The sequence below is a fragment of the Pteropus medius genome, unplaced genomic scaffold (assembly GCF_902729225.1).
Source record: "Pteropus medius unplaced genomic scaffold, Ma_sr-lr_union100, whole genome shotgun sequence".
In the NCBI taxonomy this organism is placed as follows: domain Eukaryota; kingdom Metazoa; phylum Chordata; class Mammalia; order Chiroptera; family Pteropodidae; genus Pteropus; species Pteropus medius.
In genome coordinates, this window is record NW_024354875.1 from 40,547,098 (window position 1) to 40,691,276 (window position 144,179).

At 33.6% G+C, this 144,179-nt stretch overlaps 3 protein-coding genes and 1 pseudogene across 3 annotated transcripts in view; 3 read left to right on the forward strand and 1 right to left on the reverse strand.

Annotated features, from left to right (window-relative positions):
* Positions 1-20,174: 20,174 nt before the first annotated feature.
* Positions 20,175-108,066, reverse strand: NCKAP1 (NCK associated protein 1). Its single transcript, XM_039855759.1, has 31 exons — positions 107,632-108,066; positions 93,718-93,828; positions 79,146-79,238; positions 78,892-78,948; positions 78,041-78,183; positions 77,865-77,955; positions 75,491-75,628; positions 74,793-74,841; positions 72,309-72,465; positions 69,820-69,876; positions 67,551-67,647; positions 67,074-67,180; positions 66,533-66,665; positions 64,102-64,183; positions 61,695-61,753; positions 55,395-55,540; positions 53,623-53,755; positions 48,966-49,085; positions 48,190-48,329; positions 47,220-47,351; positions 44,694-44,912; positions 44,372-44,502; positions 44,003-44,100; positions 35,394-35,487; positions 29,317-29,399; positions 28,799-28,879; positions 25,658-25,751; positions 23,902-24,018; positions 23,202-23,311; positions 22,072-22,161; positions 20,175-21,095 (listed from the first exon to the last, which is right to left on the reverse strand). The coding sequence occupies exons 1-31, from the start codon at positions 107,737-107,739 to the stop codon at positions 20,979-20,981; spliced, it is 3,387 nt and encodes a 1,128-aa protein (XP_039711693.1). The 5' UTR covers positions 107,740-108,066; the 3' UTR covers positions 20,175-20,978.
* Positions 82,122-82,240, forward strand: LOC120597368 (uncharacterized; annotated as a pseudogene).
* A 1,538-nt stretch (positions 108,067-109,604) lies between the features above and the next one.
* LOC120596992 (histone H3.3A-like) lies at positions 109,605-111,971 on the forward strand. Its single transcript, XM_039855589.1, has one exon. The coding sequence runs from the start codon at positions 111,206-111,208 to the stop codon at positions 111,611-111,613; it is 408 nt and encodes a 135-aa protein (XP_039711523.1). The 5' UTR covers positions 109,605-111,205; the 3' UTR covers positions 111,614-111,971.
* A 20,711-nt stretch (positions 111,972-132,682) lies between these two features.
* Positions 132,683-144,179, forward strand: part of DUSP19 (dual specificity phosphatase 19) — a 19,420-nt gene continuing 7,923 nt past the window's right edge. Inside the window, exons 1-2 of the mRNA XM_039855276.1 lie at positions 132,683-133,096; positions 138,206-138,252. Of these exons, the coding sequence (XP_039711210.1) occupies positions 132,871-133,096; positions 138,206-138,252 (273 nt within the window). The 5' untranslated portion in view covers positions 132,683-132,870. The remainder of the gene's footprint in view (positions 133,097-138,205; positions 138,253-144,179) is intronic.

Here is a 144,179-nt window from a genome sequence, read left to right on the forward strand (position 1 = left end):
CCTAATAAACAATAGGAGATTGGTAAAAGTATGCTATATGGAATACTATGCATTAAACCATTAAAAATGATTTAGTAAGCTACACAGTAGTAGAAAAAATGATATAAAAAATGCTCATGATATGTTTAGTTTTAAAAAGTTATCAAATAGTATGTAGTGCATAATCTCATGTAAGTAGATATAGATACTGAGATAGATCAATAGATCAATTGGTTAATAGATAAATAAATGTATAGAGTAGATGTAGATACATTAGTGGATATAAATGTAGATATAGAAATACATATAACTCTTGAATGTATATATGTATATCTATATCTATTTATCTATATCTAGATAGAATGCTAATAAAGATGGAATTTGAGATTTAACATTTGTGGTTTTTTTGCTTGTTTGTATTTTTCCTGAATAAACATGGATTTTCTTCAATTAATACATAAGTTTCTGTCAATAAAAAAGTATTATTTTATAATATAAAAAATTATTTATGTAGATTATACTAGGAGAAAACAACATATATAAGCCAATTAGTAGACTATACCATACTTACTCTAAAAGAAAAAAATTATTATGCAAATTTTTATGTGTTTATACTTTTCAAGCTCCAATTCTACCCATGTAGTCTCATGCCCTTTGGGCTTTGTCGCAAGGAGAGATATATCTCCTGTGCCATATGGCCTGATAACATGGAAACTGAGTCACAGCCACCATCTCAGGTCTCAGGTAGGAAACATTGCTCTGGCAGCTTTTGACCTCCTAAGAACTCTTGAAGTATATCTGACTTCACACAGATTCTAGGACATTAAGCTACCTAACATCTGAAGCATGACAAAAAGGTATTTAATGGTTGCTTTAATGGGGACTCTAAATTCACCTGGGGAGCATCATCAGATTTAGGAAGTGAAGGTAAACCTTATTCCACACTGTACATTTATATGGCTAGCAAAAGGGGAGCCAATCCGTCATCCCAAGAACTGATAGCTGGGTAGTACAGGGAATAGGAAAATTTGTTTTGGCATCCAATTCCTTATTCTTTAATCCATTTAGGATAATAACAGTTTAATAACAGAGGAGGAAATGTGGTCACCTCCACTAGGGAATATCACCTTCGAGTCAAATATTTCTGGTATAATATCTTCTCTGTAGAATGCTGGTTCTTAAGAAGAATGCTTTAAAGAAATAAATATGAAAATTTTTTCCAGCTATAGAAGATTGGTATTCAACCTGATACATGGCAGAAGACCTAGATGTTGTACATGAAAAATATTAGGAAGGAACAATTATTGAATGCATTTTTTCATTATTATTTAAGCCACAGTATACTCTACAAAACAGCACATACAATAGAAATGCATATATGCTGAATGGCTCAGCATAAAGATCTCATAGAAGAAGACTCCCTTCATTTTCTTCGGTTTGGACTGTGGGGTTTTCTCCCACCTTTTTGAAGCTCTCTCTAATTTATTCAAAATGCTCGTACCCATGAGGTAACATTTCCTTCAGCATTCAGGAGAAATGTGTCTCACTTACAGCTGAATCCTTTAGTTAACAGTCCTGCAGCTTCTGGTATTTGTAGTCTGTTCTCTGATTCACAAAATGCCTCTCTATCATTATAGCCACAATCACAATATCCACAGCAAGGACCATGAATAAAATAGAGGTAGACTATTGAAAGGCCTATTCTGAGCTGCTTCTGCATGTATTTGACAGCGAAATTCCGAATTTCCACTTGCTCTTGTATTCCTTTACAAGTGAATGGGTCCTATGACAGAATTTGTCTTCCATCTGTATGAAGAAAGATCTTTTCCTTCTAGAGACACATTTGGTTGCAGCGAGACTAATGGTTACTACTGTCACATATCAAAACCTTACACTGGAGATACGTGGAGTTCAGACTTCTCAAGAATTTAAAGGTATTAAATTGGAATCTTCTATAGTGTCCAGAAAACGAATACACTTTACAAATTTCATCTCAATACCATTCACTCTTGATTAGGTCATAAATTGGAGATGCAAAGTAAGACACAGGAGAGGCCCTATGGGTATGGAGAAACACCGCCAAATTTAGACCTGAGGTGTATAGACTGACTTGAACAAAAATAATTTGATACAAATACAAATAATATGGTGACTTCAATATACACTTTTCAAATTAATCATTCAGAAAAATAAGATCGTTTCTTCTTTTCTTTCTTTTAAAAAGTTTGCCAATGAAAGAATATCTATGTTGAATTTATCTTGAATGAGCTAAAAGAAAGACAAGGTGTGGGCATCATTTAGATCCTAATCCCCAGACTCGTAAATTAAAAACTCTTTGAGAAAAATATTCTTAAAATATTTCCTAGTTATTAAGTCATCTAATATTTTAATATTCAACCTAATGAAATACAATATCTCATGGTTGGTCTAATTTGCTCATAGGAATCCCATTGCATATAATCTTTTAGGAACTCATTATCAAGTGCCTCTTTTCTCTTCATTTCAATATCACAGTTAATTAGGTGCTACCTACAGTGAAGACACAAGCTATTATTACAAAGTGGTGGCAAATATAAAAGACAGGTTATTATTCAGCAGTGACTATTTAGTAATACATAATTTATTTGCTTCCCCCACAAAGTTATATGACTACTGCAAACACCACAAAGTATGTTCACTTCCAGGCATAAGAGGGAGATTTATTGTATATTTTCTGTTTCAGCTGAGATCTTCTTATATCTCCCACAGTAGACAAAACACAGGAGAATTTTAACTTCTCTTAATAATTGCTCATACTTAAATATAGCCAATATAGAAGGAACTAGGAACAGGCTGTAAATACATCATACCCTCTGAGTGTTTGGGTATCTCTGGTTTTTATTTCTAAGGTAATATTCAATCATTTTGTCTTTTTAAAAAATTATTAATTGTGGTTTCTTTTCCTAAAAAAAAAAAAATCAACTAACTTGCTAAATTTTACATCATGTATTGTACTATATCATCAAAGCTTGATTTCCTAAGGCATTTTTTAGGTCTTTTCTTTAGCAATATACACTTGCTTCTTAAAAAATAATAATAGAAATCGTTTCCCAAGCACCTCAATCTAAAGTGACAGCTGTATTTGGTTACTCTTTGGATGGGAAATAGGCCGGTTGCTTTTCTTCTTGGCTTCCAAGGCTTGCTCCAGAATCCTTTCCACACACACAACTCTTATTTCAAAGAGAAACCCCACTGGGAGGCTGGAAGACCTGACTGTGAGAGAAGGAAGTTATGTTAATTTCCTACCCCCAAAGACACCAGAGAGCATACAAATACTTGCAGTTTAGGAGGGAGAAAAAAGGCCTCACTATAGATCAATTCAAAGTTCGGTTATCAACCTTGCAAGTGTTCAAGCTCTGCCATCTCCATCCTTCTTTCCCTCTCCCCAATGCCTTGCTTTGTCAAAGAAATAGTGTTGCTGCTTGCGGCGCAGAGTCAGGCTCAATGTGTTCCCATGGGAGCCTGGGCCCCGTGCTGACAACATGGACAGCTGCAGCAGCACAACCACGACTTTACATTTGGGGGAGCAAATGCCCCCCGAAGTGTTGGGGCTACAATTCATCTGTGTAGCCTCTCTGACGTTCAGGAGAACTTTGCTTCTCAAACTTGAAAGATTTCAGAAAAAAGGGAGCTGGGACCTCTGAGAAGAAAATAATTTTTAAAATGTTTATGCATTTGTTGATGGTAAAATGACAGACCCTTACCTCTGTTAGTTGAGGAATTTCTAAAGGGGAAATCTTTTAAGAAGAAATGGTACATGTTAAATTTTTCAACAAGAAATACAGTTCATTCAACAGACGTTTACATATGTTGTACAGTGTAATAATTCTTAACCTTTTCCCCACCCTCTTTGAAAATGTAATGAACAATATGAACTATTTCCCCCAGGAAAAGGCAAACACATATATAGATTCAGAGTTTATGTCACAAACCTCCTGAAATGGAGCCCCCGGGGCCCCGGTATCCCACCTGGTCGAGAGCTCTGGTGTCAGTCCCTGGGTGCATGTTGTGTCTGTGCTCCTCACCACAGAGGCCCACTAAGGCCCACAGCCTATAGGTACAATTAATATCCAAGCAGCATTATGGAAAAACGTCTTCTTCTACATCCTTTGTGCCAACCCAGGAAAGCGTAAGAATGAAATTTTGGGAGGAGGAAAAACCATATGCTGCACTGGGAGTCAGGAGTCCTGATGGGTTTTTAAAGCTGCATCTCCTGCTTATGTAATATCTCTAGAGCTCAGTTCTTGTGTGAAATAAAGGAAGAGACAGAGCATAAAAGGAAAGCTCTCCTCTAGTCACGGATTCTGTAAACGAATTAGCTATTTGGACCATTGCCGCCCAGTAATTGAGGGCACAAGACTTGTCTCTTTACCAATTGCTAGTTGTGATACTGGGCAAGCAACTGGAACTCTCTGAACCTGCCTCCTCACCTGTTTGCTCTACAGATTGAATTATGGCAAATGGAAGGTAATCAGTATAGTACTTCACAAAGTATTTAATGAATAACTATCATTTTTACAAAAGAGCCAAGTTTCTTCTCCTTAATCCTTACTCCAAAATAATAGCTCAAAGGTTTAAAACTAAGAATGAAACCATAAAAACAGTATAGTACTGGCATAAAAATTGACCATAGGTCAATGGAACAGAATAGAGAGCACAGAAGGAAAACCATGCTTATGTAGTCAACAAATCTATGACAAAAAAGACAAGAATATACTATGGGGAAAAGACAGTCTAGTCAATAAATGGTGTTGGGAAAACTAGACAGGTATATGCAAAAAAAATAAAACTAGACCACATTCTTATATCACATATAAGAATAAACTCAAAATGGATTTAAAATTTAAATGTAAGACCCAGAACCAAAAAACTAGAAGAAAACATAGGCAATAAACTCTCTGACACTGCTCTCAGTAATATATTTTCTGATATATCTCTTCAGGCAAGGGAAACAAAAGAAAAAATAAACAAATGGGACTACATTGAATTAAAATTTTTTACATAGCAAAGGAAACCATCTACAAAACGAAAAAGATGACCTACTGAATAGGAGAAGATATTGCCCAATGATACATCTGATAAGGGGTTAATATCTAAAATTTATAAAGAACCTCCAGGAACTTTCCAAATACCACACACACACACACACACACACACAAGTCTAATTTAAAAAATGGGCAGAGGATTTGAACAGACATTTCTCCAAAAAGGACATACAGATAGCCAATAGACATGTGAAAGAAAAGATGCTCAACATCACTAATCAGAAAAATGCAAATTAAAATCACAACGAGCTATCACCTCACACCTGTCAGAATGGCTATCATCAATAAAGCAACAAACATCAGTGTTGGCAAGGATATGAAGAAAAGGGAACCCTCCTGCACTGTTGGTGGGATGCAAACTGGTACAGCTACTATGGAAAACAGTATGGAGGTTCCTCAAAAAGTTAAAAATAGAACTAACTTTGGACTCAGCAATTCTACTTTTGTGTTCTTTGGAAGAAATCCAGAACACTACTTGAAAAGATATATGTACTCCTATGTTCTTTGCAGCATCATTTACGATAGCCAAGATATGGAAGCAACCTAAGTGTCCATCAACAGATGACTGGCTAAAGAAGTTGTGGTACATATATAATGGAATATTAGTTGGCCATAAAAAATGAAATCTTACCACTTGCAACAACATGGATAAACCTAGAGGGTATTATGCTAAGTGAAATAAGTCAGACAGAGAAAGACAAAAAGAAAAAAAAACAAACATATGACTTCACTTATACGTGGAATCTAAAGAACAAAATAAATGAACAAATAAAATGAAAACAGTCATACATACTGAGAACAAACTGATGTTTGCCAAATGGGGGGCGGGGACTGGGTGCAAAGGTGAAGGGATTAAGTACAAATTGGTAGTTACAAAATAGTCATGGGGATGTGAAGTATAGCATATGGAACATAGTCGATAACATTGTAATAACTATGTATAGTGCCAGGTGGGTATTTAATTGGGGGGGGATCACTTTGTAAATTATATAAATGTCTAACTACTATGCTGTACAACTGAAACTAATATAAAATAATATTGAATATCAATTCTAGTTGAAAAATAAAAATTAAAAAATTAAAAGAAACTACAAAAAAAACCCACACACATGCACACACATTTATACACATACGTACTTTCACTTATACATACATACATACATACATACACACATATGCATAGTGAAATTCCTGGAGCATACACAAGAAAAATAACAGTGGTTACTTCTGGAGAGTATTTTTTTAATGACTTTTCTATTGTGGTAAAATATATGTAATAAAAATTTACCAATGTAACCATTTTTAAATGTACATTTCTGTGGCTTTAAGTACATTCATATTGCTGTGCAATAATCACTACTATCCATTTCCAGAACTTTTTCAACTTCCTCAACTGAAACTCTGTCCCCAGTGAATACTTACTCCCGATTCCCCCTCGCCCCGACTCCTAGCCCCTGGCAACCACCATTTTGCTTTCTGTTTCTGAGTTTGACTACTCTAGGAATCTCATTTATAAGAAATCATACAACATTTGTCATTTTGTTTGGGATTTATTTCACTTAGCATAATGTCTTCAAGGTTCATCCATGTTGTAGCATATATCAAAATGTCCTTCATTTTTAAGGCTGAATAATATTTAATCGTATGCATATACAACATTCATCTATTGATGGACACAGATTTACTGCCTTTTCCTTGTGTTTTTGTTTTATTTCAGAAATAGCTTTTAAAGTCAAGTTTCCCTTGAGAATATACTTAGGGCACAGGGCATCACAATACAAATAATTTGATTAGAAAGTGTTTTCTATGCTCCATTTTGAGTTTGGTGGTGCTCAGAATGGAGCTGGGAAATAATCTGAGCTGAGGCGCATATGAGCTTTTTGGGTACTCCTAAGAAAAACACTTCCCTGGAGCCCATCTCCAGCCACTGACTTATATAAGGGCCAAAGATCCTCCTAGTCAAAAACCATAAATTCTGCCACATTTGGTGTTCAGACACATGCCACATCTGTTGGAACAGAGGTGGAGCTGAAGAAGGGATTTGGTGAAGACCAAAATACAAATCAAAATTGTAGTCTCAAAGAGAAAGTTTATTCTAAGAAGTTCAACTGCTGGGCCCTAGAGTTAGGGAGGAGTAATGGTTTCTGCAAAGGTGTGGTAGCTAGTATTTTAACCGGTTCAGATTCAACTACCCTGGTGGCCTATAAGTGCCCTGGAAGCTGAAAGGGCTCTAAATGCAAACTCAAAGGGCTGCCTTACTAAACTCTACATTTTGGGTTCCAGGTAACCCTGCTATAGGGCAACCCTTGCCACTCCATCACCATCCTCTGCTGAGCACCGCCCATAGGAAGGGCGAAGTTCTTGTCATTACCCAGGGGGCTGGCCAGCTGTCCCAGCACTAGCCAGGATGTCTGGCACAGGTCTGCAGATTTGGAGAGGGAGCAGGGAGCTCTGAGCAGTGCATTCCAGGTGCAGTTTTTGTGTGAGAGAGACAGAATAGTTTGTGTCTCTATCAAGGTGAATGCACCAACATACTTTGGAAAGGAAGAAATATTTTTCAGAGGGTTAGAGGTCTGTGTGAGTAGTATATGGGGGAAATGGTGATTGTAATTTGGGCATTCATGCCAATGTGTCCTCATGTATACCACAACATTTGGAGCCTTGGGAACATTTGGGTTATGCTTCCTTGGCAAAGAAGGTACTTTTCTCTGCTGACCTGCAAAGGATAATCTTGGATCTAGGAGAATCAGATCATTGAGGAATCAGGCACTAAGTAGGAGGTGTTGTGAAGGATGTGCTTGCAGTAACCTAGAAATGCCAACATCTTTGGTTTTGCCATCGTATCAAAACAACATAGAATTTCATAAATTTTAGTGGGCAAAAAATGTTTTTTGAGTAGTTTTGGGTAAAAGTATAGATAAATCAATATCTCAGAAAAAGAACTCAGTTTTTGAAAGTGAAGAAACTAGTGAGAAGAATAGTTTATTGGGCTCCTTCATGGTGGCCAGAAGACTGGGCCGAGAGTCAGAAGGATGAGTTTGAGTCCATATCGCACCACATGTTAGCCGTATGTCTAATTTGTACTGAACCTCAGGATTCTCACCAAGAAAATCAGAATAATTCCTGTGTCACCTTCTTTACTGGGCCGCTGTGTACATCAAATCAGACAATGGGTATAAAACAGCAACCCTGAAGTTAGCCCACCTTTTGTGAGAAGGGATCCTTAGCACGTTCAAGGTAATCGTCAAATAACTTTTCTCCAAGGACATCCCCGGCAATCTCATCATCTCATTTCTTATCAAACTGAGTTAATTAAGCAACGTATAAAAGCTATTTTCACATGATAGTATACTGGCATCATTTGTTATATTTGCGTAGTATTTAACCATGTTTAAAACAATTTCATGTATAGTTTATGTTGTGTACGAGACAGTGTGGATTTAGATTTCCAATGATCCTCTTTGTGCTTCCCAGCCGTGTAACCTCTTCCCCTTGATTCCACTGCGGCAATATACTTGTTGCTTACGACACTGTGGCGGCTTAACTTGTACAAATGGGTTCAGTGTAGTGAAACATAGACTCCCATGCATTTTAAAAGTGCAAAGCGAGCTCATTTTACCAATATATATGTTTGTCAGTCATGATCCACGAAGTTGCAAGAACAAAAAGGGACAACTTTGATTTAAGTAACAAGGGAATTTAATGAAAGAATATTGACTAGCATGTCACTAAACAGCCAGGAAGGCTAAAAACTCAGACCTGGACCCTGGGCAGCCAGAAGCAGTCAAAATCAAGCCATAGAAATGGTCCAAAGAGAACTCCACTGTCATCCTTTGAACAAAAGACAACACAGCCTGCCATAGTTGGACTCTGGACACCACCATTGTTGCCTCTACTGCCAGGGAAATGGGATGAGGCTACCATCTCCTCTGCTTCCAGTAAAGATTCTTTGTGTCCTTATCTTGCATCACTAACTCCAAAGAAGACAAATGGCCAATGAGTACGTGAAATGGTACTCGACATCATTAATCATCAGGGAATTGAAAATCAAAACCACAATGACATATCACCTCATACCTATTAGAAAGGCTATTGTCAAAAAGATGAGTGATAACAAGTGTTGGTGAGTATGTGGAGAAAAAAGGAACCCTTGTGCATTTTTGGAGGCAATGTAAATGAGTACAGCAACTATAGAAAACAGTATGGCGGTTCCTCAAAAAGTTAAAAATAGAACTACTGTATGACTTAACAATTCTACTTCTGGCTATATATCCAAAAGAAATGAAAACGGGATCTGGAAGACATACGTGTACTCCCCTGTTCTTTGCAGCATTATTCACAATACAAAGATAGAGAAACAATCTAAGTGTCTATCAACAGATGAATGCTATATATATATATATTGGAATATTATTCAGCCACGAGAGGAGAAAATTTTGCAATTTGTGTCAACATGGATGAACCTTGAGGGCATTATGTAAAATGAAATATGTCAAAGAAAGACAAAGATTGTACGATATCATTTATATGTGGAATCTAAAAAAGCCAAAGTCATAGAAACAGAATGTAGAGGTAATTACCAGGGGAGGGCAGAGGAAGGGTGGCAGAAATGGGAGATGTTGGCTCAAACTTCCAGTTATAAGATGACTAAGTTCTGTGGATCTAATGCACAACATAGCAATTATAGTAAATAATGCTGCTGTATTATATACTTGAAAGTTGGTCTTAAATGTTCTCACCACAAAAAAAGAAATAGTAATTATGTGACATGATGGAGGTGCTAACTAATGATAGGGTGGTAATCATTTTGTAATATGTAAGTGTATCAAACCAAAACACTGTATACCTTAAACTTACATAATGTTAAATGTCAACTATATCTCAATAAGGCCAGTGGAGGGGAAAACTTTCTTGGAAGGGGAGGGGAACCATATTTCAGGGGAAACCTTCCCTCATGTGCTCTTTTATAACTGCCTCAACAAATTTGAGATGGTTATATATTTTTTTCAATTTAAGTTTTTCATGATTTTATTAGAAAGCAATAACTGCATTGGCACACCCTGATAGCCCCCTTCAGGATGACTTTTGCATTATTCATGCATTTTTCACAATAGACTCTTCATGTCTTTGAATTATTTTAGTTGGAGTAGGAAATGCAAACGAATCAGCAAATGCACTTGGCCTTTGAAAGCCTGTGTCCAGCTGAGTGGTTACCATATCAATTACACCATGAAAAATTCCTCTTACCTAAAAAACTGCCAAAGCTCAGAGGATTGCAGTAACTATCTCTCAGCATAGGGCAGACTGGAAAAGAAAATGTACCCTTTTAAATACCTTTGAATGCCAGCAAAAATTGGGGGAGTTTTTTGATATACGAAAAATAACTGTTTGCCTTTATGGCAACGTGTTGCTTATTATGTATTAATAAACTGACTTCAACAAAGACTTTCTTATCCATTGCTAAAAATTGACCAACTATAAACAGCCACCAGAGTGCTGTCTTTGCCAGTGCCAAAAAGATTTCCAAATCCTTTCAGCTAAAAAGCCAGCAAAGATCAAAGAGGTTTCACATGAGCTCTCTACATGCCAATGAGATACAAGTGCCATCTTTTAGCACTTTATAATAATCCTGTTGTGCTGTACTCTTTTCCAATGACCTGTAAAAATAAAATATGAGAATTTTTTTTTTTTTAGCAAAAGAAAGTATGAATTAGGAAAGGTACATTTAAAAAGGTCAATGATCTATTGTTATAAGTTAGTTCACTTTCCCCCCATTTCAGAATTGGAAATGTTTGGCAGATTAGCCATAAGAGATAAAACTTGAAGGTTACAGTCAATGTGACAAAATGATTTATTAATTCTCAGTCATCGGAATAAATAATATATGTGTTCTAACATTAACAATTTTTGTTATGCATGTCCTGCACCAAATTAAAATGTGCATTAGCATAATATTGTAGCCAAATTTCAAAGAGAGAGAGGAAAGGAATGAAAGAAGGAAGTGAGGAAAGAAGAGAGAGGAAATCCAGCTAAAGGGGAATTCTCATTAAGTGCAATTTATTTTATTTGCTAATGATACTAGTTTTCTATTGCATTCACATATCCATTGGACATGATCAATAAGACAAACTTTCACTTGACCCTGTTTAGTTCTGACGCTACAACACTGAATAGTCCTTTGTTTTACCATCTGCCTCTTGCATCAGATAAAGAGTGTTGACACTCTTGTTATGGTCAAGATAAAATATGTAAAACCAGTCTCCTCCACTATACTGTAAGCATGACATCTAGAACATCTGCTCCACACACACACACCAAGCATTTAGGACACAATGCCCCATGCATTCTTTCATTCAACAATATTTGAACGTCGATTCTCTGCACAAGAAATACAAATTAAGTTATAAGAAATATAAACCTAGTCAAATTAATTCAAGTTAAAAAAAACAGTCCGGATGTTTTCTTATCCTCATCTTTTCATGCTTCTTTGCTTTATTGAGCTTCACAAGCATTACAGCTTTTACATTGAAGGCAAAACCCTCCACCAGCAAAAAGATTACTGCTCACTTCATTGCGGTGGTCTGGACTCAAACCCATAATATATCTGAGGGATGGCTGTATAAAATGCCCCCAGGATGAGAAGAATTAAATCTAGACAACTGTTTAACTTTCCTACTCAGGCTTTACTTTTAAAATAAAAAACTCTTATCAAATCAGTCTTTGAAAAATCCATTGAAACAGCTGAAACAGAAAACAGAGTACATAGTATATAATTTCTTGGAAACCCTTGCCCACTATAACTAAACTTGAGGACACTGCACATTTTAAAAGGGCCACAATACTATATTCTTTTTTACTCTCTTCAGAACTTAAACAATTTAGAATGACAAAAAGGGTTCTACTGTTAACTTCAAGATTGAAAAAGAAAACAATCCTCCTGTAATAAATTTCTACTCAGAAAATATGCTGTGAGGATGAAAAAGCTGATGGCTAGACAGATGTTATAGAAATCTGTTGGCAGAGATGCTCTCTGCTTCACGTTGAGAGCAAGAAATTACTTTTCTCTTTGATCTTGTGGAGGGGGCGCTTCTAGTGCCCAGAGGAGCACTTACTAGCCTTTCCCCACCTTTCTCTTCAAATAAATCAAATTTTGTAAAAAAATTATAAAACTAAGAGCAGATATGATCATTTAAGTTGGGAATCCATCCATGCCAGTTGTCAGAGCATGCTGTGAACACATCTATCCGGGTGATCCTCCCAGGAATACAGGTGGCACGTAGCACATACTGTCAAGGTGACCTCCCTCTCACACAGACACAGTTAAACTCATTCCGAAGGCACACTTCCTGTGCACACTTTCAGGGACCTTTACTTCGAAAGGTACGATGAGGTTAATATATGAAACAAAGCAGAATTCCTACAATAGGTTTTACACAGGGCAACTTGGGGGATTCAGAAGCTACTCTTGAAACACATACCTATCTTCCAACTGTAACACTTTGTATAGATTGAAAATGTTCAGACTGCTTTTCTAGAAGGTTGTATGACTTACAGCTGAAGAGAGCATAGTTGAGCTGTGTGATTTATCCTTCAGACTGCAGTCATGGTTTTAGTTCACTTGTCAGCAAACCCTGGACTTGGACTTGGATGCAAATAGCAGAACTCACTAGAGAGGTCATCAGCTGCTTCCTCTAATCACTTTCTGGGTGCTGTGACCTCCAGCAGCAGAGGCGTTTATTCTTTAAGGGTGTTCTGCTGTCTTGAAAGTCTAAGAGCTTGTCGGTACTCACTGTGATCAGCTGTCAAGGGAAATTGCCAGCGCAATCTTGAGAAAAGATGAGAAGTTATACTGATAGGATAACATTTTAAAGCCTACTAATCCTTGTGTCCTGTGACATGAAAAGATCATCATACCAGCTTGAGTATGGAAGGTACTTCTGCGAAAGGATAAGATTACTGTTAAGTATCTCAAAGCTCTTGCCTTTTTTTTTCATGAAGTACTGACTCTAGTTAGAGGTGAGTTGCCAGACTGAAAGGATCACTTTTCTACTTCAGGACAATGACCTGAGCAGTCGCTTTATAATTTCGCCTTTGCTCTTGGCATTTCACTTATATTCTCAGAAAAAAAAAATCATTTTTCTATAACATGGAACACCTTTTTGATCTCTCGCAAATGCTCTTATCTTTATGCCTATTTAAGTAAGAAGCTCAGATTCTGCATCTTCTCCCCCAAATAGTCCGGACATATTACTACCTGCATTCCAGGTACTAGAAATCCCTATCTACCCGTACCTCATAACGTCCTGTCTCTCCACAAGAACAAAAAGGAAAATAACCACCTGCTTCCAACATGAAGCAAGGGACATCTTTATTAATGGAGTTTGCAGCATCTGTCCAGCCACCAGCCTTTTCCACCTCATGGCATATTTTTTGAGAGCGGAGCAGGGTTGGGGGTTCGATTAAACAGAAAGATGAAATAAACATGTCCTCAAGAATTCCCAGAATCAAAGAAGACACAACAGATATGTAACAATTACAGTATAATTCAATAAGTATTATAATAAAGGCATCTATAAAGTTCAGAAGAAAGAGCATAGTGTGCTAAGAAAAAGGGAAGTAATGTTTGAGTTCACTGTTTACAGTATGTTCAGGAGTTTTTCAGCCAGAATATAAGAAAGCATTCCATTCCAATGGTAGGAAGTGACATTTGAAAATATAAGCTTTAGAAGGGGAACACACAGTGTGTGTGTGTGTATGTGTGTGTGTGTGTGTGTGTGTGTGTGTGTGTGTGTGTACACCTTACTGTTAAAATGTACAGCTAAAACTTATCGGATTTCATTTCAATGTCACCATAAAAAATATTTCATGTGACTGCAATCATAAAAAAATGTTTTACATTGTTCACATCTGTAGTATATAGTATACAAAATATAGGATGTGTATATAGTATAGAGCAGTCTTAAAATTAACTTTAGCATTGCTTTATGTTAAAGTCACATAAGAATAAAAGAACTCTTTCCAATTTAAAATAATGTAGACTTTAAGACCAGAGCTGGAACACAGACTGACATAAAAATATCCCATCCTGATGAATGTAAGCTGTGATGGTATACTATTTATAAAAGCACGATGAAGTCCTTGAAAGCAATTTTATAAGAAGCAAAACCAAACAGCCTAATAATATCAGAAAAACAACCATTATTTGCTGACTGCCTATTTATTATGTGGCAGGCCCCAATCTCATCAATTTAGATACAGTCACATTTACTTTAATTCTCATAATATCCCTTTGAGGTAGATATCATCCCCATTCTACACTTAAAGAAACAAACTCAGAAATGCCTATCTCGTTTTATTGTGCTTCACAGAGTTGAGTTTTTTACCAGCAAGATTATGACTTGCTTTATTGTGGTGGTCCAGAACCAAATCTGCAATATCTCCAAGGTATACCTGTATTTTCATAATTGGTAAGTATGCGACATACTATCTATTAGTATGAAGACAGACTAGGAAAGAAATTTGATACAGCAGAGATTAAGCTGTGGAGGATGAGAGAGGAAAAGGGATGAAATAAATTAGGATCAGAGAGGAGAGACAGTAGACATGGTACCCCACCCCACCCCCCGCCCAAGCCCATTGAGTTATTTCTTGAGTTATCTACCCAGGAAATATTTTTGAGTGTCTTGAGAAAAAGCATGATACAGTATAAGAAATATGGGTTCAAAATCCAACAAAGATTTGAATGTCAGCACTCTCTATTTGAATGTGACACTGGAGCAACGGATTTAAAGCTCTGAGTATGCTCATTCATTTAGGAAAACCGAGAAAATAATTCCTATTGAGCAGTTTGGTTGTGGAGATTAAATGAGGTAATGGGCATGAAATGCCTACTATGGAGTGAATTAGTATGAGCACTCAGTATTATCTTTTCTGCTCCTTGAACTGCAGTTAAATTAGTACAAAGCAGCTTTAAATGCTACTGAATAGAAAAACCACAGTCATATCTGAGAAACAATGTAATAAGACACATCTGGGCCAAATTTAAATCTTCGCTTTGCTACTTCCTTCAGCGTGACTTTGTACCCAAGTATTACTTTCCCTGAGCTTCAGTGTCCACCTCAGTAAATGATAATCATCATGTAGGGTTGTCCTGAGGACTGAGCAATACTTCGAGGATTAACTTAGCAGTGTCTGGTACATAGTGATCTCTCAATAAACATGAGCTCTTGTTAGTACTCTAGTCAGCATTTTTGACTTGAACAAAACCCATATTAACAGGCAAGGTCAAATTTTCCCTTCCCTCTCAAGTTCTGCCAGCTGGGCCTTGCTGCACGCAATGACCCTTGTACATTTTGGCTGAAGGGAAGAATTCGGAATGAACTGAAAGATGACCTTCAGCCTGGGAGGTTGTACATTATTCGCTCCTCAGCTTCAGCTTCCGCTTTTGCAAGATCTAACAGCTGAATGCCTACTTCAAAGTGCCTCCTGGAATCCACAACTTGTGTATAATCAATGATCATGTGATCACATAGGTTATGGTCCTATCTAATTAGTATTGCGTCCTGATATGATTATTGAATATTCACTTTCGAATTAAGACAAACATTTTAGATGTAACTTGAAGTGAAAATCTATGTACTTTTTATATTGAATTCTATTCACCAGTTTAAGCGTGAATGTGCCTTTAGAATGTATTTCTTACATGATACTTGCTATATTCTCTTTTCTACTGCAGGAAGATGCTAAAATTGGCGTGCACGCAATTAAAGATAACATGCAAATGAATTCAGAAGCGATATTTTCATCTCGAGAGCCATTGCCTCAGTCACATTTCTAGAACCAAGGTTTACAGACAAGTTCCCCCCCGCCCCCATAATTGTGCAGTAAATGCAAGTGAAAAAAAATTAGGAAAATAATAAACAAAGCAATGTATTTTAGGTTTCTGAAAACATCATCCAATAAATAATGCACGAAGTTTCGTTTGTGAGAATATTTTAATGAAATTTTATCATCACCACTGATCCCCCAAACCCCAAGTCCAGGAAATAAAGAGGAAATGCCTTTAACTTAGTTGCTAATGGAGACAAAGCAAATCTTAGTAATATGATAGCAACTTTATCATGAGTTGCTCACTGATATATATGTAAAAGTAACTACTTAGTATATTAAATGAATAGTTTAACATGAATGCAGGAGCAATTTATCAGTTGACAAAGCTAAGAAATTAATGAAATTAAAGTTTATTGCTTGGTAGAAAGGAATGACTCTGCACTACATTAAAAACTTAAAATACAACTAATGTAATAAATTCTAATTTTTGAACAAAATTTGTTCACATATTTCAGAAGCTTGTATTTTACAATGGCAATTCAACATAGGCCTTGGCAAAATATTCATTACAAGATTGAACCATTGAGCATTTGGTCAATATGTGCACTATGAACATGACTGATATATACCACAGTTAAGACACTGCAATCACCAAGGTTGCATATTAAATACAGCCCCATCTCCAGGTACCCATTTCCCAGGTTTATGGACCTCGTGTAAGAGGGTGACCTGAATGCTCACGCACCAAGAACTTTTCCATTCATCTCACTCTTGAAATTGAGAAGGAAGTAGTAAGGTAAGGGTCAAAGTGGGTGTACTTAATCAGAAATGAGAAATGGCCCTCTCTTGCTAGGATCCTGACTTTAGATTGCTAGTTTTTCCTATTTTGTTTTTTTTTTGGTTAGAATGACAAACTGAAAACTTTTCTTGGAAATGAAATATTCCAGAGCTAGGCATGCTTGATCTGAAATGTTAATGACAGCAATATGTATGGAAAGTTTGGTTCATACAAGGAAGAATGAAATTTTAATGTTCTTAAAGCCATTTTCTACTCTGAAAACACCAAAGTCAATAAATATTAATTTTCCTGTCAATTAACCAGGACCAAATAACTCAAAAATCTTTTTACTAAAGATTAAAACATTTAAAATTTCAAACAAATTCTTTTCCCTAAAGACAGTTGTCATGGTAATCTTTAGAATTTTGAGGGCATAGTGTCTAGTCGGAAATTTGAGCCAAGGCCCAGCTCAAATGAAAGATGGCATATGATCAAGTGGTTGCAAAGAGATGAAGGAGAGATGTAAGAAATTACACTATGTTAAGGAGTATTCATTCAGAGGTCTCTAAGAATGACACAGCTCAATCTCCTAAAGGCAAATCATCATACTAGAAGGGTGGGCATGATCATATATAAATTAACTAGACTGCTGTCTGCTGCCTGATAGAGCTTGTGTTTGATTTAGAAAGCCTGATGATATGCAATAAACTTTACTATTCTCAGATTAATGGCAGAGCATGTCAGTAATCTGTTTATTTCCTTCTTTATAATTGACCTGCCTTAGGATTAGATTTGTGAACTTTGAATTTATAAGCAAAGAACAAAGGAAGAAGACAGGCAGACCAGAAAAAGAAAAGAGCTAGCTAGCTGAACAGACTCCTCATGCTCCTTGGGAATGAAACACTAATTGATACGCTTCCTTCTACTCATCCATGCCACATCTGTTCTTGCCTTCTGAGCCTTTACCTTCACAGTTCTGCCCATTTCTGGTTCCTTCTCATCCTTCACCTATCAGCCCAAATGTCTTTTTGAGGCCTTCCCCGACGACACTGAAGTAGTGCCCCAAGAGACTCTCCCTGACTCCCAGCCCTCATCTCAGCCCATTATCCTCTATAGTTCCCAATCATTGCAGAAGTTTGCTTCTTTACTGTCTACCATTATTCGAATTCAAATACAACTGTAAAAGGGGAACTCCTCTATTTTGCTCACTATTATATCTAGCATCTCGAAGTATTTGCTGAATGACTGAATAGAAAAGTAGTAGAAAATGATTAGGAGCGTGCCAATAACCAACAGGAGGATCCAGATTGGGAAGTCATGGGAAGCACATATGGCAAGTTCCATGATTACCTCTGGAAAAGGCAGGGGAAATTAATAAGTTGGAGAAAAGAAAGGGGGATGGGTGGTGAGAAATAAGAGTCTAATGGAAAAGAAAGTAAATTCTAACTCCCAGGCACTGTTTTCTTAGCTGGGGATATTGCTGGCTTAAACTAAATTGATCTCATCCAGCTGATAGTTGCTTAAGTGTATCAGATTCTCACAACTATAAGCACAGGCCTTTATGGGTTATGCCAAGTGTAACCCATAAAGCTAGGCTCTGACTTTTTTCTGGACTCAGTCTTCTCTTACCTGTTTAAGTTCCCAGTGGTCTTTTTTCTTGAATAAATACCAGAGCCCTAGTCTTATGGCACTGAACTTCGGAAGTTTCTCCATCCTTTCTGGGTTAAGAAATTGGCAACATTAACATAATACAATAATCAGCAGACTAAAATATAACTTAAACAGCACAAAGTTCACCCTAAGCTCCAGAAAGGCAGAAGCAAGATCCTATACATTCCACCTCACTAATAAGCAAAGATATGCAAATTGAAACAAGATTTAAGTTTCACCTTTTTAAGAGGCAAAGATGCACTGGCAATAGTGGAGAAAATAAAACACACACAATGGCAAGAGTAAAATTGATATAATCTTATTGGACGGAAATCTAATAACATGTATTGAAGTTTAAAGTGTATACATCTTTCCACTAAGCAAGCAATCTTAACTTGTGAGAAATTATCCTAAGGAGGTAACAGACCAAGTTCATCAAGATATAGATACAAGATATTTATAGTAATGAAAAACATAAGCCATCCAAATGAAATTGTTAAATTGGTTATGGTATATGTGGAGGCATTAAAAAGAATATCAAAGATCTTCTTCTACTATTGAGTGAAACAAGCAGATTATGGACAAGCATACATGGTATGATCACATATTGTAGAGAAAACAATAAAAACAGTATGTTCTAGGGTAAGTTTAGAAGAAAATAAGAAAAGTTAGGACAAGATGTTAAAAATAACTGTCAATTTATATTTAACTTTAATTTTCCAAGTTACCCTTTGCCCTTGGGGGAGGGGGGGGGCGGGGCAGACAGGCCAGGCAAGCCGAAAGACTGTGAAGAATAACAGTACACCAGTTAGTCAGTTTAGGTATTTGAGAAAAAACAACTGGGACAAGACAAACTTCACATGACTATGAAAGAGTGACCTTTACTTCGTCTGAACAGGGGTAAATAATGTCTTATGAACATCCTTATGCCCTTCCACATATTACCCCAATCGAAGTGCACATACTGAAACACCTACTTTACTCTCAGGATATCATTACCAACAAATTATTACTACTCTTGGATCCTAATATTTCAGAACAAACAGTATTTAATCTTAGTTTCAATTGTTCACTGTGATCAGGCTATTTAGAGTCTAAAACTATTCCATTTAAAAATCCCTTCCCTTTTAAAAAATCCTCTCGGAACCACTGAAAAATTTTAACAGATAGTGACAACTATTCCCTGCTTTAAATATGGCTTGGAGAAATCATACACAAGATAGTATTATAATCTTGTGGCACTTCAATTTCATTTCATTCTCTGTATCTGAACAAAGAAAAACATTATAATTGAGTTCACAGTAGCTTTCTTTTATCTTAACACAAGTTACCAGAGTATATACAAGCTTTTGAACCATAGAGGTGCTACAGGATACCAGATACAAACCTGTTGAGAAAGTCTTTACAATGCCAATCAAACTAACGTCTGGTTAGTTTTTAAACTAAATGAGCTGCTCTGCCCTCCATGCTAGCCACCAAGCAACAGGTACTTTGTTGTTCCCATTCATTACTGATGTAGTTTTCAACAACATTTTCACTAGTTTCATGATCATTCCATTTTTTCCCCATTCTTTCAAGTAACGGCCCATCTGGTCACAGATACAATTAGCAAGCTGATGGCGTGCAAGTTTCCTTTTAGTTCTTAATTTTTAAAAAATGTTATGTCATTTTATTTTCTAATTTTAGTTTTTTCCAGAGAAATGTTTTTCAAAACATTTAAACAAACCTTGTAATAGCTGACCTGGTAGCCAATGCTTTAGTTAGACATTCCTAAACGAAACTAAAGTTTATTTTAAACTAAAACTTTCATATTATTGAAAAAAACTCTGAGATCTCAAAGAAATCATTCAAAATGTGATAGAGTCTAGTCTTTATTTTATGTTATGGCAGGTACACTTGAATTTCAAAATTTTAAAACATATAAAAAGTGGTTAGGGGACTAACATTTGTATCAACAGTTGATAAATGTCTAAGATTGTTTATTATACAGCAGGGTACAATGGTAGGTGCTAATGCCAATAGGGCACCATGGAAGTTAGTCTAAAAATTATCACTAGGCTTTATACAAGCAACAACATATGCTGCTGTTTTAGAATTGTGGGACATAGTCTGCTTCTAATACTAAGCAGTCCTTTAATATTTTTAATGTTATACAGTGTTACAGTATTTAGTTTGGCAAATGTTTCAAAATAAAGTAGAAATGTATTCATAACATCACAGAAATGCACATCCAGTTTTGTTTTCAATAAGAACCATAGGTACAGATCAGAACTCTTCCCTATATGAAATAATTTACACACAGATGAATGCTATAATATCACTATCTAAAATAATCACTAAATACAATTCTTTTTCAGAAATAAACAAGCAAAGGTTTTTTTCATTATCAAATATCAAAAACATAGAGATAATATGTTTTCCAAATGATACTCTAAAATTATAGAATTTCTGTGAATTCAGTGAATGTGCAACCTAAATCAACCAAGTATACTGTAGCACAACCATATTAAGAAACCAATGATCAGAAAATACAACCGTATCAAAGAAATTTATTATCCACAAAACTGTTTTTCAGGCTTTAAGGTAAAATAGCTCCACAGTTTACAGGTAAAACCGAGGCAACAAAAATGCGTGCTTGTCTTCAATAAGTAGATATTTTACGCAGAAGATGTAACACTTTGCTTGTAGACAGCATGATATGCATTTCTCAGCAAAACATAAGGAAAACAAGATTCCAAGAGATCCATTGTCAGGAATGGGGATTCCTGCACAATCTGAAAAATTCCCAAAATGGTCAGAATTCAAATTATTTGTAATGAGGACAATCACTGACAATAAACTGTAATTTTATATCATCCTTATTAGAGACAGACAAAAATCATTTTCTTTTTACTTTAAAATTTGAAATATAAATGTGCCACAGTATATGCTATCAAAATGCTTAAAAATCACTATTTCAATTAAATCAATTAATCAACAGAAATATATTGCACACTTTCATTTCCTTCAACAATTTATCAGAGAGAAGAGAATGTAAACATATTTAAAATGTGGGGCATATCTTCAAGTATAACTGGGGACCCAAGTCTAAGCTAGAAAGTCATATCGAACATAAAACCAATTATAATTAAGTGGAAAACTATAAGTTCTAGAGGAGTTCAAAAGGGAGGAAAGATTAATGAAGGCCAGAGTAATAAAGAAAGTCTATATGGAAAAAGATCTGAGCTATAATAAACACTGTGCTGCATCATTAGGCTAGATGCAGATCTCTGCAGGTAAAGGAAATCATTCTAAGTGAGGAGCCACATGGTAGAAACAAGCATGACTGGTTCATGGACAGTGAAAAGAAGCAACTAAGTATACAGAATTACAGAAAATTTTATTAAATGGGAGAAATGAAGTCAGAATAGGGAAAACTCAAAAAAACTGGTAGAGATGAACCTGATACTTTAGGAAAATATAAGGCCAAAGTGTTTCCCAACAGGTTGAAAAACTATTCATAAAAATATAACCTTATAGGTAACGCTAACTTTTTATTTTGTTTTCTGATATGCTTGCCATATAGTAAAATATAAGAAATGTCAGTCTTTTTAGCAATTTTTAGAAAGTGCGTAGCTTGGGTGGAGTCAACACAAGAAATCAAAGAGTACCTCAGCCCTTACTGTTATTTAATCACTAAAATGTCAAGTAAAGAATATCACGAATGACTGGAACTTCTTTGTTGTTAATAAAAACTGAAATGAGACTTACCATATCTAGCAGTAAATAAACAGATTCTCTATTTCTTGTTGTTGTTTTATCTGTCTCCTGGCCAATTTTCAGTAAACTGGAGGATGCAAGCTTAAAAGTACACATACATTTTAAATAAGTTTTTAAAATAAAATGTTCACTAGTTATTTTCAGTATGCTCCAACTTGCAACACATTTCAATCATTCAGTGGCTAATGAGCAATTAAATAACAAATAAGATAAGCTTAGGATCTTTATATTCAAGCAATAATTTTGAGAGCTATTAATGTATAAATACAATGACAATAAATATGATCAAATATTCTTATTGGTCTTTAAAACCACTTTTTTAGGACGTCTTTTTTGAAAATGATTTAAATCCGCATCCGTATTAACCATATTTCTTAGTTCCCAAATAATTTCACCCTGCATTTGAATTAATGGGAACATTGTCAGATGAGGATATTAAGTCTTAAGTGCAGGAAAATAAAGAAAATTGAAAGAAAAATTTTAAATCTTAATAGTTTTCTTTAAAATAGAAGTTATTTTCTCATGTTAATATTACATTTGCTTTTAAAATGAAAAAAAATTTAGAAGCTAACAGGGTTTACAACTTGAAGCATATATTCTAGTGTTCATTACACCATGATGAATCTTTCCTTTAAAGTAGAATACAGAAAAGGCAAATTGATAAAGAAAAGAGCTACACTAACAAAGAAACTGACAGCCATATTTCATGTGACTAGGGTTAGCACAACTTTTGGTAGTGAGTATTCTTATTTTTGAATTTGTCATCATTAACAGTCTTTCTCCAAATAAATGGAAATAAGTAACATCCTTTTAGAGGGAACACTCACTGATAGCCTCGATTTTCTTTTGTTTTGTTTTTTCCTCTTTCAAATCCTAGGCAAACTTCTAGGGCAGTACAAACATCAGCTTAGGGAAAAAAGTCATACTGCAGAGCTCTAGAATTGAGAGACTTATAAGTCGAAGGGGAAAAATGCTAAACTAACTTCTTGATTTTAAGGCCCTGCCTTCATCTATAATTCTTTCCAAAAAAACTTTTTAAATTTGAATTTACTGTTGCATCTCATAGCTACTGAAAATTCTCTTCATAAAATGTCATGATTTTGCTTATTGATTATACATACCGCCAAAAATTCTTTAAGACGGTCTTCAATGCTTCCTTTGTGAATTGTAAACAAAGCTGCAGCAATCTGGTTGATGGCTTTGGCCAAGCAATGTATGTTGTTGCAGTGCCCTGAAAAAGTACAAATGGGGTTTGTGGTTTCTGTGTGACCCCCAAAATATCAAATAAGACACAGAAGGCCAATCTTTAATGACTTCACAATCTACATAAATCATGGCATGATTAAAAGCAGGACTGGGGCATAACTTGCCTTGCTCTGCTTTCACTTTCATGAGGACTAGTGCTTTTGAAAATAATGTAGTAAGAGAGCAACAAATGACTATGTCAGTATTAAACAAGCTAGTTTCCAAAAACCCCTAAAAGAAATCTTACATCAGTTTTATATTCTTAGACACTTAAAAAAGAAGTGCTTAGCTGCTTTACCAACATCTTGTCATCCAATCCTTAAAACAATCCTAAGAGTTAAATACTCCCTCACCATCACCTGCCCCACACACATTCAGACACCCATAAGCTCACATATACACATTTCACATATCAGGAATTAGGGCTTAGAAAAAGAAAAATCAAGGTTACAAAGCTAGTAAGTGGCAGAACTTAACCCATATTTTATTATAAAAGAACATCAATTACTTGAAAAGTATCTACCATATCAAAACTCATAACTTTTCCAATGCCAAAACAATTTTAAACCACTTTACCTTCTATGGCAGGGCTATACTGAGACATCACATTACTGGCCAGTGTTGGCAGAGAAACTGCCACAAAGACCATGAGGAGGCAGGCAATTTTATACTCTTCTTCTGGACTTATGTTTTCTAAGGCAGAAAAATTAAAAACAAAACCAAGGTATTTCTTCAAGATTAGTTAAGAGTTGATCTTCTAAACCAGAAAAGGCAAGTTTTAATTTTGTTATAAGGTATTTCACTGAGCCTCTACAGAACTAATCAGGATTGTTAAAAGAAATATATATACAAATAATAGATGTTACTGTTGGCTTATTTATCTATTACTCAGGTATATTTCAGGTAGCTCTAACATTTTTTCCCCCTTTTAAAAGTTTTAAGATTATAGGGCAAAAAGTATAATTAGGATAACTGGAATCCTAAAATTTCCTAACTGAACACTGACAATAAAATTTTATAAGAAAATTCTATTTACTACAGTTTAGAAAACATTATCTCATCATTACTCTGCAAAACCATCCAAAAATCCTTAAATTTTTCTAAAATAGATCTGAATATAATTTGAAATTCATTTTAAAAGATATAAATGTGTAAACTGGACTAGATTTCCAACCTCTCAATTTTAGAAGACAAGAAATCAGTCATAAACGAAAATAACTAGCATTGTCCTAAAGCTTTTAAGATATAACACTTTCTAAAATATTTATTGTAATGTGTACTAAAATTGTTGGTTTTCTAGTGCTTGGGAACCTCCACTTATCCTATTATTCACTACCACATATAACTAAGAATTGAACAGAATATGTTTTTAAAATTTGGCTGATTATGAAAAATACAGTTATAGCAAATTAAGCAATAGTAGTAATCATCCATGTGACTATATTCAACATACTGCATGAATGGCAAAACAATTTACTTTGTAGACAAATCTAGAAATATCTAGAGCATTCTGGTACTACATTTCAAAGGGCTGGCCTAAAATCTTTTAAATGTTTAATAATATATAATAAAGCACACTCCTGATGGTAAGTACCTCTAGTTCAATTAAAAAATAACACCCTTTTCTAAATATCATTTAGACAATATCTGTCAGCATACAAATAAATATAGGCAAAAATTTTTATTTTCTCACCTGAAAAAAACCTTTCCCTTGATTTTACTCATGCCTCAGGCTAATATAATTTCATTTCTTGGTTCCCCTTTAACTTAAAATCCTTTGAGAGAGTTGTTTTATACTTGTTATCTCCAGTTCCTTTTCTCCTATTCTCTCTTAAGCCCTCTCTAGTCAGCCTTTGGCCCTGAAAACTCCACTGTCCTTGCTCTTGTCAGCACCACCTATTAATTCTTTGTAGCTGACCATTCCCTTTCCCCTTCCCTGGAAGCGACTCTTTCCTGGTTTTTCTCCTTCATTGGTTCTTCCCTCTCAGTTTCTTTTTTGGTAGTTCTTCCTCTTTTTCCTGAGCTCTTAAAGTTGAGCGTGTCTGAGAGCTCAGATCGTGATCCTCTTCACTTCTGCATTAACACTAAAAGGATTTAGTAATCTCATCCAGTCTTATGGCTTAAATGATCTAATCTGTATGATAACTATGCTAAAACATACGTTCTAGAAGACAGGAATTATTGTCTTTTCTGCACTAATATACTCTATCAAAAAAGGAAAAATGCTTGACATAAAGAAGGCATTTGAATAAAGAGGTAAGTATCACATCTGTATCTGTGTTGCCTTGGTAATTTTAACTAAGACTACTACATATTTACTAATGCATTTTACCTGATTTTTGTGAGGAGAGAGCTACAACCAAGGCAGGATCAATCTCACAAGGTAATCCAGCAGCTGATGATAATTCATACACATTCATTGCAACCTGATAAAAAAAATATAAGAATTACAGAGTAAGAAATAGTATAACAAATTTCTGAGAAATCTCACTATTAAGAAAAGATATATTGTTTAGAGTTTGCTTACAGAACACTAGAGAATTTTGGAAACTTGCCTACGCAGGAACTACTGCCCAACTAACCTATACTAAATAGATGATTTAGTACTTTGTGAGGTGCTGCTGGTTATAACTTCCTATTATTAGGCCAAATAAAACTTGTATACTTTCTATGGCAAATCCCAACAGAATCTTTCTAAAGATATTATTTTTCTTGGAAGCAGGGAGATAAAATATCAAGCCAAAAGAGATAAATGAGCAAAAGTGATTTATGGATTTATGCTTATGTTCATACTTCATACTTGTTTAATGAAAAATTATACTGGCCTAATCATATCATACCTATAAACATGGTAAATTACTTATAATAGATTTATGCGGAGTACTGACTGAAAATCTGACAAAGGAATTTCTAATAACTAAAGTAATAACTGCCATGGATTAAGTTCTAGGTAATCATTTGTTTGTGATCCAATACCCATTCTTTCCCTCCAAATTAAACTCAAAATGGATCACAGATCTAAACATAGGTACTAAAACTATAAAATACTTAAAAGAAAATATTGGTATAAATCTTTATGGCTCTGGGTTAGGCAATGGTTTCTTAGCAGCAACAATAGAAAAAAATTGAAATTAAAAACTTTTGTGCTTCAGAGGACACAGTAAAGAAAAGGAAAAAATAATCCAGAATGGGAAAAAAAAATTTACAAATCATGTATCTATTAATCCAAAATATATAAAGAATTCTTACATCTCAAAATGAAAAAGGCAAACGAACCATTTTAAAAGTAAGCAAAAGCATCTAAACAGACATTTTTCCAAAGAAGATATACAAATAGCCAGTGATCACATGAAAAGATGTTCATCATCATTTACCTCAGGAAAATGCAAATCAAAACAATGACGTTTTACACAGCACACACGCTAGAATGATTATAATTAAGGATACAGATGACAAGTATTGATAAGGATATAGAGAAACTGAAACCATCATACACTGCTGGTGGGAATGCAAAATGGTATAGCCACTTTGAAAAAAATTTGATTGTTTCTCAAAAGGTTAAACATAGAGTTTCCAAATGACCCAGCACATTCACTCCTGGGATATACCCAAGAGAAATGAAAGTATATGTCCACACAAAAACTTGTACATGGATATTCACAGTAGCATTATTTACTAATAGCCATAAAGTGAAAACAACCTAATGCCCATCAATTAATGAATGGAAAGATAAAATGTGATATATAGCCACACAATGGAATATTTGGCAATATAAAAATAATGATATAATGCTACGACACGCATAAGCCTTGAAAACATTACGCTAAGTGAAAAAAGCCAGTGCCAAACAACTATGTATTATATAAATTATATGAAATGACGAGAATAGGCAGACCTATAAAACAGAAAGTTAATTAGTGGCTGCCCACAGGCTGAAAATAGGAAGAAATAGGAAATGACTGCTAATGGGTACAAGGTTTCTTTTTAGGGTGATGAAATGTTCTGAAATTGGTTAGTGATAGTTGCACAACTCTGTGACTATACTAAGATCCACTAAATTGCATACTTTAAATGAAATTTTATTACAGGTGAAATATATCTCAATAAAACTATTAATAAACATATGTTTGGTTTTTAAAAAGTAGGAAGTTTTATTTAAAGTTTGCTAGAAATGTAATATAATTATGTCAGGTGCTAAGAGAACTGAGTGGTTGCTCAGAAAATTAATTATTATTCTCATAATCTGCACACCAGTACCTTCTCAAGGACTGATTCATCTTTAATGTTTAATTTTTTCCTATAGTGTTTCCACTTAAAAAATAATTTTGTGCTATTCATACAGTTTTCAATCACAAAATCATAGGACAATCATTCATCTCAAATGTTATCCTGTACAAAGCACTGTGAGAGAAACAAAAATAAAGAAAACTAGGTCTTGGTCTTCACTATGTTTATGATCTAACATAAATTTAAGTGGAAAAACACAAACTACAACACAAGGCAGAATGTATGTAATTCTACAACGAACAAACAAAGTTTTCTAGTAACACTAAGAAAAAATCTTTATCATCACTTGGAGGGAATCAAGGGATGTTTTTTAGATGGCAACTGAATCAGGCTTTATAAAATAAGCAGGATTTCAAAAGGCAGAAATAGAAAATGGCAGAATTTTCAGGCATGATAAATTAGAGAACAAAACAGATGTGAGAATGCACACAAAGATTTTGTTATCTCACAGGATGCACATAAAGACAAGGGTAGAGTAAGAAAGGGAAGAGTAGAAGGAGGATGGAACAAGAGATGAAAGATAAGGCTTAAAATGTTTGAGTGGCATCAATTTTGAGAAGAGACTTGAGTGTCACACAAAAGAATTTACTTTTTTCAGTCAGTGATTTCTGAAATTTGAGAAACAGAAAACAATTGTTTCAAGAAACATAAAAGCTTAGAAAACATAAATATTAGCCCCGATAAGCCACTTATCAAATGTGTACCACTGGTAAATCATTGTTGGCGTTAGATCAGTGGCTGGATTTTATGATCAACAAATTTTCAAAACAAAACTGTGGATTCACATAAGGCTACCAACCTTCTATCTTATATTTATTATTTAAAAACAGAATAGCAAAAAAGTTTTAAAAACTGATTGAATTTAGCTTTATTTAAAACAGAACAACTCTTATTTCACTGAGTCATCTTTCTCATTCGGCTATGACCATGTATAAACAGCTTATCTATCAGTTTAAGAAAAAAAGATCGGTATCAACCCATTTTACACTTGAAGACTGACTTTCAAAATACCTACATAGTATTTTGGTGCTGAGCTCTCAAAGATGCATTTTCAAAGGCAAGTATGCTAACTGACACTCTAAAATAGAAACTTAATAGTAGTTTAGGATTTATCAAATTTTATTTTATATTTAACTTAAATATTTCATTTTAGAAACTGTAAAAATCCAAATGGAAATTTTATTACCTTCATATCAGTCTCCCTTGGAATGTGATCCTTGAAATCTTCAATTGAGCTTACAAGAAAAGGAATGTGGTAGGACAAGACCTAGGCAAGACAACAAACAAGAAAGTAGAGTTATTTTTAAATGGTGATCTCTAAATTTATGAAATATTACCACTCGATTACTTCTAGTTATCATAAAAATTATTTTACTTTATCTATTTTCATGTGATTTTCTCAAGTACTAAGATGCACAGAAATGGAATGTATTCGATGCCAAACCGAGTATAGTCAAAATGGAAAACGCTTTAATGAAGAGTAAAGTTTAAAAAGTAATGCAATATCCAGGTAAGTTATACCCTCTGAATTTCAATACCAAAACAAAGTTGAAATACCTTTAATTTCTGTGTACTTTACTTTAGATAACTATGAAAACTGGAATTTTAATTATATCACTGCCAACTATAAAGAATAGCTTTTAATTTCTGGGAAATTAAAAGGGATTATTTGGATATAGATATGTACTTATAATGGTTTCTTACATCTCTAAGTGCTTCTTGTGCCAATGAGCGGAAGGATAAAATTACACCAATTATTGTCATCCTCTTCAAGACACTGTCAACAGCTAAATTTGAAAGAAGGGGAGAAGAGAAGAGTGTAAATTGGATTCTTTCTTAACCTTGGAGAAAATTCTTTGTCATAAAATTTCCATGATAAAAGGCACAACTAATAGCAATCTGATTATAGCAAATGATTAAAGAGGCAAATGTATTGAAAGCTGATATTAAAATTAAGAAAATTATAGTTTATTTCAAATGCAGTACACTCTATTCTTTAAAATGGTTTAGATGGTTCACCAGAATCTTGAAACAATCATATGAGATATGAGATAGTATATATGAGATAGTACAATCCTATCTCAGAAATGGCAGAGGTAGGAGGAAAGAGACTAAGAGGAGAAAGAAGCTGACCAGAGTAGACATGAATTAACAGCTCAAATGGCCCTGGAACTTGGAGATGCTAAATTCATAAGTTGCTGAGGTCTAGAAAGTCCAGAAACAAAAAGTGACTATTGACAGCCCAAGCAGTTTCAGCAAGACCAGGATGATAAAGAGTATGAATGGGTTTGATCATTTACATTTTAGTTACAAGGCATTATTCTGAAAATTATTACTACATATTCAACATTAAAACTTGGTTTAAAAAAATCAAGGGCGGTTAGGATCGAAAGGATCAATACCTTCATATTAAAAAATAACAACGAACATTTATTGAATTACTTCCCATATAAGACACTATGTAAGAAGAATACAATAAACAGAATAATCTAGACCTTAAGTAACAGTCTAAATGAATTGCCAAGATGACTAAGAAAATATTATCCCATTTATGTGAAACAAAAAGATATACATATATATTTGTATATACCGAACAAATTTCTAGAAAGATGTATAGAAAACTGTTAAAACTGTTAAGTATATAGTTACCTTTGAAGAATAGGACTGGAGAGAATTGTTTTATTTTTACTTTTACCTCATGTGTCGTTTGTTTAAACCTTTACAATAAGCACCCTTTATTATGTAAGCCAAAATGTGATGAGAATTAAAACAGCAGTGTTAAACAAAATGATGTTAACGCACAAGTATGTCATAAATTCCACAAGAGCAGGAACCAGTCTTATTAATCTTTTTATTTATCTCTAGCACTGAGCAGAATGCCTGAAACCCAGAATATGAGATGTTCAATAAAATGGTTATCCACGAAATGAGGCTAGAAACTGTTACTATCAAGAAAAGGAAAGAAGAAATGAGGATGAAAGGAAAGATTTCTCTGAGAAAATGTCATCTAAGCTGGGCATAAAGGAGTAAGAAGAGAAGGATATTCCAGGCCATAAAACGAAAGAATAGCAACTCAGAAAAAGGAATGGCAGAAAACAGGTGAATAATTAGAAAAATAAGTAGTGTGATAGCATGTATTTTCCAAAAATTTGTTGTTGCCCAAAACTTAAATAATAAATTTGCAAAAACTATATCTTATAACCTCCTCTTGAATATATACATCAATAATGGCATTCTGTGTTAGCAGCCCAAATGGACCAAGACACATTCCAAGGAACTAATATTAGAGCAGTGGCTATGTGGGGGTCTTGGGCCAAGCAAGCAGATTAGATAGTGGGGGAAAGGTTGGAAAAAAATTGCTGGATATGAAGTTAATCCAAATAATGTCATTTGAATACTATGCTAACAAGTTTAAACTATCCTTCAAGCAATAAGGGGGTTGTTCAAGATTTTCAAAATACAAAGAGTGATAGGAAAAGTATGTTTAAAAATATGATTCTGAATGTGGGAGACAGGTTAGAATGGAAAGACTGACTGTTAGGAAGCCATGACTATAGACAAAACAATGATAAAGCCTTGAAATGATAGCCACAGGAACAGATTTGGGATTTAAGAGGTGGGATCTGAAGTAGGAGTTACAAGTTCAAAAACTTACAGCAGGTAACATAAAACAGTAAAGCAGACAAAAAAGACAGGGTAGTGAGTAGGAAAGACTGAAGAAAAAACTTCTAAAGGGGACAGCTGCAACTTAGCTCCAGCTAATCACCGCCATGTGGGAAATGCCCAGGTTTTTTGGGGGGGAAGCCAGATGTTTTTTTATGCAAAATATCTCATTTTAGAAATACTGATCAAAAAAAAATTTTTTTAATTTAATGCAGCATAGGGCCAAACAAAGTACATCTTTGGGCCAACTGTGACCTACCAATTAGTGAACTGATCTGCCAGATACAGCTACTAGATGCAGAATGCAATGATAAGAAGAATCAGGGAAGATACCCAAGTTTTCTTGTGTGAGTCACTTGAAAAATGGCAAGGGAGGTAATAAAATGGTCAATAAAGAATATCAGGCTTTTTCTCCCCATTCACTTACACCTCCCATGAAGGCAGGATTATTCCCATTACTGAACGCTGTGAAGTGTCTGTGGGGTCATATGTCTGAAGATGTCTAACAATGTTTCTCAAACTTTAGTACAAATAAGAATCACTTGCTGGGCCCCAGCAACGTGACTCAGTAGGTCTGGGGTGTGACCCAGTAATTTATATTCTTAACAAGATCCTAGGTAATGCTATTTTGTTGTTTCTGGTCCACAAACCACACTTTGAGAACTACTGGTCAACTTGTAGTTGGTGTTAAATATTTGGAGCTCAAAAGAAAGTCAAGGCTGGGGATAAATATTTAAGACACATTGATAAATAAGACTGGATGCATTCTCCCAATAGGACTGTAGAACAACAACTAAGAAAAGGTAGAGGTAAAAGTACTGGCATATGAAGAGGAAAAAATAAAAAGGAGAATAAAAGAGATAAACACTACAGAGAAACTAAGTAGAATAAGAGTGAGGAAAGAAGACCTGAGTTTGCAAATGGGAAAGCAGCCATATTACAGTATATTTAGAGTAGAGAATTGGAAAGATGAAATATATTTCAAATTTTAGGCATTCTTTGTTTCTTTTTTGTCTGTGTGATCTAAGTTTCTAGCTGATTTTCTTTTCCTTCAGCCTAAAAAACTTCTTTTAACTTTTCTTGTAATTCATAAGTTATCAGATAAAAATCTTAATTCCACTTTTGTTTTTGAAAGGTATCACTGCCTGCTATAGAATTCTAAACTGTTTTTTAAAAAGCTCTTTAAAGATATTTTTCCATTTTCTTCAGACTTGTAAAGTTTCTGATGAGAAGAATACAAGCCAGTCAAAAAGTTTAGCAATATGAAGAGTGGTAGGATGAATTAAAAGGCAGCTTTAACAACAGATTTAAAAATTGTCATTTCACAAGCAGTCGCTGGCTTCCGGGATCAGTGAAATTGCTTGGGATGATGAATGTAGCAGAAAGTCAAGAGTATGACAGTACAGAGGAAAAAGCGATTAAAATCACTAACCAAATTTCATACTCCAGCATGGATAAGTAAGTAAAGCCAGGAATAGGCTGATTAGAAAACTAGAGAGACATCAAAGTTTCAATGAGCTAGAAAAAGTTTAATAGCAGTGAAGGAGTGGGAGAGCTGGAAGACATGACTCTGGTCTGAAAGCGAAGTTTCAAATTCAAGATTTTACCAGTGCAACAGTTTCAGGGGATAATAACATCCAAAGTATTACTAAAGTTAAGGTCCTTGGAGGCAACCTTCAGGTTTGTAGATAAATGGTGGCAAGGCCAGGACAAAAGTGAGCAAAATGAGTTTTAAAAAGGAAGAAAACAAGAAAACAAAGGTCTGGATTAAGGAAGCCAGTAAAGTGATGAACCTAGCCCCAAGAAACACAGTATCATAGAATAGAAAGTAAGGAATAGGGACATTATTCAATTTGTTTAAGTCACATAGTTAGAAAGCCTAAAACTGAAAATTAATTTCAGATTACTTTCCAATTCAAAGCTATTTTTAATAAATTACACCGCTTTTTCTTTTTAGGGGAATTTAAACGAATGTTTGTTGACTGTGAAAATCAACTTCTGGATATAGGGTAAAGGTAGAGATCAAAGGGAATACTATGGAAAATAGTTCAACTGAAAGGGTAGCTTTCTCTACTTCTCTAAATAACCCACTATCGAGAAGATTTTATTTCTACAGTAACATAAAAGATTTAATATATTCTATTTAAAGAAAAATTTGTTATATAGATAGGTCATTAAAATTCAACAATTTAGATTTTGATTTTGGCCAATTTCACAAGTCATTAATCACTACCATTATACACAAAATTCAAGTAAACAGAATCTAGATAAAAGATTATGGATTTTATTTTGAAAACCCGCAAATTCTGCTTGGAATTTTAACAAACTCTATTTTGTTTCAATTTCACAAACAGAGTTAAACTAACAGTAAACAGGAATTGAACACTGCAGTGGATTAGTTGCTTCTGACCAGACGATGTAGTCAAGTGTTGTTTACTAGTAAAAAGTTAATTAGAGTTAAGGCTAGTTGGGTGGTTAAATGAGTATTTAAAAAAAAGAGAAACATGAAAAAAACAAAAATGATAATAAAGAAAAAAGACTAGAAAATATAAGTATACAGTAAAACAATAACAAATCAGGTAGCTATTTAATAATTTTCTACTAACTATTTATTCACACACCTTCCTATAATGCTACCAAGACAATCTTTTTCATTTTTAATTTCATTTTTTAAAATACTATACAGTAAACTTGACTTTTTTCCTCTCTTTTGGTGTATAGTTCTAGGAAAATATTTTAGCATGTCTACATAGACTTGTGTTACCACCATCACCACTGTGGTGAACAGTTTCATCACCCCCGAAAATTCTCTCGTTGCTTTCTCTTTATATATCTGGCAACCACCGATCTACTCTACAAGGTAACCTTAGTGTAATTTTATACTAATTTGTACTAAATAAGTTTATATTTTTTTAAGGCAGGATAGATAGCCTAATAAAGTGATCCTCTAATTCATTTTATAGCTTTATAAAATTTGATATCGTTACAAAACATTTAAAAGAAAAATATCAAAGGGGAAGTATGTAAAATATATGAATGGACTTTAATTTTAAAGATTATTTTTTTATTTAGGATAAGTAACTCTATCTCTGGTTTTCTCAAATATAAACAATGTTTTATTTGGAATTTCATTAATTTCTTAATGTTGAGAAGGCTTTTACATAAATCAATAATTTTATAATTTAAAATAATTTTTAATTATAACTGAGTTCAGGTACAAAAAGCAAATGAAAATACAATTAACTCAAGTGCATCTAAAATAGCTTCTTGGCTAAATAAACTTTAATAAATATTTAAGATTCAATGTTACTTCACAGTATACCTCCCACAAAGAATCAGTATCAAAAAGATATTAAAAAAAAATTTTTTAAAGCTGCAAGTTCAAGTTTTCATGCAATGAATACTAGTTAGCAATAAAAGGGAAAAAATTACCGATTCACTTAACACAGATTGGTGAATCTCAAAAAAAAAAAAGAGCTATGTAAAAGAAATCAAACACAAAAGAGTATCACTTTGTGATTCCATTTATATGACACTTTGTGATTCCATTTATATGAAATTCTAAAACAGCAAATTTAACTTACAGTGACAGAATTCAGGTAAGTCATGGGGTTTTGAGGCTATGCGGGGGGAGCTGAGTACAAAGGGACATGAAGAAACTTTCTGAAGTGATAAAACTGCTCTATATTTTGATTGTGATAATGGTTACATGGATGTATACATTTGTCAAAATCTATCACAGTTCACTTAAATGTGTACATTTTATTATATGTAAATTATACCTCAATCAAGTTGATTTTTAGAAAGTTACAGACTCAAAAGTCAATTCTCCATTAATCTAAATTAATATAGATTTACTATATTAAATTTAATGGGTTCATGAACTGATGACAATATTCATTAAATATTTGACACATGGTACTAAGAATATGGTAAAAAATTGTGAAACAAGTACTTAAAAGATTCTTCGACTGTAAAACTTTTATAATTTTCTTCATAAGCTAAAGAGTATTATTCATAATTTACTACTTATATTTGTTTACAAATTTTGAGCAAAAACTAAATATTGAGTGTCAAGGTCTTCTTAATGCTTATAGAAAGTATCATGAGTTACCCACATGATAATCTTTTAAAGAGTGCAGCCATCTGGTCTGGTTTGTCAAAGCTGGTCCTCATTTGTGTTAGCACATCAACATTCTCCACCACAAGTTTCTGAAAAAAAAAAGAAAGATCCTAGGTCAGGCATAGACCTCCTTGTGTTAGAGATAAGAGCAAGCTTTTGGAAATTACAATCTGGCAAGTAGGAAATACAATCCATGAAATCCAGATGCTCTATGCTATACATTTTTATTGTTGTCTTAATAAAAGCATCTTAAAATTATTTACATAGGCTTAATTTTTTTTCAGTTTGCAAATTCAAGAGAGAGGTTCAGGAAAAAGCAATAAAGATAAGTAGTAGGATAAAGGATTATCTTATGTTTAGACACAGAACAGCATTAATAATAAAAAGCAGACACTGAGGTGGATAGAGAGCAGTAAATTCCAACCAAAACAAAAAGAACTGTTGAAGCTAAAGCTGGCCAAAGATAGCCTAGAGTTCATCGCTGGATATATACAATCAGAGGGAGACTAACTTATTGGGTATGGTACCACTTCATGGGGATTATAAAAGAGCAAATGTTTCCCAATACGAATTATCAAATGGAAGTGTCAACTATCTACCCTCTCTTTCAGGCACCACTGAAAAAAGGGAAGAGACTAGAAAAAAGGAAGGGATATAAATAGGGGAAGGGGGTTAAGGATAACTGTTCAAGAAAAGCATAATTCATCCAAGACTGTTTTTCTTAAAAAGACCAATGGAAAAGTAATTTAAAAGTTATAACTAAAACAAATATAATTAATTTGATTCTGGAAGAGATATTAGGTATATGTATTAGAAAGCCTACATACATGTATTTGAAATATTCAGGAATGAAGCCTAGATTTGGATATATATAATTCTAAATACATATGTTCAGGCTTCACCCCTGCATATATCAATTCAGCAGGTCAGAGTGCAAAGACATAGCAAGAATGCTGTTAAAGTGCCATAGTGGTTTTGTTACGAGCCAAGGCTAATGACAACTGAATTAGGGGGAGCATGAAAAACTATATAGCAAATCTACAAAAATCATTTTTTCTGTACTAGTATATATTTGATTTATATTACTTGATATTACTTCAGATTACTTCTCATTATGCTCTCAATCAAATGTTCAGCTCCAGTCTCATTTATTTGCTAAATTCAACTTCTACGGTCTCTGATTAGACTGCCTGCTCTCCCTAGGGTCAATTCAATACTTGTCTCATCTTAAAATGGATTCAATCAATATACACTCAAACTATATGCCCAACCCTGAGAGTGCTCATGTTTACTGAACACGGTATCATATATCCATGAATCAAAGCCACCACTGAATTTTAAATGTGCCATTAAGAAAAAAAAAAACTTTACCAATTAAACTGACATGTTTTCTATAATCATCTGACTATAAAACACAATTCATATATGTTAATATGAGATAATTGTTTTAGAATCAATAAGTTATAGTTTATGGCATATAATTAATTAAATTACAGTATATATTTAATAGTAAGGATACTGTGATCATTTTTAAGCTCCCAGACTAGACAATTTACAAACAATTCCATTTACTCTGATCCGAATGAGGGAGGTGATATTCCAAGTTTAAAACTGAGGAAACTAAGGCTCAGAGAAATTAACTTGTCCAAAGTTACAAAGATATTAAATAGTAAAATCTGGAATTTGAATGCAAGTATGTCTGATTTAAAAACCTACGCCCTTAATCTCTAAAGAAATAGGTCCCAATGCTTAGTGTGCATCAGAATGATTTGGAGAACTTATTAGAAAACATTGCTGAGTCCCAGACCTATATACTGTGATTTAGCAGGTCTAAGGTAGAACCAAAAATTGCACATTTTTAACAAGTTCCAAGTTAATGTTGATGCTGTTACTGATCTGGGGACCATACTTTAAGAACTATTACCCTAAAGCAGCAGTCCCCAACCTTTTTGGCACCAGGGACCAGTGCTCCTATGAGAATCTAATGCCTGATGATCTGAGGTGGAGCTGAGGCACTGATGCTATTAGCACTGGGGAGTGGCTGCAAATACAATGAAGTTTCTCTCGCTGCCCACTTCTTACCTCCTGCTGTGCTGCCCAGTTCCTAACAGGCCACAGACCAGTACAAGTCCTTGGCCTGGGCCCGGGGGTTGGGGACCACTGCCCTAATGCATTTGTTTACACTTACACATCACTCTTAGAAAAAAAAAGTTAATGTCATCTCTTTTTGAAGGTGTAGTTTATATCTTTAATTTTTTTCTTTTCTTCCTCAATTGCATCCTGAAATAAAGCTCTCTATATATTTAAAGCCACTGAGTAATATCACTGATGAATGGACTGAAAGCCAGAAGTAATACTAGGAATTACCAAAGAAATGGTTTGGAACAAACTGAGAAAAACAAAGTGAAACAAATCAACAGTACTAAAAAAAATTCCTGTTAAGAAAGTGTTACATTCTTAACGCAATCCATATTGCAATTTCCTACTTCATTTGAAAAGAAAATCTTCTAGGGCTCTGTGAAGAACTAAGAGAACTGATCTGTAAAATGCCAAAAACAATTCTTTTGGCAGGTCTGGAAGAATAAACTGACTCAATGGGCACAACTCCAAATGAAATACTCCAAGAATTTTAGTAGGAAAGAAGACTGGTTGTTTTCTTCTCCAGAAAGTAATAAACATATTTTACCATAAGTACACATGCATAGTGTTGGCTATGTCTGACACATGATTTATTCACAACCATTAAATATAAAGAAGCTCTCCTTTATTTTTATTAGCACACAAATTTACTCTTTGAAATAAAAAGATCCTCAGCTAGCAGAAACTAAAGCAATTAAGGTCATGTTTAAGATGAAAAAAAATGCAGGCACATAATATTTAGCCTATGTCAATTTAGAAAATGAGCACTAAGAAGTTACAGGATACTCTTAAAAACATTGTAACTCCCCCAAAAACATCTCATGCACTAATTTCTAAAAGACTAAAATGATATCAGAGGCATCATCATGCTCTAATGCAGAGAGTATGGAGTATAATTATCTTCAGAGGGATACTTGATAATATAAAAAAAATTTTAAATGTTCATATCCTTTGATCCACTTTCAGAAATTTTACCTATAGAAATGCTCAAAAAGTATGTAAACTATGTGGAAGTGTTGGTTAAATGTAGAGAATTATATACATATATCTAAAACTCTGATTTCTCCAGAAACCCAGTGAAATGAGAAGAGAATTAAAAGGCAAAATGAAAGATTTCAACAAATTTCTAGAAGATAGAAACTGGAGCAAAAATTAAGTAGTGATGAGAAATGTGATCAGCAACTTCCTGTAAGGGAGACACAATGTAGAAGGCAAGCTAATGCATGTCTCAGGACCTAAGCAGGGCTCAGAAACTATAGATGGTGGCACAGAAAGGAAGGCTTGAGGTTAAAAACAGAGAGGTTATTACATGTCTATATGAGAGACTGTTATACATCTAACTTCTCATCATCATATTAAATGATGGCAACAAGAAGACTCTAAATTCAGGAATACCAGGAATAGAAGGTGGCAGGAGAGAGAGAGGGAGAATGACTTAAGAATCATGGCAGCCAGCCATATGTACTAAGTAAACCTCCAACCTCTACCTTCTACTGATCTCCAATAGACTTCCACCTTCCAGATGGAAATCACTGTGTTTGAAAAATTACTTGCAGGAACCATTTAAAGCCTAGGATGAAAATACCTATCTCCAGAGAGAATTTCTGTTAGTTTCTGCCAAGCACCTTGGAGTGCTACTCATCTAGGACCACCTTAATCCAAGTTCAAGACTCAAGATTCACTGGACAAAAGAGAGCAACCGGAACAGAGCTCCTGTTGAATAGGGGTGAATCATTTTCATTTCTAGTTCACTGTCTCCTTGCGTGTTTATGTAAAGAGGGTGGAGAGGAATTTAAGCAGACATCCCACTCCCCACTTTGGCAGGTTTGTTTTTTGTTTACAAACCATCTTACCCTACAAGGCCACCAAAATTATAGCTTAATTTAACATATGTTATCTCTGGATTAGCAAATGTCTTCAAAAGTGGCTTCCAGTGCTAGGCTTGTGTCTGACTTCCCGCATTCTCCTTGATTTTAGCCTAGAAATAACCTTTTAGTTCTTCTTTAAAAGAAGATTCTTTTTCTTTATATATCTCTCAGACTTTTTCAGTTGGTCTTAGGAGAAAAGATATAAATCACTGGTCCCTAACCTTTCTGGCACCAGGGACCAGTGCTCCTATGAGAATCTAATGCCTGATCATCTGAGGGTAGAGCTGAGGCGGTGATGTTGGTGCTGGGGAGCAGCTGCAAATACAGATGAAGCTTTTGTTCCCTTGCCAGGCGTTCACCTCCCACCGTGTGGCCCGGTTCCTAACAGACCACAGCAGTTAGGGACTCCTAGTCTCAATAACCTAGCCAATCAATAGTGGAAACAAACCTCTATATGTCTGTTTCTGTAATTTCACATATTGTTATTCTATAGAAAGTAATTTTATAGGACACTGAAAAATGTGAAATTAGAATCATCATTCACAGACTGAGTACTTCTGGAGATTTACCTCGGTGAGATAGGACAGTATACAACCCACTGAACTTGTGTATATGAAACATCATATTATCATCAGATTTCTTATGTAATAAAATAAAGAATACCCATGGAAGTGTATGCCTCACACAGAGGCTGAGACTACAAAGTCAAAAATAACACCTTCTCCAGTTCTTAATAATACATCAGTAGCTGAATCCAGAGAAATCTGGATTATTTCTTGGTGTCGTTAAAAATAATTTTCTCTAAGAAAATTATTGTAAAGCACTGTGCAATTCCAGAAAACTGAATTTTAGGACTATGTTTTGAAGAAACCTAAATGATAAAGTCACAATGCTAGAAATGAAAAGCTTTCATATTTATGGTTAACCATATGAAGAAGCCTTTTGAAAAATATTTCATCATAAGTACCTGAGAAGCAGAAAAGTAAAAATAAAAACTCCTAACCACCAAAACATAATTGTAAAATCTTTTTAAAAAAGTCTTCCTATAACTAACATTAAATCATTAATAAAATATAAAAATTTTTATGAAGGTAAAATAAAAAGTCAGCTAAAGTAAGGATAATCACATAGAAAACTGTTACTAAAATCAAGTTTTGGAGAAAGAAAGTTTTAGTATTCTAAGCAATCTTGTTTTGGGGAGCATATTACCTTTAATGAGAAACCCCAGCTAACTCACACCGATATATCTCAAAGATGATGATTCCAAGCTCTTATATAAAATGTTTATTTGGTCTGGCTTTTTGACTCAGGTTTATTATCAGATATTTGAAAAAGAATCCAGCCAACAAATACTCTTAAATCATAAAATTCAATAGCATTAAAAAAGTCAACATTATTTATACTATCATCACATCACCTTTAAATTTAATTTTAAAAGTATCCGAGAAAGAAAATACAGTCTCTCTAAGATATGAGAGAAATGTTAAAACACAAGCTTCTTCCATTTTTTTTCAAGAATATATTTGATCACATTAATAGTTAGGACACAAATAAGACAGTTAAACATATAAAAGTGGTTACAAGACTAACAAAATTTGAACTCAAAAAAGATCCAGAAATAATGGACAGTATCCAACAAATAAATTTTTAAAAGAACAACAAATAAATTGTACAAAATGTAAGATGTGGAGAGCCATGGTTTAAGGTCAGTATATGTAAAAAACAAGAAAACTTATCTGATTCCAAGTTAATATGAAAATAGTTTGATAGAGCTACCAGAAGTATTAATGCTCTCTTAAATTGTATTAGTAAGTACAGTATCCAGAATAGGTAAGTACATCCTCACTACTCAGATCTCTAGCTGAAGTTTAGTCTCACTCTGAATTGGCCCTATTCTCTAACAGCGACGCCAACAAGAGAAAATGTGTACAGAAAAGAGTAAGACTGAATATGAATATATTTCACATGGGAAAGAGGAAGGTAATATACAAGTTTTTAAACATGTAAAGAGTGATCCTGTCAAAGGCAGTCTCTGCCTCTTCTAAGAATGAGGACCAATCAAAAATTACTGTTTAGATACTGACTCAAACATAACTAGAGATAATTGATGAGACTATACTTCATTTTCAAAAAGACTAGATTATCTACCAGGAAAAATGTATATGTTCCTGCATTAGATAAGGGTGGGTTAGATGACTGCTCAGATCCCTTTCATTCCTAAAGACATGGTACTAGTATAAGAACTGGAGCTAGATAAGACTAAATAGGTTCAAACTTCAGTTTTTACACTTATTAAGCAGGTGAGCCTAGACAAATTACTTAATCTTTCTTGGTCTTACTTTCCTAATCTGTAAAATGGGGACAACTCTAGTTTTAAGAATTTGGTGGACTTAATAATATACATGTGAAAAGTTTAGAAAGTCCTAGACAAAAGTAAAGAGTCAAGAAAGCTAGTAGCTATTTTTATTTTTGCATCCAACAAATATTTACCAAGCATTTACTCTATGTTGGAAACTAATTTAGCATCAAGGTTTTAAGAGAATTTATAATTAAATTTTTACTCTAGTGAGAGTGGCATAAACATATACGCGATATGGGAGGTTACAGGTAAGATATACGTAAAGCTGGATGATGAGAATAAGAAGTGATGCTTGCTATTTTTTTAAAAAGTATGAATGCCAAATTGTACACCTGAAACTTACTGGGTTTTGTTAACCAATGTCATCATAATAAAAAAATAATAATATAAATAAAATAAATAAATTTTTACAAGTGTGGTTAAGGAAAGATATTCTGATAGAATGACATTTGAAAAATACATGAATGTTATGAGAAGGAGAGCTAAGACAGTATCTCAGTAAAGAGTATTTTGAAGTGATACAACAAGTAAGTACATCATGCTGGAAGAGTAAAGGAGGTGAGGAAAAGTGAAAGGCCAGACCTACAAGGGGCCTTCCAGTACTGTAAAGACATCGGATACCTTTGAATTCTCATAGATATGAATACAGAGAGAGCCAAACAAGCTAATTTTTATAACTACATCACATATTCAATTCACTACATGAAAGAACAAAGAGGCACTAAAAATGCTAACAATTCTAGAAGTACATACTTATTCAGTTTTAATAAAAACAAATTGGCAAAACTAAAATTACTGGGCCATAATTCTTCTATTATCTCATACCGAAAGAAACACAAAATAAACTGGAGATGAGAAATTTGCTACCTGAGAACAGTAGGACAGAAAAGATAATGTATTCACAGTGAAATGAGTCTAATAGTATTGCTTGGAAAAAATAAAAATTAGCATTGCAATGTTTGTGTATTTAAAACCATAGTAAGTATAAAGTTTGTGTATTGAAAATCTGCACTATAAAGTATCTAAAAGTTGACTTCTATATAAGAATTGCAAAACATTCTTTTAAAAAAGAACAATGAGAGGACAATAACATGATGAATATCAAAATAATATTTACTCAGTACTTATTGTATGTCAGGCGCTATGCTGAGTACCTAAGTGTCTGACATGTATTAACTAACTCACATATTCTCTCAAAGTTAAAGCCTAGTGAGTTCAAACTTTGCCCAAGTCAAAGCTTGTAAGTAACAGGACTGCATTTCAGGAGAGCCTGACTTGAAAGCTTGAGTTCTTAACCACTGGGTAATACTGCCTCTCCTTTTAGTGACACTGACTCTTGCCATGTATTTCATTCATTCAGCAAAATATTATTAACTTTGCAGGAACTGACTTATCCTATACATTTGCTTGATTTTCAGTAAATCAGATTACCACATTTAGGTCTCTAAGTGCTATATTTGAAATGCAAGCTACTTATCAATGCGACATACTCTTCTTAAATAATTAAAAAATGCAAGGCATAAATAAACAGCAAAAAACTTTCACAAAGAAAAAACATATTTTAAAACATGTTTTTTCTATTCTGGTCATAAGCTCAAAAGTTTAAGTGAAGTCTTATGAAAACTAGACAGCTATTATACACACAGACTCATTTAATACAAATCACCTTAACACTGGAATATTAATTTTTAAAAGGCTTTAAAAAAGAGTTATTTAAAATGCTGCTATTTTAGCCCTTTTACATCTTTATTAAAATGCTAAGTATTCTAAACACATTTTTCATCCAGCTTAAAAGGACGTTAAGGTAATTTAAAAGACTGCTTAATAATAAGAAAAAAACATTAAGTCTAATAATGTTTATATTATTTAACTGTAGAAATGAATATATTCAAACTACAAATTTAAACAAATGACTTTGGCTAGATTGTGAACATGGTCATTCAAAGAAAAGCATTATAGTAAAAGAGAATAAAGGTAGACCAAAAAGTCAAGAAATCCGAGTTTTAGTACCCATTTTAGCAAGACAACTCACCTCCCTAGGCTTTTAGTTTTTTCATCTGTGAAACAGAACAAAATGAAGGTGCTACTGAAAGACATGCTAGCTCTACAATTTCATTCACATATGAGAACTTCCATGTCAGGTAAAAGTAATTAACATTCTAGGCTAGCTGTTGATTTTCTTGAAATGTTTTTCAGAAATTAATGTGTATAAGCTAAAAGTGATAAAGACTGTATTACCTTAAGTTCAGCAACCTGCGATGAAATATGCCACATAAGGCTTTCACTTAGGAACTTCATACCATATGGGCCTAGCAGTTCTGATAATGATCTCATTTCTGAAAGGAAATGTAATTCATTTTACACTTTGACAGAGCAAATACTTCAAGAAAATGAACATTAACATCAAAACATTCCATTATAGACAAATTATTAATGCAAAAATTCTGAGAAAGTCTCTGGAGTAAAAAAAGTAACACATACGCAAAAGTAAGTCTATGATATAATGTATGAGTATGCATATAATTGAATGAAAGTAGTCATAACAAAATCGAAGCCAAAAGAATCAACATTTCTTCATTCTCCAAAACGTGTCATAGTATTATTCACCTGATATGTCAGAATACTCCTCTGCATTGAATGTTAATTCATTTTCTGTAGGTAAGTTCACGAATGCTTTCATTGCAGGGAAATAAGCTATATGACCATTGCTGACTTGTCTTAACAAAGTTTCCAAATACCTAAGGAGAAAAGTAAATTTATAACCAGGAGAAACTGTTTAATTCAAAATTTATTTTGGTATACATTCCTGTATATAATTTTAAGGTGACTGATAACATGAATGAACACTTATCCATAAAAAAATAACTTTCCCAAGTAGTTCACTGCAAAACAACTTTATATCACTCCAAATTCTAAATGTGTTCCTTACCAATTTGTGTATAGACTTGTAATGGTTGGCTCTCCATGACTATCTAAATGTTGTGTTTGTTGAAGAAGAACATTATTAAATACTCTTGTAATATCAATCTGCACATAGTTTTCTATCGACTGGAGTACAGTCATGTACGCTCTGACACTTGTTAGAAGCTCTGATGGTTTTGCAATTTCCTGTGTGGCTTGATTATACATTGTCATTCCAACAATTGACCTGGGGGAAAAAAAGATTAAAAAAAGAGCTCTAACTTATACATTTATGTAAATGGGCCATTCAACCTACTGATCTCTAGTATTAAATAAGCAATGAAATTAATTTCAAATACAATTTGTTACAAAGCCATGAAATTACTATCATTATCTTCTTAAGAAACAGCCTAAAAAAGATGAATATCTAAAAAGTACAATGAAATAGAAATGCAAGTGATTAGAAAAATTCTAGATCTGATTTAAGGATAAATTCTTTTAACATGATACACTGTAACAAATGCAATGACTACTAGACCATAGCTTGAATTCATCTGGCACTGTTATGTGCTAGTAGTTTTTTAGGCTTTATATATATTACCTATAATGCTCATATTTAATAACCCTGTATGTAGTTGTTATTATCACATTTCACAGATGAAAAAAACTAAGGCTGAGACTCAAGTAAACTGATCAAGGTCACTTTGAAATTGATGGGTCTACAGTTTGATCCCACATCTGCTTGACTCAATGCTACTTCTCAGCAAAATATATTACAGTCAAAACATGGCAACAAACCAAACTTTGTTGTTCTTTAATCACTCACAGCACATAAAACACAGTTATATTTGGTTTCTATCCCAAGAAACTATATAAGCCTAAAAAGAAACACAAATTTTTAAAGTACTTTCCTTCACTGGCCACCCACCCCTATTTTACCTTCTTTGAAACTCCCTGAGCATTAGATTTCTAAAGCTCTTAGTATTTGTAAGGAGGAATCTTTAAAGACAACAGACAAACCTCATCACACTAGAAACAATCCCACAAGACAAATTCAATTAATGAGTTGGTTGTATTTATTTCTCATATCTACATAATGTCAATTTTTATGAGGAAAGCATTAGTAGAACTGGGAAGTATAAAGAATAGTGAACAGGGAATTACTTAAATTACCCATATTTGTGTTCCATGATTATTGTTAACTATTCGTGACACTGGACAAGACAGTTAATCTGTGTGAACTTCAGCTTCCTCATATGCAAAATGAGAAGATTGGAGCAAATCAGTATATTTCAGTTGGCAGGTGGCAATCCAAGAGGGTCATGAAATCAGTTTAAAAGGTTGTAGTAAACATTTAAGAAAAGAAAGAGGGAGGAGGGAAAGAAAGAAGTAGGAAAAAATTTGTACATCGAACATAGTAAGTATAAATATTCCTTCATGAAACTGTTCAATTATGTGTATGTATGTGCACACTGAGTTGTGATGCTGGATACATATCTTATCGGGTATCACATTCAAATATTTGAAAACCTCAGGACTAGATGAACTCTTAAGTCTTTTCTGGATTCAAATGTATGTTGTTATGCCAATAGAATTCTAGACTTTTGAGGCAGTCAATTCTAATTAGAGTTTTATAAGTTTTATATATATATATTATTGATATATATATAATATATATATAATTTCAAGAAACATATGTATGTTTCTTAAAATAATATATGCAATAAGTCAGAAACCTTTCCACTTTGTTTCTTAATTCTTTTTCTAAACTTAAACTTTATGAAAGAAAATATTGATTGATTCGACAAGTTTTTCTTGAAGGCCTTAAAGCAATTTATAAAACAAAATTTTGCCAAAGATTTTCCAGAGTTTTGTAGTTTTTAACAAGTAGCATTTGTGTCATATGCATAAAATTGTGATAGGTACTATGAGTAGTAAATGAAACAATATAAAACTTAGAGCTATAGTTAATGAGATGACTACAACAATTAGGAAATAGAATAAGTGGGCACTAAATTGGATATTAAGTTATCAGTTGATTAGAGAAGAGCCTGGTAGTGAACAAAGACTGTCTTTTGCTCTCCTTTAGTAAGGCAGGCATTTGACAGTGAAACCCAGAATGCTATAGTTTTCAGACCAAAGGGGAATTATGCACTCTAGTATTTATTATTCTCAACTAGGTGGGAGTAGTAGAACGGTAGGTGGAAAGTAGGATTTCGTTTACAGCTTCCTTGTTTTTCTTCTGTAAACATGCAGTCTGGTTCATTAATCTGTGAAGAAGCAGGCATTCTTTTTACCAAACATCTACTTAGTGATAAAGATCAAGGCAAAACTGTAAACTACTTTACCTGATAAAGATTTTTATGCCAGGACAAATAACTTGTGAGTATTAGATGGTTGATTTTAGTTGATCACTTGAGCACAATCTTAGGACTTAGGGACTATATATAAGGATAACATTTTTGTCTTGAATTGGGGGACTATATATAAGGATAACATTTTTGTCTTGAATTAATTGAACCAACAAACAAAAACAGTGTATATTTTTTCTTACTTAGTAAAGCGGATTTCCAGATGAGAAGTCAAATATTCTCGTGGAGTAAAGGTATGTTCCCAAACCACCATGTTTGGTACGTAATTTATAGAGAAACACAACTCAGAAAGTGCAGTGTGCAATTTATCAAGGCTGAGAAAACATTAATAAATAGTAAATAAAATGTTCAACATTTCTTTAGAGTAATACAAAATTAATTTTATAAACATATCAGACCTTATTTGGGGATAATAATTACAGAATTCAATTCCTCTCCTAAACTCATCTGATGAAGTTCAAAAGCTTTAAGGATATCACTAACACATGAGAGCAATTTTCTAAAGATAGCATCGTTCATATGTTTCTATATTTAGATGACTATATTGACTTAATATACAAGAGCGAGCTTATTTCACACCATAAAGACAATCATTTCTAACTCCTGCTTAACTTTCTGTTGTAGAGGAAGAAAGTTATCTGCTAAATGGCAAATACCTTCCTTAATGTAGGAAGTGAGAAAGTAGGAAATTTTTATTTTAAACAAAAAATTGTTTACCCATTATTGCCCACTTATGCCTCCCTCCAAAAGAGCCCTGAATGCTACTTATTCTTATATATCCATTTAAAAATATCAGGTATGTTATAATACATGAAAACATTCCAAAAATAAGGTCTCAGATATCTAATTTTAAGTAAATTGAAAATAAAAGACTGCTTATAGTGTACCCCCTAAATTTTTAGACAAATTCTTGGCCTTCAGTATTCTGTATATAAAGATAATATATTGTCTATTACATCTACTTTCTTCAAAAATCCAAAATCTGTATTTTGGGATAAAATAAGTACTAACTTGCTATTCAAGTTCACAAAAGCTAAAAAAAAAACAAAAACAAAAAACTAATGACTGGGTAATGAATTTATCACAATTACTAGCATGCTCTCAGTAGTAATGCCATATAAAAAAAAGATGTAGTAAAAGTAAATGGCTTACTTGGTCACTATCAGCCTGTTTTTCCTCATGCTCTCAACTCCTGGTTTTTCCCTTTCAGGTTCTCCTTTCTTACCAGTTTGTTTTTTTGACTTCTTATTCACTGCTTGACTAATGGTTTTGGCACAATGCTTGGGCAGCAACTAAATTTTAAAAGAAAGAAATCTTAGAAGACACCAATTACTTTGAAAACATATTAACTATTGAAATAAACCTTAGCTGAATCTAGACTATGTAGGAAATATCATGCTAGCACTAAGAATGGAGATGTGAGTAAAAAGTAGAGTTTACCTCGCTAGTTAGCTTAGGGAGCCCACATAGCTTGGTGAAAAACAGAAACAGATCAATCATATGTGAAGAAACACTTCATAGAGGAAGTTCTATGAAGACTGTAGTTTAAAGGATAAGTACAAACAGAGTAGGCAAGCAAAAAATGAGAAAGAACATGTTACTGGAAGGAAAATGGCCTATGAAGAACAAAACTATATTAGGACACTTCTAGGTGATGAAGCATAGAGTGCAGGTAGGATAGAGAAGTTTGAACTATCAGGAAGGAACTTCAATGCCAAGCTAGGGGTTGGCTATTAAACAGTAAGCAATCCTAAAGATAGTGACAATTTTCAAAAACCTGATAATGGAGCCTTACAAGCAGAGGTAATGAACTTTATTGAGATTGTGAGAATAAAAAAACAAAAAATTAAAAAATAACTGGCTAACGGATCATTTTCTTTCCTTTTTACACAAATTTACTACCTGTAACGAAACATATAAATTATCACCTGGTCACTAAGAGTACACTGTTCTGTGCAAATATCAGTGATGAGATTTCGAGCTTGTTTGGCCATTTCATCCAGGAACATATTACATAAGGAAAGACTGCGATCTCCAATATGATGTCGCTGTTAAAGCAGGATAATAAATAATAAAAAAAAATAGTAAAAGTTATAAGAAAGCAGTTTGAATTAAAACACTTTAGAAAACATGGAAAATAAAATCTATTCTACAATAAGGAGTGGGGGTGGGGAGTGTTATAGACTTCTTTTATCTCATAACAATTAACCTACTATACTGTATAGGCACAGAGTTGACATAAAATAAGTACTTGCTGATTATACAAGTAAAGTAGTATTGGAAGGAATATTAAAAAAAAGTATTTTCCTTTACATGAGAAACTATTAATTTAATTTTTAAATTCCACAAAGTCCTTATCAAACATAAGATGTGAAATACATTTATTTACAGTAATGTTTTCTAATCTTACTTGATTTATATACATATTTATACACATACACATATATAAAAATCTTGACACAACAAACAACTTTTTAGTGTATAAACAAAAAAGAAAAGCTTGAATATTTAAATAAAATTGTTAGAAATCAGTTGGTAAAACAAAGAAATTCACAAGGCACTCAACTCCCTAAAATCAAACTGCCCCCGCCCCCATCTGGGAGAGAAAAGAAGCTGAGCATGAATTTTCTGAATGCAGTAGAGAAAAAGAACATTACAATGAATTTTTAGATTATATCTGTTATCAGCAGACCCATAAGCACACTCAAATCCAACTACCTCTATCTATAGTATTCTGTACCTTTTTTGTTTTGGTGGGTTTTACGATAGTTTAATAGGTTTTCCTTGTCAATGGTAACCGGAACGTTGAGTACATAATATTGTAAAACTGTGTACTACACAGTTGTAAAACTTAATAGATATTTTAAAGAGCTTTCCTTCCCTCACCACCCCTAATTATATAAAAAACATAGAGAGATGGCATATTTTTACACTGCTGAAATTAAGGTAACATAATAAAATATGAAAATACTTAAACATGCAAAATAAATGTTCCTAGATCTATCATGATACCTTACAATGTGTTTTACTTAAAATGCCCTTTAAAACTTTAAAAGGGATCTACAGACCAAATACAAGTAAATATTGGTTCATTTAAGAAAAGATTTCAAGTTATAAACGTTTAGGGTCCTGTTTAACCAAATTCTGACTCCTACAAGATAAAACATCTCTTACTGTCACTTCTTCCTAAAAAAGAACACTGAATTAGCACTGCTTCACATTTACTAGACTAACTTATTTAAAATACAGATCTGATTTTACTACTCCGCTTCAACGGCTCAGAAATACTGAGACTAAAAAAAAACAAGGTTTCTTAACATGTCACAAGTCTCTCTTTAATCTGCCCTCTGCCTCTATCCGCAGTACTGAGAACGGACTTTAGGAGGACAATGGCAGAAGCACAGGGATCTCTTAGTAATCCAGGCAAAAGATGACATGGCTTGGTCAGGGGGAGAAGAGGCAGGAGTTTGGGTACATATAAAGGTAGAGCCCAAACCAGAAAATACTCCAAGGTTGGGGTAACAAGAAGATCAAATAGTTCTATTCTGGACATGTTACATTTCAGATGGCTAAAAATACCTAAGTTGCATCTGGATATAAAGAAAAATCTATAACTGAAGGGAAAGGTCTGGGCTGGAGTTAAAAATCTGGGAGACAGCATACAGAAAATTTTTAAACAATGAGACTGGAAAAAATGAGTAAACTACTATATTCGATGGTACAGATAGATCAACACATTAGTACTGCCATTATTCAGGGGTCCTGCTGACCTAGCAGGGTATAAATTCAAATCTAGTTTAAAAGGTACTTTCTCAAATTTATTTTAAGCATTCCAGCTCAAAAATGTGGCCTCGGCATTAAGAAGTTGTTCTGGAGGCTTTTTACATAATATCTCTGATCTAAATAAGCTGAATGGCTAAAACTAAAATTATAAAGCCAGACTGCGCTGAGAACTATGCATATCAACTTACTCTATCCTCACTTAGGTTAATTCCCTCAACGGTCCTGAAGTACCCCATGTGTACTGCTACCACAACACAGATCGTCAGATCATGGATTTGTCAAGGGCAGAGACTGTGTCTTTTTATCACAGAATTTAATTTAACAAGGCAGCTAGAAAATAACAGTCTTTAGCAAATTAGCTAAATGAAAAACAGAACACTGCCACTCACTAGCTACATGCTTATACGGAGAAAGAAAAATCAGTCCACCAAAGACTTTCTTCATCATTAAACTAAGAATACTTATCAGCGGTACTATGTTGTCACTTTGTCACAACAATCAAATGCAAAACAAGGGAATGCTATGTAAATTTTATGGTTCTATTAAATATAAACACACTATTAAAAATATAAACACACTATATAAATATAAACATACTATTAATTACCTGTTGTAACTATTTAATAAGAATTGAGTCTTATCCTATTCAAGAACCAACTAAATGAGGCAGAAACATTAAAATAAGTGATCTAAGGTAGATGACAAACATTATAATAATGATATAAAGTACTATGAAAATATGGTAAAAAAGAGACAAATTCTAACCAGAGGAATGCTAAAAATCTTTTTGGAGGTGAGATTTAACCTGACTACTGAAGAAAAGGAAAGAGTACAACAGGTAGAGGTACAGTGAAATGAACTTTACGTTTGAGGAAAAGCCTTTAGGGGGCCAAAAAGTAGACAAGTAAACTAGTATGGTTTGTATGTACTAGGCTAGTTATAAAGAGTAGGGAGTGGTAAGTTGAAGACAAGAATGAGGGTAGAGTCCATTAACAGATGAGTAGATAAACAAAATGTGGTATATACATACAACAGATCATTGTTTACCCATAAAAAGGAAGTTCTGATACATGCTATCACATAGATGAGCCTTGAAATATTATGCTAAGTGAAATAAGCCAGACACAAAAGGACAAATATTGAATGGCTCCACTTATATGAACTATCTAGAACAAGCAAATTCATAGAGACAGAAAGCAGAGGATACCAAGGGCATGAAGGATGAGGAGTGACTGCCTAATGCTTATGGAGTTTCTGCTTGGGGTGATGAAAGTTTTGGAAATGAATAGTGGAGATGGCTGCACAATACTGTGAAGGTAATTAACGCCACTTAACTGTACATCTAAAAATAATTAAAACGGCATATTTTAATGTTATATATACATGTATTTTTGAATCGCAATGTAAAAAAAAAAGACAATAAAAAAGAATGGAGTAGAGATCGGATTGTTGAGGATTTTAAATGCCTGGCTGAGAAATTTTACTTTCTCCATATGCAACAGAGAACCAATGATGATTCTTTAAGAAGGAAAAGAGGTACTCTGGTGGCATTGTATTAGACAGTCTTAAAGGCAGAAAGACTGAAGGCAGGAAAATTATTCAGGAGTACATATAAAGAATACTGAATATCTGGGCACCAGGCCCCAGGTGCACACAGTGAACATGTGGGAGGAGATGCCCCGCCTTCAGAGATCCACTTCTTAAGGGGAAACAGTAACATCCATAGGTCAGGGGTGGAAGTGGGGGGCGGGAGAATTAAAGATGGGGGGTGGAATACTGAATATCTGAGCTACAATAGTGACAAAAGCGATGGAAAGTAGAGGATGGATTCAAGGAATGATACCATGCAAATAAAATTAAGAGGATTTTATGGGTGATTTAATGGGAAGGATAATGGTGAGGAAAAAAATTAATAGTATATCTTAGGTATAAAGCTTGCCAGGGGGAATCTATTAATCTAAAAATTCTATAAATCTATTAATTGCGTATTAATCCTAAAAGTATTCCCTTAATAAACTTCCTCCAGGCTAATCTCTTTCTCAGAGTCTGCTTCCAATGGAATACTGGAATACAAACCTGCAAGATGTTATCCAATGCTTAAAGATATTATTAATGCTACTGCTACCTGTTAAGTTTCTTTTCTACAAGTTCTATAGTTCTAAATAAAGGAATTCAACACTAAGTTAAATTAAACAATTTAATTTTAATATATATCTTATCCATTTACAAAGTGGTATTTTTTCCCTAAAGATTAGAAGAAATACTAAGTACATTTTTGATAGATACTTGGTATCAACAAAATTACTAAGTATCTCAATTACACAATAACTCTGAGTGCCTGAATGCCTATGTATGTTTTACAAATACTAGCAAATCTAGATTTTACTTACTATAGCTATTGTATAACGAGTCAGTGAAATTCCTCTTTGACATGTTTATGTTTAGTCACTAATCTGTACATTCAATTTTCAAGTCTTTTCCATGATAGTTTAAGAGGAAAAGCAAGCATACGAAATCAATTATTGTATATAACTTTACCATTAATATTTTACCTGACCCACTATTTACTTTAATAAAGTTAATTCCAAGTGACTTTATATGTTCTTATAAACATGTATGTGAATTTATCCATCCATCCAAACATCTATTCTATCTATTCAAGCATTCTTCCAATTCTGTATAGAGATATATTAGGTAGGAAGCTAAATTAGGTAATCAGACTTTGTTAATATTTGGTTGGTTATATGTTTGTTTTAGTTTATCCTGCCTACCATATAAATCACAGTATTACTCTGAACTTACCTCTTCTGGACATAGTTCATGTGTGCAACTCATAAAATGAGTGCAAAGTAGTGGAAATGCAATTGAGTATCTTGACTGAGAGGGTAACTCCAAACATTGCTGAAACATCTTCTCAAAAGCACGACTATAAAAACTATATAAGAAAACAAATTAAAAAATTAGAATCACAATATTTATAGTTAAAATTTTCATGATATAGTGCTTTACAGTTAATTTGATTAAAGTGAATGAAAGTTACCATTTGGTAGCATTTATTACCTTGAGAACAGTTATATTTCCAGGGTACTTCTTACACACCAATAATCATTCCAGAGTAATAAAAATATTATTTGTATAACAGTAACAAATTTTAAAATACAAACTTAAGCAGAAAATAAACCGTATTTATGGCAAAAGAATATGACATTCAAATCTTACATCATCATATTTCAACAAAGCTAAGTCATTATCGATTTTAAGAACCACTAAAAAAAAGAAAAAAGAAACACCACTATTTTATGTACAAGAAAAAGAAACATTGTCAGTTAAACAATGACACACCACCAGTTTTAATTACTTTCAGATGTAAGAGATGTTAAAGAATATTATAAAAAATGTAATACATATCAGAATAATAAGATAAACATGTTTTTATTTTGGATATGATAATGTGACTATGAGAAAATAGATAAAAATTAGTTAAAGTTAACCAGAAAATTACAAATTTTAAACATTACTGAAATTGCTTTCATTTCTAAGGGAAGAGGACTTTCTAATTGCTGTCTCCTTCTTTAACAAGAGGAACTTTTTTATAGCTCAAAAATATGTTAACATAAAATGTTTCATTTTCTTTCCAAGGAAGACTTTGTGTCAGACAAAAGTATAGGGTTCCAAATAATCTTTAAAATTCTTGTAAATCTGACATGTAAATTGTGTTTTACAAGTTCCTTTAAAAGATCCTAATGCCTTCATTGCCTGGTAATTTGGAGTTCTTCTGCAGTACTGCTGATTAAAGCCAACCTAACAAACTGCCAAAATCAGTGTCCACTGAGATTCTCTCGGCATTTTACAAATAAAGAGACATACTAGGTTTTTCCAATCTGCTTCCCTAAAGGAAAAAAGGCCAAGAAGCAGACATACAGTTGATATTGTATAACTTTGGAGCCAGAATACTTGACTATGAATTCTGGCTCCATTGTTTACTAGTTTGATCATAATCAGGTTCATGTATTCATTCAAACATTTATTAAGTATCTACTACGTTAAACACTAAGGAAATGAAAACATGACCTTCTTCAAGGACATTATGTGGGAATAAAGGGGCAAACACTTGTAAACTATTAAGTGTAACTAAAGAATCTATGATAGAAAGGAGAGTGAAGCACAATGGAGGGAGCGGTCATCACATCATCACAATATTAATGTCTAATACTGTAGAGTGAAATTACTTGGATTTTATTTCCAACATTTACTCTATTTAACCCTGATCCACACTTTATTCCCCTTCATCTAATGATGCAAGAGGGCTTAAGACAATTTGAAGTGACTTTTTTTCACTTTCTCAAAAAAAGTGTAAAATAAATTCACACCAGAAAGAGTTGCTCTTAATAATTGAAAATAGACATAAAATCCCAACTTGGTCATTTTTTTGTTAGCAAGTTGTCTACTCTTCTCTTTATTCTTGAGTTTATTATTACTGAACTGTCTTAAGGACCATACTAATATTAAAAAGAAAAAAAAATCAAGAAAGGTATCTTTGGATACTAAAATATTTAAAGAAGATTACAGCGTACCAAAATATGGAGAGATCTGATGTTTCCACCAACATTTCCACCAAGGAATCCACCATTTTTGTATGAAAAATTATTGTATTCATCATCTTTCCAAGTTCTCTGTGATCGGCAAGGCTAAGTGAAGCCTTGGAGACACTAGTATATGCCTATAAAAGTACAGCAAAAAAACAAAAGTAGTTTAATTATAGACCGATGAATTTAGTCTTGTCATTCTACAACACCCGCTATTATAAAACAATTTATTGTGACACTGTATCAGTAACATCAGTTCTCTTATTAAAAGTTCTCTTATATAACCCAAATTTAAAATTCCTATCAAGAATTTCTTTAAATAAACAAACTGAAATACTACTGCCCATAAAACAGAATCTAATATTTGGTAATTGATCTTGAACCCCAAAGGAACTTAAGTTACAATATTGAAAGTATAAAACAATTAACTGTCATGTAAATCGTAGCGAAAAATTTTGAATCTAGTTTGAGAGAAAACATACATAGGAAACAATCAGATGAAAGTAAGTACTGTGCATTGACTCAGTGAGGTTTTAGATTATACTAAATCATTAAAAACTGGATAGTAAAATACACTGTACTAATTGATGGAGTCCAGAAAAGCACTGAAGATGGTAAAAATTAGTGTACGCTGGTCAAAAAGATAGGATTTAACCAAAATCATCAGCACAGGTTGTAGGAAAAGAAATTCCACTACAGAGATACCAACTCACAGAGAGCAGAATGCTGTCCATGGATAGGGGGCATTCCAGAAGGACAAAGAACAAGAATGAAAGAGGTGCCTACAGAATTACTACTGTTCGCTATGGCTAGTTTGAGTACAAAGAAAAGAAGGGAAACAGTAAAAGAAGAGATTCCACCAGATCATGTAGACTCCTGTTTACTATGGTAAAGAATTTAAACTTTCAGTGGTGAACCACTGAAGGTTCTGTGTGATGGCCAACTGTTGTTTTAGAAAGGGAGAAACGGGGAAGGGAGGGTGGAAAGGGAACAAGAAAAAGATGTTAGGAGGCAGTGAAGGCAATAATCCAGACAGGATTATGATGGTCTGGTCTAGTGGGCTGGTTGTTTACAAGAGTTAAATCTTGGAAATAAGTAGATATGGTGGGCCACAGAAAAATTATGGATGATGGTCAGGGTTCTGGCTTTTGGGAGACATTCCTTCGGGCTCTAATGTGCACCCACACTTCATGTAGGATCTTGTATACCAAGAATGCAAGACCTAGACTACTCAGTATGGTTACTTAGGTCACTTCTCAGAGTTGCATTTGCAGCTACCAAACTTGAGGAATGAGGTAACATCTCCCTGTGCAACAAAGAGCAAGTAAGCTTCTTGTTGATGATAAAATGGAAGGTTCTTCAAACTCAGTGTTCCTTATCTGCAACACAAATCCACTGTATACATAGCATTCATCTGGGCCCCTCTGTACTACCCCTGTGGGACATGGAAGCAAGGAAAAAATAATGCATATATGCTGATGCTCATGCTGCTTCCTGTGCAGAAAGGAAGATAAATGAAAGAGTGACTGAAGATGCTTAAGGAACTAATGGAATACACATGGAAATGAGATGCCTTAGAAAGCAGAAAAAAAAGGACAGAGAATACATGTAGAGAGGAAGAACTCAAGACTAGAAAAGAGACAGAGAAAGATCAAAGTGATCCACAAATGACCAATGACCTTAGGATAAAAACTGGATAGCACTTCAGTGAAGGCACAAAGCATACTGTAAGTCTTCCAAAGGCATATTCGGTCCTGCTCCACTCAAAAACCACTGATAACAATGTAACTCTATACCTCTTCTCTGGCCATGGGGCTTATACCTAAGTCCTCTTGTCTTTCTAACCACTGATTAAAGCCAGATCATTCATCTCTTGTGAATATGTGCTCCTTCTTGCAGTAATACTTTACACTAAAGTCTCTTTATTTGCCCTTTCCTCATTGTTTGCCCCTTCCTCATTGTAAGCTAGTTTCCTATTCAAATTCTACCCATCTTTCAATGTCCAAGTAAAATGCTGCTTTCTCTATAAAGCCATTATTAGCAATTCCAATTTGAAAAAAGCTTTCTCCCTTCTGAGAAAACTGTAATTAATTGATAATGAAAACTGTAATTAATTGATAATGGACATCTTTTAACTTATTAATCTTTTAGATTTTCAACTGCTTTTTTTCATTATATTCTATGTCTTTATATCTCCATAGCAAAATTTATAAAGTCCTCAAAAGAGGAGCTGTACTCTTCTACAGATCACATAATACTGCTCAATATTTTATCTCCTGTATCCTATGATCTAGTTGGTAGGCTTGGAACCTTCGCTGTTGACCTTTTCATCATCTGTATGAACCTCCGGGATTCTGGACACTGCCTCTGACCTTTTACTTTTGCCCTTTTTCCCTAGAAAAGACTTCTCTGGTTTAGCTGTATGTCCCATTCTCTCCTTGGTATGCTGTGTCCTATAGTCACTAAAAAATAAGAGTCTATTATGCAGTAGGAAAGGGACTAAGTGGCTGTATGATCCAATCATGGTTAAGAGCAATGTTATGATTTAATCTGTGTCTTCAAAAAAGATATCTTGAGACCACAGACCCCTGTACCTCAGAATGTGACCTTATTTGGAAATAGGGTCCTTACAAAGGTAATTAACCTAAAATGAACTTTATCCAATATGACTGGTGTCTTTATAAAAGAAGAAATCTGGACACAGAGAGACGTATATTAGGAACACTATGTGAAGCGAAACAGGGAGAATGTCATTACAGAGATGCATTTCAAGTCAAGGAACAACAAGGATTGCCAGCAAACCACCAAGAGCTACGAGAAAGGCAAGGAACAGATCTCCCTCCAGCCCTCAGAAGGCATCAACTCTGCTAACACCTTAATCTCAGACTTCTGGCCTCCAGAACTGTAAGACAATCACTTCTGTTGTTTAAGCCACTTAGTTTGTAGTACTTTGTTATGGCAACTCTAGGAAACTAATATACACATAGAATATATGAAATAATCAGACAGTGAGTGACGTTCTGATAAATATCTCATAAAAATTTTAAAATCTTACACAGGAATATATCAGTTCTGCTCACTCAAATGCTTTATATTCTGCCATATGACCAAATAAAGCTAAAATTCTCAAGTGAATCTTTTAAATAAGTTTAACAATCCTGGAAGTACTTCATAAGGGTTAATTTGAAATGTATCTAAATCTCTAAAATTTTCTAAAACCAAATATTGCTATGAGCACTCTCACAATCTGAAAACAGGAGACTGAAACAGCTTAAGCTTATGACAATAATTTTCAAAATTTTAAATGTGTATATCCTTTGGTGAAGCAATTCTACTTCTATTTTCCCTTTATAAGCTCTACTTCTGTGGTGTTTCATAGCTTATTTAAAAACCAAGAAATGCTAATTTCTAAACTTTGTTTTCAATAGAAAGAAAATAATCTATAATATGTTCACATTTAATATATGGTGTTTCAAGTTTTTTTCCCTAATCTCCCACTAACCAGGCTCTGTAACCTCAGGCAAGCTACGTAATTCTTGTAGCCTCATTTATAAAATTATCTCTAAAAATAGATGCTACAGAACACAAAACAAGAGAGAGAAAAGTATCAATGTATTTTGAGGTTAGAAGGAAAGAACCTAAGAAAAGCAAAAGCACTTTAGAGAAATAAGCAGATTGCCAGAAAAGTATGCTCTTCCTAGGAGTCCTTCCAGACACTATACTCGAAATCTCTTCCACAAACATGTTCAGCTTATATTTTCATGTTTTAACAAATAAAAATTTTATTTTTTTTAAAATGCAGAGCAGTATATAGTATAATCTCATTTACACGTTTAAACACCTAAAAGAATATAAACCAGTTATTAGAAGTAAGTATTTCTAGAGAATGAGACTAAGAAAAGTATAAACTTTCATTTTCTACTTTACCTGCAGATACTCCTACTTTTTGTAATAAGTATATAGTATTATTATTTTAAAATATATGTCGTTTTTAAATATGAAGTTATCAGAAACAGTGGGCTACAGTTTCTCCAAAATACTAGAAATATTTAAGGGGCAATTAAATTCTACCATTAATTTACATATATACAAAGATTTTAGGCTTGAATTTTAAAAGTCCTTGAAAATTATTTATGTGAGTCATATATTAAAAGAAAAAATTTAATTCCAGTATCTTATTAGTATTTATTTCTGCATTGCAGAAAAATGAAGGTTTTGGCACTAGATTAGGACATGATAAACTATAGCCTGTGAGCCAGCTGCTTGTTTTTATAAAGTGTTATTGGAATATAGCTATATCCATTTGTTATTGTCTACAGCTGCTCACACACTACAGTGGAAGAAGGGGGTACTAATGACAAAGACTATATGGCCACAAGCCTAAAGTTTTTATCAATTGGTTCTAGATTACAAATACCTTATCAAAAATGATTTTGTGCTTTCACTTTAGAATTAAATACTTGAAATCAAAATAATCAAGAGAGATACTGGGATTTAAACATCTGGACATTTTAAAATTATAATCTATTTTACTCAAAAAACCTTTTATATTAGCATAAGTTAGAATATATTTATCCGAGTTTAACAACTAGTATGTTTCTTCTATATACAACTCAAGAGTAAAGAAACAATCTGATTTAAAAATTGGACAGATGATCTAAACAGATATTTTTCCAAAGAAGACATACATTAATAGCAACAGGTACATAAAAAGGTGCTCAACATTACTAATCATCGAAGAAATGCATATCAAAATCAACTCACACCCATTAGAATGAGTAATATCAAAAACAAAAGCAATATCAAGTGTTGACCATGTGGAGAAAAGGGAACCCTTGTGCATTACTGGTGGGGATGTAAATTGGTACAGTAGCTATGGAAAACAGTATGGAGGTTCCTTGAAAAATTAAGAACAGAATTCACCATACGATCCAGCAATTCTACTTCTAGGTATTTATCCGAAGGAAACAAAAACACTAGCTCATAAAGATATCTGCACTCTTACTATCAATGCAGCATTACTTATAATAGTCATCACGTGGAAACAACCTAAGTGTCCCCTGGTGGATAAATGGATAAAGAAGTTGACAGACACACACAATGCCTTCAAGGTCCATCCATGTTGCTGTAAATGGCAGAATTTCCCTTTTTTAAAGCTGAATCATCCATTTGCAACAATATGGATAGGCCCTGAAGACATTATACTAACTAATTGTGAAACAAGTCAGAGAAAGACAAACTGCATGACCTCATTTATCACGTGGAATCTTAAAAAATAACAAAACAAAAAACAAAGACACTCAAAGATAAAGACAACGAATTGGTGGTTGCCAGAGGTAGGGAGCTGGGACTGGATGAAATGAGTAAAGGTGGTCAAAAGGTATAAATTTCCAGTAAGGTAAATCCTCAGGGTGCCATGCACAGCATGGTGACCACAGTTAATCACACTGTATAGTAGTCCTCTATTATGCACGGTTTCACTGTCTGGGTTTTCAGTTACCCATGGTCAACCATGGTCTGAAAATATTAAATAGAAAATTCCAGAATTAAACAATTCATAAGCTTTAAATTGTACACCATTCTATGTAGCATGACAAAATCTCAAACCATCCTACTTGGGATGTGAATCATCATTTTGTCCAGTGTATCCATGCTGCATAAAATACTACCCTCCCCTTAGTAACTCAGTAGCTGTCTTGACTATCAAACTGACTGTTGTGGTACCACAGTGCTTATGTTCAAGTAATCCTTATAAAAGCCTAACACTACCTCACAATGCCTGCTACATCATTCATCTCACTATGTCTCATCACATAGGCATTTTATCATCCCTCATCATCACATAAAGGGTCTGTCCAGTACAATACGATATTTTGAGAGACCACATTCACAACTTTTATTAAAGTATACTGTTATAACTGTTCTATTATTATTATTGTCAATCTGTGTGCCTAATTTATAAATTAAACTTTATCATAAGTATGTACATTTAGGAAAAAACATAGTATATACAGAGTATTATCCGTGTTATCAAGCATCCAGAGAGTCTTGGAACATATCTTCCAAGGAAAGGGGGGACCACTGTATTGTATATTCAAAAGTTGGTAAGATAGTAGATCTTAAAAGTTCTCATTACAAGAAAAATAAATTTGTAACTATGTATGGTGATAGATGTTAACTAGACCTATAGTGGTGATCATTTTGCAATATGTACATATATTGAATCATGTTATAAACATGAAACTAATACCAAAAGAATGGTAATGAAAATTATTAAATTATTCTTACCTGTAATCTGAACCAATCTAATCTCATTCCTCTGAAATCAAACACTTCTCCATCTTCAACTGTAACAGAAAAAAAAAAAATTACAAAACCAATCAATGTTTTCACAAATCTATAATCACATTTCAAATTTTAAGAGCTAAGACAATTCCACTTCTGCGCATATACACAAAAGAATTGAAAGCAGGGTATGAAGAGATATTTTTGTACACTCACATTCACAGCAGTATTATTCTCAATAGCCAAAAGATATAAACAATCCAATGTTCCTCAACAGATAAACAAAATGTAGTTTATTATTGAGCCTTAAAAAAGGAAATTCTGACTAACACATCCTACAACATGGCTAAACCTTGAAGACATTACGCTAGTGAAATAAGTTAGGAACAAAAAGACAAATACTATACAATTCGATTCCACTTACATGAGGTGTTTAGTCGAACTCATAGAAGCAGAAAGTATAATGCCGGGGCTGGGGGAAGGGAAATGGGGAGTTGCTATTTAACAGCTATAGTGTTTCAGTTTTGCCAGATGAAAAAGTTCTGGGGATTGGTTGTACAACCATGTGAAAATACTTAACACTACTAAACTGTCCCCTTAAAAATACAGTGAAATAATTCTCAAATCCTATAAAGATGATGTTAAAGGAGGCAGTTACGCCAAAAGAAATGTATAGACTTTTCTTCTTAACTATGATTCTCAGTGGAGCTAGAACAGAGCTTGAAGAATCCACTAGAAACTTTAGATAGCACAGTGAAGTCCCACAAAATAACTCTATATATAAACTAAATATCACCAGGCAAGTTTACAATAGTTTCATTACGTAAGTGTGATAAAATAAATCTATTTATTACTCAGAAATTACAAAGGTTTCTGATACCTTTCACTTGAAGATTACAAAACTAAAACACCATATCAATATACTGGAATAAAGTATTCAAAAAATGGAGAGGCAGTCTAGTATATAGCATCTTAACTTTTAAGACTGGCAGACCTAACTTAAAATTCCCATTCTAGTATTTACTACCTGTTAGAGTTTGGTCAAATCATGTTAAATAACTGAGAGCTTAACTCTCAAACCTTGAGTTTTCAAATCTGCCACAAAAAAAGTATTGACAGCTTTTAAAACTGATGCAGATTAATGGGATAACGTATATATAAAATGTCTACCACATATTAAACATTTTACCATGGTATTTATTATTGTCATAGGTAATGCTAGGATGAAATATACACCAGGGACTCTTTGGGAGGTTTTTCTGGACCAAATAGACACTTTTTATGATATGGGGAACTCTTGTTTTCTTACTTTTTTCCCCCCCATTATAAAATGCTTTTTTCTCCTGCTAAGAAATTTCAAGCTGTAATTCTTATGATTTTTATAAACATCATCGCACACCCATTTTGGAAACTGGCTTCAGAGAGAACAAAGACAAAAGAGAACAGATTAAATATCTATGGTTTCACTTTCTGTAGTTGCAGTTACCCACAGTCAACCACAGTTCAAAGAAATTAAATGAAAAATGCCAGAAACATTCATTAAGTTTTAAATGCATGATGTTCTGAGTAGCATGATGCAACTAATACTGCCCCACTGGGTCCCATCCCAGATGTGAACTGTCTAGCATAGCCACACTGTATACAATAGTTAGTAACTTATCACCTGTCTCAGCTATCAGATCAACTGTTTTGGTATTACAGTGCTTGTGTTCAAATAACTCTTATTTTACTTAATAATGGCCCTAAAGCACAAGAGTAGTGACACTGGCAATTTAGATGTGTTGAAGAGAAGCCATAGAGTACGTTCTTTAATGAAAACGTGAGTACAGGAAAATAAGATATTTTGAGAGAGACCATATTCACATAACTTTTATTACACTATGTTGTTATAATTGTTCTATAATTATTATTGCTGTTAACCTCTTACTGTGCCTAAATTATAAATTAAACTTTATCACAGGTGTGTATGTATAGGAAAAACAGTAGTTGATCACTGAACATGGGTATGAATTGTGCTGATCCACTCATACAAATTTTTTTCAGTAAATATATATAGTACTGTAAGTGTATTTTTCCTTATTTTTTAAATAACATTTTCTTTTCTCTAGCTTACTTTAAGAATGCAGTATATAATATACATAACATACAAAATATGTGCTAATTTAGTGTTTATGTTATTGGTAAGGCTTCCTGTCAATAGTAGACTATTAGTAGTAAAGTTCTGTAAAGGCAAAAGTTATACCTACATGAATGGACCTAGAGAGTACAACGCTAAGTGAAATAAGGGGGGACTACTGTATGTCTAAAAAATAAGTGAGTCTTTAAAAATTAACTGTCAAATCCTTTCCTTAATAATAAAATTTAAAAACTCAATTAGAGGAAAATATTTCATTTAGATAAGATTCATTACCTTGCTTTACACTTAGGGAAGTCATAGTGTTAACAAAAGAGGACATGATGATTGATTCGTCTTCAGGGCAAACAGAAAGATTCTGAAAAGAAACAAAAAATAAGGTTAAAATCATCTAATTGGGAAACAATTCATAGGTCCATCAACTGGTGGATATATAAATAAACTGGTCTAGCCATACTGTGGAATATTTTTCAGCAATAAACAAGAACAACGTGTTGATACATATAATAACTTGGATGAAATCTCAAATAACATTATGTTAGTTGAAATAAATCAAAACCAAATGATTATATGGTATATGATTTCATTGGTATGATTTTTTTTAAAGGCAAAAAGTGACAAAAAGCGGATGACTGGCTGTCAGGGTTGTCTAAGAGAGAATCAACTACAAAGATGCACAAGAAAACTAAGCATTAGACAGGTTCTACATCTTAACTGTTGTGGCGGTCACATGAATATATATACAGTTGCCAAAATTCAAACAATACACTAAAAAGTGGTGAATTTTAATAAATGTAAATTATACCTTGACAAAATTAAGACCAAAACAATTTCTCTCAAACTGGCTAAAAAATATTAAAATTTGATAAACTGATCTGAAATGGAGGTTAATGTTTTTAAAAAGTGAATATTTAGCTCACGAACAGCATACTTTTCAAAACATTAAAACCTACACAACAATGTGAGTGTACATAATGTCACTATACTATACACTTAAAAAATAATTTAACCTATTACAATGAACAATATTAACAGGTCAATTTTAATTCTAAATTTAAATGCTAGCAAATGGTTAAAAACACCATGCATATACTTTACAAAAGAAAAGGTGGTAAAAAGCTCAGGCATACTGACTTCAAATACTGGCTCTGTTTGTTACTTACGAACTGCACAATACCGAGCAAGTTACATAAGGTCTTTTACCTTCAACAAATAACAACCAATCCTAAACTTAGAGTTATTGTACAGATGTAATAAAGTATATTGTCAATAATTTGACAATTATTAGTATTATTACTGCTACTATTACAATTCTAGAAAAGTTAATTTTTTTTAGTATTGTTAACATACAGTTTACATAAAAGATACCAAAAGATATGGAATGACTTAAAATCGTTAACACTCTAACATAAATATGTAAAATTTATTAATAAGTATCCACATGCCACAGCAAGTTTCAAAATGACATGAAACCAGGAATCTGATTTACTTTTTAGATGGTGATAGCATGAGAGGCTCTGGTTTATCTGATAAGTAACTAGTATTTAAATACTATTACAGCAAAGTAATAACATTCTATGAATAAAAATCAGCTTTTGTATTCCTTTTTAAATGGACATTCTAAAAAGGAAGCATCTGAGCTCCATCTAGTGGACAAAATGAGAAATTTAGGATTTAGTTTAGGATAGTAACTTAGAACCTGTATGTAATTCAGGGTAAATAATTGCATGACATTTTTCATTTCTTATTTACATTTTTAGGTAGATTTTTAAAAAATAGGATTTTTTTGGTTACTTCAAAGTTTGGTTACTTCTCTGAAAAACCAGTTGTCGTAATATAGCCTTAATAATATTAGTCTTAATATAAAGAGAATTCATGATGTTCTTCCTTTATATTATGTTAGCTTATAGTAGTTTTTAGATGTCTGTGATTTTATAAAATGAAGCAAAATAAAATACTATTTTCCTTACAGTCCGGTTACTAGGGAAAAAATAGATGAAAAAGACCAAATAAATTGTGGAAAGCAAAAACAAAACAAAACCCTAAGACTAAAAATCAGTAGAGGAAAATCCAAATTGAAAATAAAATTAGGACATTTAATTAAATTAGGACATGTAGATGATTTTTTTTTAACTGGCCATTCTCTAATGCACTATGTAAAAAGATTTATCTCCTACTTTTCCTCTAATACTCAGTCATCAATTATATTTTTCCATCGTCTTTTCCTTATCTCCATAGCCACTATCCAAGTTCTGGTTCTCATCAGCTCTCACCTGTCTAATTTTTCTCCTAATCTCTCTACCTCCTCCCTTGGAATCCGACAACTCATCAACCACACTGAGCCAGGGTGATCTTTGCAAGTAGTAAATCTGATTTATGACCAACCTCTTTTGCAAGACCTTCTATAATTTAGTTATTGTACACCTCCATCTGCAAAGTAAAGAATCATTCCCTGCATTGCGTTCACTTTGAGCTTTGTACACACGTAAGCATAATGCCTATCACACTGGACTACAACTAAATGTTTTCTCCCCGCTGGACCTCTTTGACAAGATATGACCCCCTTGACAAAATATGACCATGACTTATTTAAATCTGTATCTCCACCACATGGTATAAGATTGTATTTTATAAATGCCTGTTGAGCAAACAAATCAATTACTAGAAAAAAGGGAAGGAACAAAAGGGAGAATGAGATAGTTTTTACCTGCACAAGCTCATTGAGAACAACAGCATCAAAGCCAGAAAGGTACTGCACATAATACCTCTGCATTACAGGTCCATATTTCCTGACATGTGCTCTAAGCTCTTCCATGTAAAATATTAATTCAGCAATGTGCCTTTTTAAAAAATAAAAAAAAAAAAATTCAAAAAATAGTTATCTAGGAAAATGTGAAATACCTTTGTTATTACTACAATATTTTTCTTAGAAAAAGCACTGTTAAACATCTGATGTCAATTACTTCTTAAAATTACTACATATGAATAAAGAAATCATAGAAAGCAAAAAAAAAAAAAAGAGCTAAGGCAAAAAAGTACTAGAAAGGAAAGCTCTAATTTTAAACTCAAGTTGACTTTGCATTCTAATTAATATCATCTAATGCTATATTACAAATATTCCTGTATTATGATAAATATGAAAAGCCCTAAAAAAAGTCTTTCAAAATAATTTTACTTCAAGTCCCCAAATTCCATAGCCCATAAATCAAAATACACAAGAAATAATTTTTTAAATGTTGCTAACTTACTTATCTATAAAGTCATCTGCACTCTTCTTTGGCATGTTATCTGCATGACGAAGTAGCCAGATAATTTCATCACGAGCAAAGGATAATGCCATAAAAACAAAAAGTGCCTAATAAAAAAAAAAATTGCTTACTCTCATGCAAAGATTAAAAACAAAACCTATTCATAATCTTTCTGTAAGTGAAAAGTCACTGGCAAGAACTGACGAAATCAAGTTCAAAAGACAGAAATGAGAAGACCAAAGAGAACTTAGAAGTATATATCAGGGAGAGCATACATATAAGAGGTGAGGAAAATGGGGAGGAAGGTGTGATGTATGAGTGTAAAGTCAGCAAATATTTATTTGTTCTCAGCTAAATAGAAAATCCTTTTATGCGGTCCTTGACTTAAATTTTAGTAAAATTTCAGAGAGAGAAAACTTATTTTTAAAAGTTCAATATGGCACACTTGTAGATGAAATAAGAATTAAAATCAATTACCTTGGGACCTAGCAAGCCAGGCTGATCAGAGAGGACAGTAGCCAATTCTTTCAGTGCAGACCTTAAAAACTTGCGTCTTTCTCTGTGCATTGAACCACTAAAGGAAAAGACACTATTAGAGTCTATATGTTTCTGCTAAAATTATTGGAAATTAAATAACATCATTTTAAGATCAACATCCAAAGCTTTTTTACAAAGCAGAAGCCTCTATGAATATCATCTTCTATGTGTTTATCATTAAATGACTTCCCAATCTTATATTTATCTTTGCCTTTCTTGTGCTGCTTTTGTAACCACGTTTATTGTTACTCTTCACCTATCAAAATCCTACCCAAACTTCAAGACTAATCCTACAAAAAGCATGTCCCAATATCCAGATGTCCATTTCTGAATAATTTCTGCAATTTTAGTACCATATAGCCTTTTATAAAGTGGACTGTGAAATCCTTGAAAGCAATCACTATCATATTGTATACATTTTTGTCACTTCCACATAGAAATCAATAAATACAACAATAAGTTTCTGAATATTCATAGCCTCGTTTAAGTATATTCCTATTAAATATATAAAACTGACTAAAGAGCTATGTTCAATAAAGAGATCAGGATGACAGCTATTTGGTACTCTTGTTCAAAAACTAAGATGAGAAAAGAAAAAGATAATCATAAATATTCATATACTAGATATTTTAAAAATAAAATGCAAAATAGAAAAAATTAATTGACATGCTAACATGGGGGAAAAATCACATAGCGTTCTAAATATTCTAACTCATACTATGCAAAATACACATTGCTCCAATTGTTTTAAAATTTATATAGGTGCAAAAATAAATGGCCACACACACATACATACATGATGTATATGCCAAAAAAAACAAAAAACAAAAAAACCAAGTATAAGAAATATACAATACCAGATATTTAGCTTTGATACAGATTAGTTTTAGAAGACAAAGTAAAATCCAATTCTGCCTATGTGACCTTAGGTTCCACCTCTCTTAAGTTTCAGCCTCTCATCTACAAAACAGGGATGATGACACCTGCCTCAGATAATACGTTTCATAAGCCTCATGTATAGTACACTTCTACAGTGTTATTTTAATTCCAATGACAAGTTCTTGTTATCTGACAATAATAAAGTCTTCTGAGTAATTTTGAAGAAGAAAGTAGGCAAATGTTATTTTGACTATTTTACTACACAGGGTTAACTACAAGGTTTCTGTGGTGTTTTAACATTGAGAGGAAGTATCTATACTATGCCTGGAACATGGTAATGAGTAACAGAAATTACTACCGATTTTTTTATGATTACTTTATGTAATAAGTAAAAGAAATAAAAACACCTTACTTTTAAAAGATCTTTATAAAAAATAACTATAACCCCATATACTTGTCTACAATAAGGTCCATCCCATGAAGAAGTGATAATCATATGTATTCCTATAGTCAGGAAAGGAATTCTAACACTCCTAAGTATGTTATTTATACCAGAGAATGATTTTTTAATAATATAATCACTTCGTTTAAGTGAAAAAAAAAAATTCATGAGGAAATCATATAGCACAGATAGCAACGAATAAAGATGGTTTAAATCCCCAATATCCATTCTACAGCTTAAAACTAAATTCTAAAACTTCCTGTGGTTTTATATTTTCCATCTATGGCAATGGTGCTTATCTTCTTTGTGCCTTATAGAAATACTGATGGATCAGATATCTCTACATTATCTAGACTCAGTGGAGAAAATATTCACAAGTATGTCATATACTTAACAATTAAGATGAAGTATCAAATTATTTATAATTATTCCATGAGAAAATTGAAAAATTATTCAATTTTTAAAAATACATTAATTTCTAATTTTAAGTTATCTATATATCTACTAATATAAATATGTTAAAAACTGAAAAACAAACTTTGAAAAATAAACTCTATTTGGAAAAGTATGAAAATATGTCAATTTTCATGAAGAAGTACAAAAATCATCACAATTTGTAAAGTATTGGCAAGGGAGAAGAGTGGCAGTAAGAGACCTGAATGATAACCTAAAATAAAAGTTCTTTGTTTTGTACTTCCTTAGAGCATTTTTATCAACACTTTTAGAATATTTAAAATTTTCTGCACTAACTCCAAGGTTACCAGATACTTATATAACCTCACTTTGCCTACCACCACACTTTGCACACTATTAACCTGCACTAGTTTCAACAAAATAATGCTTTAAAAAATTCCTGATTTAACTACCACAGATAAGAGAACTACTTACGCATGCGACACAGCTGCCTCTTTGCATTCTCTTATGTCATTAATACGCTTATTATAGCTATGTGCAAAAAAAAAGAACCATATTAATCTTAATTTTATCAATAAGTCAAAATAAGTTAGTCAAATACTAAGTCAATTAAAAATGACATATTATTAACAGGAAAACCTGGCCCTCAAACTGAAAAGGCATGAGGAAGAGGTCTACCCACATCCTTTCCTAGAACCTTAAGTACCCAGTCAAGTCCTCCTAGAAAAATCTTATATTACTCCAACAATAAAATTAAACTTCACAATGTAAATTCTTAATTTGTTAAATATACTTCCTTAAGCCCCAAAAGAGACTTTAAAATTATACTTCTGATATAATTAATAGTGATTTCCAAAAATTTAAAGTGTCAACAAAGCCATTCTGACTTTTTAACTTCCGACCTATATTGCTATCCCATAAGCATTAGAAAAATTCTGAGAAGGCATATAGTAGTGATCAATACTCGCAACTGTTTAGGGACCAGGGGCTTTATGGTGGAGAAAATGGGAGCAGGAAAGCATTTGTCTCCTTTAAAACAATCAGAACACCAACAACCAGTTTAAAGGTGCCATGTGAAAAATAAATGCTAATAAAAGTTAATTTCATAAATACTAGATACAAAAATTAAAAATTCGTAAAATGTTAAGGAAAACCCACTTAATACCAGGAACTCCACCTTCTAAATTAAATACTCTAGGATTTATGTGTTCTTTGAGCAGATGTCCAAAATATACTAACTCTGTAATCACTCCCCTCTATAATTAATAAGCTTTCATATCTATGGCCTGACTTGTAATTACTATAATTCACATTTAAATTAGATTGATCACTCACTAATAAAGAAAAAATTAAAAACTTCTTGACTTCAAATATAGAAATACTTACAACGGTAAATTTATCATATAAAAAAGCCTAACAAAAAGACAATTGGTTTCACGGTACCATTAAACTTACTTGTACCATACATAAGCTTGCTCAACATATATAGACAACCTGGTTCTAAACGTTTATATATATTTAAATATGATTCCATAGAGAGGTTGTCAATATGCTAAGATATCATACAAGTTTCATGATTTTCAATCTCAACTGGAAAATGACAAAGCCCCTATAATATAGGATATTTCCAGGTACTCCACCATCTAAAATAAGAGCCAAATTAAGAGCTGAAAAGTACATAGGGTACTGTTTCTCATATTATGACTATGAAACTACCTGCCTGAGAATATCAGAATCACCTATGGAAACAGAAATCAGAATAGCTGTTCACTTGAAAGAAGCTGAGGAGAGGGGGACCAGGGGTGGCAGTACTGACCAGAAAGAAGAGGCACAAAATATCCATTTTCTGGGTATAATGGAATTGCTCTGTCTTGATCTAAGAAGTCACCTAGCATATTCACATGTAAAGTCATTGAGCTTTACATCTAAAATTTGTGCACTTTTCTGTGCATAAATTTTACCTCAATAAATAACTGGGAGTGGGACAGACTCTTTTAACCTTTCCCAGACACCGAGAGAGCAGATACAGGAGGTTTGGGATGATGCCCAGGAAGCTAAATTTTAGTTCACGCCCCAGGGTAATTCTTATGTGCACTAAAATCTGAGACATACTGGCTTACATTGTTAGTGTTAAACAGTTTATTTTTCTTTTTTAATAACTAATAGACACTTTATTTTATCTCAGTTTCATTAGGACATTACTAAATTGGAAATGAAATAAATGCAGGTAGATTTAATTCCTATCTGAAGCTAATAAGCCCAACATAATTATTTAACACTTTAAAGTACAGAGGATCCCAGGATATTTTAGATTCTCTTAACTTCAAAAGATTTCTTACGTGCTACCAAGTCTGAGCTCAATTTGGCTTTTATGTATTGTCTTCAGAACTTCATGTAGAAAGAAATGAAGGCATTCAAAATTTCAAATAACAAATTTTTGATAATTGTTTGCTTTACTGGAAGTGAATACAGTTGAGTCACTTGGAATACCTTTCTATTAAAAGGAAACATGATATTCTATATGCAGTGGTCTGAATTCTGTAATTATTACAACTAATTTAATAAAATATTTTTGATTGATTCATATACTTTTACAAATACACTGTATTCTAAAATAGCACTTCGAAAAAGTTCAAAATTCTAAAATGTATACGGTGCTTTTAGTAATATTTATATCTGAAACCATATTATGATTTGCAAGAAGACATATCTTCTTTCTCCTAGAATACAAGTTTTGAAAAGGCAGGAACACTAGGTATTTTAATCTGTGAAGTTACTTGTAAAATATATGAACACTACCATATTAGGATGATTGTTAAAAACGACTTGCTGCTACTGGGAAAATGGTATAGGCTGTATCCTATTGCATGATATGACCCTTCTCTAGTCCAAAAACTTCAATAAAAATAATCCACTCATTACCCTTCTCTAAAGACAAAAGAAACTGAAAATAGAAAACATACCCTCGTATGTTTACAAATAAGTCTTCTGCAGCTTTGTGAATGTGGAAAACTTCGTCCCGAAAGAGAGAGAGGCAAGAGCTACTCTGAAGAGCTAGCTTCCAAAGGTTCAGTGCTGTTGCATCAGTATTTAGGATCCCATGGCACAAAATAAAGCCGACTTTAAATAAAAAGAAAAGTAAGTACAAATATAAAAGTATTAAAAAGTTAAGTTCTTTCAGTTACAGGGTAGCTTTTCAAAATTATAGAAACAAACAGAATCACTAATTTGAGGCTTTTAAGTGACAGGTAATTTCATATATATACAAGATGACAAATATTGTATGTTTCTCTATTCTGCAAAATCCACTATGAATTAAAGCACATTCATTTGTAATAAAATCACAAAAGATAATTTAAAATAGACTGCCGAAGATGAGGAGGATGGTTTATGAAACCACACATTAACCTCTTTTCCCTACCAAGGTCCCAGTGAAAAGACAGAAAAATTTTTTTTAATTTTAGGCCATAAAAATGTTAGAGAACAAGACTGAAGACTAGTACTAGACAAGAAAGTTAGAGAAAACTTTGTAATCTCAAACTCCAGAGATAAAAAGAGATCTTTCTCAGTGAGTCCTCTGAGTTCAACCAACAGAGCAAGAATAAAGCCTTAAAAGAACATAAGGAAAAATTGTTTTATAATTGCATTCCAAAATACCTGGGTCCTCAATATTCTTGGAAAAATTGTTTTATAATTGCATTCCAAATACCTGGGTCCTCAATAACTCTTGGCCCCAAGCTATAATCTAGACCAGTAATCCCCAAACTTTAGCTTATGTCAAAATCAGCAGGAAGGCTTATTATTATTAAATCACAGATTGCTGGAATTTATCCACAGAGTTTCTGGGTTAGTAGGTTTAGGACAGAGATCAAGATTCTGCATATCTAAGAAGTTTCTATTTGATACTGCTAGTCCAGGGACCACACTTTGAACTAATCTAGAGAAAATGCCTAAGAAAATTGACCATCTTTTGTAAAAACGGCCTAGTGGAGAAATCAGGGTCAAAAAGAGAAGTGCCGAGTTTGAGGTAACTCTTTACCTTTATATTAACTCTACTCAAGATTCAAATACATGAAAGCAGCACAACTCAGAGGAAGGCTTCCCTTGCTTTGGCAACTTGGTTATCCAAATCTGTCTGCCTTCTCCATGATCACATATCCTCCATTAGGGTAGCCTGCCTTCCTACCCACCTCCCTGGTCATTATAAGAAGCCCTAGAATGAACATTCCCATTTAAAGTAAAGAAGTGGGGGAGAAATAGTGCTATGTAACTCTAGACGTCACCCATGCCACCTAACTTTACTAATCACTCAGTTCTTCAGACATACATCCATAAACATAAAACAACCAAGAATCATTATACATTTGAGCAAACTCAATACTTCAAATGCTGTGTTTCCGAACTGACTAACAGACAAAACATGAAAATTTTAACTATCATTATAGAAAATATAAATGAACCTGATCAATGTAAAAATTATAAAAAATGGCTAAGGGAAGAGAGTATGTGCTAAATTTTACCTTTCATAAGAATAACAGTGCTATTCAAAGTTCCAATGATTAATGAGATTAAATAGAGAAACTGAAGAGTATTTAGAAACTTTCATAAAAATTTGAGGGATTTATGAATAGAAACTGAATAGTAACCTAATTGCTGAATTAAATCTAATAATTTAATATGTGGCCTTTTACTTTGTCTTTGCTTATTACTTTATTTCTGGTAATTCTAGTATTCATTTCCATTGTATTTTATCAAAGTATCAATCCAAAAAACAATAAAAAAGAAAAACTAGTCTTTTACTTTAATTTGAAAAACACTAATAAAAAGTCAGCATAAAATATCTAAAAGTTAATAAATAAGAAATAAGAATTCTAAGAATTAAAAAACATAAACCACTCAAAATTACTCCCTTTTGCCAATGGACCTGGGGGTGGTACAAGGAATTACACTATAGCACTTCTCATTTTGTATTATATCTGTGTGTCTCTGTGTCTATTTCCCCCCATGGTTTATAAACTTCTTAGGGGCAGAAACTAGTAGTAATTTTATCCTCCCTGCATCTAACAAATTGCCAAACATATGAGTCATTTAGTATATGTACTGAAGTTAATTAATACCTAAAACCGTAACTGAATAAATGCAATATTTAAAAAAATCATTAAAAACAAAACAAAATTTAGTTTGACAGCTTTGTTGAGAGATAACCTAGACTATGAGCCTTGGAGCTCTAGCCTGGGTTCTTACTTTGTCACTTACCAGCTATGTGGACTAAGCTTTAGATTTCTCAGCTATAAAACAGACCATTTACCCTGACAGAGTCAGTAAGAAGCCAAGAGTGAGGTAATGCACATAGAAGGCTCAGCATAGAAGTAATACATGTTACCTGTTATTTTTCTCTAAAACTTAAAACCTGAGGGGTAATGACAAAACTAACCAATTTTACTTACAGATAATCCATTTTTCCATTGCATCCAGAGAGAGATATTCGCAAGGCATCTTAAAAACAGAAAATATACATTTGTGGTTAAAAGAAATTCTTTAAAAAAAAATCTGTATTGAGTCAGTCTCCTTCTGACTCCTGAGAATTCTTACTACTTAATTCTTGGTTCAAATACCACCACAACAAATTTGAGAAGTTGGATAAAAGTTTTATAACCTATATTTAAACTTGCTGTCCATAAAAGACAATGAGAGCTGTGCTTCTTTCATATTTACACACTTTAAACTCTTTCTTTAAAAAATACTGTTGCTAAATCATAGTCAATTTGATAACTGACAACTTCCAAATTTCCCAAGTCTATTTCAGAGTTTTCAGTATTCCAAAGGATAAAATTTTAGTCAAGTTAAAAAAGTTTTATGTACAGGGATGCTCGTTGTCTCACCCAAATCAGTAATTATGCGTGTGTACTCTCCATATGCATAAAATTGATGTTCATATGCAAAGAGAAAAGACTGAAAATATAACATCATTTTATAATGATTTTCTCTAGTTAGTAAGATTTGAGGTGATTTTTGTTTTCCTACTGAGCATTTTACAATAAACTTCACTAGAAGAAATATTGCATCAGAACTGCTTAATTGATACTTTTTTTAAAAAAAATCAATTTTGCTACTTTCATTCAAAAGGAGAAAAACAGAACCATACGGTGTCAGACTGTGCAGGATTAAGCATTGTACTGGGTGCACTGATGAGACTCAATAATTGGGCATTCCTCCACTGGTCAGCTGAAAGATTCCTTCGAGGATATACCATCTGAAGAGAAATGAGTGCATCTGAAAGAGACTAATTAAAATAGGAAAAAAGAAAGTTGAGGAATAAAAATGGTTTGTTTCCTCTTCCATTCAAATTCCAGTTACAACTGCTTTATGTTTTTAACTGTACCATCTTAAAACAACAGAGCCTAATTACAGCTATGTTCCACATACTATCTGAGGTGGGTCCCGAAAACTATCATCTATTTTATTTTTTTAATTTCATATAAGCTATATAGCTTTTGCATTCCTGGGCAAGAGCTTAGCTCAGGAAGTCATATTATTTTCTTAAAGGTTAAAATGTTTGGTAATCTTAGGATCTTTATTTCAAAAGGGATAAAGAGCCTAGTGTCATACTTCTGTGAATCATTTACTCTGATAGTACTCACTGGAAAGAAGACACAAGGGTTTTATGACTTATTGAGCTCAACATGTTTCATATTTCTCCAAGAATGCCTTATAAAAATAATCCACAGTATCATTAATAAATAACTTCTATTTGCCATTTGGCCTATTAACACAGCTTTATCATTGAGGTATTTAATGTTTCATCTCACCTTCTTGCTTGCTTTTAACGTTCTTTGCTATTATTCATCTCCGCTTCCTAAAAATTTTGTACAGAGTGAATCTTTAATCTGGCTGCTCATAAATTGCCAGGGGAGCTTGTTCTGATTACAGAATACGGGGCTCCACCTGAAACCAGAACCCCTGGGAATAGAACCCAGGACTCTATTTTTATTATACTCTACCGAGTGATTCAATATGTTTTTTAAATTAATAAAATTGAAATTAATTTATTTTTAACAAATCCTAGCAAACACATGATACATTCAGATACCATGAGCATCAGAAAAATCATGATTAGGAAATAACTGGTCTAATCCAAATGGTCAATTCTACTCAAGTAATTATTAATAGTCTAGTATATGCTAATGACTATGGAGAACTTAAAAAAAGAGATCCAACAGCCTTTAAGGAAATTTCCATCACCTAAGTGGAAAAAAAGAACCAAAGCTAAAGTGGCTAAATAAAAACAAGGCCATACATGACTGGTGAAAAGTCAGAAATGCAGTCAGAGAAAATAGGAGAGAAGTAACAGAAGACAGTTTTAGGTAAGGAAAAAGCACTATCAAAATCAGATAGACAGATGGCTATGATATACTCTGTACTTTGAGAAATCCTTACATTTTCATATACAATACAGGTATTTATTTCAAAACTGATGTCATCCACTAGCCTATTTCAAACTAATGATTCAACTAATTCCAAGATATCAAACCTATACAAATTTGTGGGTCCAACACAGCTATGCAAAGAAAATAAACTAGAAACACATCTTCAGATTTTTCATGAGTGAGATAACTGAAGGAAAATTCTTGATGTTAACTATGTATCAAAAAGAGCATAGATTCGTACAAAATACTGTATTATTAAAAATTTTATCAACTTTCGAAGAGAACAACAGACCAAAATACTATTATCCTGGGATTCAGTTCTGATTCTGCAACTTTTGCTGTCAAATGGCTTGTCGTTTCACTTCTCTAGCCCTCAATTTCCTTATCTATAAATAATAAAGATGTATGAAATACCTATTAATTTTCTTGACATGCTTAGGAATTATGGTTCTTCAAATGAGTCCTTGCAGAGAAGCCATAATGGCAAGGCTCCTTAGAACCAAAATTATCTCATTAAGAACTATTTTTTTAATATATCATAAAAAAGATACTCCAAATTCTTTTCATAAAACTGTAATTTTTTTCTCATTAAGAGGGTATATTATAATAATATAGCTAAAACCTATCGAATACTATGTATCTAAATACTTTTAACGAGGTAACATATTTAATCCTTGTAATAATCATATAAGGTAGGTACTATTATTATTCCATTTTTACAGATAAAACTAATGTAGAGTGAAGTTCGTTAACTAACTTGCCCAATATTACAGAGTAATTACACAGTTAGTAAAGTTGGGATTAGCACCCAGGCAGTCTGGTATCATAGGAGACATTCTCAGATACCAAACTTTATTACCTCTACATACTATATTGAACCTAAAAATTATAATGGATCAATCTATTCCTCTGTCTCAATATAGTATTTGGAAATAACTAATTAGTTCTTTTGTTCATAATTAGATAAAATCATGAATGCCTACTATTCATGTCCCATTATAATTTTTTCCTAAAAGAAGTTTATCAATCTAACTATCCACATGTAAGCTATCCCACATGTCTATTAAAGCACATCTAAAAACCAGCTCTTACCTTGCTATGGGGTACGAATTCTTCCATCATCTTCTTTAAAGGGTTTTCATAATCCACAATCATCTGACCAAGGCGTGGGTATTCTCGGTCACTTAAAATTAAGACATGCCAAATTTCAATGAGTCATAAGCCATCAAACTGAAAATTTCACAGAGATTTTTATAACACAGGTCTACCTTGCTCCATGGGTCATTTCATGAGCGTAGTTGTACAACCCAATGATTGCCTTCCTTTCTTCAATTCGAGACAGCAGTATCATTAGTGTTGTATAAGTTATGATCAAATCTAAGTAGTTCTTTGTTAAATCGAAGTTTACAGTCTAGAAAAACACACATCAATTTTAACTCATTATTTCACAAACTTTTAAACGTGTGTACACACACATATCTTCATGGCAGTTACTGAAAGCTAATAATTTTCTAGTTATTTATTTTATCACCATTTCTGAAATTCTAATTATTTTCACTAAAAGCATGTCTAAAATTTGGGAGTTACAAATAAAGTTTTATGTTTATGAAACAATTTCATGGATGAAAAGGAGTTTGTAATCATCCTATTCAAACTGATAACAGTCTATAAGGATAACCAAACACAGATAATAAGAATCACTGGTGCCAATCTCACTAAGAAAAAGGAATGTTAAAAAAGAAAATAAAAAGGTTCATCATTAAGTCAATAAGACATTTTTCACTTTGACCTTCTATATTTAAAAATCATCTTACTGAGAAATATTCTATCTAATACGCCTTTTACAGGAAAAAATATTATCCATTTAACTTTTCTTAATGGGGCCTATTATAAAATACTGAAATTAACGACTATTTCCAATATGTACTAGACTTATATTCAGAGACAGATAAACTAAGTAAAAAGAGAGAATACATTTTAACTCCTTACTTAAAAAAAAACTACAAAACAAGCCAAATTAACAATGCTTAATAAACTTTCTCTATAGAAAATCACTCGGTCCCCTTAGTTTACTAGAAACAGAGAAGAAATTGGAAAATCTTCTGAAAATAATACTTACAATATCAAAGAAGACTTGGCAAACATCAATAGTATTCAGCAATTCACAAACATGGTCCTGAAAATAAAAGTTTATTTTAATCTTTTACCAATATAAATAATATTAAATTCAGAAAATACATGCAAATCAAATGTATCTTAAAATATAGTTCTAGAAGGATTCTAATTTTATTATCTATTAGAAAGCAACTTGTACAATGAACAAATAGCAAATCTACCTCTGAAATGTTAAATTTTATATATTAAAAAACATACCTTAAATTCCATAACATCTACAAATGTGAAGTAATACAATGCCAGATTTTTCAGAATCTCTGATTTTTCTTTCTGGAGTTGTGCAAGCTGTTGCTGTTAAAACAAAATTAGAATGTACTGTTCACTGAGAATAAAAATATTTAATTTTACTACAAACTACCTTCTTCTACGACTGCTATATGAAAGCACAAGCTTTTAGAACAATATTTCTAGATGATTAAGGCTTTTTTAAAAAAACCAAACTACTTGAGACAGCAACTGCTAATAGTGATCAGCAACTGACAGTGAGGCTATAAAACGAATCAAAGCAGATTAGTACCAAACTGTACTACTATTAAGGAAAATTGGAACATGTTAGGAAAAACTAATTTTCAAATGAACTCTTAAAAAAATTAAAAACAACTCATGAGCATGACATTACTTGAAGTGAGAGAAAAGATGAAAAACATTATAACTTACACTACAAAAAACAATATGCTTTATAAATTTGTAACTTACCAAAAAGAACATCCAGGCAAAGCCACGTTACGCATGCAAAATAAAATGTAGATACAAACATAAAATACAGTAACGGTTCCCTGACCAGATCCACAAACATAATAATACATTAAACAAAAGCAAAACCACGACAAAAAAGAAATGAGAAAGAAGCAAAACCAGAGTTAAGACACTGGTAAACATGAAAGAAGGAAATGTGAATACAAAAGACAAATATTATTTCAATCAATTATATTATTAGATTTACAAGTTCTAAATTTTCTTTTTAAAACTATTAATATAAATTCTGAAAGAATCCAGCCACATCTAATGCCCTATATCATAAGACTGCCAGAATTCCAATAAAACATTTGGAACCTTGACACCGAATGTCTACAGAAAAGCAACTTCCACATCATTTGGGAGCTTGTTAGAAAAGAATCTCAGGCCCACCTCAGACCTACTGAATCAAAATCTGCCTTTTTAACAAGATACTCAGGTGATCTGGATGCACATTAAATGTCTGAGAATCACTTATCTAGAACATAAGATGAGCAAATATGGGAAAGTGGTTCAAAATATTAAACTTGCTCTCAAAGCTCACTGATTTTGAGGGCCTCTCACAGTTCTTACTTACACTTACACGGGGGGTTGGGAAGAGAGGTGCCTCTATATATAACTGCATTAAACCATGATAAAAGCCAGAAAATTTACAGCAGTGAGCATAACATCAAGAGAGGAGTCTGGTAGACCAAACTATTTATTACCAGGTAAAGTACCCTAAATATTGCAGTCCTTGAAGATATTTAAAGAAGTAATTGTGTCTGAAAACTATGTGTAAATGAAGTATATCATTTCTGCCAAACAAATTAAGACATATACTTACAGTGATGTGTAAATGTTTTTAGCTTTATTTATAAAAGTAGCTGAATTTATTTTGAGCAGTATCTATTTCAAAACAAATGTTCATATGTACACTTTGAATCATTACCACTCATACCATCAAAAGATACTTATTTAAAAATGATTCTATTTCATCAAATTATACTATCTTTACCTTGTTCAACATTAAACATTTACGATTAATGTCTTAGTCCTTTTTTTCCTTTTCAGTACTTTAAGTTTGCATTTTAAAAAATAAATGGTGAAAGTAGACTGATAATAATAGGATAAGAAGCAAGAGTATAATTTGGTTGCTACAGGGCTTAATTATTAATAGTGCCTCCTTTCAACTGCAGTGTCCTAGTTTGAACAAAACAATGACATCATTTTATTATGATCTTTAATGATTTTTTTATACAAACTCTCATTTTACATATTAAGAACTTAATGCCCACAGAACTTAAAAGAAGCTTCCCAAAGTTATATAACTACTTAATGACAAGGTCAGGATTGGAAATCTCCTAATAAAATGTTCTACCATTCTACATGCCCACCATCTCCCTTTTTAGTAACAAAATCTCATTATGGTCTAAATACATTCAACTTTATTCCCCCCCAAAATCATATAGCTAAAAAATTTATTGAACAGATATCTGAATTCAAAATAATTAGTCATGTTTTCAAGGCCCTACACAACTTGGCTCTAATTTACCTTTCCTATCAAAATTTCCCCTATACCCATTCACACACACTACACAGTAGCCCAAACTATTCACTATTTTTCTACACACATCTCATGTTTTATTTACTGTTACCTTTACTGAGATGTCCTAATTCTACCACTTATACATATTCAAATTCCCTGTCTCCTAAACCACTTAATTTAAATGCTAACCTCAATTTCAAGGAAACAATTTGATTGAACTTCTTCCCTGAATATAAATAACATCTCCCTCCTCAAAATGCACATAATTTCACTCTGTAGCATGACAATCTCCAAAACTATAAGATAGTGTGCCAAACTCAATTTTTTTTAATTTCCACAGCCCGTATCATAGTTCTGTACATAAAGAAATATGCAATAAAAACATCAATCGGATGAGTGAGAATGACAAATTTAAAAGACCTTTTTTGTCAGTATCAGATGACATGTTTTGGTAGGTGAGGCTAGAAAGCCTATCCTTTATTCTGCTACCATAGCTAAATTACTTAACCTCTCAGAGCCTAATACTAATACCCTCATCATCAAAATAGGAACTCATGATGTGTAGAGTTAGTCAAGATAATGTACATGAGAACATCTAACAGTGCCTGGTACCCAGAAGCTGCTCATTAAAATATTAGGCAAATAAGAAAATGGGGCTCAAAGACCACTTTTTAAAAATAAGCAAAAAATAAAAGTTATTTTAAATAATCCCAGTACTACTCATAAAACTTCTAAGAGGAGCTTATAGTAACTGAGCATGCACTCTTTGCCAAATATTCTACAAGTATCTCACACAATACTATCAATATATTTATGAGATAGTTACAATTATGTTCCCTATTTAGTGAAAATAAATTCCATTAAGACTTTGCATTAAAAAGTTCAACTATAATATCAAAGAAAAATGTGTCATCTATGGCCATGCCACTCTGAACGTGTCCAATCTCATCTGATCTCGGAAGCTAAGCAGGGTTAGGCCTGGTTAATACTTGGATGGGAGACCACCTAGGAATACCAGATGCTGTAGGCGCTTAAAAAAAAAGGATAGAAAAATGTGTCTACAACTCTCTCCAGCTTCAACTGCAAAAAAAAAAAATCTGCATGTTAGTTCTTAAAGTGAAGGAGAGTAAAACTACCAAAAAAATATTTAACTTTAGGTTCAACATCCAGAACAAAGTTTTCTTAATTCATCATCTCATTGTTCTATAAATAAAAAGCAGGAAATGGTTTAAGAACACTGATCGGTAATATATTGATTTTACAGAACATTAGAAAAGAACAATTTTGAGAGAAATTGATTCTATTCACTCTTAAAAAATATATCATGAATATATAGGTTACCTATATTAGCAAAATATATGTACAATGCTTTCATTAAAATTTCTAACTAGGGATCATTATTAACATTCAAGTAAAATGTGTAAAAACCGAAAATAGGATAAACAGCCATGAAGATCACAAAATAAGATCATACCTTCATTCTGAAAAATGTTGGTAATTGATCTTGGTACAATTAAAAAATATTTTCCACACAAAAATAAGTATCTAAAAAATTGAAATTTAGTATTTACTAGTTTTCATTCTCTCAAAGAAAAAGTACTGACAAATTACAATGAGGAACCAATGCCTAAGAGAGCCAACTCACTGATTTTCAACACAAAAGAATGTGGCTTTAGTTCTTTATTCACCTATTTAATTAGTACTTTCTTTCATTATCAAACTTACTTATGCCTAATAAATTATTTTTCTTGATGTAAATTATGCTAGTATTTTGTTCTTCTTAGAAAACAACGAAGTATAAAAGTTTGGTTTCGGGGAAAATTTTATACAATTTCTTAGTATGATATTCTAAACCAGGCTTTTTAAAATAAAAGTTCTGAGAGGCTATTTGGATAAACCTCTTTTAAGGGACTCTCTAGCTACCACCCTAGTCATCAACTCTCATCTGGACTACTAAAGCCTATCTGGTCTCTGTACATCTGCTCTTGCCTCTTCAGTCTTCTCCACATAGCAGCAGGAGAGTCGACATTTTAAGGCAACATACTACCCGGAAAAAATGAATCCTGTGATGGTTATGTAAGAAGTTAACACTGAGTGAAGAGAATATGGCAACTCTCTATTGTTTTTGCAAACTTTCTTGAAGTCTAATATTATTTCAAAATAAAAGTTTTTTTGTTTTTAATTCTTATGGTTTCCCACCACATTTAGAATAAAACACAAAGTCCTTACCATTGCCTCAGAATAAAAGTTAAATAGGACCTCAGTCTATTTCTAAGACTTCATCTCTTTCCATGCTCCCTCGGCCTCACACAGTACTGGTCATACTGGTCTTCCTAATTTGTTCATCAAATTCATCAAGCTTGTTCTCATCTCAGAGCTTTTGCACTTGCTCTTTTCTCATGTCTGGGGTGCTCTTTACTTCTTCACATAGCTCTCTCTCTCTCACTTCGCTTCTCTTCAGAGAAATCACTGTTGAACACTCTTATCTAAAATAGTCTCCTTACCCTTGTTACTCTCTAACATCTCACCCTGCTTTCTATTTCTTCCTACCACTTATCTCCAAATGAAAGTATGTATTTATTCATTTTGGCTGTTTGTTGTCTAACATCCCAACCTGACTTTAAATTCCATGGGGATAAAGAGGTTTGTATTATATCCTGATGTATTTCCAGCATCTAGAATACTGGCACATAGTGACGCATTATAAATAAATGATCCTCAAGCTTCTCAACATAAAATTCATGGAGTCAATTTTTGAAGTGCACTGTTGATTACAAATGAATGCAATATCAGGTATCAATTCATGTCACAAATGAATTTATGTATCCTAACAAAGTAGTGATTTAATCCCTTGAATGAATCCCCAAAGTTGGGCAAAACATGTCATTATGTCCTTCCAAGATAGAAAAGCATGAAAGAAAGGAGAAACATCTAAAGAGAATGACACATTCATATCAAATATAAGCAAATCTCCAAGGATTACCTGAAAATCCAAATTAACACACAAAGATTAGTCATTTTAAAAAAGGTTCAGGATTCTATAGGACTTTTCCCTTTATCATATACAAATGACTCAACTGGCAGTCACTATTTCAGAAATGCATTTTTCTGAGCAAAGAATACATTTTAGGAAAAGTTATCCTAACACTTGCCTAGTAAATAAGCATTACTGAATGTCTGAGATTTGTTACTAGATTGAATCCTTATAACTACTTTCCAAAGTACATTTTTTTATTGTGGTAAAATATGCGTAACAAAATATCTACCATTTTAACCATTTTTAAGTGTGTAGTTCACACTTAAAAATACATTCAAACTGTTATGCGGCCATCACCCCCATCTATCTCTAGAACTTTTTTCGTCATCCCAATCAAGGTATATTTTTACCCTCATCTTCCAGATACAGAAACACATTAGAAGAGTAAGGTAAGATGCCAATCATGGTCAATGAGATTTCAAAGCTCAAAACACTTCTTCAAAACACTTCAACATTCAAGTTGCCATACAATGACACAAAAGAAGTATAGGGACAAGCAAAGATAAAGCTCGTTTGTTTACAGAAAATACTTGTATTTAACTGTAGCTTTACCGATCTCTCATACTGAATCGTTTAAGAACTCCTCTAATATATTAGAGGGCTCTTTTCCAAGTTTACATTGCTAGTTACCTGTTTAAGTCTGAAAAGGAAAGAACAGAAGTTTTATATTTTAAACAGAAAGGCAAAAAAGTTCAAGGATATATCCATGACTCTTCGTAATAGGACTTTATTACTTCTCTCATTAAGAGTATGTTCCCACCCTTACAATCTCAGCTCGCTTTGTAGCTTGCTTAGGCCAGTAGAAAGCAGCAGAAGTTCCACTCAACTTAAAGAGGTCTTACAGCTTCAGGTTTGCTCTTTTTTGGACACAGCGAGTACCAAAAGCCTTATTTCTGAATATACTTTATTTTTTTCTAAAATATCTGGTTGGTTGCTCAAAATCATTTGTTTTTATAGTTCTATGAAGGTATACTTTATGTACCATAAAATTGATCATAAATGAACAATAATTTTTGTAAATTTATACAGAGCTGTGCAACCATCAAGTCTAACCAGTTTTAGAACATTTCCATTATACCCAAAAGTTCCTGTGTGCTTATTTACAGTTAATCTCACTCTTATCACAGCCTTAAGCAACTGCTGATCTGCTTTCTGTTTCAGTAAGTGTGCTTTTTCTAGACATTTCCTACAAAATGGAATCCTACAATATGTAGCTTTTTGTACTTGGTTTCTTTCACTGAGCCTAATGTTTCTGAAGTTCATTAATACTGTAACATGTATCAGTACTTTGTACCTTTTAATTGCTGAACAGTATTTTGTTAAATGAATATACCACACTTTGTTTGTTTATTCATCAGTTGGTGGATATTTAAACTGTTTCCAGTTTTAGGCTATTATACATAATAAATGTTGCTATAAACATTCCTTTATGTAGATATGCACTTTCATTTTCTTGGGAAGATTCCTAGTTCTCAGGTGTGATTCAGAGATGCAAGTGATATGAAAAGTAACCTCTAGGTAAGCGAGTAATATTTTCCATTTAGTCAACAAATGTCCCAACCTATTATATTGTTAAATCATGTGGGAATAGCTGGGGATAAAACCATTAATAAAACTCTGTCCCTGCTCCTAAATATGAATATAGTCTAGTGACAAATGTGTGTATAGATATACAGGTGACTCACTTTTTTAAGGTAAATATTAGTTTTAGAAACTGGTTATACCACAACTAACTTCTAGGTGCAACATTCAAAGATGGTGAAAAACTACAATGATTAATTCCTACATGCCTGTCAAGACAAAGACCCTCATCAACTGGTAATAACATGAAAGAGGTTAAAAACAAAACAAAACAAAAACACAATAGTAAGAGAAAGGCTACAATAACAAAGGATAGAGCTTCTAAGCACTGGTGAGGATGGTGAGCAAGACGGGAAGTTAAAAGAAGCCTTGGAACTGAGAGGGCATTTAAAATTATTTTTGTTAAGTGATTACGTGTTGACACGATAGGTGGTTCACGTTAAGTTTCGCCACTGGCAGGCCTGTAAACAGGAATAAAGTTTATGCTTAAGCTGCTTTGGCTTCTTTCTGAACATCTGTTTTCCTTGGGAGATTTGGAGACAAGGTGAAATGACATCAATAAGAATAATTTCCGCTTAATTCCTTTAACTCATCTCTACCTGGTATTATGTTCCTATACTATTTCTTTATATCTCTGACCAGCTCTACAAGAGTAGTGACTTGATTTGTTTATTCACTGCTGGATCCCCTCTCCCAGAATAGGACTTGGCTCATAGAAGGCACTCAATAAATGTTTTAAATAAATAAACATAAAGGGAGTCAAACATGTGGTGACAGAAAGAAATCTAACTATGGGAGATGAACACACAGTGTAAATATGTATATATACACAAACACATGCCTTACTGTTAAAGCATACAGCTGAAACTTATTAGATTTAGTTAACCAATGTCACTATAAAAAATAAATTCTTAAAAATAAAATATAAATAAATAAATAAATAAGCAAGCAAGCAAGCGATTAGTGGAGGGGACTCTGGAAACACATACATGCAGTACTTAACTTAATTTGAAAGGGTTAAAGAAAGTTTCTCTGAAATGGTAACATCTAAAGATAGACTTGAAAGACAAGCAGAAGTTAACCTAGTGAAAGGAAAAGGGAGGAAAAGATTGTTCCAGATAGTAAAAACAGCACAAATAAAGGCCCACAGGCAAGAGAAAGCATGGCCATTTGTGCCATGCAAAGTGTACACGTATTCTCCTAAAATACTCTTTAAAAAAATAAAGCAATTATATGTTTTTATTTCTCCATGTTCTATCCTACACCAGACAATGAGGACTAACATACTATACTATCCTATATGTCCCTGTCCAAAGACCATTGGGGCATTGGTGCACATATGTACAACATTTTTACTCAAAATGAGTGCTAAAAAGAAGAATAAAGAAATATAAGTGTTTTGTAACATTTGTTATTTACTCTATTGTAGTTTATCTTTTATTTTGGATCTTGGCAAATAACTTTTGATTTGACAAAAGGTTAAGACTGGACATCCCATGAAAAATGATAAGATACCATGCTAAAAGTACTCAAAGGGTACCAAGTTAAAAGTGGCTAAATGCTCCTTCAAAGAAATGACCAAAAAAACAAAAATTAAATATCAACAAGTGATTTGGTATCAATTACATCCTTTGCGATTGTAAAAGACATCACAATCACGACTGCAGGCAAAGAGATTGGTTAATAAACTGAAAGATAGCTGAAAAACCAACACTTGAGCTAAGATATAACTTCAGCAAATTTGAAGAAAATAGAAAGATGACTGCAAATGACAGAAATCCATCTCCTTGGGGGGCTATGCTATGGAATCACAGTATAACGCTCACTGGCAGTCTCATTTGCAGGAAAACAGAAAGCATTCTTAAGCTGAAGAGGTTATGATTGTAGTTTAGTGTAATTAAAATATATAGTGCACAAGATTCACAAAATAATGTAATTTTAAAACGTATGTTTTTGGATCTTAAGCATCCTTGAGAATATGAAGAAAGCTGAAAAATACATTCATACATAAATTCCCAAACTCCATGAAAACAATGAGAAAGCGTAAGTAAAAACTATTACACTCTGGACTATAAAGAGAAATATGTCCCAAGATGAAAGCTAAGCAAAGCAGCAGACTTATGCAAACTGTCCAGAGGAGAATTAAAAGACAGAGGGTTATAGAAGAGTGAGTTCTAAAGCTGGGATCCCCAACCACCGGGCCACGGACCAGTATCGATCCATGGCCTGATAGGAACTGGACCACACAGCAGGATGTGAGTGGTGGGTGAGCTAATGAAGCTTCATCTGTATTTGCAGCCACTTCTCAGCTCTAGAATCACTGCCTCGGCTCCATCTCAGATCATCAGGTATTAGATTCTCATGGGAGCACCAGTCCCTGGTGACGAAAAGGCTGGGGATTGCTGCTCTAAGGGAAAAGAAAAACTTATATACAATGGTGATTTGATTATTAGACTGGATAAATTTAAGAATTCTATAAAGGCACATAACTGTACAGGAAGTCCTCACTGAATATCATCAATAGGTTCTATGACTTTAAGCGAAGCAACACATAATGAAACCAATTTTACCACAGGCTAATTGATATAAATAAAAGTTAAGTTCCTACAGTATCTCACCAACATTATAACAAAATGGTGTTGAAGGAAATTATGTAATAAGAGGATCTGCTGTAATTCCAGAAAGCTATGCTATACCTATGAAACAAATTTTACTGTGAAATAATTCTAGAAGAATCCATTTGACTTTAATGTGGAATATATTATATATAAACATATAACTAAACGTTTATAAATATATTTAAGTATATCATATTATTTGAACTTATAAGAAAATCTAATGATTCAAAAAAATTTACAAAAAAACTATCAAACATTCGGAAGGGGGAAGAGGGTAAGTCATGGCAGGAAATTTAATGAGCTAAATCCTCATCTTCTGTAGCAAGGAATTAACAGACATTGTCTATTAAATAAATAAAAGAATAAGCGTATTCCTTATAGTTCTGGAGGTAAACTCTAGAAGTATTAAAAACAGAAGTACTTTCTGAGAATATGACTGGGGTAAGAAACAGTGAGTAGGAGATACCTGCTTTTCATCTTAAATTCTTCTAGACTATTTGATTCACTACCATGTATTCATGTTATTCTGGTAAAAATTAAAATTTCGACCAGTTTAGTTAGGTCATTAATGCTGATGCAATCTCTGCAAGCACTTGACCCATTTCAAATACTTTTAAAATATATCAAAGCAAGGCTCACTTGTTATCTTCTAATGAGGGGATGGTCCTTTTATTTATTGTTTATTCAAGCTTGAATTAAAGACTATTAAATGTGGAAGAAATATTAACTGAATGTTGATTATATCTTTTTAAAAGGATATTGACACATAAAATAGTTCTCACTGTATTCAAATACTTCAAGTTTTCATTAAGGGGTCAGTCTCTACTTCCCCTCCCCATATATATGTATACATACATACATACATACATATATACATACATACACACATATATACATACATACACACACACATACATATTTACTCGCAGCAAAGTACATCATCAAAACTTGTACCATTTTACTATAAGATAATAATACTTTTAAAATCAAAGTATTATTTGCTGGCCTACTACATCTTAACCAATAGAGAATCAGAGATGAGTGCATGGTCCAGGGAAACAGAGATGTGAGGTACCACAGAGAAAGATATTAAATTTTGTTTTGTTCTGCTTCCCCTAGTGAAGGCTGGGGTAAGTGAGAAGGGGAAGGCAACAGGAGGAGAGATTGGGAGCTTTGAAAAGCAGTTTAGATTACCATAGCATTTGTCCCATCAGGAGATGCAGATCTGACGGGGAGAAATAAATTCAAGAGACATTATGATATTAAAACTGACAAGCTCTAAATAACCACCCTGATATTTTATAAGTCAAAGGGGTTTCGTTTCTGAAGGTTCTAATTTAGGTATCCAAGTGGATGGTAATCACTCAATGCAGAGAAACAAAATGGAGGATAATCATATGTTTGATAATGGATACAAAGTTTGCTATCTAGCTTATGGAACTGTCCAAAGAGTAGCTGAAATTCAGATCTAGAACACAGAAGATAGTATATTACCTAGTTGAAGCCATGGGAGTAAATGTTTTCATACATATATATTGTTGGGAAGGGTGGGTGGGAAGAAGGTCATTTAGAAATACCCATATTTAAAGGGCAACAAGAAGAAAAGTCAGAGATGTAATACAGAAAACTTACAGAGTTTACCTCTAGAACTATAAGGAATATGCTTATTCTTTTATATATTTGTTTACCAACTTTAGACAACGTCTATTAATTCTTTGCCACAGAAGATGAGGATTTTGCCCAAAATCATCAGCTAATAAATGGAAAGACCAGAACTCAAATTCTGGTTTATCAACTCCAAAATCACTCTCTTAATGAGTATACCATCATCATAATGGAAGCCATGACGAGACAAAGAAGGCCCTCTTAGAGACTAACTCTGAAAAAGTTAGCTACCTTACCCTTTCTTTATAATTCCTAACTAAATTACAGTGCATGCGTCAAAGGCCTCCCTACAACCATCCCCAATATCAACAGCCCACCCCCAAAACACATTTGTTTTTAAGAATCTGAAACTCTTACTCGTTTTTTCAGGTTACTTTTAGTAAAAAGCAGAGATGAATTTGTGTAGCTGTACTACAAAGTACAGTTATTTTTTACCTAAAAACATAATGAAGTTTAAAAAAGGTGATAAGTTTGGATCGTGACAAAGATCTAAGACAATGTTTGCATAAATGAAAGCTAGCTAAGTTAAAGCATATCAAGTAGGTTCAGTCACTCATCACAAATTTATTTAGTGTCTCTTATGTGCCAAGCACTAGTGATAAAATGGTGTTTAAAAACAGACTCTAACACTATGTCTGTGAAACAACTCTATTTCCAATTAAAGTTGCTTTACTTTGTCTTTCCTTGAGTGACCTTGTAAGCTACTTAAATAAAAAACACAATTTATTACATAGTATCCTATAATACTGTGTTCACTGAGACAGAAGATAATATCTATAACAAAATATCCCTATAAGTTTGAAAACTTAATTCAATAACGGCCTGTATCTCAGTCCAGAATCCTTATATTACTCCTGTGGCACTCTACTCACTAACAATGTCTTCATTCTTAGGGAGTTAAGATCTGATTCGATACATATTCGACAGTCATTTATATCATTTTCCCATTAATTTGAACATCATCACTGTTGAAGCCATGATAGGGACCAATTCAGCTGTCAGTAGAGTGCCCTCCTTTGTTGTACACCAGATACCTACGTACTCACAGCTTCTAATAGGATTTAAAAGTATGAAAGCGGGAGCAGTTCCCAGAGAAACAATCAAAAATTAACAATTTTTTGGCTGCAAAATAAGATTAGTCTTTTGTAAAGATCTATTTTAGAAACTTAAAAAAAAATTTACTGAATTTTTCACTGAAACAATCTCTTTATCAATGTCTTTTCTGAAACTGGAGACAAGTGGTTCTTGTATGACATGAATAAAAACAGAAATAGTGCTAACCAGGAATTCTCCTTGATCCATGAGATAAAGTAAGCATGCTCTGTGGCATATATTTATACAGTGACCCAAAGACCAGGAATAAGGAGGGAAAAAAACCTTCTATGATATCAATACCATTTCTTCAGCGCAACAATAGCCAAATCTCCAAGCTCCTATCAATCTCAGATATTCCTGTCAGTCCCAGTCCTTGAACCTCCATTAACTACTTCTGTGGAATTTAATAATAAAACTGAACTCCTCATTTCTCATTTCCCAACTCAAGCCGGCTAGGAACTTTTTACAAGAATATTGTCAGGCACATTTCAAAAAAAATTATTATGGTGACATTGGTTAACCATATATCAAAACTGAAATCACAAACACCCAGTACATAGTACTTCAGCAGATAAAAAAATAGAATAGTATTCATTACACAGAATAGATGTACAAGTAGTCACAATATTCAGTAACATTGTACAACTGATTTTATAGGTTAAACACAGAATCATCACATGACCTAGCAATTCAAGCCCCAGGTATACTATCCAACAAAAAATGAAAACATATGTTTACACAACTTTCACACAAAAGCATTATTCATAATAGTTGAAAAAGTACGAACAACTCAAACATCCATCAGCTGATGAATGGTAAATAAAATATATTTCCACACAATGAAATATTTTTTGGCAGAAAAAACCAAAATGAAGTTCTGATACATGCTACAACTTGGATAAACCTTGAAAACCTTACGCTAAGAGAAAGCAAGCCAGTCACAAAAGACACGTTATAGGATTCTATTTACACAAAAGCTCCAGAATAGGCCGGGGAATTGGCAGGAGTGGCTGGCTAATAGGTCCAAGGTTTCTTTCTGGGATGATGAAAATGTCTTAAAACTGAGTGTAGTATTAGATACATAACTCTGTGGATATACTAAAAACTACCAAATTGTATACTTTAAATGGGTGAACTGTGTGATATGTGAACATCTCACTCAAGCTATTATTTAAAAAATCAATTTTGTACAGCAAAACTTGAGAAAGGAAGTAAAACTACTGGGGAAAAAACAGCATTATAATGAACAATTTGCTAAGCAAACCAAGAACAGCCAAAATTCCTAATTTACTCTTTAACAAAAGTTTTGCTGTTATGAAAGTGATTATATACTTAATTGATGGCTAATTTTCTAAGAAAAGACCTATTCAAGAACTATGCTTACTCTCTCACAGAAATTTACACACACAACACACAAATTACTGTTAAAAAGTTCTCGAAAGAGCTTATATCAGATTTTACGAGCCATGAAAGGTGTGCTACATGAAATTAAATGTAAAAGAGATTTTCATTATAACATTTCTCATTCAGACTGAGTATATAATCTCTCAGGTAAGTTACCTAATTATGTCTATAACTAAAAGAGTTCTTCATACAAATGACAATGTTCTCAAAAAGTGTGTGCTCTGAATCATACATCTGTAATTAGGAACTGAGATACCTTAATATACTAATTATAAAACATAATCTTCTATGAAAACGAAGAGAGGCCTTTATTAACCTTCACTTAGGAAATTTTTAGACTAAGTTAGTACATAAAGAAAAAAGATAGCAAGGATTATAATGAGACTATCAAAGAAAAAAATAAAAGAGGAAGACATGCAGAAAAGTTTCCAAGCCAATAAAATTTATATGAAAAAGCCAAGGTAAGGTAAAAAATAACTTTATTTTGCAAAATTAGTTAGTTATTCATAGTAATTATTATAAAGCACTACCAAAAGATAAGTAAACATATCAGGAAGACTCTGAAAGGCTATTATTTCAATATACTAAAAAAAATTTCCCATCTGAGAAAATATGGGATAATAAAGATCTCAAAACTATCATATAGTTATATTACCTAATCTTCAGAAATGTTTTCTCCATTATAAAAATACTAAACAAATATATTTTTAAACTTAACCTAATCACTAAAAACAATATAAGCTCTATGAAGACATTAACTTCAAAATAGTTAAGTTTATGACTATATGAAAAAACTCCCCAATTAGTCATGCAAACATTTGGAATATGTACATATCTATTACCTTACTCTCTGTTGCAACTTGAAAGAAAAGAGGTGTATAAGAAATAATATCTTATGTTGTGTGTAATAAAATGGTAATATAGCTCATTTTTTCCAGTTTCAGAGATAAGAACACTGTCTCTAAAAGCCTTTAATCAATGTATATAATTTGCATATCAAAAAATAAAAAATTAGATAAATAAGAGCTACTTTCAAGCATTTTACTGACCATTACTTTTCCCTACAGATGACTAACATCAAGTAATACAAAAATTTAGATGACTTACATTGTTGTTGCGGGTTTCTACAGCAGGGAACTTTCTGACTATGAATTTCACAGCAGATTCCAGGTTTTTGTCAATAAGGTAGGATGGTTTTGCCTTAGGGTCTCCACATGCCTATAAAACAACAGTAATAAAGAAAAAGTGAAATGCATTCTTCTTCTTAAACCAAGAAGAGCAAATCTGTAATCAGAATTTAGAGAGATATTTATTGTTTTTGGTGAGCAGGTGATAAAATGAATAGGCAAAGTGCAGGGATTGTCACAGCTGAAATATGCAATGAGAGACAGTACAGAGATGTTCTTCTACTGAAAAAAATGCATGGAAAGTTTCAAAGCAGTTAGCGCAGAACAGCAGTGAAGAAAAAAGCTCAAACCTAAAAAAAAAAGAAAAGAAAAAAAATTCTTGGTTTGAGGTAGAATTGTATTCATTTGAAGCTAATAAAAATATTACAAAATTAAATATTCAGTAAAGTGCAAGAAGTGTTTCTAAGTGTTATAAAATAAAAGCTTATGTTTAAATGTCTTTTCCAAAATGTTTTCCTTATTCACTTTAAGCATTTTAATACAAGAGCCCTAGTTCAAAAGAACTGGAAGCTACTAAAATTGTCTTTATAGTACTAACGTGTGTTGCCTGTTCCTCTGAACATCTGAGTTACAACAGTGTTTTCCGTCATATCAGCAGCACTTCAAACAATGACTCTACATCTGTTCTTTATCTCATAAGCACAGAATAAATGGAAATGTTTACATTTTGACCACGTCAGCAGTACAGCATTCTCTGCAGTAAAGTGTTTCCATTACATAAATGTAAGGTACTATTAGAAAGAACTTTTTATCTGAATTATTAGCAATACGAAATATAATCTTCAATACTTCTGTTTCATTGTGTGACATTTAATTAACTACTTGCTATTCAGATATTATTTCTTAGGGAATTACTAAAACTATAACAGTCCTATTTAACTTTTTATTTTATTTAAAAAGGATGTGTCCTTTGAAAATTTATATCTCTCTACTATGTGTGAGGAAATACAGTATTGTAATTTAATGTTTTTTCATTGTTTACTATGGCTATGTTGTGGATTACAGAAAGAGAAGTTATGAAACATGAAACTGATCTGAAAGCGGGCAAGCGGGCAGAGGGAAGGTGAAAAGCTTTTTGCAAACCTTCCAAACTTGTCCTTGCTGGGGAAGCATTGTAATAAAAAGAGAGAAAATTACGTGTAAACAATGATTGTCCAACTATGACATAACGTTTCAGTAGAGAACTTATGCACTGCAGACTATGAATAACAAAACAAGGTTAGAACTATATGGTGCTACAATTTAAAAGGTATTCTAAGTAGCAAGTTGTAGTATACAATAAATTTATAGTTTATACTATCTATATATATTTAAATACTACTGTGTAAGTGTAAAACTATGTCAGTTTCTTGGTGCTCTTTCTAAATCAACTTAAAATAATACCAGAAGGAAAAATAAAGACTACATGCAACTATAAAAATAGGAGCAAAACCATCAGTGAAATTTTACATACCTTAAAAAGAAACGGTAGCCAAGAATAAGAATAAGTCGTTATTGGATGACTTGTACATCAGCTTGGATTCAGACTATTTTTCAAATATTAGCTAACTTCCTTCCAAGCCAAAGTATAAAAAATCAATGTAAACATTTCTATATTTTCCAAATGGAAATAGGAATGCAGTAAGAATTCTGTTAATTCTCACATGTAATTAAATACAACAAAATTAACTTTAAGATATTTAAAACTTCATAATCTTTAACCAGACTGCCACGTGGCTACTATATAAATTCCATTTCAACATCGCAAATATTAAAGTATATCTGACTTTTCCTCAGAATAGACTATCAGTTTAATACATTATTTCTTATAAATTAAACTTCCAGTTAATCCACTTCTCTAAAAATATTATACTATAAGAATAACTAAGAACTACCTAAGAATTTGTCCCAATAGCTACAGACTTGTATTTCCTTACATGAATGATATAATGAAAATCCACTTTCATAAACACACCTGAGGTAGTGCAGAAGCCTAAAGTGATTCCAAATTATGTTCAGTTTTTTAACACATCTTTCACACTCTAATTATTTAAAAATTCAGCTCTCCATTCTAACCCTATTAGTGATTCTCAAATAATAAAAATATGATAGACTACCATACCCATTTCCCATTATCACAAATTTTACTGTGTAAGAATTTATTCAAGTAACTAGAAAAAAAGGTATAAGCAGCTCTTTCTTCTTACACTGAAAAAAGAATGAAATTTCATTTCAATGGAAAAATAGTTATATAATCTCCTTTCTTTGAAACTGATTTACCTTTTTCCGTACTGCTCAGTTGAGCCATATCTAAACATACTACATTGGGAGGCAGTATGCCATAAAGGTTAAGAACACAGACTCTGGAGTAAAACAGTTTCAATCTTCACCACCTACTAGCCATGAGACCTTTAATACATTACATAACATCTCCTAGTCTCAGCTTCCACATGTGTAAATGGGGAAATCTGTACTTACCTCATAGGGTCATTATGAGGATTAGAAGGGAAATAGATAAACAATGTATAGTATTCAACAAAAGACCAGGTATATAAGTGCTCTAAAAATGTTAGCTGTTGTTAATAGATATAATAATTATAATTACCCAAGTAAAAGCCTCATATGAGTAACCACAGAATACTTTTTACCATAGTATAGAGAACTAGCAATAATGACTACCATTCCCCCTCCCAATCATATATTTCCTTCATTTACCCTAAATCTAAACACACCAAATTTGTTGTAACTATAGAGAGAGTTCAGCCTAATAAAGAACATGAATTCTAAGACAGGCTGTCCATTTTCAAATCCTGGCTTAATCACTTCCTATCTGTGTAACCACAGTAAGTTGATTTTACTTTTCTGGGCCTCAGTTCCTTCACCTGTTAAATAGCTAATAATAATTACAATCTACCCTAAAAAGTTTTTAGGCCCATTACATTAGTGTACATGTGCATGTGCATGCATGTGTGCAGAATTTACAAGAGTATTTGGCATACCATGAGCACTCAAAAAATACTAATAAAAATGTACGTACGGATCATAGACACTATATTGAAGTATTAGGTCCCATTTTATGTTTTTCTGAAATGAACCTACTTTATTTATTTAATGCCAACAGAGACACGTGTATGGGAAACAGGCAATAAAGAAAAAGTATAAGAAAAAACCAATGACTTGACCAAAAGCTAACATCTAGATAAACACATCCTGGCAAAGGGCCATACAAAATAATTCAGCGAAGAAGGATTTCCTGCTATATTAAAGCAGTATAGCAAAATTCAACTAACTAGATGTCTCAGTTTACAAGATTATTCTACTTCACCTTAAATCAAGAAATTTTATTTTGAGGACACTGAGGATAATGAAATCATATGATAACCTATATTTAAGAACACAGCCTGCAGCTGGTATACTTGAAAGCCTAGCTCATCCTACTACAACTATATCACACAAAATTAATCCTTTACTCTTAAAAGTATCACCCTGTGAAGTACATTTTAAAAAAGATATATATTAGCATTTTTAGTTATCAATATTCTAGACTAATAGAGTATGTTTCAGAAAGGCTTACCACAAAGACAGAATCAAAAGGTTTAATAAATTACAAATTCAATTAAATAAAACTGGAGTACTCCTATCCATCCCACCTCGCCTCTCCAAAAAAAGAAAGGTGAATACTGGGCAAAATTGCATCTAAATCCCTGAATCTTATAGCCCAACCAAAAAAATAGTTTCTTTTTTTTTTTTTTCCATATAACTGGCTACAGGGCTATTTCACCGGAAAAACAAAAACAAAAACTATACCTAAACCACAAAATTTAAAAAAAAAACACCACTCCAAACCTTGTATTTACTTTATCTTGACTCAGCATTTCATAATGCATAAAATACCATAATTTAAAATTCTAGAAAATCTAAGACAAATTTAAATATTTATATATTTAAATTTCCAGTTCTCAGAACTGAAACTTTATTTTCAATATTCTAATTATCTTTAAATTCAATAAATTCAATATTCTAATTATCTTTAAATTCAAACTTTATTTTCAATATTCTAATTATCTTTAAATTCAATATTCTAATTATCTTTAAATTCAATAAGGACTGTTTAATGTGAGATAAAATTATACTAGTATTAAAGGAAATACTTAAATATGATAATTAAGAACTCTGTCTCTGATTCAAGTAGATCACAATCCCTATGGCTTAAAGTAGGTTGCCTAACTTCTGAGCCTCAGTTCTCTAATCAATAAACTGAAAATACTACTACTACTACCTACTTAATCAGATAGATTGTTCAGATTTTTAAGAGAAAATACACATTAAGTGTTTATTCCAGTGCCTGGCACATAAATACTTAATAAATAAGTTCTAAATAACTATCTTCTATTTTTAAAATAAAACTTTCATAATACATGGATATCTATAGTGAGTTCCCAATTATCAAAATAAGATTTGCATTTAACCAATCTAGGCCAGTACTGTCAATGCAATATCTCCCACTTCTATTTTTCATGAAACACAAATAGAACATTACTACCAAAAATAAAGAACAAAGATGTTACAGAAAACCAAATAATATTTTATTCAGGCCACAAAATAAATGTCTTTGACTAAAAGCCTCAAGACCATACCTTATAAAATTTTAAAGTATGACTTTAAAACAAATCTTTCTGCCAATCTACTACCAAAACCCCTTCCCAAGTCCTTTCTCCAGGTTGTCACAACATAGATTAGAAGCCACAGCTTAACGTTACATGGTAAATGTTACATATTTTTTTCAAGAACTTACTTACCCAGTACATAAAAAAAAAAAAAAAATCAAATATGGATAGAAATAATCCTCTATCAGTTCAAAGAAATAAAGCAACAATTAAGAAAAAAATAATAAAGACACAAGAGTTGGGAGTAAAAGAAACATTTACTGGGCACCTGCTGTGTACAAAACACCTATCACTCACCAGAGGAAAAGAGCTTCAGAGAAACTGACTTGCTCAAAGTTTTATAACTACTAACTACGAGTACCCAAAGATTCCAAAGCACTAAAACTATATGTCCCCCCCAAAAAGGGTACAAAAACATGCTCTATTCTTTTAATACTTCAGCTGTTCAAAACTTTGTGGGGTAATTATAATCAAGGATAAAATCTGAAAAGTTCATTCAGCAAAAAAAATATATTCCTTTGCCAAAACAGGTATTTTGCAGAACGAAACATTTTTATGTAGAATAAAATACTTTTAAAAACAGTGTCTTAATTGAAAAAGAAAAACATAAAACAAAATCCCAGGGATTAGAGTAAGAATACTATTTGTGAGAGTACATGAAACCAACCCCATCTGAATTATGTTAGGGAAGAGAAGAAACACACAAAATGTGACCAATTTATGCTAGAAAAAAGAATTTCATTTTTATTCAATTAATGAGAAACAGCACAGTTTTTAAAGCAGGCTTTGCAAAACTGAAGGCATAAAAGGACCATGATTCTCCATGAGTCTTCAACAAATTAATGCCTGGAGGAAGAATGATCATCTAAGATCATGGACTGTAAAAACAACTTACCTATCATTATTTCCTAATTTTAAAAATAATGAAAATAATACATTGTGAAAATTTTCAATATATTTGGAAAATCTATCAAGAGTAAAAGAAGCCTCAAATTGTAGTATTAGTGGTTAATTTTTTTTCTCATGTGTATCACCTATGTTTTGGCCAACCAATCTGCTTTGAGCTTCTCCTTGAGCTTGGATAAGTGAAAAAGAGTCAAAAACAGTAGTAATCCACTGTTATTAGAGGCCTGATACGAAAGCATACTAAAATTATTGGTAATGCTTTAGAATTAATGTAATTTTATCAATAAACACCTCTTACAGGGTCGGGCCTGGTTAGTACTTGGATGGGAGACTACCTAGGGAAGACCAGGTGCTGTAAGTATAAAAATAATAATAATAAAAATAAATAAATAAACCTCTTAATTAGAGCCAATAGCAGATTTAAATTTATATAAATCAGGGTTATTGTTTTTTAAGCACAAGTTCTGGGAAAAATCATGAACTTAAGAAACATTCTAACCGACTATGTATTTCAAAATTCATTAAAAGTTACTAATTACTATCTATTTCACAAGAAAATGTCTCTTGTCACTGTTGCCCTTAAACATTTTTCAGTTTCCAATATAAAGAAACATCTTAGCTTATAAAATGAAGGTTTTCTGTTATAGTATTTTAACAGTGTTTTATGTGGTCATATTTTTACTGTTTTAAAGAAGTCGCTCTTTAAAGGACTACTGAAGAAACACACTTCTGAAATACAAATAGTTATTTTGTATTAGCAGTAAGTAGCTATCAAACTGTAACATCAAGTAGTAAAAAGGAATAGTAAAGAAATGTTTCCTAAAGGTGGTCTTGAGCTACATTTAATAGGGAAAAAAATGAACTTTTTTTTAAGTGTCCTCTGTTTCAAGCCCCAGAAACAGAACTAGTAACATTAGCCAACATTTATTCACTTCTTACTCTTGTGCCAGGCACTATACTAGCACTTTATGTGAATTAACTCAATTCTTATAAGGTTAATTAAAGAGTATTCCACAATTGTGGGCTATCGAAGATTGCAAAGATTAGAATCAAACAACTAACATGGCTTAAAAAACAAAAAAATATATAACTTGAAGCATAAATGAGAACAAATAAGCACCCTGCAGATGGTTTTACTAGTAAGAGAGCCTATTGTGCAGCTTATACTCCATATTCAGTTATACCCCAGAAGATAAAACTAAATCGCTCCAGTAAAACAATTTTCGGAGAAAGAAATCAGAGGTATTAAGAATTTACATTTTACATATTTCAATGGTTCATGGCATCAGAACCACTTCAGGTGCTTTTTCTTATTCAGTAGGTTTGGGTCAAGATCTAGATGAGATGTATGTATTTTAAAAAACCTTCCAAATTTATTATATTGTGTATCCCTAGCTAAGAACCACTGGTCTCTTCAATTTATTAATAAACTGCAACCCAGAAAGATTAAATAACTTGTCCAAAGTAAGGAAAAAAAAAAAAGTATAGCACTTCATCTAGAATCTACCATTCTCAACCCACAGAATATACGACAAGTATGGAAAAATGATATAGATGTTTAGAGGCTTTATGCCAGCAAGGAGGACATTACTAGGGTATTTTATAACTTTATATATTTTGTATTTTTAAATATGCTACTGAACAAAGGTTCCAGAATCTTAAATAATGAATCTTTGTCATTGCCTGGCTGAAGCTTCTATATAACTATCTTTTCCTCCCATTTACCCCAACAATGGAATCTTTAACTCCCTTCTCAAGACTCCCATAACCAGCTTACATGCTGTATAAACATCTATATATCACTCTCACCTACTAAGATAGAGATTTCTTGGCATCAGACACTACATCTTAATTGTTTCCCCAATATCTAGGAAGACAGTCAATAAATGAAGAATGAATGAACAAAAAGGAAACCTCACTTTTTGGAACTAGCTGAAAGAATAGCTCATATGACTTATAACATAGTTTTAAAGATACAGTTATTATTGTTAAAAGCATACAACAATCTACTATGCAATAAGAAATTATTTTCCATTACAGGCTTTTAGTTAAAATAAGTGCTTTCTTTGAAACTGGCACATGCATACCCTACTTAAAACTAACAATTCAAGACCTTATGAAATTTGTTAACTTATTTAAGATTTCGGTGCGATATTATTTGAAAAATGTTTAGATGTTCTCATCACTGTCAAATTAAGTAAACAACTTACCAAAGTCTAATTAAAGTATTGCAAATTCCTAATAGGATCAAAATTAAGAAGGTTTTACTACATCTACTAATAAAGGCAGTATTAAAAACAGTCAACGACCAAAAAAAACACATCCTGGGACTAGAAGAGAGAACTATTAATTTTGCAAAGTCCAAGACAGAAAGAAATGAAATTACTGGACGTGTTTCTTAACCGCATATCTTATATTTCATGATGTTACAGGGGTTACGTGAAAATATTACTCTTTTACTTTGGAAATCAAAATGTAAAATGAAAAAAGCATATCTGAAATTTCAAAATTAAAAACAAAATATCTCCAGAGAGGAAATAATTGCATGTGCCCTTAAAATTAAGATAAATGTTATCTCATTCTTTGTTATACCTCTTCCTTTCTGCTTTATACGTATTCATTCCACAATTTAAGAAAAATTTCCTGTTTATTTTCTTCAGTATCACTTGCATGATTAGTCCTTTCAGTTTTTATATTTTACTATGTTGGGGACTAAATTTTAGGAATAACAAAAGAAAAGTTTATAAACATGAAAAGCAAATAGAAAATATATTTCCTCGAAATTTTCTAAATAAATTGAATTTTAAAATTCCTAAGTCTGAACTATTTCTTATTTTAATACATCACAATGCTAAGCGGAAGTCTCCATTAATAATCATTCTAGTATCCTGATAGTATGGTCTTTATGGTCTTTTCATATAAATCCATACAAAGTTCATACAAAAGCAGCCTACCATAAAGAGTAAAGGTACTTCTTCAATATAATTGCATATTTCTTTAAGGTTATTGTGGGTCCAAAATCAAACTATCTGACACAAAAATTTCACTGATTATAAATCTAATGGCAAAAATAATTAAATTAAGAGCCCAGACTAAGGTATTAACAAAGAAAGGTGGCAATCTAAACTTTTTTATTTTTCTAGAGTAAGAATTAGGCAAAATATCTAACCTCTACAAAATTCAATTGCTTTACCTATAACATAGGTATCTACATCACAGATATAAGGACAAAGAAAAGAGACTCAGTACATACTAAGGTCTCAATAAATGGCAGCTGGGATTACTTTTATTATACATTTTTACTGGGCAACGAAGAGATGAAACTATTTAATTCTAGTAAAATATAAAATATACATCTACCACACCTGACTCAAAATTGTTGGAATTTTACTTAATATTAACATTGCTAGTAAATCATCAAACAAGAATATGAATTAGATTTTCAATCATGTTAACCAGTAAGGACAGAACTTTTAACACTAACAAACTTTTTCATCTGGGCCTCGTTTTTAACATATTGGATGCAGCTAGCTACATTTGTCCAGTACTTTAATTTTGTTAAAATATAAGTATACAAGCAATAGATTAGTACCCCAATTTCATTTACATGTAAACTGCACCATGCTGTTTCTTCAATCTATTTTTGCAGAGAACTTAATCATAATAAAATATGCATGCACATATGCTAGCATTTGTACAGAAAAGGGTGTAAGTATATATGGCTTATTTTTTAAAAGTGGGAGATGGGCAAGTAGAGAATTTTTAAAGTCACACATTTGTTATGTTTAACAATAAATATGTATTCCTTTTGTAACTAATTTTTAAAAATTAATATTTAAGTTATTTAACAATTCCACAAAGGAAAACAAGATGCATAATCATTGCCACTTCAAAAAATAATTTCTTCCTAAGTATTTTTCAGTGATCTTCATAACCTTAGCCTACCATCCAGCAGAATGAGAATTATCAAATCCTCATTTTCACAAGCAGCTTCCTTGAAAAATAAAGTTACAAACAGACATAATAGAATTGGTTGTTTAAGTAAATACTATATTTTAAATTCAGATTCATGGAGAGAATGTTTTATTCTTAACATGTTTAAGTCTCTCAATAATGAAACCCCACTGGGAGAGAAAAAAATCTTACGCTAACAACTTATTAGCCTAGAAAATGCCACAATCCCATCTTTAGAACATGCTTCTGCTCCTGATTAAGCAAGAGAAAAAATAACGCCTTAAATGAAGAGAAACAACAGTGAAAGGGAGGAGTAATGCCGGTTCCCCTCCCTTTCCCTTGCACTGCACCCTTCACATAACATCTCTTTTTTCCCCCTCCATTAGATAAGCAGATACCAGCTAAGGACTTTCAATTTTACACAGTTATTAATTTTTTCCTCATAAAGTAGATTTATCTAAAATTATGGGGAAAGGGGCTGTGGAGGAAAATATTCCTCTAATCAAAAAAAAAAAAAAAGTGTGTTGAAATCTGCAAAAACATTCCATTTAAAAAAAGTTTAAGTGGGTCTTTTCTGTCCTTTAGAGTTGAAGCAATAATTTGACAAAAGGAAAAATATGCCAGTATTAATGAGACCTCTTTGGTACAGAGTTATTTATCAAGTCCATATTGGTGATGGTGTAAGAAAGGAGGCAGAAAAAAAAAACAAGAGTAAACAACAAAAAAATAATTTCAAACTCAGAAAAATGTTTTCTTTTGGGATTTGGGAATGTGTTTGCTAAACATTAATAAAATTTCAGAAAAACACGTTGCCCCAAACAGTAGGTGAAACTCCTAAATAAATACTATCTTACATTCGCAGTTTTAAACTATTTTTGCCTTATTTTATTTTCACAAACAATCTTGTGAAGCAGGTAGAGCATTGCCATCCTTATATTACAGAAAACCAAACTGAGCTAGTTACTGTTTAAAACGGACCTTAACTTCTTCCCTACTTCTTCACAATGAACTTGTAAAGATAACATAATCAGAGCTGGAATAGACTTAAATGTTCCTTTTACAGTTAGTTACTTTTTCCCCATTTTACAAATGAGTAGAAATGAAGCCCAGGGAAGTCAAGACACCTACTCAATATTTCAGAACACTCAGTAACAAACTGAAAATTGGAATACAGGTCTAACTTCTGGCCCAGAACTCTTTACCACTACCACCACGCACTGTCTGCCATGCCACAGTAACAAATATAAAAGGAACCTGAAAAATGTTAAAAATCACTGCATAAGTGAGTGGTATTATCAGGTCTGGGAAAAGGAAGACACATTTTAAATAAAATAGAAAACTTTATATTTTATATTTAAAGAAATTAAGAAACAAATTTAAATGTAAAACTTGCTACCACTTTTCACATCTTTTCACTAAAATCCTCCTTTATGTGTTCTTACATCCCTGATTAGACAAGTTCCTTAAAATTTCCATAAACTGTACATAGCAAGATCTCAAAATTTCTTCAACTAATGAATATTTTTTTTAAAAAAAAGCAAAACATTGTTCATTAACCATGTTACATTCCCTCTAATAAGCATTAAAACATTATTCTTGATTATAGTATCTTACTAAGTTATTTTACTTAGGTCACTTAAGTATTTTTCATTGTGTATGCTCACTAAAATATTTCTATTGCAGACTCTTAATTGAAACAGAGCAATCAGATCTGATACATAATCTAATGCACACATGCATTAATAAAAATGTGATAACTGATTGGCAGACATGTATCATATACAGTGGAAGTTTTTTTTTGAGGACTATAAGAGACTGAGATTGAAAAGATTATGTGGTTTATACTGTCATAAAAATGCAGACAGCATAAACCTTATAAACACATGGTTAACAGATCTTACTCATTTTTTTGGCAAGATTTTTCAACAAATGTTTCAATCTCTAGCCAGCCTGAAGATATGCCAGTCTTACAGACACCTCTACATAAGAGGAAGAATTAAAAACTTATCTGTATTTGTATGCAAGTTTACACAAGAAGAGCAAATCCAAAGCTATTATTATTAAAACTAGAGCAAGATTTTATATACATATATCTATATACACACATTTATATATATGCTAAATATATATACTTTACAATGTATATATTGTACTCATCCATTTCAATAAGGCCTAACTGAAGGCCTCATGGATCAGGTAAGGCCCAAAGTACTAGTAATTCAAAAATGAGTAACACTGTCCCTGCCCAGAGGGAACTCACAATCAGGCAAAGTAGACAAAATATTTAACAAATTATAAATACGAGTTAAATGCTAAAATATAACATTTCAATAACAAAATATGATACTTGGATATAATGATTATATTCAACCCATTTTAAATTTTACTAGTTCAATAATGAGAGCCTGAAGTTTCTCAAAACAGGAAGTGAAAAAATATGCTTTTGAGAAAAAGCAGTGAACTGGAATTATAAGAATTCAGATGCTTAGAATTTAGTTTAATCTAATTTATGAAGGTGTAATTTATAAAGTTTGATTGTATTTATACCATAAAAATGTTTATGAATGCTTAAAAAAAGGTATTTTGCCCATATACCCAAATCACTTTTGATGTTACTCTCACTTCCTCTTCTGGAAACCATCATAACCATTTCCTTTAACCACAATACCACAGGTCTAGTAACTTTTAGTAATGTTAGACTTGCTTTTTGGATGAAGTTCACATAGGAACCAATTTCCAAGTCTGTTAAAGAGTATAATCTGACAAAAAAGTTCAGGTCAATACAATTTACAAGTAATACTATCTAAATTAAATTACTCCAACCTACATAAATTTATAACCAAGGCTCTTAGGTAAATGCAGACCGCTTCTTTGTAATGACAGAGCCCCCGCCACATAAACTGTAACAACTGAATAGGCATCTTACAGTTAACTGCAGACTGCACTGGATTTAGAGTCAATCAGTGCTTGCATCCAGATGAGCAACCAGAACATAGCTATCCTCATACAAAATTTATCACGATTAAGCCAGGACAATATTCTCTTTTAGAATTACAGTGTCTGCATCAAATTGTTGAAACAACCAGTTTTATTCTTGAACCTCAAGAAATGGAATTCAAAAAATATTCTTACTTCAGTAGCCTTATTTACAAACATTGTAATTCTATTGCTATAATTAAACTAAAAGGAAATATTCATGATAGATTAAAAAGCCAACAAAAATAATTATGAAGCTATGACATCAAATGCACATGTGAAACTCTAAGGGTCTAGATTGCACCAAAAAAAAAAAAAACCCTTCAATTTTCTCTTCATCAAATTCTTTAAAACTTACTGCTCTTGTCTTAAAAGGAAAAAGATTGTGATTGTTTTCTCCTAAGATAAATTAACATACATTCTTCTATCTTTACATCTATTTTTCTCAACTCCAACTTAGCCTTCCTTTTACTCAATTTACTGAAGCCATGTAAAGACTTTCAACGGGCCTATTAGCTATAGCTACTCAAGTTATCAGAATATGCTATGAACCAGCAATTAAAGGCAACATATCTATAGTTTTTATTTCGTAGAGACACCGAACTTTAAGAAATGGGATTTTGGTACTATCAGACAGGGTTGGAAAAACTAAGATGAGGAGGAGTAAAGAGGGACGGGAGAGGTTGTTATTCCTGTTCCAGTGACTCACAGCTTAAAAGTATTTCAGAAGAAAATTGGTTCCACCCTCACTTCCCCCTCCTCTCCACCTCCAAAATGAAATTGCAAATCGTCAACACGCTCTCCCATGGCTTTTATGTAGCAACCTAAAATTAAGGGGCAAAGTGAAGGGGATGAGGAGTTCATCTTCATTAGCCATTCCCTTCCCACATTCCCACACTTAAACACCAAAAAATTGAGAAAAAAATTGCTACCATCTCCGCCAGATTCCTACCATTCAACTCAGTAATGGAACGTTCGGGCTCCCCCACCTCCACCCCCGTCCCGATCTCGCCCACCCTCCTTTTCCTGTTGACCCCATTCCGGAGACTAGGGTGCCGGGGACCGGGCAGCGCCCCCCGGGCCGGGCCGGGCCCGGTCGGATCCCGCCGCTGGGAGCCGGGAAATGGCTTCTCATTGCCTCCGGCCGGCCTGCGAGCCACCGGGACGGCGCCCGGGACTCCCCCGCATTAGGCCGCGGCGCATACGGGCGAGCCGGGACTGACACCGCGACGCCGTGATTTGGGCCCTGGGTGCCGCCCGTCGCCCCCATCCCCCGCCCCGGGCCTCCCTCGCTGCCCCTCCCTCCCCGGCCCGCCCGCCGCCCCGCCGCGGCCTCGCCGGCCCGTGCGCACCTTCTTGATGTTGTAGAGACGGGTGAGCATGCCGACGCCCCGGTCGTTGAGGATGGTGAGCTTCTCCGCCAGCTTCTGCTGACTGGGCTGCAGCACGGAGCGCGACATGGTGGTGATGGTGGTGGTGGGACCGCCGCCGGCCTCCTCGCGCCCAGTCACCGGCCCACGGCCGCAGCAACCGCTCTCGGGCCTCCTCCCCTCCCGCCCGCGACCTCCGCCTCAGGGGAGCGCGCCCATGGCCCCTGCGCCCCAATTCCGCGCCGGTGACAGAGCGAGCCGCGGCGAACGCTTGGGGGGGGTCCCTTGCCCCGCAGCAGCCCGCGCCCCGGCAGCCTCCTGCTTTCCGCCCGCCGCCCTTCCGTCTCCACCCCCGGCGCTCTGCGCCCCAGCTCCCACCGAGCCGCCTTCCCGGGCTCCTCCACTAGGTGTGGCGGCGGCGGCGGCGGCGTCTCCGGCGGCTGAAAACGAGGCCGCCTCCCGCAGCCCGGGACCGGCGCTCGGTCACCTGATCCGCCGCGCCGGCGCCCCCGCGAGGCTGGACGGAGAACTGCGCCTGAGGGGCCCTCGCCCTCCCTGCCTCGCTACTGCGGCCGCCACTCAGAACCCAGCACCGGCCCCGACCTGGCCCGGCCGGCCCACTGCGCCTGTTCCCGGCTCGGGAGTCCTAAGCCCGGATCGAGTGGGGTCACGTTTCTACGCTCAACCGCACTTCGCCCTACGCCCCTCTCCTTCAAGTCCCCAAAAGTTGCTTTTCAGCGCCACCTCCCTAAAAAAATTCAGCAGATGCCCGGGGGCGGGGTGGGGGAGGGTGCGGGCTTCAATAGAGTTTCGCCTTAGAGTGGGCTGGTGGCTCCAAGCTATTTTTCCTCCCACTGCTTGACAGACGCTACCGGCTGAACACAGCAGATGTTGTGCTCTACGTAGCCGGCATCGCCTCTCCCATCCTCCACAACCCATCCTTACTCCCCCGCCTCAAGGCGGTTTCTGATAGAGGAGGTCGGAAGTGAGGGCAACTCAAGTTCCTGAGATAATCAGAATCCGGAATTTGTCGACCAGGAGCACCCATCCGGAGAAGACTCAAATAAAGAGGCGCTAGCATATGGGACGCAAAAAATAAATATTTGTTCAATTAATTAAGAAACAATCCCATTTTATTTTTTGTGGCCTCCACCCTAAATCCTGCCCCTTCTTGGAAACATCCTACCACTTTACCATCTCATGGTTTTTTCTCCGCATCAATTTCTTCCCAGCCACACTCCAAGGCTATTCCCTCTGGTTAAATATATTGGAAATGGTTCCAAAAATGAACAAATCAAGGACTTATGTAATCGTGTAATTGACTGGGCTTAGGAATTCCAGCCAAGAAGATTCAAGCCTTTTTGATATGTTGGGGTTTAATTTCCTTCTATGTGTTAACTCTCTATTATATTTATTAATTTTAAGTGAATGACAAAATGTTCTGCCACGTACAATAAGACATTCTAAGAGTAAATAAGGTATCACCAGATTGATCCAAATACTTTATGAAAAGGAAATTGTGATGCATAGCTTTTAAATCGTTTTTTTTAAGCTAGTATATGTACTATTCCTACGGAAATCATTTTAATACCCAAGAGAAATGAAGTGGACTGAATTCACCAGGAAGTCAATCATACCTGACCTAGTGCTTGTGCTTGAAATTCTATACATAGAACTTTATTACCTTCAATGAAGACTTTGTCCCTAGAGTCCGTTCGTTCATTCTTTCTTTTCGTTCTTTCTTTTTCTTTTTCTTTCTTTCTTTCTTTCTTTTTCTTTCTTTCTTTCTTTCTTTCTTTCTTTCTTTCTTTCTTTTCTTTCTTTCTTTCTTTCTTCTTTCTTTCTTTTCTTTCTCTTTCTTTCTTTCTTTCTTTCTTTCTTTCTTTCTTTCTTTCTTTCTTTCTTTCTTTTAATTTAGACTTCCTTCCTTCCTTCCTATTCCTTCCTTCCTTCCTTCCTTCCTTCCTTCCTTCCTTTTTCTTTCTTTCTTTCTTTCTTTTTAATATAAACACCTCAGATCACCTTTTAAGCTATTAGTCAATAACACATTGGGGGATTTAATTTATCTAGCTACTTTCCAACCTGATAGTAAAATTTTAATTCAGAGGAAGCAAGCAGCTGGAGCTTGAGGTAGTGAGAGGAGACCTGGGGGAAAGACAGGCTGCATAAGGGGTTTGGGGCAGCCAGAGGAGAAAACCGAAAACTTGAATGTTAGGAGAAAGATGCGCTCTTTTAGGAGACTGCAAGCATAGCAAGAACAAGGAAATAGCACCATGTTATAATTTTAACACAACTATTCCTCCTCAAGAAAAGCCACCATCATGTTTCCATATAAACTTGAACACTTCTAGCTTCTTTTCACTCAGAGAGTACCCAATAGAGGGAGAACTCTATGGATACTAATCTCATTATTTAATTTTTTTATAATGAATTTTTAGACATTGGCCCTAGACCGAATAGAATATGTCTATATGAGTAAAAGAGGTAAGGTCTAGATGTAGTCACGATTTTTGCATTTCTCTACATTTTGCATCAAAAAGCGTTTTGTTCTTAAGATAACAATCCTTTCGAAGTTTACCTATATGTGTAGTATACAGTATACTGTGAGTGCCTTATAATATGTGAGTAATAATCATATTTTGCCATGTATTTATGATTTTAAGGCAATTATAAGTTAATATGTCATTTTATATTTCCTTTCAGTTTTTTAGTCTTTGAATATATGTTATACCATGTGAATCATCCTATAAAGTGTGTATGAAAATTGTTCCTGTTGTGGATTTTTTTTCTGGCCAGTTTTTAAATTAAAAAAAAAATTTTAAATGATTAGGACATTAAATTTTTAAAAAGCATGATTGAAGGTCTTATTTCCCTATCATATAGAGCAAAGCCTTCACAGTTTTTTTGGTACTAAAGATTTTCAAATAGCTTCACTTCCATTAAGAAATTTACCTCCAGAATATATATTATAAGCCTTCACAGAGATGTAGAAAATAGATCATAGCTTCATGTTTATAGTAATATTAGAAAATTAACTTATAAAGTCAACTAGTATAGACCAATATACCTAGATAAATGTGAACAGATATACAACTTTTTAAAAGTCAGATTTATTGAGTTATAATTTAAATACAGTAAAATTTATATATCTATGTTTGAATAATTTTTTTTTATTGAGACAATTACAGTGGTACCCACTGTAAGGAAAGTAAGCATTTGAAAAACCAAACCAGTAAATACTTAAATTGGAAGAGGAGTGAGTTTGTTTGGCTTTATAGAGGAATTTCTAACAGAATTAAATTTCGTGCCCTCCAAGTACAGTTTACAACAATTCAGTTATAAAATTCTACTCATAAGATTTCAGAAACAAACCTACAGCATACAGCTTTTTATATATGTATTATAAAACATTCGATCATTATAAAAACAATCGTGGAGGGATTTAAAGAATTTTTTCAATTCTATATAATACATTAAACAAATAACGTGTTCATGGCCGCGCTGCCTCACCAAGCTCCTGCTGGAGAAGGTGACTAAGTAAGGAGGTCTCTATACCATGGCTGATACAAAGCCAACTACCAGCAATTCCACCCATGGTAAAGCACTGAGGAAGCAACTGGCTACAAAAGCCCCTAGCAAGAGTGCGCCCTCGACTGGAGAAGTAAAGAAACCTTATTGTTACAGGCCTAGTACCATAGCACTATGTGAAGTTAGACGTTATCAGAAATCCACTGAACTGATTCGCAAACTTTCCTTCCAGCACCTGGTGCGAGAAATTGCTCAAGACATCAAAACAGATCTGTGCTTCCAGAATGCAGCTATTGGTGCTTTGCAGGAGTCAAGTGAAGCCTATCTGGTTGGCCTTTTTGAAGACACCAACCTGTGTGATATCCATGCCAAGCGTGTAACTATTATGCCAAAAGGCATTTACTTAGCACACCGCATACATGGAAAACATGCTTAAGAATCCACTATGATTGGAAACATTTCATCCTTTCTAATGAAAAATTTCTTTTTGTTATTGGTAGTTCTGAACATTAGATATATTTTTTCCAGGGGTTCAAAAAGTATCTAAGTTTATGATTGCAAGTGGAAAAATAGGGGACAGAAATCAGGTATTGGCAGTTTTTCCATTTTTATTTGTGTGTGAATGTTTAATATAAATGAGGAGACATAAAGCATTAATGCAAGTCAAAATGTTTCAGTGAATCAAGTTTCAGCAGTTCAATGTGATAACAATTATAATAAATAAGCTTATTAAGTTTTTCTGGACAATGCCAGCATTTGGATTTTTTTAAATTAGTAATTTCTTATTGATGGCAAGTAAATGGTGTTTGTAGCATTTTTATCATATAGTAGATTCCATCTAGTCTCTATACTGTTCTGACTGATTTTACCTACATGCAAGTACATGTTTTTAATGTTGTCTGTTTTCTGTCCTGTTTCTGTAAATTTGCTATTAAAATACATTAAACTATTTTAAAAAATCAAATACTTAAAGTGTGCCAAGTATTTTTTTTCTAGAGGAAGCTATGAAGCTGTTAAGATATAGACTTTGATCTCGTTGAACTCACATCCCAGTGAGAATAGAAACATGCATAAGGAAGTCTAATATAAGTCAGCCTGAGATACAGGGCTATAAGAGAAGACAGAGAGAGGAGTTTCAGCCTGAACTTTCTAAGAGCCATTTGGAACAATTTACATTTGGACTTTGAGAAGTAAGTCTTGGACTCACAAACTTGTAGAAAATGACATTCTAGGTAGAAGGTAAACTTTAGTAATTGTGAAATAGTAGTAAAGCTATAGGAATGTTTGTTACATACATGAAAGGAACAGTGGGAAATAAAGCCAGACTAAAGGTGACTTTGGGGACTTAAGGATAATAAAGATAATTTGAAACAGTTCTTGACTATGACAAGGATTACAGTATGGGGATTTAAGAATAATAAAGATAATTTGAAACACTTCTTGACTGTGACAAGGATTATAGTATCATCCTTTGATATCCATTGACTCTTTCTCCCCTATAAAGAGAATAAAGACTGCATTTCCCAGCCTCCCTTGCAGCCTAGTGTGACCATAGGATTTAAGCTTTCAAGAACTTTCCTTAAAGACTGCTGCTGCTCTCCTTTTGCCAATTCCTACCAACTTAGTCCACTCTGCCACATGAAACAAGGATGCAATGACCACTATCTGGGACCGCGGAGACATGGCTAATCACTAAGGATGGCAGAACATATAAATGGAAGGTGTGTGGGCTTCTTAACGCAGAACTGCCATACCAAAGCTGGCCTGTCTAGATCTGGATTTTGTACAAAAGAGAAACTTTTACTTAAGCTTCTTTTATTTATTTATTTTTTATACAGCAAAGCCTGATTCTAAATAATCATAGTTTTTGTGGCCAACATGTAATATCTCTACTAAGAATTAAAATCCAATTTTTCTCATCTATGAGTCTCAACAATCCTTTGAGATGTTATGATACTCATTTTACAAATGAAAAAATTGAAATGCAGATAGGTTAAAATTGCCAAATGTCACACCCATAGAAAATAGCAAAGCTTATATTGGATCCTTTATCAGTCTAACTACAACATTCATACATACTCTTAATTACTGTGATGTCACTGAAGGCAAGTTGGAAGGCATAAATTTGTCATGTATTCATTGAACATGTTTCTATGGTTTCTTCTCCAGTCCCTTAACTCTGCCTAAAATTTCATGTATAGTCCCTTCATGAAACTTTCTTCAGTTAACAGCTTGACTCTGCCGTATTATCCACTGTCATATACCAGCTCTTTTAGATAACTTTCTTTAGCTTTGCTTTCTCCAGAAACTTAGATGAGAATTATTTCTGTAATGCTTTTGGCTAATTATGAAGAATTTTTCAGTTTGCTTTTTTAAATCACATAGCTGACCCAGTCCTCTGTTGCTTCTCTACTTAAGACAAGAAAAGAGAAAAACTGATGAAGACATGTTCTCAGATTCTTAAGATAAAGCCTTTTGATTGGGATGTCTCCTGTCAGAGGGAGCATTGCACTTATTCTTAAAGATAAATCCAACACTTTTTATCCCATTGGACTTCAAATCAGATACTACTAGTTATGTATAACTAGAAATGTTTGACCAAATTTCTCTGAGAAACGGCCTGGGAATAGTATAGTACACTTGTATTGTTTTTGTCTGTCCTCCATCCTTTCCTTTTATAAACTGCTACATTTTGACAAAATTGAGTGCAGAAAGAGAAAAGTGGGTCAGGGTGTAGGAAGAGTCAGGCATATGTAAATGAGAAATTAATGGAGTTTTGCAAGGAACTGTCATTTTTTAAATTGGCTTAAAGACTGCATGTAGTTAGACCATAATGTAAACAGAGGAACCAACTTGGGTGAAAAACTGTCAGAAAAGACAACAGAAGATTTCATCATGGTTTAACAGTATTCATAGAAAAGATAGGCAACATACAAGCTAAATCAATACTTCAGATTCTGTTCTCCTACATCCAAAGACCACCAGATATGAAAATTTACTTCACTAAAAAGTAATTAAGAAAGGGAATAGGGAAAAGATGAAGCAACAGTATCCCAGTATCTATAGTAAATGAAGTAAGGAGTGAAGACTTAGCCAGAGATTGCAACTTGGTATTGCAAAGGAGTAAGGAAGACAGGTCTAAACAAAACATTAGTTCCCTAGTAGTCAGCAGAAGAGATGCCAGAAATAGAATTGATCCGAAAAGTTCAAAAAGAAAACAATAAAAAATTAACTACAGTCTTGATCTTGACCATTCACATCCAATTAGATTCATCTTTTAGCCTGCCGGATCTTTGACAATGTACTTCGCATGTATTTATTTGCTTCTGCTCTGCAAAACTAAAGATATATTATTTATCCTTCCTTTTAAAGTAACTCAGAGAACTTTAGTTTTCTCTGCAGAGAAATGCTAATGTAATTTCCATTTATGATTGGTTTTAATTCTTCTTGTTTTTTTTTGCATAGTACAAAGGACTTGTGATTTTTTGTTTTAGAAATTAGTGTGCTTAGACATAAATAGCAGATGATGAAATACGTATCAGTGTATACAAATATTGGTTGCTCTTTTTGGTTTACTCTTAAGATTTTTTAAAAATATCAGAACCCACATGGAAAATTGACAACATCAGTGATAGAACAAAACTTGAGTTAGAATACAGAATAAGCCTATAATGATACTCGAGTTCCAGCAAAACACACAAGGTCCATTTACATTTTTACATTTAGTATACCCCAAAAGTGAACAGTCTTTCAAAAATTGGGAAGGATATTGAGTACTGTATACTCAACTGGATCTCCAAGGAGAGACCTAGACTGAAGATACAAATTTGAGATCATCAGAATATGGATGTCATTTGAAGCTGTGGAAATGGGTGAGATCTTTTGGGGGGGAGGGATCATTTTTTGAGGGAGTATTTAAAAAAGGGAAATAGGGCCTAGTCCAAAGGCCCAAGGTACTCCAACTTTTAGGAATCAAATAAAATAAATGGAGCCAGCAAATTCGATTGGATGGGATTGTAAAGAGGACTAGAGATTGGGACAGTAGCTAGAGGGGTCAAGCAAGGATTTTTTGTTTGTTTATTTTCAGTATAGCTGTCAACTTATCCTGTAGAGAGGGAGAGATTTATAACTCAAAATAGAGAGAAAAGATAATCAAAAGAACATAAGCTTTGACAGAATAGTGAAGGAAGGGAAGCAGACAATACATAGCCAGATTGATTTTTGATTGGGTGTTGCAAGGAAAGACAAAATAATATTAGCTAACATTTATTGACTACCTGTAATGCATCATGTCCTGTTTCAAGTGCTTTACATGCATTAACATGTTTCATCTTCATAACAAATTTTTGAAGTAGGTACACTTTACATCCCTATTAAACAGATGAGGCAGTTGTGCCTAACATTACAACTGGTAAGGGGCAGAGCCAGACGATTAACCACTTGGTGTGTACACTGATATAGATCAATAAAATTGATCTGGGGAAGATGAGAAAGTTTTCTCATATTTTCTATAATCTCAATGAAATGGAAATAGTTCATCAGCCAAAAAGTCATGTGTCAGAAAATGTTAAGTGCTCCAAAAAAAAAAAAAAAAAAGAATGAAAAGATGTTAAATGTTCATTTGAGTCTGGTGTCATGTACTTCAAATGGTTAGAAGAAAAAAACCTAAGCTCTGATGTCAGAATGACAGAATTCAAATCCTGACTTTGCCATTTATAGCAGTGTAACAGCTGACTAAAAACTCAGTTTTTCACTTTAAATGGGAATAATTGTATTTACATCACTAGATTGTTGTGAGGAATGCTTGAGGTAAATTTTAGCACTGTACCTTGTACAAGTCAATGAGTATAACTGTTGCTTGTCATTACTACTATTATAGCTATTATTGTTATTATTAGTATTGCCTCAGTCTGTGATTTTGTTGTGTGATTTTCTACATTGGTACATGGCACAAAATATGGAGAGTTGTGGATTTTTCCTTTTTTAGGTGAATGCAACGTAGGGAGAGAGTGGCAAAAGCATTGGGTGAAGTGATTAGGTAATGATATAGCTAACTCATTGCATTTTAGCATTCAACCAAAAAAAAATTAAAAATTTACCTAATTGTATTGACATTGCTTTGCTTCGAAAACTCCTATTTAAAGCAATAACTTCTGAAAATGACATTTTCACTGTTTCATAATATACACCTTAACTATTAAGCTTCCAATGTTAAATTTTTTTCTTCTTATTACTAGAAATATTATTATACTTTATGTTAAAATATCATAAACTCATTATAAATTTCCCCCATTAAAACATCACTGAAGTTCAAATATTTATAATAATTCAAGTGTTCACTGATGCTTAAATTCAACCTTGTATTCCCACTTAAATTCAAATCCTGTGTTACTTAACCACATCACACAAACTAAGGAGCTATTGTCAAATCCTTTTTTTCTTTTTTAAAACTATGACTATACTATGGCTCCACCTAAATTGTTTGCATATTAAAATTTTACCATTCCTTCTACTATTTCCAATTATTTCAACTGATTACTCCTTTCACAACAAAACTTTAAAATCAGAATTTATTCAAATTTTCCACAATTGTTTTCTGCATTTCTCCCATTCCTGATGGTCTTTATTTGTACTACATTTAAAATGATAAGATGAACAATTAATTTTCAATTTGTGAAGAGAGAAAACCACATTTCCTAACTAGTTTTGAATTATTTACTTATTTCATATATAGTAGAGTCTACATTTAAAATATTAAGAGAATATTAAAGCAAACTTTAGGATATACATATGTATGTATAAATGCTTTCTTGTGTCAAGTTTTAATTATAGAATAATTTGACTTGAAGTCATGTTATCTAATAGATTAGCTAAAAAATGTTAGTAGTTCTGTTATCTAATATATTAGTTAAAAATGCAACCCCTAGATTACAAACTATAGAACTTCCAAATATCAGAAGAGAACCTTGGCTGTGCAACCAATTCTGGAAATAATAAAGTTAGTCTAGCTCACTCTCTTGTTTTAAGAGAGGATGAGATAGCTTTGAAGCCCATAAATTGAATCAAAAGAAAGGAATGAAGTGAACAACTCACCTTAACTAATTTCCCCCAAAGAATCAAAGCAGAAACAAAAACAAAGCCGCGATTATTTTTTCTTTATCTGTTGATCTTTATAGGCCAAATTAATTCTTAGTTCCAACTAAGGTTCCTATCTAGCTTTGGATCATGGACCTCTATATAAACTTAATGAAGCTATGTATCCTGGCCATAAAAATACACAAAATTTTAGTACAATCTTAAAGAGTTCATGGTCTCACTAAAGCCTCTATAAACTCCACAGATACAAGATTCAGAACTATTCTGGATTGCAATGAGTCCACCCAAAAAGGCATAGTAAGAGCAATTGCATACCCAGATAATCATGTGCTAAGTGTCCTGGTTTAACGTGACATAAATGTTAAAATACAAACTTTTTAACCCCTCTTCCAGTAGTGTAAAAAGAATATCTCTCCTGATCAGTTCAATACATTGCAACCAACTCTATGGTAACCTGTCCACAGAAGTGATAAGGTAGCCTTTGTAATCAACATTTTATCAGGACTAAATATCCCACTATAGATGGATTACTCAAAGTCTCTCTTTATCTGACTCCTCTCCCTGCCAGACCTTTGGCACTTCCAGCAGAAGGTGGGAAGGAGAACAGAAAGCAGGAAACTCAAGTTGTTTCATTTTACTTTCAATTGAATACCTTGACTAAACAGTTAAGAGCAAAGAAAAAAAAAAAGGCAACTACTGTTTAGCACTAAGCCTTTGAATTCTGTGCAATTTATCATTTGCCTCCATATCCCTTTCTCTCATTGCTATAAGTAATACAGGATTGGCTGCTTCCTTAATGAAATGCACAATGCTTTAAAGAGATCCTGTGACTTCTACAAATTACATAAGCCATAGTTAGTCTGCCTTAGAATGATTGCAGAAAAATTGTAAATTTAGTCTCAGAAACCTGCTGCTGAAACAGAGCCAGCCAGCTTTCAAAGCTGCAATGTAAAAAGTAGCACATTTGGAAATCTGGTGCTGGTACACCCTATTCATACTCTATTCCTAAGAAGTAAAACAACATGAAAAAGAAAGGGACATTGCATATATGAAAGGATCACAAAAATGGAAGAAGCAATGAATCATAGAAAATCCAGTGTTGGTTAACTTTTCAAGTACCTAGACATTAGCATGTCTTCGAAAGTTGACAATATACTCGTGTTAGTAAAATAACCTCTCTCTTGACTTCTTTGCCAGGTAGCAAATTCCTAATCTATTAGAATACAATTGACTCTATGTTTCATACGGCTATTGCTTTTCCCAAGTAGGGAAAAAGAAAGTATAAAGTAAATACATTTAACATTAAGTATCATTTACATAAAGAACTTCCAAATAATTATCAAAGTGAGGTAAGCTGCCTCAAATTCTTTGTGGCATGAGGTCATCTAAAAAGATAATAAAATACTAGGATTAAGGGATTTTTTTTCTCCCCTCCATGGAAGACAGATTAATTCATGTAAAAAGTTTCTTTTTTTGTTTGTTTTTGTTGTTTTTTTTTTTAAATTCAAGAGGTATTTCTACCTTAATTGGAAGGTTATTTTTAATGATAACTTTTTATTATAAACTGTTTCAAACATAAAAAAAAGAGAAGAGTATAATAACTTCCTATGTACCCATTACCCAAGCTTTGACACTTAATATTTTTCCAAACTGGAATATAAAGGATTTTAATTTGTCTATAATCTAAATCAGAATTCAGAATTAATTTACTTATGCTATAAATAATAAATAATCAATATAAATAAGGTAAATAATAAATAACTAGAAATTCTTGAAAGAGATCACTTTGAATTATTTCTAAAAAGTCTACTGTTCCCTCAGAAATGATCTGGAGTTATAAACAGTATTCTTAACATGGAGTTAATTTTATTTTCACATTTCTTAATGGTAATTTTTTGTAAGATATTTAAAAGAAGAGACTGTTAAATAAATATTAAAATGACATGCCTAGCAATAGTCAAACCAAAAGGTATGACTTAAGATCATTAAATACATATCTTTCTATCAAACTGAAGCTTAATAGCATGTGATATCATGACTATGAGTAGTGCTTCCTAAATCTTGGTTTCTTCGAGAAGCAAATGAAGAATGAATCCAGTGTGTTGATTGTGCTAAGTCACTGGATTGAAAGAGAGAAAGATAAACCACCTACTGAACAATCGCATTATTTTCTTCTAGGTGATTCATAATTCTTTGAGGAATGGCAGGCATGAAGTCACCAGGCCTTGTGCAACCTGTCCTGTCTACAATAATACTCAGTGTTTGTTACATATATTTTGATCCTGGGCAGCTCTAAATATAAGAATTTGATTATGTAGAATTTTCTCTGGCTGGTATGCAGGTATAAGCAAAAACTTTTTTAAAATCATATACTATTCAGTATCATAAAGAAGTATTTTATTAACTAAACTCTTTTTCAGTTAATATTAAAAATTTGCTAGATATTTACACTAATTGGTAAGGAAAGTTACAAAATCATTTTGATTGACTCAATCCGAGAATAGTTTCTCCTTTTATAATTTCCAAAGAATTAAAAAAGAGTAATTTTGCTGGCAGTAAAAATTGGCTGTAGCTTTGGGAAATTTAACTTATTAATTCACAGACTTGATTAATATACTCTTCGTTTAATTTTTGTTTAGTAAATCTTAAGTTAAGCCTAAGATTCATTGTAAGAAAAGAGCTATAATAAAAGAGAAATATTAATCTTTACAATTTAATATGGTGTGATATCAAATGCCCTTTCCTCTCTATAACACACACAACACACAAAAAAAATACACACTGTATTTGTTTCATGAATTTACATTGTGGAGAAAAAAAAGAAGTCTCCAAAATTTAGAGCTGCAAGAATCTATACTTTGGAAAACAGAAAAATAAAGTATAAAAATAAACTGCTTCTGTCTAAAAAGAGCACTTTCAAACAATGCTATAACCCTTTTGGAGATCAATTTGGACATATGTATAAAGAACATTCAAAATAACCATTTCTTCTAAATATAAATATACACTCATACCTTTGAATATTCAAATCCTGGAAATATTCCCTAGGAAAAAAAACCCTAAGCAAAAAAAAAAAAAAAAAAAGAAAAGAAAGAAAGAAAAAAAGAAAAACAATGTCCATAAGGATACATAGATTAGATACGGCCTAAATTCTCACAGTAAGAAATAGTTACAGGAGTTACAGTATACCCACACCAAGAAATTTCTAAGAAATTCCGTGAAGGAAGATACAGATATCCAGGTCTTACTAAAACCTGTTGTATATCTGTTGCTTGCTGGGGCATTAGATAGAAGTTCTTGGTCCTTTATTAGCTTTTGAGAACTAAAAGGACAGTCTCTATTGGTAGCTTGGTTCCTATAATAAAACCAAGTAGATCACCAACTTGATGTGATAGGAGTAACACTATACGCTCTTGATACTTAAAATATTATAGTATTACTTATCTTCAGCTCAGATTCTGTAGCAGAGGGGAGAAAGTGGGTGAAGTACAAAACTTTCGGGCTCCTTTAAAGGTACTAGAATCATAACCCAAGATTAAGTACTTCAGACAAATAGGTTTTCAAAAAGGGGTACCTGGAACCTTGGTGTCCTGACAAGGGGTTAGGACAAGAAAGGCACAGAAGTTTCAAGCCCCACTTGGCCCATGGACAATGACTGATAGAACTGGACTTTTGAAGCAAAATGAATGTTACACCTAGAGTTCTTAGTATTCTCTGTGGCACCCACAAAGCCCAATGCCTAAATCATCCTTTTTCATGGAGTAAAGAGGTCAGTGTCAAAACTATCCATTTCACAGGTGTTGTATAGTGCTGATCTACCTTTTTGAAGCCCCCAACATTCTTTAATTTAGCCAAAAAATAGTATGGCACTGACTGCAAAGGACTGCTTTCAAAATGTACTTATATCCAAAAGATTGATGTAAATTCTCCAGTTCCCCTTTTTCCTTTGTTAGCATGGATTAGATTAGGAGGCAGCCTTGTACTGAGAGAGGAGACATAAAAGAAGTTAATATATTTGAGAGTGAGTCTAGGACTGGGACAGGAATAACAGTGACAGTCTTAGTGGTCTGTCTGGCCAGGGTATGCTGTTAGGACACCCATGCTGTAGATAAAAGAAAGAAGTTCCCTTCACTGAAGAGAGCAGAAGAGGAGGACTTGTCAGCATTCAGGTGTGCTGCAAGAGAAGATGTGGCATTCCAAACGCAGGAAACTATTTAAAAGGAATTTTTAAAAAGTTGGGCCTAAAGTAAGGATTATTTTCAAAGGAAAAGAATGGTGCCACAATTCTGACTAAGTCTGTTCTGAATAAATTTCAGAAAACTGCCTCCCCTCTATCCTTATAAATCTCGGAGCACGGAAAATTTAATGGCCCCAGAGATTCCTATGGAAGGGGAGTAGTAAAGATGCCAAAACCCAAGGAATCAACCTTCCATCTCCCAGGAAATGCAAAAAGTTGGGTAGAATCAGCCCTGCTTTTTAGCATTCTCTCCGTCGATATGTGTTCTGGCCCAGCCCATCAGAGGGTCACACTTTGCCAATCCCTTGGCAGACTCTGACATTGAAATCCCAACAGAGGAGATGTGAAGAAGCATGTGCAAAACGAACATCATTAAAACTATGGAGAGGATCTCTCCCAATGTAAGAAGCCCATTCAATTTGTCTTCCCTGTAGAAAATTAAGATATTTTAAAGGCTAAGAAAATGTAGCCAATTTTAATAATAAAAAAGAAAGCTAAAATATTTGAAATTTATAGAAATGGCAATCCATTTATTATGGTAAATAATTTTAAAACTCCTTTATCTAACCTAGTAAGGGGAAAAGATTGCCTGCCTTAGGTTTCAATTGTTTTTATTTCCCAAGCTCACATTCTCATAATGGTTTAAGCTGAGTAGAGACATTACAAAATCGTAAAATTTTAGAGCTAAAAGTGACCTGGAAAATGATTTCTTCCTCCTCATTTTATAGCCAAGAAACCTTAGAAGGGATAAATGGCTAAAATATAGGAAGCCAAAAAGTTGCAGGAAAAGCAATAAATATAGATAATCCATAAAATGAAAATCAGACAGAATGAAATCTTGAATTTGTTATACAAATTTTCATTGCACTTATCTGTAGTTTCTCTGCAGATTGGGATGTATGTTTGTTGTCTTCAATTTTGTTGGTTAAGGAATGGATCAAGGTTTTTCAAAATTATTTTTTTCTGCCATAATGGAAAGCTACAAAAAAGGTAACTGACTATTTCAGGACCATTGTTTAAAAGTGCATTTGTCTTAGAACTGGTTACCATAGAGATGAGCACATGTTGAGTGACTCTACAACTTTCAAGCTAGAAGTTAGAGTCATCTATGCTAGCAAGACATAATTAGCTATGTGCACACATAAATGCACAGGAATCCATGTACACATGCACATTAAAGTTATATTATACCTCTCTTTTTGTAAAATAATAATAATAGAATCCCATGCAGTGCTGATCTCTGATGATGGAGGGACCTGCAAACTCTAGACATTTTAAATGTAATACTGTACAATTATATAAAAAAAATTTTAAAAACATTGTAAAGTTGTCTGAATCAATCTTAGAGATTAATACTGAACATATAAAATAAATAAGAACATCCCTTTTAGACATCGTTGTTCTCTAAAGTAAAAATTTAAAAATAAGAAAAACAAAAACCAAACCCAGAGTATATTACAAAAAAGTTCTTGAGTTATTTTCCCCAAAGTATTCAATAATATTGGGCATAGGTATTTAGCTGGCCTTACTCTCCCTCTTTCTTTCTAGCTAGCTGTCTAGGTCATTTCTTTTTTTGTTTGTTTCCTTTCCTTTTTTTGCTTTTCTTTTCCTTTAATAAATACAATTTTTAAGATACTTAAATTCCCAAGAGACTGGCCACTTTCAGGAGATCACGAAGATATATCTTCTGATAAAAGTTAATTTGTTTTTATTTGTTTTACTTTGTTGTTCACTTTTCAATAGTGGACATTTTCAAACTTTCAAACAGAAAGGAGGATAGTAAAATTAACTACTTTCATGTACCCATCACTCAGCATCAATACATACCAATATATGGCTAATTTTGTTCAATTTATAACTGTCCTTCTCCCACCATTTTAAATTAAATTAAAAACACGATAAATAATTTTTGAATAAATATACTAGCCAATAAGAAAATATTTTCGTCCATAATTTTGTTTTTACACATTTCTTAGAAATATCAAAGGTTTCACTGTATATAAGGTGCACTATGAGATACTAAAGTCAGTAGTATAAGTAATAACTAGAATTATAACAATAATAACAATGCTTCCTTAAACATTGAAGAAATTTAATATACCAATGATTTAGCCACATTTGGCTTTGAAGCTAAATACCACCATTTGTTTCTTTTCTTATGCGAAAAGAAATCTAATGCAGCATTGTTAGTTTTTTCAGACTAATTAGTACATATGTACTTAAAAAGTATAAAGGAAGCCATGCACTTGACTTATTTTATAGAAACCTATGAAATGTACATCAGATAAAACAAATATGTGTTTTTGCATTTTTTCTCAAGATAGCTATTTTAACATATTTGATTAGTAAACAAATGCTCTATAATTGCTAAAGAGTTCACAAAAAGTATAACTATAGAACAGCACATCATTTTTCACAGTCTTTTCACAAAAATAGTCTTGTAAAATTTCTCAATATTTGTTGCAATTTTCAAACTGAAGCATCATGTATCTTTGGAGCTGGGGTAAATTCTTCAATTGAAAATCAACAAAAATCCAAAATTGATTTTAACAAAAAAGCTTATAACATAACCTTTATTCCCTGATTTTCACTACTCTTCCACATTGCTTTCTAGAATTTCAGCAGTGAAAAATTTGTGAAATTTGCATTTTTTCTCTGGTTCATCAATCCAATATGCCTTACTCTCTTTATTGTTAAATATTTGTTTATCAATGTATTTGTATTAAGTCCAAGTCTTTAAAAATCTAGTTTTTAAATCTTGGTCTTTTAAATCTAAGTGTCAGGAAGCAAAACACTTAACTCTCATAGAATGAGAGAACTCTCAGATATCAGAAAAAAATTTCTTTCACTCTATATAGTTTCATCCCAAATTAATAAATCTAGTTTTAAATAACCATTGTTTGAAAAGAATGAGTGCTTTCTCCTATATGCATAGCACTAGTGATTTTAGTTTTTACTATCCCTTCTTATAGAATATCTATGAGGATATTTCCAGAGAAATATCTAGTTCTTTACTAGTATTTCCAAGGGAAAAAAATTACTAGGAACTCCTGACTCAAATGAGAGAGGATTGAAGATAAAAATAGGAGACATGTCATGCATTGAACCAACTGGTCATCCAGCTGAATGTTGACATTAAGATACATTTTGAAGGGAAGCACTATAGCTTTCTAAATCATTCATCTAAAATCCAGCAATATAGATATTTTCCTTAATGAACTAAATCGTTGATGCATGACCCAAACGTTTTCTAAACTTAACTATTACTCTGTTGTTTGCTTATTCCAATGCTTTAGACAACATAATCAATTAATTTTACTGCCTACCATGTTCTTTTGGCTGACATAACATTACTTCTTTTAAATGTCACGATACACTCCCTAGTATTTTTAATATCTTAGGATTTTATTAAAAATAATTAACAATATCCATATTATTCCTGATTCTTTTAAATAATTAATTTGGTCATAGCTCTCAACTTTTTACTATCTTGAATAAAAATATCACATATTACATATGTACATATATTTTTATAATTAATGTAATTAAAGAAGTTTAGAGGTGGATAAATTCCTGGCAGAAAGTGGAGAGGTCAACATTCCTGGAAGATGACACTGTGGAAGGGAATGTTCTATCACTGACAATCTAGTGCTTTCTGAGTATGGCCTACATCGGCTTCCACTTTCAATCTATCAAATCCCTTCAACCCCTCTAAATTAATGGCTGTCCCCACCACTCTTTTGAAGTTGTTCTATGTAAAAATCACTAGTTGATATCATTTTATCATGTCAAATTTTTTTTTCTTGGTTCTTTGTACCCTGGCCTCTCTGTAACTTTTATACCATTAGACAACATTTTTTAAAAAACTCTATTTAACCTTGAAAACATGGACCAGGTTTTTTACTGGCTTCTATAACTTCTCTTTTTCTGGTTTCTGTTCGTGTTATTCTTGCTTTTCAGGCACCCAAAGTTTGTCTTTCCAGGAATTGTCTTTGACTAGGCTTTCTCTAAACTGACTCCACTGAAAAATTAATATTTTCTCATTCAATCATCACCTCTATGTGAATGACCTCAACTCAACTCAGATGTCCTGGCCTCACTCATTCATTCATCCATCCATGAAATATTTATTGAATGCTTACAATATGGCAGGCACTAAATAAATAAATTGAGTTTCTCAATACTATAAAAATACAACTCATAAGACTAGTGACCAAGTTTCTCTAGCTTTAAACTGTCAAGTATCTTTGATGAGCCTCTTTATTCAAACCCTATATTCATTCTTTCAATATCTTTTATTTATTTTTAAAAAGTGCTTTTGAGCCATCAGTTCTTATAGACTTCAATATAATCCAAGTTTTCATGACCCTTATGCCTGGGTTATTACGTTAGCTTCCTAATTGGTACTATGATTGTTTTCTTCAGTCTGTATAATATTTTTTACCATGTCAGTCCTATGGTTCATAAACGCATACATCTCCACCTGGTTCTTGAAGCTGGTATAATCTAAATCGTGTAAATTTTATTCCCTGCATGCATCTTATTTACGGCTAAGACGTTTCTCCAGACATGAATTATTTTTTACTTTTATGTTTTTGTTAATACTGTTTTTCTTTTTTCCTTTTTTATTTTCTAATTAATTAATTTATTATTAATGCTTTAATGTCACCACATATTTGACCCACTTTACCCCATCTACTTTCTCCCTCCCCACTCCCCTCTACCCTCTGGTAACCACTAGTCTGTTGTCCATGTACATGAGTCTCTGTTTGTCTTGTTCATTTGTTGCTTTTAGGTTTATATCCCACATATAAGTGATATTATGTGGTTTTCAACTTTTTCTGTCTGGCTTATTTCACTTAGCATGATTATCTCGAGGTCTATCCATGTTGTCGCAAATGGCAGTATTTTATCTCTTCTTATGGCTGAGTAATATTCCCTTGTATATATGTACCACTGCTTCTTTAGCCAATCATCTATCGTAGGACACTTCGGCTGCTTCCATGTCCTGGCCACCGTGAATAATGTTGCTATGAACATTGGTATGCAAATATATTTTTGGATGAAGTTTCAATTCTTTGGGGTAAATACCCAGTAGAAGGATTGCTGGATCATATGGTAGATCAATTCTTAGTTTTTTGAGGAAACTCCATGCTGTTTTCCATAGTGGCTATACCAATTTGCAGTCTCACTAGCAGTGTATGAGGGTTCCTTTTTCTCCGTATACTCTCCAACATTTGTTATTACTTGTCCTGTTGATAAAAGCTATTCTAACAAGTGTGAGATGGTATCTCATTGTGGTTTTGATTTCCATTTCCCTAATAGCTAGTGATGTTGAGCATTTTTTCAAATATTTGTTGGCCATTTGTAGGTCCTCTAGGGAGAAGTGTCTGTTCAGGTCCTCTGCCTATTTTTTGATTGGATCATTTGTTTTTTTGTTGTTATTGAGTTGTATGAGTTCTTTGTACATTTTGGATGTTAGGCCCTTATCGGAGGTGTTGCTTGCAAATATATTTTCCCATTTGGATGGTTGTCTCTTTACCTTATTGACGATTTCTTTTGCTGAGCAGAAGTTTTTAGTTTGATGTAGTCCCATTCATTTATTTTTGCTTTTACTTCCCTTGCCTTTGAGGTCAAATTCATAAAATCCTCTTTAGGTCCAAAGTCCATGAGAGTTTCGTTCCTATGTTTTCTTCTATGCATTTTATTGTTTCAGGTCTTATATTCAGGTCCTTAATTCGTTTTGAGTTAATTTTGGTATGTGGTGATAGACAACAGTCTAGTTTCATTCTTTAGCATGTGGCTTTCCAGTTTTCCCTGCACCATTTATTGAAGAGACTTTCTTTTCTCCACTGTATGTTTTTGGCTTTTTTTGTTGAAATTTATTTGCCCATATAAACATGGGTCTATTTCTGGAAATACCGTTTTTCTTATTCTGTGATTTATTTTTTCTTGGTTGATTCCCGCCCCCCCTTCCCAAATGGAATTATAAACTCTTGGAAATGAGGGTCAATTTTTAGTTGTTGAATTTTATTAATTCTGAAATGCTTCAATATTATTAACATTACTAAAATCAAGATGCATCTTATAATCAATGATGTCTTAAACATTGTAATAGTTTAATTGGCATTATTTCTTCTTTCTTGGTGGTACATAAAATAATGGTGTGTCTTATAATCTTAAATTCAATGAAATACCTTCACAGTCTTTGATGGAGTACAAATCTCATTGCAGATACTTCATAAATGCTTGTTGATTTATTTCCTAGTTATGTCGTTTTGAGCCACCAAAGTGGCTGCAATAAAGATGTCACTAATTTCAAAATTTAAACAAAAATTGTTTTTTGAGGAGAGATTTAAAAGATGCAAAAGAATTAGACAAGTATATGGAGCCTACTTGATAAAAATGTATATCACAAAAGATTGAGCTCTACATTTTTGAATTATATCCTAAGCCCTCTTTTTTCAGGCTTTGAAAGATCTTGCTTGATTTGGGCCATGTGAGATCCTTAAATATCACCACAGACATGCAAATGATTAGTATTTTGAAGGCATGTAGAAAGTTTCTGCTTCTCTTTTTATTTCTTTTTTTTGTATTATTATTATAACCATGCATACATAGGCAAAAAAATGTTATGTAATCAAAATGTTTTAGTACAAATTCACATTAAAGGTATTGTATTCATAAGGAAAATTTGCATTTAAATTTGTTTTAATTGAACTAATTTTTTTTAATGTCTTTAAGAAGCTCACACAGGAGCAGAGCCATAATCATGAAAGAAGTTTGGTTTTTCTCTGTATTCATTTCTGGCTGTGTTTGTATGTTCTCAGTGAAGCGCAGAATTAAGACTGTTAACTCAAGCCAAAAATTGTAATGCAAAGTATATTTTTGATTACTTATAAATGTTTTTACCCATGTAAGTCATATCTGAATTAATGAAGATTACATTCTCCCATGATGTTTGTATTACATAACATGTCAGAATGCATGATGCAGTGGGCTGAAAGCGGGCCTTGGGATACAGCTAACCTGAGGTTGAATACAAGATCCACTGTTTACCAGCTTTTTGCATTTCAATTAGTTTATCTAAAAGTTGGATTTTTGTGAAGATTAAAGATAATACTTGGAAAATGCCTAGTATAGTACTTGGCATAGACTCTCAGTCTGTTAGAAGAGAAAAATTATATGGGATGGTGGTGGCAAGGGAACATATTCCAGGGTATATCCACTTCATGCTTTCCCTTTTCCCCAGACCCGAGGCCCCTTAGCCTTTGGAAAGATGTGCACCCTCTATCAGGAAAACCGTTTCTCAACTCACGTCCCAGCATAGGCAAAGCCTCCTCCATGTGTGTAATGCTACCCTGTCCCTCTGACCTGGGTCTCACAACCCTTTTCCTCTTCTTTCTCTTCTGTTATCACTCTAGGCCTGAGAGAGTACAACTTCTCCCATTCCCTCTGCATCCAGGCTAGCTATGTGAAAAGAAGTCTTGCCCTTAAAGGACTTTTTGGAAACCCATGCAGCGAGCTAGAATGAAAACTAAATATTGAATAAGAGACCTGGGATCTGGGACCATGAGTGATATAACATTAGGCAAATCAGTTTATTTCTCTGGACCTCGGTTCCTCTTCTGTGAAATGAAGGGTGGAGTCAGATAGAGTCAGTGAATATAATCAGTATATTAGTACCCAGTGCTACTGCAGAAATGTTAGTGTTACAGTATAATCAGTAGGGACCGCAGCTTTCAATGTGCAACCAACAATTCTACGCATCCTAAATAGAGAGATGTGGTGCAAAGAACCTGGGCTTTTGAGTAATAGGAATTCTGTTCAACTATCCTTGTTGCTAGAATTAACAAGTCAATGCAAACTCTGTGACCAAAAGCTTGGTCCTTAAATTTCAAGTTAAATGTCTTTCTATTTAAAAATGTAATAGGTAGATATTACCTCCCTCATTGGGTTGTCATGAGGATTGAATCAGACAATGTTTGTAGAGTGTTGAGACATAGTACCTGCTCTTGCTGGGGAGGCCTTTAAATCCAGTATTAGTGCTTAGTCTCCATCTTACTCAACATATGTCAGCAGCATATGACGTAGCTGATCACATTGTCCTCCTTGAAACACTTTATTTGTACTCTAAGACCTCTCTTTCCTATCTCTTGAACCTTTCCTTATTAGTCTCCTTCCTCATTTCCTCATCCCTAAATGTAGGTACACATCAGGCTTCTCTGTCAACCTTCACTACTAGATCATCTCACTCAGTTTCATTGTTTTAAATGGTAACTTTAAGATGATTACTCCAAAATTTATATCTCCAGCAGAGATCTCTTTTATGAAGTCTAGATTCATATTTGCAGTTGACCACTTGACATCTCCATTTGGTTCACTATTAAGCATATTAAATTTAATATGTCTCAAACTGAACTTTCCATCTCTACATCATCCCTTTCTTGGTAAATGGTAAATCTACTCTTCAGTTGCTTAGGCTAAAACACCTTGAAATTATCCTTATCTATCCCACATCAGCCTACTAACAAATCCTTTTGGCTTGGCTCTCATCTGATAGACAGATAGATATATATATATCTGCATATATATCTAGAAGCTGACTACATGTTACCCTCCCCTTCTGCTGCTGTTCTAGTGTGGGCAACTGTCATCTTCCATCTGGACCACTATAGTAGTCTCCTAACATATCTCCCTGCTTCCATTTTATCCTCTCTCCTCACAGCAGCCAGAAAGACTTTTTGCAGCATAAGCATAATATCATGTCACTTGTTACAGGGTTTCCCTGGAAGGAGACTGAGGTAGAATTTAGTATGAAAAACCTTTTTAAAGAGTGTCCTGTGATGGACATTTATGAAAGGGAGGGGAAAAGATCTGGATTGGGCCAACAGATAAGTCAAGAGGTTATATAGGCCCAAAGACTGGCTTAGTCAAGCACATGTTGGCCCATAGAGCTAGAAGGACTCTTTAGAGTCGTTTCAAGTTGGACTAAGATGGCCAGGTCTTTATGGTCCCTCGTCAGTCAGTCATGGATGTGGTCTGTCCTGTAAAGGATGTAACCTTAGGCAAGATAGCCTCCTGCAGCTGAGGCAGCCCCTGAAGGGGTTGTCAGTAGTCAGCCAATAGCACTCTCAGACAACAGGCATTTATTGAAGGAGTGTCTGAGCAGGACGACACAGCATCCATGATTCCTATACCTATTTCAATCCAGTAGCTTTCCATCTCACTCAGAATAAAATTCAAAGTCTTTATCATTTCTCTCTGACCCTGTCTTCTACCACTGTCCCTTCCCTTACCCCAAAAGCCACATTAACCACTTGGAAGTTTCTTGAATCCCCCCATATCCTACGTCCTACCAGGACACTTCCATCTCAGCACTTGCTGTTCCTTCTGTCTGCAAAGTTGTTCTCCCAGATTTCTACAGGTTTGGCTCCTTCACTTTATTCAGGTCTCTGCTCAAATTTCACTTTATCAGAGTGGCTTTCTCTCACTAGCCTATAGCAAATAGCACACTGTTCTTTCACTCTGTTCCCTTATTTCACTTAATTTTTCTTTTTAATACTTAAATTATGACCTAATTGATTGATTGATTGATTGATTTTCCACTCACTATTTGTATTCACTTGGATATAAGCTCCAAAAACGACAGGACTTTTATTCACTGCTAAATGCCCAGTGGCTATAACAGTCCCTGGCACATAATAGATGTTCAATAAATATTTATTAACTGCAATTATTTTGGGAGCAGGGCAGTATTCCATAGTAAATAAGAGCTAAAGCATTACTTTGAAACCAACCTAGGTTTTATTCGTGGTTATAAACTTATAAACTATGAAATGTGGGATGTTATTTGTTCTCTGTGCATCTGAGTTTTCACAGTTGTAAAATGTAGATATAATAATATTATATACATAATAGTTTTTCTAGTGAGATCAAATGGGATAAGGTGTGTAAAGCACCATTAAGCACCTGATAGATAACACTGACAATCTAAAAATTGCTTATAAGCATGTTATGTAGCATGTAGTAGGTGCTCAATAGTTGGTAGGTTTTTCTTTATCATATATGATAAATATATGATTTGTGGTTACAGTTGATTTTGATGAATCTGTGATTGTTTAGTTAATGCAAATAATTTTTTTGGTTCTTCATTTTAGAGTGCCTTTTAGGCAGCCTGGGCTGATATCTCACTCTTTTCAACAGGAAGAAATTTGGTTTATTTTATGTCAGAAAGTTTCAATACTAACAAACATTAATATGTGGTGTTGGAGAACCTTTTCATTAAATGCAGCCTCTTCACTTTACACGTGTGCTTATATATTATGTCTAAGTGCATTTAAAATTGAATTTTAAGTGAGGGGAAATTACTAAAGGAACCTTGTGATTTCTTTTGCAAAACAAATTATCTTTTTGTAATAAGAATCATAATTCTGTAATTAGCCTGTTTTGTAAATTTGAATGTTTGCATACTTGATTTTCTAAAACTGTATAGGACTTGCTGTAATGCTTCTTATAGTGTATATTTACTGCATAAAAGGCTTTTTTAGTTTTACTGATGGTGAAAATGTAGGAGGCAAGTTAGAAAATGCATGATTTAAGCTCTTGTCAAGTTGCATCCAGAAATAATTTAAATTTTAAAAGAAGAAAAATATCTTTGCAGATTTTGTTACCTCACAAATATACAGTTTTTACCTAATAAAAGTTCTTCTGGACAATAACAGCACGAAGTTAAAATGTGAAGGGCATAGGAAACGAGAAATAACTTTTAAGGTCCATTGTAGCACCCTCACCTTGCCCTCGTTCGGAACGGATTAGTTTAAAAGCAGGCGGGAAGGAAAGGCTCTGTGAGTCGGGAGGTTTGCACTGATACCGCTGTCTTACTAAAGCAGAGCCATATCCAGGTCAGCAGATATGGTTCACGGTCACTACAAGTGACATCGATTGAACATAGACAGAAACTCACTGCTTTTAAAGAGCGAGGAATTATTAGCTCTCTTTCCAATTAAGTCTTAGAGTTTACCATTCTGCATTAACGCTAGATTTAAACAGCAAAGTAGAAAAGCTACTATGGACTCCTTGAACCTATAAGGAAAAGGCAGGTTTTCCGTAGACCGGAAAAAAGAAAGATCATCCAATCGGCGTCCGTTTCTCAATGGCCAATCAAACTTTTTCTTACTTTGCGGCGCTGGGAAAAAAAGATCCGGAGGTCTGTCTCCCCGGTTTTGCTGCTACTGTCACCTGGAGGGCGGTGCACCCTGAGGCTGCATTTCTTCCCTGAGCGTTAAGGGACAAGCAATTCAGCCCTTTTCTGTGCTGGTTGGATTTGCTTGTATTTGTTCCTAGTCACTGCTCATGTAATGCACTCCCTTAACCAGGAAATTAAAGCATTCTCCCGGAATAATCTCAGGAAGCAATGCACCAGGGTGACAACGCTAACCGGAAAGAAAATTATAGAGACATGGAAAGATGCCAGAATTCATGTTGTGGAAGAAGTAGAGCCGAGCAGTGGGGGTGCTTGTGGTTATGTGCAGGATCTTAGTTTGGACCTGCAAGTTGGCGTCATTAAGCCATGGTTGCTTCTGGGTGAGTATATCGATTTGTCGTTGAGTCCTTTTAATCATAATACTTCTCATTATTTCCCTTAATATGTAATAGTTTTTACTATCAGCTATCCTGCCAAAAAATCGAAATGTTTCCTTTTTTGGATATGGAACTTCATTAGCTAGCCAGAGATGTTCCTTCCCCCACGATGTAAGAAGCACAGGTTCTGGTAGCACATGGCACCTGGTATTTGCATTTTAGAAAAGATTTCGTCCTGTTTCTGTATCTTCTCCGGAGGACAACATATTGATGTTGTGTGTTCTTGGATTATAAAAGGATATAGCTGTTTTTTAAATCATCTAATTAAAAAGAATGTTTTTATTAGTCAAAACTACAAGTGACGAGTGTTAGTTGTAGGAAGGTTAATACTTGAAATAGGTGCTTGTTTGCCTGCTCTGCTCTTACAAACCATATGAAATGCATGCCTCCTGTGGCTACATCTGTCTATGGTGGGTGTTTATAGAATGTTAAGGAAAAGCTGGGCTTTTAATTTATAGCTATGAGTCTGATGGTTTTATGACATTTTGTATTATGGAAAATATTGATTTTCTATACAAAGCATAGTCTACAAATAGCAAACAGTTATAAAAGTACAATTTGTTAGTTTGGCAAGAATATGGTATGGTATACTTAAAAAAATCAACAATGTTTTCAAGTAGTTTTAAATTATTTTTTATTTATGAATAAATAAAAGATTAATGATTTGTCAATATGCAGCCAAGTCATTCTTGAATAAAAAGAACACTGAACTGGAAGTCAGAAATAGCTTGGTACTATGCCAAGTACACACACATCCCATTCCTTTTAAAAACTCTGTGAAGGAGGGATTATCGGTTCCATTTTACAGATAGGAACTGGATTTCAAATCGGTTAAGTAAATTGCACAAGGTAACATACCTAGTGAATAACAGCTGGGCATCAAGCTCAAGTCTGATTGACTCTTGCTGTTCATCTATAAATAGACTGCCTTAGGGAGTCCAGGTTTTCAGCCCTGCTCTGCCTCTAACTTATCATGTGAGCTAGTGCAAGTCATTTATCCTCTCTGGTCCTCTAAAAACTCATCTGTAAAGCTGAAGTAACAGTATCTGCTTATCTCATAGGGTTATTCTGAGGTCGTTGTGAAAGGTTTTTGAAAGAAATCAACTGCAGTGTACATGAGTTGTTATTGTATTGTGTATTCTATGAATTGTTACATGAGCTACCTTTAAATTCGCCAAATAAATATCTTCAACTAGTTTCTGCAGCCTAGTGAAAAATTAAGTGGGTCATGTAGGTAGTATGGAAGGTTCACACAGGACTTACACAACATTTCTAGGAAAGAAAATATGTCCAGGCACATTTTTCAATTATTTGGCTTCCATTGTAATAATAGTGGTTTAAAATTATTGTAGAATTTTAAACTCTGCCTGTTGTTGTTGTTATTATTATTATTATTATTATTATTATTTATCCAAAGTAAGATGATTGAGGTAGTGTTCTCAAATGGGCCTTGGAACCCTTCCCAGGATCCTGGGAGGGTTCTGGTAGGGGCTTGTGAAACTATTCCTTATATGATCCCCTCTCTGGACCAGAAAATGGGATATTTTCATCAGGCACAACCTCCTTTCTTCTGAAAGGTAGATGGACCTTTTTCTGCCTAATTACAAGTGCCTTATTCCCGAGGGACCCATGGATGGTTACATCTACTGTTCTTCCACATGAATGATGCAGGGGTTGTTTCTGACCAGACTGGGTTTCTTTCTAGAAATGAGGATTGTTTCTGGGTTGCTTGGAAGAACTTCTTTCACCTCTTTAAAGCAACTCAATTCCAAGCCAGCACTACTGCCAGAGGACTTTTGTTTTTGGTGGGGAATAAAGACAATGGAGAGCTGTTAAAATATAATCTTTTTTGCTTAGCTCATAAATTTAAACAAGTTTCTGCCTTTCAGAAATCTTACATAGGCCCTTTAACTATCTAACAGGTTGATAAAAGGTCTTAGTGAGCATTTTTGTCCTAAGCTTTGTAAATTATATTTTTACAACAAAAATCTCTAGGACTTTTCTTTAATCTAACTTAATTTGGAAAAGTAGAAAATTCTAATTCTCCTGGGCAGTTAAAAGATGCACTCATTATTTGTCATATCCATTCTGTTAAGAAGTCTTAATTAGCGACATTTTGAGATCTTCAATTCTAAGTGAAAGCTTGGGATCCTTTATAAGGTTAAAGAGGAGTCTGAGATCTAGGAAGTCCGTTATTCGTGGAGGGCAGATAATACATTAAATTTGTATAGCTCTTCACAAATATTATATTACCTCGTTCTCATATTAATTTATACTATTTCTATCCATTTATGAATCTTCGCTCCTACTAATTTTCTTAAATAAAAAGATTTCTCTTTGGAAGATCATTTATTTCCCTTTCAGTAATGTAATAATGTTTTGTTTTGGTTTGCTTTGGTTTTGATTTGTAAATTAAGGTATGCTACAGAATTTACACAATACTTGCTATTTTAATAAAAAGGATCTCTTAAAAAATAGAAGCAGGCTTCTGGAGATCTTACGTATCTTGTTTTTTATGATGCATATATTATGATTGCAAAACACTGAAGCTGTTAGAAGTCTCAACTATAGCATGTAATATATATTCTTTCTAAATCAGCTCTCTCATCTGTATTTATTTTCATAATAAAACCTGGCCAAGATAATGAATATTAGTGATTTGTGTCAATGTACAGTATAACTGTAAATTGTTATTATTGGACCTCTTTGTTTAGTTGTATTCCTATTCATCACTGTTTTTATATTTTTAAAATTGTAATACAATAAAATTGACTCGGTATTTAGTTCTGTGAATTTTAACACAAGTATAGATTCATGTAGCCTTTAAAGTCTTAAAATTGATATTTGTTTTTTAATCTTAAAATAGTTTATAAAAGGATAACGTTCTATTTTTTCAAAACAAAGGTTTTAAATAATATATCATAATGTATGATATACAGTGTTTATTTCTTTTAATAATAAGTGTTTTTCCAATGAAAGTTTAACATAAGACTGCAACATAAAGCAACCATTTAAAATTAGAGAAAAGCTGATGTTTATGTCTAGAATTTAGAGAAAATTAACTTGAACTGGGTACTACCAACTATTAGATGAAACACGCAAACCGATTACCTGAAGTCCGTTTGTTTTTCACTAAAATTGTTCCCTTATACCAGGGGTCCTCAATACCTGAGCCGCAGACCAGTACCAGTCTGTGGCCTGTTAGGAACCGGGCTGCACAGCAGGAGGTGAGCGGTGGGCGAGCTTCATCTGTATTTGCACCCTCTCCCCAGCACCAGCATAACTGCCTCAGCTCTGCCTCAGATCATCAGGCATTAGATTCTCATAGGAGCACTGGTCCCTAGTGCCAAAAAGGTTGGGGACTGCTGCCCTACACTCTTAACATTCATATAATTTTCTTATTGTTTAAAAAGGCAGAGCATACAAGCTGCATTTTTTGGTTTCGAGAATATAATAAATTTGTATGAATGTAATCTTATTTGGAAGTCACTTTCCAAATATGGCAGGCAACTCTGAAATAAATTGACCTATTCTGTTTGGGTGTGTGTGTGTATGTGCGTATGTGTTTAATGAACTGAACAAAATATCCAGCATTGATAAATATAATAATGACAGTCTAGGGTATGTAAAGGAAAGAATTTCATTCATGCATGTTTCTTTTTTATCTGAAGGATGAGGCAGAATAGAATTATTATTTAAAATACATACATATTAAACCATCAAATTTCAATTTATTTGATCCCAGTTTTTTCTCTGAAGATGATTAGGACTTCTGATAGAAAACTGAAAAGATTTTCTAAATTATGAGATACTTCAAATGTGTAGAAAAATTATGGATAATAATATAACAGATTTATCTATCCACCATCCAGCTTTAATAAATGTTAATATATTGATAGACAGACTTTTAAGGAGAATACAGTCAAATGTAGGCTCAGTAAGGAGCCTGTGAGCTTTGTATTACCAAGAGACTATTGACCAACCTGCATACTCACTGGCCTTTTAACTACCTAAAATCATGTCATAGAAGGTGGCAGACTTCCCAGAAAGGTAAGGTAAGAAAACATTGTTTATTGAAATGGAACTTAATTCAGGAAACTAAAATACTTGAAATCTTTAAATAATTAATGCATTATTTTTTCAATTGTGTAATTCACCTTAACTAGTTATTCTCTTCTATGAACTTGCTTATTAAATAGAGTAAATTTCCAGGTATGAGAAATCTGGAAAACCAACTTTGACAGGAAGAAACTGTAAAAAGAGTACAGCCCCAGTGGTACACAGAATGTAGGTGGAATTCTATAGGCCAACAGTGTTTGCTTAAGCTACTGGGTGTTCCCTTAGCTGGGACTAAGCCATTTTGTGTCTTTTTAAAAATATTTTTTAAGTTACAAAAAAATAGATATTTATTGTACAGATTACTGATCAACATGAAGAAGAAAAAAAATCACCTATAATCCCACTGTTAACATTTTGTTCTATATACTTCCTGTCCATTTTAAGTATACAGATTTTTCGTTTTTACAAAAATGGACGATAGTATTTTCTAACCTGCTTTTATCACCTAATATATTGGGAATATATTTTCATGCCATAAATATTCTACATTTATCATTTCTAATGTCTGTATATATTTCACTACTAATTGGACCATCTTTTATTTAACCCAACCCCTATTATTGAACTTTTTGTGTGTGTGTGTGTGTTTTTTTTTTTAACAGATTAAAAAATAATCTATTATTGGGTTATTTTTTGTTTGTTTTATTTTTGTGATATTACAAACAATACTATGATGAACATCCTGATGGCTGGTCTTTGTGACATCCAGAACTTTTAGGACCAATTCCTAGGAATGGGATTTCAGATTCCAAGAGTATATATAAGATGAATATTTGTAATGAATATTTCCAAATTGTCTTTCAGAATGTTGGTTTCAGGTCTTCCCAAGTTGTATTTTTAAAAATAAATGAATAACTAACAGAAATATTGCAAAAAATGGATTAAAAAGATGATTATTTTTATGTTCAAGATGATATGATTTATTTCTTATAGGGTCACAAGATGCCGCTCATGATCTGGATACACTGAAAAAGCACAAGGTAAAAAAAAATGTTCAAGTCTGGCACCATGTATAGGAAGTATTTTAATTGTTACATTTATTTAGGAAAAACCGTATTGGTCCATTTCAGAGTTTAATTGGTAACGTTTTGGGCTATCATTTTAATAAAGTTGCAAACATTATTACACCTAACTCAAATATGTGTATTTATAATCCATCTTTTCAATTTTATATTCTCTTAATCTCCCTTCATGTATTCTCATGAACCTGATTTGGAGGCACATGTTCTTGACTCTGCTTATGTAGTTCCTCCATGTGGGACAGATTTTCCCTTCTTTTTTAAGTCCCATGCAGGTCTTGAGTCTCAACTAACATACCACTGTCTCCCCAATGTCATTTTCCTCCCACCCTCCTCCATACAACTGATGTAATTTATTACTTATTTCAATATTTACACAGACAAAAAAATTTTAGCCCTCTACTATTTTGTCAAGCACTGTTTTAAGATCATGGAATTGCTATGGTTTAAGGAATGCAAGAGGTTCTTGTTCACATGAAGCTTATATTCTGAAGGGCAGGGAGGGGAGAAAGACAAATAAGTAGCTCCAGTGCAGTGCATTGTGTGCTTTGATGTGGAAGTGTAGGATGCTGTTGGAATGCTTAGGAGATAATGCCTTTAACCTATATTTGTTTTGGGTTGGGTTGGGTTGGAGATAGGAAAGACAGAGAATTCTTCCTGGAAGAAGTGATGTTGAAGTTTTACTTTGACAGGGAATGGGGAGGGAAGGGATAGAAAAAATGGTTTGTGTAAAGACCCAGAGGCAAGAGAAAGGTATTCCAGTAACCCTGGAATAGAAACTGGAGAAAAAAGCATATTAGGAGACACAGCCAATCTGTGTAAACCAGTGTAAATTATTTGGACTTGGTCCAAAAGACAGTGGAAAGCATTGAAAGGTTTTTACCCAGGGATCAAATTCGCATTTTAGCAAAATTGTTCATTAGAGGCAGTGTGGAAAATAGATTGGAGGGTTGCTCAAGCTAGAGATGGGAGACTAGTTATGAGACTGTTGTGGTAATCTAAAAGAAGATGACAGTGGTTTAGATTAGGATTCAGTAGGGGTAGAGAAGTAGATGGATTTGAGGGTTTTTTAAGAGGGTAGCATCCTCAAAATTTAATGATAAATTACATATTGGACAAGGTGAAGGGAGGGAGAGGTTGAGGGAAAAGGAAGAGTCAAAGCTGATATCCAGCTTAGAGTAACTAATAGGTTTGGTGCCATTTCATGAGATAGGGAACAAAGTAGGGAAGAACCGGTTTTAGAGGAAAAACAATGAGCTCAGTTTTGAACATTTTTAATTTCAGATTCTATGAATAATCTAGCTTAAGTTCTTCAATAGATAGTGTGGACATATAGTGTCTAAAGTTCAGGAGAGGTAAAAATATAGATTTAGGAATCTTCAGCTTATAAGTAGTGATTGGAATCATTAGAGTAGATAAATCACTTGGGGAAAAGTATAAAGTGAGTGGAGAAGAAGGCCTACAACAGAACCCTGAGTAACACCAGATCATGAAGAATGGTCAAAGGAAAAACAATTTACAGCCAGAAAGGAGGATCTAAAAGAGGTAGTAGGAACGTCAAAAAAAAATGTGGTGTCTTAATGTCACCCTGAACATGCTCGATCTTGTCTGATCTCGGAAGCTAAGCAGGGTCGGATCTGGTTGGTACTTAGATGGGAGACCACCTAGGAATACCAGGTGCTATAGGTGTTTAAAAAAAAAAAAAATGTGTCTTGGAAGCCAAAGAAGGAGAGCGTTTTAAGGAGGAGTCGGCGGTGTTAGATGCTGCCAGAAGTTTAAGTGCAATTAGCACTAAATTACATCGATTGGACTTCACAGTAAAGAAGTTGTTAGTGATGTTTGTGGGAACAGTTGCATTTGAATTTGAGGCCAAAGCCAGTTCAGATTTCAGAAGTTTGAGAAATGGAAGAAATGATGGCAGAAAAAGAAAAAAAAGAAAGAAAAAAAAGAGGAAAATGGGATGAGCCAAAGGAGGGAGATATGAGAGTTTTGAGCATGCTTTAAGGCTGATGGTACAAGAAGGAACTGAAAATACAGGCGAGCAAGAATTGTGGCTAGGGGGATGTGCCAAGAAAGTAGTAGTCAGTTTGACCCTAAGCACAGGTGCCAGAATGAGCATAATAAGGGATGTGGGAGCACATCATCCATTGCAGTAAGAAAGCAGAAGGAAAAGATGGGTTCAGGTGTAGGCAGGTTTTTAATTCTGATGATAAGATGTGTGGGTTTCTATGATGGCTCCTCTTTTTTTACTTTAAAGTAGTAAGTGAAGTGATCTGCTAGAGTAAGGAAGAGATGGTACAGTTGAAAGTTATTAGGAGAGTGGGGGAAGTTTGAACAAGCTGTTATGGGGAATGAGAGAGAGCGCCTACTAGGGGAATATAGTTGGTAAGCATTGCCGAGGGTCCAGTGAAGTTGGCTCTCATAAATTTATGGTCACAGTAACTGCAGCATTGTATGACTTTTCTCCAGCAATGCTTAGAAATCTGGATATACAGTCAACGTTTACCAGACAGGTGCAGGGGAAATGAACCATGGACTATAAGCTGATTAGAAAAGAAAGAAGGGGCTGATAAGAAGAAAATAGAAAGATGAAGGAGTTGATGGTTCTTGTGAAGTCTAGTGGGAGAGCTGAATGGAAGAGCTGGACCAATAAGAGCGGGATGCCTGAATTTATGGCATCAGCCCTGGAGCAGTTTTGGGCATTGGCTTTAAAGGAAGGTGATTGAAGTGGAATGATGATGGAAGTCATTGGAAATGAGGTTGTTAGGAAACTGTTAAACCCCAGTGGAAATTGATGTTACCCAGGATAATGGTAAGACTTGGGGTGGGGCGCAGCCATCTGAGAGTCAGATGGAATAATGAGCAAGGATTTTTATCCTTGGGTAGAAAAGAAGTGATTTGGAAGAGTCAGGGAGTAGCCAAAATAATGCAACCCTGCCTCTCACCCATGAGGTAAATGAGTGCTAGACCCCTTTCTAGGTTCAAGAGATACAGAAATGAACAAGGAATAAGATCTTTGCTCTTAAAATATGATACTTCGAGATGGGAATACATTCTTTGAAAGAGCTGAAACAAGGCAATGGGAGGAGTTGGGAGATAGTAACATGAGTTGGAGTAGGCCTTTCTAAGGGTATTTCATTTCAACTGAGACTGTATGACAGTCAGGCATGTTAGATCAGGGTGAGAAAACTTCAGGCTGGGAGAATGGCAAATATGAAAGTCTTTGGGGGAGGGGAGGGGACAAGTTCAGTAATCTATTCCTTCGTTCTGGTCCCATAACTCTTTGCTCTCTTGTAGCTCTTTATACCTTTCTTCTATTATTCAGCAAACTTCTAGAAGATAGGTAGAGATCTTGTCCTACTTACCTTTATTTCCCACAGCCCTGAGAAAAAATTTTGATTGAACTGAAGCTAAAAATTTTATATGATAAACACTTGCAACTAATTTTCCCAATTCATTAACTAATTCGATATGTTTATTTGTCAATGTACTTGGGTTTAAACTGGACTCTCCTTTTTTGTTATAATAATTCCTACCTGACAATAAGAGATAATGGTCTGGAAGTGCATAAGGATATGAGAATTACTATAGTTCTTAACAGGAACCCTCTTAGATCAATATTTGAACACAAGTGGAACAAGTTTCAAATTCTTACACTAATTAATATTTCTTGGTAAAAATGAAAAATAGCTGATAAATTTGTTCATTGGCAAGTGTTATTATTTATCTCCTCTTCAAATACTAGTTCAAATTCCATTTTGTCCTGGTGATATGAACCAAGTGGCTATTTAAAAGATCTTCTTTCTCTGTATTTATGACCTGTTAAAAAGATAAACCTAAATAGAGGGTGTCTTGAAAAATTTAAGGATGGTTCAAAACAAAATAGTTGATTTAAATACTGGCACATTTCAAAGGAATAGTCTAGCATTGAAGTAAAGTGCTGTAACTAAAAGTTCTCTTGAGGATAATTTCAGAAATTTCTATAGGATTTTATTTTAGTGTTTAGATATGGTAATAATGGTTGCTTTATTAATAAGGTACTCAAGTGCCTGGTGTGTGCTGAATAAAGCACTGTGTAGGACAGAGAACTGGGTGTGACATAAAATGTTCCAAGTTATTTATGGCAGTATTGTTTAGGATAGCAAATTATTGAAAACAAACCATGTGTCCATCAATAGGGAATGGTTACATGAACAACAGTACACTCATATAATAAAATACTACTATATTGCTATGAAAGAACACAAAAAAGTATCTCTAACTACTGATATGAAAAGATTTCCAGGACGTATTTAATAGAGGAAAATCCCTAAGGTGTAGCCTTCGTGTAAGAAAGGGAGTAAATAAAATATTTGCATAAACGTACTCTAAAAGAATACACAAGAAACCAATAAAGGTGGTTATCATTAGGGTGGGAGATAATGAGGTGGATATGGACAGGGTGAGAGCAAGACTTCTTAATATTTCTTTTGATAATATTTTGATTTTTGAACTGTGCAAAAAATAAAATTTTATTAAAACTGGAAATTATAATGCCTAAATATGAGGGCTAAGTGAGGTAAACTCTGTGCCTAGCACATACTAAATACTCAGTTAAGGGACTATTCTTACTGTCTATTGTAAAGGGCATCCCAAGGGCAAACATTGTTAGGGCCTCTGCGACTGCATTTGGCAAGTATGCTTAATTACTAAAAGGGTTCCTGTCACCACTACCACCTGTGACTCAGTACCATTCTTTTTGATCAAGACCATTCAAACTCATAAATTGCATTTCCAAACAGTTAAACTACCTACGCATTGAGTAGTTTAATAATCCACAATATTTGTAATGCACTTTTACCTTTCAACAGGTTTTCCCAAGATTCTCATTGGGTCTTCTTCATAATCCTGTGATGTATAGGGAAGATATATAGGTAATGATATATATAATACATATTTAATATATATAATGACATATATAAATTCTGGACATGGAGGTGGTCAGACTTTATTCCTTGTCTTTTGAGAATGTAGAATATAGTTGTAAAGACAAAGCAAACACATCAATATTATAAAACATTGGAAGATATTATGTAATTAGGGACAGAATCATATCATCCTGCCAGAAGTATGCTGGGAGTGATATAGATTTCACTGGGGAAAGCAGAAGGGCATTTCAGATTTTATTGTCTGAAAATGTCCTTCCTTCTTTCTAGCTCCTCCCTCCAATCTCTTGTTTAAGAGTCTGGAGTAGACATTTGAGGTTTTTTTTTCTGTTGCCTTTCTTCCTCAGGGCAGTTAGGTTAGTCAATGGCCTATGGCTCTCTCTTCATGAGGTCTAGCTCTCTGAGTGTCTTAATATTCTTTTGGTTGGGAACCCCAGAAACCTGAGTAAGAAAAAAGAATGTATGATGGTTTAGGGGGACCTCTGGCACCGAGGGTAGAGAGTGGCCAGAGAAGGTAGAGAAGGCCATTGAAAATAGCCCCTCTCTCCCACTGGCATCATAGCCTCTCATTGCACGTCTACTCTATTCATCTCAGTTGGAAGGAAGAATTTTTCGGCTTCTCCGAGCACTTAGTAGAAAATGGCTGTCTTAAAGCTCTCAGGTTTGTGGATCATTCTTGCTGTCTTTTATACCTATTTTTTAAATTTCTGAAGATAGTATGATTAGCCTAGCTTAAGTCAGGTGTCCACCCGAATCCAGTCGGCTGTGCTGGGGGAGTCAATGGGGGTGGAGAGAGGTGCTGTCAGAGACATACTTGTGAGGGTAATGGGGGCTAGAGAGGCTGGACAAGAACTGTAAAATATGTGTGAACTACATGAGAATATCGAGGTCAGGCAAAATCGAAGACACACACTAAGAGAATAAATACAATGAGAAGCATGTCATGACAAGAAACAGTGACTC

Coding starts and splice junctions, on each gene's coding strand:
- LOC120596992 (XM_039855589.1), top strand. CDS start 111,206: ATGGCTGATACAAAGCCAACTACCAGCAATTCCACCCATGGTAAAGCA.
- NCKAP1 (XM_039855759.1), bottom strand. CDS start 107,739: ATGTCGCGCTCCGTGCTGCAGCCCAGTCAGCAGAAGCTGGCGGAGAAG. Junction 29,400..35,393: donor ACTCTTTAAAAGATTATCAT/GTGGGTAACTCA, acceptor TTTCAAATTTAG/CTGTTGACAGTGTCTTGAAG. Junction 25,752..28,798: donor CAAGGGAGACTGATATGAAG/GTAATAAAATTT, acceptor TTTTTTTATCAG/GTTGCAATGAATGTGTATGA.